Source organism: Barbus barbus (assembly GCF_936440315.1).
Source record: "Barbus barbus genome assembly, chromosome: 42".
NCBI lineage: Eukaryota > Metazoa > Chordata > Actinopteri > Cypriniformes > Cyprinidae > Barbus > Barbus barbus.
The window spans coordinates 19,115,807-19,259,985 of NC_136720.1; the positions used below are offsets into that span (position 1 = coordinate 19,115,807).

Below are 144,179 nucleotides of genomic sequence, written 5' to 3' on the forward strand. Positions count from 1 at the left end.
AACATTGATTTTGTTAACAGTATGCAATTTGAAGCACTTGAGTTAACCGTTGGTTAAATTAATAATGACATAAAATACATTTTACTCCTATGGAAACTAATTCAGTAAAACGCCATAAAAGTTTCTCAGTCTTGAAGAGTCTGAAATAGGTGTTGCTCAATCAGGAAATAAAATATATCATGAATATATCATATGAATATATGGATTTAGAAACTATTTGTACTTGTGTACAGTCAAAGTGAGTTTGGTGGATGGCAGTATATGTGCTGCTGAGTGGAGGTTCATCATGATGTCAGTGAGGAACAGTGTGTGATGATGATTCTGCAGGTCTGTTATTATATAATCTATTTCTACAATATATTTTTGCTTTTTATTTATTTTTCACACTGTTCCTTTAAGGGCTGTACAGACAAAAATGTAACTTTATCTGTTTAATGTTACCTTTAAGAGCTTATAATGTGTGTGAGAACAATGATCACACTAAACAATGATGATCTCTTCATTAATGGACAGCACTGGACGAGTTACACAGAACTGCATTAAATATTCTTCTTTTATGTGTATTAGTTTAAAGGTAACTGCATATAACCCAAACGACCAGATGAAATAGAAACAAAGGAATTTTAATGAACTCTGGAACTAAAAAAACACATTGGCACAACCATAAAACATCATCATAACATCAACACAAGACCAAAAACTAAAGAAACTGTAATATATGCTTGCAGGGAGTAATCAAAGGAACAGAAGTGTGAGCTAATCAGAGGCTTACCAAAAGCAGAACAGAACTGACACGGGACAATTAGTAACAAAAATATAATATAAATATTAAATACTTCTGAAGAAATGTTTATAAAATGTGTTGCTAACTGTTCAAAATCCTAAAAATGTTCAGATTTAAATTCCATTAGTAATTTAGTAGTTTGCGCATCACTGATCCGTCATGAACTGAACTCTTGAAGATGGTGTTGAGTCGGCTCATAACTGAAGTGAAATGGAGACCATATGACTCAAATTTCTTACTGGGGACAGTGAAGATAGACTGATACACACCTGAGACCCTTCCCCACAGGACAGATGCTAAAGCAGGTATGTTTAGAAGTTTATATCCCTTCTGTCCTTGACGGCAGGTAGAAGTGTGCTTAATGTACACTTATTATACATCAAATTAAAGGGCACTTAAGTATATCTAAACTGAGTACTCACTTTATGTTTCTTAACACACTTTAAGTGCACTCAAACATGTGCTTTGTAATATTGTGCAATTAAGTTTTACTTAAACGTACATTTTAAATCAAAATTTAAATAAAAAAATTAAATGTTTGTCATTCTTTAAAGAGGTAGTTATGTTAATGTATTGATTAATATACTAAAGCACATGTAAAATAATGGACTTTCATTTCAGCTGAAGTGTGTTTTCCAAAATTATTTTTTTTATGTATTTTGAAAGTGTTTAAAAATTATAATATATACTGTGTGTATTTTTCTTCTAAACTTCATTATAATTTAAAAAAAAAAAATGGATTGTACTAAAAATGTATAGGTACACTGGTAATTTAAATTTAACACAGATTAATGTTTTAAAATTCTTTCAAAATTAAGGCCCATTAAATATCATTAAAACAAAATTAATTTAATTTCAATTCTGTTAATTCTCTCTCAAGATATCTAAAATATCAAGAGTTGGAAAATAAGAGTTTTTTTTCTGTATAAATGATTATTATGAGAACCAAATAAAAATACGAGAAATCTCTGCTAGTGTATTTACGTCATTCTGTCACGCTGTGTATTAATTATAATATATTATAGAAGCAGACAAAGAATAAAATGATGTGCTGTGAAATGAGCTCTACATGAATATATATATATATATATGTTGCTATAATGCATCTGTAAACAAAGAAATGAACAGTTTCTGTCCAGAAAAATATTGAACAGTGAGAATCTCCCTCATGTGGAGACACAAGTATAAGACTCTTGTCTGCTCCTCTTTACAATAAGTGCTCTGCTGCCATCTGCTGGATGAATTACACAATGCAGTATTAAACACATCTACAGATAGAAATGTCTTTGATATAATAGGCCTATCAGATGAATATCTCTGGAATAGAAACCAATGTTTATTTATAAATCTTGTCTGAATAGCTCTCTATTTGTTGTACACAAACAGTCCAATTCATTTTATAACTTTATTAAAGTAAAAAGAAAGTTAATTGTGCTCTTATTAGAATATCATAACATTGTAGTAAAATTCCCTTAATGTTAAGCACATTATCCCCAAAATAACTTTAAATGTTCAGCTTATTAAAATGTATATATTTATAGTAAATATCAACTTTCTTTCTGTGTGAAGTAAAGTTTTAGTAAGTGTCTGAAGTGAGCAGTCAGTGATCAGAGCTTGTTTCTGCTGTGTTCAGGTTCAGGTTTGATGCTGAATATAAACTGCAGTGTTTCTGTATCAATCTGCTTTAAGTTTAGTGTGACTTTATCTCCACACTGACTTCTGACTGACACGAGTCTGTCCTCAGTGAAGTGTCTCTTCACGCTGGAGGAGGAGTCCCGCTCATCAGCCTGACACTTTATTGATATATATGGAGAAAATCAAAATGCTGCTTTCTGATTTGTCACTGATTGTGTTTGATGATTTCCTCTGTTGTGTCTAATAAGGTAACAGTGAGTGTCATTGGCAGCTGTGAGTCTCTCTCTCTCTTTAGGGGGCTGACAGGAGCCAGTTTCTTCAGTGTGTTTGAGGAGCAGAGGAGAAACTTGTGCTGTTCTCTGAGTTGATGAAACAGTGTGTGTCGAGCTGAAGGAGAAGATGAAGAGCTGTCTGATGTTTCTGTGTTATATGGTAAAACTCATCACCTCTGGTAGGTATATACTGAGGGTCAATAGGTAATCTATTTAAAATAAGCTGAAATAATTTACATATAATGTTACACTTTACTACATATTACAGTATGTTTAATTAATTATTAATTGTCTCTCTCTCTCTCTCTCTCTCATGTGTAGACAGTGTGAGTGTGAGGTTGGTGAATGGCAATAATCCCTGTGCTGGTCGAGTGGAGGTTTATAATGATAGTCGTTGGGGAACAGTGTGTCATCGTTACTGGGATATTACTGATGCTGCAGTGGTGTGTAGAGAGCTGGACTGTGGGACGGCTGTAAAACCAACATATGATGCTCACTTTGGAGAAGGATCAGGACCAATTTCAATGGGTTATTTATACTGTAGTGGATCAGAGACTGCACTGAAAGACTGCCGGTCAGACAGCCAGTATGCACAGTACTGTAATCATAAAGAAGATGCTGGTGTCGTCTGTTCAGGTAAACTGCTCCAAACCTCAGACTGTTATTTCATCTCTCTCTTTCATAATTCTCACTCAAACAATAATTTATGCTGGTGTTTACAAACATCATTATCAATCTTATGAAACAGGCAGTCTGTTTAATTGTTTTGTTCATAATAATATATTAATCCTAATTCCTTGTTATTTTACAATAAACTATGATGAAGAGAATCACTATTAAATATGTCAAGTCTTTTGTATATTCAGATAGTCTGATTTTACAATCTTATTTACGTTGTTTATTTAATAAAGATTATAAAATTACGGATGTAAAATCAAATTACATATCTACGGTGAGCGGGAGGGGACATGTTTCACTTAGTTTAGTCGTAGCCACGAGATTATTTTGTCGAGATTAACGACATCCTTATATTTACGAGTTTAATGCATAAACAACCCGCGTGACCATAGCAACCTGGGATTATCAGAGATTGATCAAACATTTTTATCCATCCCACAGTCTTGTTAATCTGTTAACTGATCGTGTCTTTTTATTTAATATTTGTATTTTATTGTTATTATATAACTGTAGCCTAATATAATAATATTATTATATTAACTGGTTAGGGCTATATTTTTATATTTATAGTTATATATGCTTATTTCCCCTTTCAGTTCATGTATGATTCTACAAAATTAACGTTCTGTATAATTGCTAGTATTATTATGCTACTTTATATTTTACAAATACTGTAAACGCCTGACAATTATACCAATAAAGTTTTGACTTTATGATTGTATTTATGCCCATCTGTGATTATAAATGAGCGTGTTGTGTTTTCATTTACAAATTAAACTACGAGAATGATTCATTCATCAACAACAATTTAATTATAGTCTATTAATTAGCTGAAATAAAATGAAATATATTAAATTCAACCTTTAAACTGCACTTCATTACAAATTCCCACGAGTCATATAGCATGGTATGTCAGACATTTACAGTAAGATATTATTTACAAAACTGTTCAGAATGTAAAGTAAATAGATCGAAATGAAGGGAAAATAAATCAAATACGTAATAGGCTACAATAATAATAATAATAATAATAATAATCGACAAATATTATGGGAAAAAGACGATCAGTTAATGGACTTACAAGACTGTGGGATGGATAAAAATGTTTTCTTGTAGGACTTTTTTATTTTATGTACTTTATTACTTTATGTAACATTTATTCATGATAAACTTCTTTCAAATGCTGTCTACATCACACACATGGGTCTGTAGCCTATAGTTAATATAATAATTAGCCTAAATAACAGGATCTTGAAGCCACGACATAAGGATGTTGTTACCTCGACAAAATGATCTCGTGGCCTGGACAAAACTAAGTGAACCGAACATGTTCCCTCCGGATCACCTTACATATACAATTAGTGCAGATTAAGTGAATTAATTAAATAAAAAATGTCAAAATTTAATGACAGTTTTCTCTAGTCCTCCAGCTGATATGTTTAATTAATAATCTGTTCTTATATTTCAACAACTCAGAAAAAGGACTTCGACTTGTGGACGGGTCTCACCTGTGCTCTGGTAGAGTGGAGATGTTTGGTACAGAAGGATGGGGTTCAGTGTGTGACGCTGCCTTTGACCAGCAGGATGCAGAGGTTGTGTGTAGAGAGCTGGACTGTGGGGCTCCTGTACAGGTGCTGGGAGCAGCTGCTTTTGACAAAGGGAAAGGTCGTGTTTGGTCAGAGGAGATTCAGTGCAGAGGAAATGAATCTCAGATACACGACTGTTCACGATCATCTTCACAGATACAGAACTGTTCCCATGATGATGATGTGGGAGTGATCTGTTCAGGTTGAGTATTAACATTTGACATCTCTTTAGATAAATTACATATGTGATACACTGCTGTTGTATTGCTCAGTTATCTTGACACTAGTTTCATACTGTTTAAAAGAGCTGTCAGTTGTTTGTCCAGGTTACACTGATCTCAAACTGGTAAATGGTTCAGACTCTTGTTCTGGAAGAGTGGAGCTTCAGTTCCTCAATGAGTGGGGCACAGTGTGTGATGCATGCTGGGATATGAGGGCTGCCAGTGTCCTCTGCAGACAGCTGAATTGTGGGATTGCTGTGTCTGTTGTGGGATCAGACTGGTTTGGAGAGGGAAGTGGTGAAATCTGGTCTGATGTGTTTGATTGTGACGGGAATGAAACAAAACTCTCAGAATGTTCCATCTCTTCATGGAGTCGAGCTGAATGTTCTCATAGACGAGATGTTGGAGTCATCTGCTCTGGTGAGCACATTCACACCACACTGAGGTCATGGGTTTCAGACTAAAACTACACATTTTAACAAATGTAGTATATTTTAGATAAATATTCAATAACAAATAAAAACTCTCTCCAGAGAGTGAAGCTCATCTGAGGAACTGCAGCACAACACAAACTCTCAACTGCAGCTCCACACAACAGCTGTCAGAGAACTTTGGTGAGAAAATCAACATCTGGGCAGATTCTTTAGTTACTAGTGATATAAAATGTGCATGTACAATCACTGTTTTTCTTTCTCTGAGTATCAGGTCGCGGGTCCATCAGGCTGGTGGGTTCTGGGGGAGACTGTGCAGGGAGGCTGGAGGTTTTTCACAGCGGCTCATGGGGGACAGTGTGTGATGACTCCTGGGATATTAAAGATGCCCATGTGGTGTGCAGACAGCTGCAGTGTGGAGTGGCCCTCAGTAACCAGCAGGTACCAGCCTGGTTTGGTCCTGGTTCTGGACCCATATGGCTGGATGATGTGGAGTGTGAGGGGAATGAGACGTCCCTGTGGAGCTGCTCTTCTTCAGGCCGGGGAACACATGACTGCATACACAAGGAGGATGTAGGAGTCGTGTGCTCAGGTAAACAATAATGTAAATAATGATTTTATCTAAACTAAAGTTTTCTAAACTACTCACTTGTCCACACCTCAACATAACACTACTGAATCTACAGCACAAAACACAGCTGACCAATGTAGCCCGATTCCCAAACTAATCTCTAATCAGTCAGTTCTTTTTAGTGAATCACAGACACACAGTTTGCAGCTAACTTTGAGAATTAAATCAGTTACAGACTGGATGTTCATATGAAATATGCAGCTAAATATATGCATTTTGCATTTGGTCAGTATTAGTATTTTATATATTAATGAATTAATTATTTTTGTTTGTTTGTTCAGTGTTGTTTTAATATAAGAATTTATATAAATTTTGGCAAAGACTATTTAAACTAACTCCCACCAACATGTGATTGAGATAGTCAACACTAAAAAAAGATGTTTGTTGAGCATCAGTTTGATGTAGATGACTTAATAATATCAGAATTACGAGATAATTTTAAAGAAAAAAAAAGTTTTTGCTCTGTTTTTCTGAATTAATTAATTAATCTGAGATAATTAAGTCATTAATTCAGAAAAACAGAGCAAAAACTTTTTTTTTCATTAAAAATTATCTCGTAATTCTGAGATAATTAACTCGTTAATTCAGAAAAACAGAGTAGATTTTTTTTCCTCAAGTGAATGCAATACGCTTCCGTAGTTTGATAGATGGTAAAGCGCATGCTTTTTGATGCGATTGACCCGAGTTCGAATCCGCCTTTTGCCAAACTTTTTCCCTCCCTTTTAAAATCGCATACCACACCGGAAAGGCATTTATCTTCAATAAAAATAAAGGAAATAATCAAAAAGTTGAAAATAAAGTATCGGGTAGGGTTAGGGTAGGTGTAGGGAGGGCTTTATTGTCCTAATAAGGTGGTGTCCGAAACCATAGTGGATGTTCTCGAGTGCACTCATTCAATCCCACAATGCACCGCAAACACGAGTTCAACCGATGTACACTCAACCATAGTCTATGGCTGTGTCCAAATTCAGGGTCTGCATCCTTCGGAGTACTCATTTGAAGGATGTTACGTCACAGCGCCGCGACGAAGGCTGTCCAAATTCGTAGGATCCTTCAAATGCGGCCCACAAATACGTCCTCCTTTTCCCCGAATTGGAAGGATGGGTGTGGTGGATCCTTTCCCGTCCTACCTATCCCATAATTCTTTTCGGCAGAGCGTAATGGCGAACGAAGCGAGCGGTAGCGGAGTGGGAGAGGAGTTTCTCTGACAAAACAAGCTAAAGTTTATGCTTCGGCTCAATGAATTTGTAGTTGAAATTAGTAGAATACTTAAAACAAATAAAAATAGGCTATAATGGCTTACCTGGATGTGACTGTCTTGTAGTCTGATATAAAAAACTCTCCGACAACGAGCAAAGAAAGTATTTAATTTATTTAATTGCTTTATTTCTTCCAAAATAATTAAAATGAGGAGAATAACTCTTTGTTTGTCCATTTTCCCGCTTCTTGCTTGGCGCTGTCACGGTTGCTAGGCGACAGGATATGAGCAACGGGTAAGGGAGGGAACTGAAAGAAGGGTAGGCTGTCCAAATTCACAAACACCGACTTCCGGGTTTTGCGGACGTCGGAGGATCCCTCCTCCTTCAACCGGGTAGGAAGGATCCTAAGGAGGATGCAGACCCTGAATTTGGACACAGCCACACTCAACCATATGCACTCAACGGCTCGAGAATGCCCAGAATGCACTGCGAGAGTCGCGCGCTGAATGAATTCCCGCGTCTCGCCAGAAGATGGCGCCCGCAGCTGAATCATCCATTCATTGATTATAGAAGCGCTCGTCCACGGCGTAATGCAACACAGGTACAAAATGTTTTGTAAATTGACTATTAGGGTTTATACATAATGTGCATAATAATGTAATATACATAATATGCAAAAACGGCAGTCCGGAGCACTCAGTGTCCGAATTCACTCACTCGTTTTCATTCACTCCTTCAAGTGGACTTTATAGTGGACTAATGTAGGGAATAGTGAATCAATGAGGGTATAGGGGGCGATTTCGGATACAGCCATCGTCTTATATTCGGGTCAATACGGGCAATTTACACTCAATACGTTATTATTGCGTAAGTTACTGTTTTATAATTTACTACAATACTGAGGTGCAGATAATCGCCACTATTTGCAATAAGTAGTATAAATAGCAGAAAATCCTGCTGTTTTAACAGTGTAAACAGAATCCATCGCTATTTGCACTTAGTGTAAATATAATCTAATTGATATTTGCACTTAGTGTAAGCATCTGTCACTATTTACACTTATTAGCCGCTGCCAAAAAAATTATGGAAATATTAATGAACTGTAATTGTTAGGATTAATCAGAATCATTAACTGATGTATAATTCCCATCCCTAATTAAAACGCTGTCATTCTGTGAGTTGAGGTTGATTCTCATCCTTTTCCAGAGTTTAAAGAGATCAGGTTAACTGAGGGCTGTGAAGGGAATGTGGAGGTTTTCTACAAAGGATCCTGGGGAAATGTGTGTTACAACAAGATGGACAGAGACACAGCGAGTCTGATCTGTCAAGAGCTGAACTGTGGAAGATCTGGCAGTGAACCCAGTAATTCAGAGGGACTGAAGACTCATAATTGGCTTGATAAACTTGATTGTCGACGACATGATTCCACTTTATGGCAGTGTCCATCTTCACCCTGGGGACTGAATGACTGCAGTAGAGATGAAGTGGCCAAAATCACCTGCTCAAGTGAGATGATATTTAACTCATTTAAGATGGTTAGAAATGGTTTTGTTTGTTTAAATATTATTATTTTTCTGTCTTTTAATTATTTTGTGGCATTCAGTGGTAAATTAAATGTTAACGTTTTAATCTCAGAGGATCAGACACGAGAGTCTCCTCAGAGTCTTCTGACATGTTCTACCTCACCAGCTCCATACAAGAGACAGTGTTCAAGTAAGTTTATTATGATTTAATTTATTTTTTATTATTATCACAACTTTAAACTTGTTGTGAATGTTGCTGATTGATGTGTTTGTTTCAGATCATATTCCTCTCAGACTGAGTGGAGGGGAGGGCCGGTGCTCTGGGAGGCTGGAGGTGTATCATAACACTGTGTGGGGCTCAGTCTGTGATGATCAGTGGGACATCAGCGATGCTCAGGTGGTCTGCAGGCAGCTGGGTTGTGGAGCAGCACTGAGGGCTGATGGGAATTCAGTCTTTGGTGCTGGTGAAGGTGTTGTGTGGCTGAACAGAGTCGAGTGCAGAGGGAATGAGATTCACCTGTGGGACTGTCCTCTCTCCCTGAAAAACCACACTGACTGCTCCCGCAAAGAGCACGCTGGACTCACCTGTGCAGGTCACAGCAAACACTGAGGAATATTATTAATTTGATGATCTTTTTATGTATTCAAGACAATCGTGAATTTAAATGTGTTTGTTTCTGTTTTTCCAGATTTGTCAGTGTCCACTACTCCTGCCACAACAACATCAGCTTCTCCTCCAGTTTCTCCTCCAGTTTCTTCTTCAGTGCGCTCAACATCAGTCTCTCCTTCACAAACTCCTCCAGCAGCATCTCTCTCCGTCCCCCCAGTGTTTGTGATTGTACTGGGAGTTGTGCTCTTACTGCTCTTAGTGCCACTGCTTATACTGATTCAGCAGAACAGAGTGATGAGGAGAGGTAGGAGAGATCCAGAGACTGTCATATTGTGTCTTATTCAGTGTGTGATCAGTCATGTGTTGTGAACTGACAGCAGGTTTGTCTGTCTACACTCACAGCTCTCTCTAAGAGGAGACACAGGACGACGACTGAGGCCGTTTATGAGGAGATTCAGCACAGACACAATCACTTCACTCAGAGGGGTGAGCCATGAGCCATCAAGCTCATTTAATACCATTAATAAGAGTCTGTCAGACAGCTGATGTTCATCTATTATTAGTCCTGTTAAACCTCCTGCTTCAAACCACAGAATTCCTGACAGAAAACCACAGAGCTGCAGGTGCATGTTTATATATGTGTGTGTGTGTGTGTGTGTGTGTGTCAGTGAGTGTCTCTTCCTGTGTGTATTTTTAGATTATCATAAGGAGATGTTCATGTTTTTAAGTGTAAGTGCAGGTGTGTGTGTGATAGTGTGTGTGTGTGTGTGTGTATTTCTGGAAGGCAGTTAGGAATGGGTTCATGTGAGGATACTTGTGTGTTTGTTAATAGGCCCAACAAAAAAGGATTTCTGCCTATAATGCTTTTAAATGTGAATAATTAATATTTGTGCTGTGTTATGTTCTTTATGATCCAGAGGAAATGAGGATCCAGTCTGTTTTTAATGATAAACATGTTTCTGACTGCTCTGCTTTAACAGGGAGTCTCATCTCTGAAGAACTGCATTCTGGGTATGAAGATGCGGATGAGCTTCTCTCAGGTTAGAGAGATGAAGGGCATATTTATGTCACATTCCACTCAAATCCATTTTAAAGAATTCACCTAAATAAATAAACAAATAAATAAATAAATTCTGTTATATATTTGATTAATGACTTGATACTATTCAAATACTGTTACTCAATTATATATTAAAAGTCTGCTCTCCTTTTTTTAGCAAAAGAGTTCAAGACTGCATATTATGATGATGTCACCAACGGCAGTGGCCTAAAAGGTCAGTGACCTTTTTAATTGATCACATGATTCATTATCAAATTATTAATACATTTTCAGTCTCATGATCTGCAATAAGAACATATTTTGGCTTTTGTATCCAAACATATTGTGTGTTGATGCAGAAGAGATGCTGAAGGAAATCAATCCGGGATACTATGATGATGTCATCACTGATGGACTGAAAGCAGATCGTGAGACAGGTGTCTCTCTCTTACTCTACAACAGCATAGAACACAATTTTAAATTGAAATATTACAGTATATTTAAGGTAGATATTTCAGATTTGTTCTGAACGTAATGAATGTGTGAATTTACAGAAGAAACACCTGAGAGCTATGATGATGTCATGACGAGCGAACTGAACTCTGAGATCAAAAAAGGTGTTTTAGTTTTGTATTTTTTTATATATATTCCTTTAAATCAAGATCATTACAAATTACATTACATTACAGTTATTTGGCTTATTCAATTTTGATAAATTTTTATGTGTAGTGAACACACCAGAGAATTATGATGATGTCATCATTAATAGACTGAGATCTCAAGGTGAAACAGGTGAGATGCACAGAACTACATTTTCCTTTTCTTTCTTTCTTCTTTTTTAATCCCCATTTGGATATTTACATGAGTATCAGACATGTGTCCTGTGTAATCAAGGGAAAATGGATCTTTCAAATGAGATATTGTTTTATAAATATGATGTTTTCATTCTTGATCAGAGAGAGTTCAGGAGGAGTATGATGATGTGATGAGGGTCAGTGAAGATGTGAGAAACCTGTTGGGTACGTTACTATAACCCTTTGTTCTCATTATATTAACATCTTTATTTATATTTTAATCTTTTAAATAGTTTTCCATTTTTTAGACTTTTAAAATATTATTCTAATGATAATATTTGACATGGTTTTAAGATTTTGTTTTTAATAACAGATTATGATGATGTGGAGGACAAACAAAGAAGCGCTTCAATAAATCTGAACAAAGTTTGAGTGATATGTTATTGATGTCAGATCTCAGGTTATATTTTTGTATTAAAATTGAGTTTGAGTTTGTCTTTGTGAGATGTTTTGTATTGTTTTTTTTTTGGCCTTGTTAATATCAATAAAAACATTTCAGACCAAATTGTGTATTTCAGTAAGACATTCCACAACAAAACACAACCATGTTGACAATCAAAGACATCCTAAATATAAGCCTATATGAGCATCAGTGATTAAACAGCCCTCAACATGCAGCACCACAGCAAGTACTGGAGTTTTGAGAGTTGATAAATGCTGATCTTTGCATTTATTTTGGATGCATTAAGTAGCCTAACTTCTACAACAGAAACACACAAAAGTGTGTATCAAATATTATCTTATGTGATCAGATGTGTTTTTAACCAATAATTAAATATGCATATTGCTTATCTACTGGGCGTTTTACTTTTATATGCATCATTTATCAGGCTTTAGAAGTGTTTTGTTATATGTGTAATTCAACAACATGTAACACCTGTAACACATTTAAAATGCATATTTCTTCTCCATAAACCATATGAAGCACTTTATAATTAAACAATATATTGTGAATTAATAATGCTTAATAACAGATCATTAGAACCCCAGTGCAGCTCATGTCACATCCATCAATATACTGTAAAACAAGCGTAATTGCCTGTTGTGTGACGTCAAGGCAATTTCATACTTTTGGGTATTTTTTAAATTCTTTTGTTGGAAATTGTCCTTACCTGCAGTCATGAAAAAAAAATGAATAAAAGTTTAACTTTTATTAATAAAATAAATAACTTAATAAAAGCTTATTTATTGCTTACAAACAATAGTATATAATTGCATGTTTTATTTTGGTTGATTGTAGATAAGTATCCACTAAACAGAGTTCCCATTTTGTTACCTCTGTGTTAATATAAACACTCACTGGACACTTCAACTGCTCGTTAATGCAAATACTGTATCTAATCAGCCAATCATGCCTTGATGCATTTAGGCATGTAGACATGGACAAGACAATCTGCTAAAGTTCAAACTGGGCATCAGAATGAGGAAGCTGTTTTAAGTGACTTTGAAAGTGACATGGCTGTTGGTGCCAGACTGGCTGGTCTGAGTATTCCAGTAAATCCTGATCTACTGGGATTTTCCTACACAACCCATAGGGTTTACAAAGAATGGTCAAAAAAAGAGAAAATGCTCTACATGAAATAAACTATATTTTTAGCTGTAATGTAGATGTGAACAAATAAATTAACATTTTCTGTCCAGAAAAATGAGAAGCTCCCTCATGTGGTGACACAAGGAAAAGACTCTTGTCTGCTCCTCTTTACAAAAAGAAACGTTTTGCTCCCATCTGCTGGATGAATTACACAATGTAGTGTTAAACACACTTATACAAATGTCTTTGATATAATGGCAAATTGATATCTTTAGAACAGAAACCAATGTTTATTTATAAATCTTGTCTGAATAGCCTTTGCTATGTTGTACGCATTCAGTCCAGTTCATTTTATAATGTATTAACATACTGTTTATTGTGCTCTTGATTAGAACATAATGGTCAAGTAAAATCCCCCAAATATATATATATTTTTTTTTTTCAAAAATAACTTTTTTTTAAATTTTCAGTTTATTATAATTTATAGCAAAAATAAACTATTTAAACAGTTTCAGTAAGTGAGCAGTCAGTCATTAGTGTTTGTATCTGTTGTGTTCAGGTTCAGGCTTTGATGCTGAATATAAGCTGCAGTGTTTCTGTACACCGGAAAAAAATACTTTTCTTTAGGGATGTATCGATACCACTTTTTCCAGTACTCGCCCGATACCGAAACTTTTATTTTTGGTACCTGCCGATACCGAGTACCGATACCGATATTTTCATTGCATTTGTAAATGTTTAAATATTGGGTACAGAAACCAGAAGAGTATGTATAATGTTAGTTGGTTAACTTCCTTTATCAAATAGAAACAGTCAAATCAAAATTTATTCAGACACCTTCAACATTTCTCACATTACCACAGTTTATTCGCTATAGTTTAGAAAATGTCATAATAAAATATGACGAACTCAGAGTTAAACTGTGTCAGAACAAATTTAGCTTGATAATGCAAGATAACTTTGATAGAAAGGTATATAATGGATTACAATCAACCAAAAATTATTCAGACAGCTAAGTAAGTAATTTTATTTGTCACATACATAATCATACAGAGTATAACCAGCAGTGAAATGTAGGTATTATAGGAAGAGATACAGCTTGACATGAGGAGAGGAGGGAGAAAAAAAATAATTCACAGACTATATTCTTATGAGGGTACAGTGTGAGAACAGAAAAAACACCCCAGCAACAAAAAGCACATAGTCAATCAACAACATAGTCACACGACTGCAACAGGGTAGTAATCCAGTTCTGGCAAGCAGCCATCCGGTCCTGCAGCCATTCTCGGCGCCGGTCGGACCCCGCTTGTCAGGCTGGCGGAACAAAGCGGCGAAGGCAAGGGATCGAGGTTAGGAGGTGAATGCATATCTGTGTATGTGCGTATGTGTATGTGCCTGTGGAGCCGCCACGCTGGCATACAAATCAAGTTGTCTCAGTCCGCAGAATGTGATAGCGACACAGCACGTTGCTATGGACACAGCCTTGATCAGGACCCAGACAGAGTCAACAATCCGCAGGTGTCTGTGGAAGGGAAGAAGGAATGCAAGAGCGTCACACTGCAGTGCTCTTCCCGGGTTGTTTCCCAACACGACCTTGTCTGAAGCCGTGCTGTTTTGAGAGAGCCGAAAGAAGATAAGATTGTTTAGTCTTGGTGCGAGTAGCCGTATTCCAATTTTCACGGCACCTCTCTTTGTCCATTCTGGTCTCCAAATCCATCAATTTTTCTTTTCAAATCCGAAAGCTTCTCCGTGATAGACTCCATATTGCGGTTAATAGGCTGACCGCTCTGCCCACTGCTTCAATCATAACGGGCAGCATAGTGAGGCTTTTGACAGCTGTACCCGTTTCCTGAATTTTACGATAACCCAGGGCAAAGCCTAATCCAATCAGCAGAAGACCTGTTATCATGGTTCCGAATAGGTAGATATCTTCAATGTCCTCCACGGAAAGAGCCGCCAGACACACGACCTGCCACCTTTCCCATGCGTCCATCGTATATCCAGCTGCGAAAGTTCCGCTGGGACAATCAGGTTCCCCCGAACCTAAACTTCTCGTCGAGAAAATTGTCAATTGCATTGAGAGACCAGTTGATCAAATCCATGATTTTTCAGTTTGGAGAGCAGTGCAGAGAGAGTCTCTCAAGTATTAGACAATAGACAATAGACAATAGACAAGACGAGAGAGCAAAGCAGGGAAGGGAAGGTAAGGGGAGGAGAGGGAGGAAAAAATGCGACCGCCTTCGCTGAGGAGAGTCTGTGAATTAACAGCATTAGAGCTGCTCCATTGCAGCGGCTCAGTAGACTGTAATCACGCGTTTTGCTGTAATAATGCAGGGAACCACTCGTTATAAGCCTCCTAAATGTGATATTTTCAGAAATAAAAGTTTTTTTTTTTCAGATTTTTTTAATCTGAAACGTGTTGCAATTTATATTCCAAAGCCACTCATATAGGCTAATGCAGAATAAAGAGTTTTATAAACTAATAAGACATGTTTTTATGTCATTCTTGATCAGAGAGAGTTCAGGAGGAGTATGATGATGTGATGAGTGTCAGTGAAGATGTGAGAAACCTGTTGGGTAAGTTACTATAACCCTAGTGTTCTCATTATGTTATCTTTATTTATATTTTAATAATCTTTAAAATTTTAAATAAAAAAAATATATATTCATCCACATTTGACATGATTTGATTTTAATAACAGATTATGATGATGTGGAGGAGGAGTCCAACAAAGAAGATGGCCTAATGATTACAGCTGACTCAGCTCAAAAAATTTGAACTCTTAAAAGCTTTGAGTGATATTGTTATTGATGTCAAATCTCAGGTTTTTGTGTTTCTCACTTTTTTGTATTAAAAGGGTCATCAGATGCCCATTTTCCACAAGTTGATATTATTCTTTAGGGTCTCAATGAAAAGTCTATAACATACTTTGGTTAAAATTTCTCAATGGTAGTGTAAAAAGCACCTTTTTACCCAGTCAAAATCAGCTCTGTTTTCAGCAAGCCATTCTAGTCCATGTTGCTTTAAATGCTAATGAGCTCTGCTCGCCCCGCCCCTATCTTCTGTGGAGTGACGAGCAGTACGGTTTACTTTAATGTATTAACATATTGTTTATTGTGCTCTTGATTAGAACATAATGGTCAAGTAAAATCCCCCAAATATATATATATATTTTTTTTTCAAAAATAACTTTTTTTAAAATTTTCAGTTTATTATAATTTATAAATTTATAGCAAAAATAAACTATTTAAACAGTTTCAGTAAGTGAGCAGTCAGTCATTAGTGTTTGTATCTGTTGTGTTCAGGTTCAGGCTTTGATGCTGAATATAAGCTGCAGTGTTTCTGTACACCGGAAAAAAATGCTTTTCTTTAGGGATGTATCGATACCACTTTTTCCAGTACTCGCCCGATACCGAAACTTTTATTTTTGGTACTTGCCGATACCGAGTACCGATACCGATATTTTCATTGCATTTGTAAATGTTTAAATATTGGGTACAGAAACCAGAAGAGTATGTATAATGTTAGTTGGTTAACTTCCTTTATCAAATAGAAACAGTCAAATCAAAATTTATTCAGACACCTTCAACATTTCTCACATTACCACAGTTTATTCGCTATAGTTTAGAAAATGTCATAATAAAATATGACGAACTCAGAGTTAAACTGTGTCAGAACAAATTTAGCTTGATAATGCAAGATAACTTTGATAGAAAGGTATATAATGGATTACAATCAACCAAAAATTATTCAGACAGCTAAGTAAGTAATTTTATTTGTCACATACATAATCATACAGAGTATAACCAGCAGTGAAATGTAGGTATTATAGGAAGAGATACAGCTTGACATGAGGAGAGGAGGGAGAAAAAAAATAATTCACAGACTATATTCTTATGAGGGTACAGTGTGAGAACAGAAAAAACACCCCAGCAACAAAAAGCACATAGTCAATCAACAACATAGTCACACGACTGCAACAGGGTAGTAATCCAGTTCTGGCAAGCAGCCATCCGGTCCTGCAGCCATTCTCGGCGCCGGTCGGACCCCGCTTGTCAGGCTGGCGGAACAAAGCGGCGAAGGCAAGGGATCGAGGTTAGGAGGTGAATGCATATCTGCGTATGTGCGTATGTGTATGTGCCTGTGGAGCCGCCACGCTGGCATACAAATCAAGTTGTCTCAGTCCGCAGAATGTGATAGCGACACAGCACGTTGCTATGGACACAGCCTTGATCAGGACCCAGACAGAGTCAACAATCCGCAGGTGTCTGTGGAAGGGAAGAAGGAATGCAAGAGCGTCACACTGCAGTGCTCTTCCCGGGTTGTTTCCCAACACGACCTTGTCTGAAGCCGTGCTGTTTTGAGAGAGCCGAAAGAAGATAAGATTGTTTAGTCTTGGTGCGAGTAGCCGTATTCCAATTTTCACGGCACCTCTCTTTGTCCATTCTGGTCTCCAAATGCATCAATTTTTCTTTTCAAATCCGAAAGCTTCTCCGTGATAGACTCCATATTGCGGTTAATAGGCTGACCGCTCTGCCCACTGCTTCAATCATAACGGGCAGCCTAGTGAGGCTTTTGACAGCTGTACCCGTTTCCTGAATTTTACGATAACCCAGGGCAAAGCCTAATCCAATCAGCAGAAGACCTGTTATCATGGTTCCGAATAGGTAGATATCTTCAATGTCCTCCACGGAAAGAGCCGCCAGACACACGACCTGCCACCTTTCCCATGCGTCCATCGTATATCCAGCTGCGAAAGTTCCGCTGGGACAATCAGGTTCCCCCGAACCTAAACTTCTCGTCGAGAAAATTGTCAATTGCATTGAGAGACCAGTTGATCAAATCCATGATTTTTCAGTTTGGAGAGCAGTGCAGAGAGAGTCTCTCAAGTATTAGACAATAGACAATAGACAATAGACGAGACGAGAGAGCAAAGCAGGGAAGGGAAGGTAAGGGGAGGAGAGGGAGGAAAAAATGCGACCGCCTTCGCTGAGGAGAGTCTGTGAATTAACAGCATTAGAGCTGCTCCATTGCAGCGGCTCAGTAGACTGTAATCACGCGTTTTGCTGTAATAATGCAGGGAACCACTCGTTATAAGCCTCCTAAATGTGATATTTTCAGAAATAAAAGTTTTTTTTTTTCAGATTTTTTTAATCTGAAACGTGTTGCGATTTATATTCCAAAGCCACTCATATAGGCTAATGCAGAATAAAGAGTTTTATAAACTAATAAGACATGTTTTTATGTCATTCTTGATCAGAGAGAGTTCAGGAGGAGTATGATGATGTGATGAGTGTCAGTGAAGATGTGAGAAACCTGTTGGGTAAATTACTATAACCCTATTGTTCTCATTATGTTATCTTTATTTATATTTTAATAATCTTTAAAATTTTAAATTAAAAAAATATATATTCATCCACATTTGACATGATTTGATTTTAATAACAGATTATGATGATGTGGAGGAGGAGTCCAACAAAGAAGATGGCCTAATGATTACAGCTGACTCAGCTCAAAAAATTTGAACTCTTAAAAGCTTTGAGTGATATTGTTATTGATGTCAAATCTCAGGTTTTTGTGTTTCTCACTTTTTTGTATTAAAAGGGTCATCAGATGCCCATTTTCCACAAGTTGATATTATTCTTTAGGGTCTCAATGAAAAGTCTATAACATACTTTGGTTAAAATTTCTCAATGGTAGTGTAAAAAGCACCTTTTTACCCAGTCAAAATCAGCTCTGTTTTCAGCAAGCCATTCTAGTCCATGTTGCTTTAAATGCTAATGAGCTCTGCTCGCCCCGCCCCTATCTTCTGTGGAGTGACGAGCAGTACGGTTTACTTTATCCGCGAAACTGGCTAACTAGCATGTTTTTAGGAAAGGTGATTTGCAAAGATTCATAAAAAACCCTTATACTCACTTCTTTTGTAGATGAAGCTGGATCACGAATGATTCGTGCGAACATGGACGCATTTAGGCAGATCGGGGATCGGCGCATTCCCTTCAAAACGAAAGTAAAGTCAATCCTCTGCATCTTCAGCGGCTCAGATGTTGGGAGTAAATGATGACTGCTATGTTCATTATTACATCCAGTGTTGGGGAGTAACTAGTTACATGTAACGGAATTACGTAATTTAATTACAAAATAAAAGTAATTGTAATTAGTTACAGTTACTAAGAAAAAAAAAAACTGTAATTAAATTACAGTTACTCATGAAAATGTTAATGATTACAAAGGGGGTTACATCTGATTTCTTTCACACACACTCCCACATACAGATTTAACTGATTTCTTTGATTAACTGATTAACTGAATTGCAGTGACTGCTCTAAAATATGAAACAGCAATTTTTCAGAAGTTTATAACATGCTTATCCGATAACTCTTATATTTCCTATATGGGTTTATGTGTATGCTTTATTTTTAAAGATTAACGGTTTAGGTTTTTGGGGATTAAAAAAAGGTGTGAATTTTTATCATTGTAGGGTTGTGTCCACATACTGCTATATATACATTTATATATAAATGAAGATATTTTGCATCCAATGTCTCGTTTAAAATTAAAATATTATAATCTTAATTCAAGTGATGAAGGATTTCGAAAGTCTGACAGATATTAGTGTTGAGTTCTACTGTAAGTTTAACCCTGTCTGGTTTACATGTTTGAAAATGATTAACAGTTGAAAACATTAGAAATTTAGAAAAGTAATCAAATGTAATCAGTTAAAAAAAACGAAATTCGAATACGTCACCTAACAAGTCAGAATATTTATATCTGAAACCTCACTATTGTTACGTGTCTGTTTCTGTTTAGTTCCCTTTTGCCCTTATTTGGTTCTTCCTGTTCTTGTTTCCTGTTATTTGTTAATCATCTTTTAGTCTTTTCACCTGTGTTCCAATTAATTATCTCGTTTACTCGTTTGTTCCGGTTCCTTTTAAAGTCCTCAGTTTCCCTTGAGTCTTTGTCCTGTCATGAAGTGTAACCTTTGTTTTGAGATCGTGTTTCTTATTAAAATAACTTTTTGGTTATCCCTGGATTCCTTTAAAGGATGGAAACGTTACAACTATACATTCTTACAATGCAGATGTTCTAAGCCTGTAAATGGTTGCTTAATGTTGGTAATTTCTCCTTCTTATTAAAAAAATACATTCATATTCATTGTAGAAGTGAATATTTGAACGAGACATCTCAACATGTATTACAAATATCAAAGTGTTCATTCTGAAATCTGAATAAAGATATGCATTGTAATGTATGCACTGTGTGCAGTTATTCACTGTGCTTATGTAATTATGTTGTGTTGTAATATTGTTTTATTAGTACAGTAGGATAACTGCAAATGTTTCAACATTGATTTTGTTAACAGTATGCAATTTGAAGCACTTAATGAGTTAAACGTTGGTTAAATTAATAATTACATAAAATACATTTTACTCCTATGGAAACTAATTCAGTGAAACGACATAAAAGTTTCTCAGTCTTGAAGAGTCTGTGATGTGATGATGTGTGTGATGATGATTCTGCAGGTCTGTTATTATATAATCTATTTCTACAATATATTTTTGCTTTTTAGTTATTTTTCACACTGTTCCTTTAAGGGCTGTACAGACAAAAATGTCACTTTATCTGTTTAATGTTACCTTTAAGAGCTTATAATGTGTGTGAGAACAATGATCACACTAAACAATGATCTCTTCATTAATGGACAGCACTGGACGAGTTACACAGAACTGCATTAAATATTCTTCTTTTATGTGTATTAGTTTAAAGGTAACTGTGTATATAACCCTGTAAGGATTACAGAAACTCAGACACTTTGAACTCCTGAGATGGACAACACACACACACAGTGCATTAACATACAGACATCTGTCTCCACACCCCACTGAGAGAGAATACAAGAAAATGCCTCTCTCACATATGCATCAGTTCCTTTCCTTCACTCACTCAGAATGATCAATAGAAGAATGTAATATTCTACATTAATGCAAGTGTTATTTACAGTCATGTTTGGTATCATTTGAATTGTCTCAGGGCGACTGGTATAATGGTCTCATTCTTATAAGAAGTAAACTAAAAGGTAATACAAATCCTAAGAGTTCAGAGACATTTTGCATACTGTAGAGGGCGGACCGCACCTAATGGTTTTCATGCAAATTACCTTCTGTCCCAAAAGGTGCCAACTCGACTTGATTAAATTGCAAATTACAATTGTTAGTTCCTGTCTCGAGTTTGGGGGATGTTTATTCTGGTCTGAAGTACTTAAAGAAATGTGGCAAAAGGATCGGGGCGATTCTGTAACCAGACGCCCGTGGTGTGGTATGTCTCAATGCTCATACTATGTATTACTATAAAGTCAGGTATGCATTCTTTACTCATAGATTTATCTTTGAGAATTCGATGTTTTGTATTGATATGATTTGATCTCTTTGAATTGCTGTGGAATTGACATGATACATACAGTATTTACCTGACTGATAATAAATTGTTACATTTGACCTTATTCTGTTTTACTCTGTAATTATTGACTCTAGTAGATTACGTTGCATCCTTGTTAAAGACATGAGTAACCGAATGAACGAGTAAATATAAAGTTAAGAGTTAACTAGAATAATCAAATATCAGAATAATAAATTAGAAATGGACAAGCAATCAATTTGTATTTCAAGTTAAATACGAGGTCATAAAGAAATGGAGTCAGATTAAATGATAAAATGGAGTCAGATTAAAGTTTAATTAAAATTGAAGAACTTTGCACATTTGGAAAGACCGAGCACGCAGGAAACCTTCATCCACCACCGGAGACCTTCTTTGGGCCGGATGGGTGGAGCCTTACAACCCAAACGACCAGATTAAATAGAAACAAAGGAATTTTAATGAACTCTGGAACTAAAAAAACACATTGGCACAACCATAAAACATCATCATAACATCAACACAAGACCAAAAACTAAAGAAACTGTAATATATGCTGCAGGGAGTAATCAAAGGAACAGAAGTGTGAGCTAATCAGAGGCTTACCAAAAACAGAACAGAACTGACACGGGACAATTAGTAACAAAAATATAATATAAATATTAAATACTTCTGAAGAAATGTTTATAAAATGTGTTGCTAACTGTTCAAAATCGAAGATTTAAGATTTAAATTCCATTAGTAATTTAGTAGTTTGCACAACACTGATCTGTCATGAACTGAACTCTTGAAGATGGTGTTGAGTCGGCTCATAACTGAAGTGAAATGGAGACCATATGACTCAAATTTCTTACTGGGGACAGTGAAGATAGACTGATACACACCTGAGACCCTTCCCCACAGGACAGATGCTAAAGCAGGTATGTTTAGAAGTTTATATCCCTTCTGTCCTTGACGGCAGGAAGAAGTGTGCTTAATGTGCACTTATTATACATCAAATTAAAGGGCACTTAAGTATATCTAAACTGAGTACTCACTTTATGTTTCTTAACACACTTTAAGTGCACTTAAACATGTGCTTTGTAATATTGTGCAATTAAGTTTTACTTACATTTTAAATAAAAATTTAAATAAAAAAATAAAATGTGCGTCATTCTTTAAAGAGGTAGTTATGTTAATGTATTGATTAATATACTAAAGCACATGTAAAATAATTGACTTTCATTTCAGCTGAAGTGTGTTTTCCAAAATTATTTTTTTTATGTATTTTGAAAGTGTTTAAAAATTATAATATATACTGTGTTTATTTTTCTTCTAAACTTCATTATAATTTAAAAAAAAAAAATGGATTGTACTAAAAATGTGTTAGTACACTGGTAATTTAAATTTAACACAGATTAATGTTTTAAAATTCTTTCAAAATTAAGGCCCATTAAATATCATTAAAACAAAATTAATTTAATTTAAATTCTGTTAATTCTCTCTCAAGATATCTAAAATATCAAGAGTTGGAAAATAAGAGTTTTTTTTCTGTATAAATGATTATTATGAGAACCAAATAAAAATACGATAAATATCACTGCTACTGTATTTACGTCACTCTGTCATGCTGTGTATTAATTATAATATATTATAGAAGCAGACAAAGAATAAAATGATGTGCTGTGAAATGAGCTCTACATGAATATATATATATATATATATATATATATATATATATATATATGTTGCTATAATGCATCTGTAAACAAAGAAATGAACAGTTTCTGTCCAGAAAAATATTGAACAGTGAGAATCTCCCTCATGTGGAGACACAAGTATAAGACTCTTGTCTGCTCCTCTTTACAATAAGAAGTGTTCTGCTGCCATCTGCTGGATGAATTACACAATGCAGTATTAAACACATCTACAGATAGAAATGTCTTTGATATAATAGGCCTATCAGATGAATATCTCTGGAATAGAAACCAATGTTTATTTACAAATCTTGTCTGAATAGCTCTCTATTTGTTGTACACAAACAGTCCAATTCATTTTATAACTTTATTAAAGTAAAAAGAAAGTTAATTGTGCTCTTTTTAGAATATCATAACATTGTAGTAAAATTCCCTTAAGCACATTATCCCCAAAATAACTTTAAATGTTCAGCTTATTAAAATGTATATATTTATAGTAAATATCAACTTTCTTTCTGTGTGAAGTACAGTTTTAGTAAGTGTCTGAAGTGAGCAGTCAGTGATCAGAGCTTGTATCTGCTGTGTTCAGGTTCAGGTTTGATGCTGAATATAAGCTGTAGTGTTTCTGTATCAATCTGCTTTAAGTTTAGTGTGACTTTATCTCCACACTGACTTCTGACTGACACGAGTCTGTCCTCAGTGAAGTGTCTCTTCACGCTGGAGGAGGAGTCCCGCTCATCAGCGCTGACACTTTATTGATATATATGGAGAAAATCAAAATGCTGCTTTCTGATTTGTCACTGATTGTGTTTGATGATTTCCTCTGTTGTGTCTAATAAGGTAACAGTGAGTGTCATTGGCAGCTGTGAGTCTCTCTCTCTCTCTTTAGGGGGCTGACAGGAGCCAGTTTCTTCAGTGTGTTTGAGGAGCAGAGGAGAAACTTGTGCTGTTCTCTGAGTTGATGAAACAGTGTGTGTCGAGCTGAAGGAGAAGATGAAGAGCTGTCTGATGCTGATGTTTCTGTGTTATATGGTAAAACTCATCACCTCTGGTAGGTACATACTGAGGGTCAATAATTAAAATGAGCTGAAATAATTTACATGTAATGTTACACTTTACTACATACTATGTTTGGTTTGGTATGTTCACTAATTGTCTCTCTCTCTCTCTCTCTCTCTCTCTCTCTCTCTCTCTCTCTCATGTGTAGACAGTGTGAATGTGAGGTTTGTGAATGGCAATAATCCCTGTGCTGGTCGAGTGGAGGTTTATAATGCTGGTCAGTGGGGAACAGTGTGTCAAGCGGACTGGGATATTACTGATGCTGCAGTGGTGTGTGGAGAGCTGGACTGTGGGACGGCTGTAAAAGCAACATATAATGCTCACTTTGGACAAGGATTAGGACCAATTTCAATGTCTTATGTATCCTGTAGTGGATCAGAGACTGCACTGAAAGACTGCAGTTCAAACAGCCAGTATGCACAGCAGTACTGTAATCATAATCTCGATGCTGGTGTCGTCTGTTCAGGTAATCAGCTCCAAACCTCAGACTGTTATTTCATCTCTCTCTTTCATAATTCTCACTCAAACAATAACTTATGCTGGTGTTTACAAACATCACTATCAATCTTATGAAACAGGCAGTCTGTTTAATTGTTTTGTTCATAATATATTAAGCCTAATTCCTTATTATCTTACAATGATGAAGAGAATCACTATTAAATATGTCAAGTCTGTTGTTTATCCAGATAGTCTGATTTGACAATCTTATTTACGTTGTTTATTTAATGAAGATTATAAAATTATGGATGGAAGATAAAATGACATACATATACGGTGACCGGGAGGGGACATGTTCGGTTTTGTCGTGGCCACGAGATTAAAGACATCTTTATGTTGACTATAAAAACCTGGAATTATAAGAAATAGATAAAACTTTTTTATCCATCCCACAGTCTTATAAATCCATTAACTGATTGTGTCTTTTTATTTAATATATTTGTATTTTATTATTATTATTATTACTATTATATAACTGTAATATGACAATATTATAATAATATTATTATATTAACTGGTTAGGGCTATATTTTTATATTTATTGTTATATATGCTTATTTCCCCTTTCAGTTCGTGTATCGTTTTACCTAATTAACGTTCTGTATAATTATGATAGTATTATTATGCTACCATATATTTAGCAAATACTGTAAACGCCTGACAATTATACCAATAAAGTTTTGACTTATTTATGATTATGATTGTATTTATGCCCGTATGTGATGATAAATGAGCGTGTTGTGTTTTTCATTTACAAATTAAACTTCGCGAATGATTCATTCATCAACTAAAATGTATTATTATAGCCTAGTCTATTAATTAGCCGACATAAAATGAAATATATTAAATTCAACCTTTAAACTGCACTTCATTACAAATTCCCATGAGTCATATAGCATGGTATGTCAGATATTTACAGTAAGATATTATTTACAAAACTGTTCAGAATGTAAAGTAAATAGATCAAAATGAAGGGAAAATAGCCTAAATCAAATACATAATAATAACAATCATAATAATAATATACAAATATTACGAGAAAAAGATGATCAGTTAATGGACTTACAAGACTGTGGGATGGATAAAAATGTTTTCTTGTAGGACTTTTTTTATTTTATGTACTTTATTACTTTATGTAACATTTATTCATGATAAACTCCATTCAAATGCTGTCTACATCACACACATGGGCCTGTAGCCTATAGTTAATATAATAATTAGCCTAAATAACAGGATCTTGAAGCCACGACATAAGGATGTCAGTACATTGACAAAATGATCTCATGGCCACGACAAAACTAAGTGAACCGAACATGTTACCTCCGGGTTACCTTACATACAAAATTAGTGCAGATTAAGTGAATTAATTAAAAAAAAAATCTAAATTTAATGACAGTTTTCTCTAGTCTGAGTTTTCTCAGCTGATATGTTTAATTAATAATCTGTTCTTATATTTCAACAACTCAGGAAAAGGACTTCGACTTGTGGACGGGTCTCACCTGTGCTCTGGTAGAGTGGAGATGCTTCCTACAGAAGGATGGGGTTCAGTGTGTGATGCTGACTTTGACCAGCAGGATGCAGAGGTTGTGTGTAGAGAGCTGGACTGTGGGGCTCCTGTACAGGTGCTGGGAGCAGCTGCTTTTGACAAAGGGAAAGGCCGTGTTTGGTCAGAGGAGATTCAGTGCAGAGGAAATGAATCTCAGATACACGACTGTTCACGATCATCTTCACAGATACAGAACTGTTCCCATGACAATGATGTGGGAGTGATCTGTTCAGGTTGAGTATTAACATTTGACATCTCTTTAGATAAATTACATATGTGATACACTGCTGTTGTATTGCTCAGTTATCTTGACACTAGTTTCATACTGTTTAAAAGAGCTGTCAGTTGTTTGTCCAGGTTACACTGATCTCAAACTGGTAAATGGTTCAGACTCTTGTTCTGGAAGAGTGGAGCTTCAGTTCCTTAATGAGTGGGGCACAGTGTGTGATGCATGCTGGGATATGAGAGCTGCCAGTGTCCTCTGTAGACAGCTGAATTGTGGGATTGCTGTGTCTGTTGTGGGATCAGGCTGGTTTGGAGAGGGAAGTGGTGAAATCTGGGCTGATGTGTTTGATTGTGACGGGAATGAAACAAAACTCTCAGAATGTTCCATCTCTTCATGGAGTCGAGCTGAATGTTCTCATAGACGGGATGTTGGAGTCATCTGCTCTGGTGAGCACACACCACACTGAAGTCATGGGTTTCAGAATAAAACTACACATTTTAACAAATGTAGTATATTTTATATAAATATTGAATGACAAATAAATACTCTCTCTAGAGAGTGAAGCTCATCTGAGGAACTGCAGCACAACACAAACTCTCAACTGCAGCTCCACACAACAGCTGTCAGTAAAGACCTTTGGTGAGAAAATCAACATCTGGGCAGATTCTTTAGTTATTAGTGATCAGAAATGTGCATGTACAATCACTGTTTTTCTTTCTCTGAATATCAGGTCGTGGGTCCATCAGGCTGGTGGGTTCTGGGGGAGACTGTGCAGGGAGGCTGGAGGTTTTTCACAGCGGCTGGGGGACAGTGTGTGATGACTCCTGGGATATTAAAGATGCCCATGTGGTGTGCAGACAGCTGCAGTGTGGAGTGGCCCTCAGTAACCAGCAGGTACCAGCCTGGTTTGGTCCTGGTTCTGGACCCATATGGCTGGATGATGTGGAGTGTGAGGGGAATGAGACGTCCCTGTGGAGCTGCTCTTCTTCAGGCTGGGGAACACATGACTGCATACACAAGAAGGATGTAGGAGTCGTGTGCTCAGGTAAACAATAATGTAAATAATGATTTTATTTAATAAAGTTTTCTAAACTACTCACTCGTCCACATCACAGCATAACACTACTGAATCTAAAGTTTTCAACAATGCCTAAAAGAACATCTTTCCATATAGTATATAACCGGTCTACTAAAACAATGTTATTTCGAAACCAATTTTTTTTTTTTATATATAAAATGTCATTATTATTCCAAATAAAGTAATGGTGTGGTGAAAAATTATGTTTGTAAATCAAATTCCATGCAAGAAAAACTTGACGATGAAATGCCGAAAGTTTCACAGGTATTTTGTTAATATTAAAATTGCAAACAAGAAAAACTTTATGCCACCCAGACTAGATAAAATATGAAGGGGAATCATATTCCAAACAGAGGTTGGGTACTTAACAAATTGTCTAATCCAGTTGATCTTAAAAGTATTGTTTAGTATAGAGAAGTCAAGGAAATTGAGACCACCATTTTCATATGAGTTCATTAAAACTGCTTTCCTAATATGATGGATCCTATTTTTCCAAACAAAATTAAAAAACATTTTATCTGTCTCCTTTGAAATTTTATCATCAACCTGAAGAGCGATAGCTGTATAAATTAGTCGGGATATACCCTCTGCTTTGGAAATCAAAACTCTCCCTCTTAATGACAAATCTCTTGAAAGCCATTGATTTAACTTCCTCTGAGTTTTTTGGATAATTGGAATAAAAATTTAATGAACTTCTATTCTGTTGATTCTTACTAATTATGATTCCTAGGTATTTGACCTCTGTTTTGACTGGAATGATACAATAAGATGACACTGAGCATCCTTTGACCGCCATGAGTTCACACCTCTTTGCATTTAAATAGACACCAGATGCTTCAGAAAACTCTTCAATTACTTTAATTGCAACGGGGATTTGGTTTTCATTTTGGAGAAAAAGCGTGGTATCATCTGCTAACTGTGTTATAACTAGTTCTCTATTAATAATAGTCATACCTTTAACGGCGCTGGCTTTAATATGATTAGCAAGAAGTTGACTTACTATCAAAAATAAATATGGAGAGACAGGACAACCCTGTCTAATCCCTCTGGATAAATTAAATCTAGTAGAAGTGCCACCCAACAGTTTTATTGAACCGTTGCTGTTCTGATAAAGAGTTTTAATTGCACTAGTGAAAAAAATGTCCAAAACCAAATTTTATAAGTGACTCAAAAATAAACTGATGCTCTACAGAGTCAAAGGTCTTACAGAAATCAAGGAAAAAAATAAAACCATTATCTACATTAAATTCAGGATAATCCAAAATATCTCAAACTAGTCTTATATTGTTTGTAATATGCCTATTGCTCTCAAACTTGTCATGGTCGTAAAAGACTGGAGGATTCAAGCTGCGGGAACAATAAGTATTTATTGAGAAACACTGGTCAGGATAACAATAATGAGAACAAGCGTGTACAGCGTCTGTCTGGCTTGGCAACGCAGGGATGCAAGGGTGGCAAGGGCGGCCAAGTGTCCGGTGGTGGGGTCCAGGAAACGACTGGAGTCTGTAGATGAAGGATCCAAAAACAGGAGCGTGGAGAAAACAGTGACCATGCCCGGCAAACACATCCAAGGATCTGACAAACACAAGACAGCGTGAGAGCGTCTTAAGTACTGCTGATAATGACTCGCAGCTGGAGCGAATCAGCCACACACACACACACACACACACAAACACACACACACTGACAGAGCGAGGATGACACCGTGAGCCCGCAACCGTGACAAAACTAGTCTTATATTGTTTGTAATATGCCTATTGCTCATAAATCCAGATTGTGTTTCTTCTATAATTTAATCTAATACACCTTAGAGTCTTTTAGCTAATATCAGGGCATATACTTTATAATCATTATTGAGTAGACTAATTGGACGCCAATTGTGGAGAAAAAATGTATCTTTTTTTGGTTTAGGAATTAATGTAATTAATCCTTGAGTCAAAGTAGAAGGAAGGCACTGATTGTTTATACATTCATTAAACATTTTTTAGCAAAAAAGGGGCCAAATCATTAATAAACTGCTTATAAAATTCTCCTGTTAAACCATCCGTACCTGGCGATTTATTGTTTTTCAGATGATTAATTGCCTTTATCACTTCCTCAACAGAAATAGGGATATCACAGAGCTCCCTTTCATTTTTGTCAATAGCTTTCACCTCTATAGAACTCAAAAAAGCATCAGATGTAGCTTGAGAAAAATTGGAAGTATATATTTTCTTATAAAATTCATAACAGTGACTAGAAATTAGTTTATAATCCTTAGTTACAACCCCATTCACATTTAATTTACTAATGTTGTTATTAATATGGTGTCTCTCTAAATTAAAGAAGTATTGTGAATTTTGTTCGCCTTCTTCAAGCCAACGTCTCCTCGATCGAACAAACGCACCTTCAGCTTTTCTTCTATACAGTTCATCTAGTTTGATTTGCAGATCTTATAATAGTAATTTCTCATAATGTAATACATTTTCTGGACATTTATTTACCAATTTTGTAATTTCAACAATAATGCTGGTTTAATGCTGAGGGGAAGTTGTGGCCTAATGGTTAGAGAGTCGGACTCGTAATCCAAAGGTTGTGGGTTTGAGTCTCGGGCCGGCAGGGATTGTAGGTGGGGGAAGTGAATGTCCAGCGCTCTCTCCACCCTCAATACCACGACTGAGGTGCCCTTGAGCAAGGCACCGAACCCCCAACTGCTCCCTGGGTACTGCAGCATAAATGGCTGCCCCCTGCTCCGTGTGTGTGTGTGTGTGTCTTTATCCCAAATTCTGCGAATAAATCTAATGATCTCTTTTTTTACCTCATCATACAGTAGCAATGAATTGTTGAGTTTCCAGTATGATCCGTTGATAAAACAACTTAGAGAATTTAATATTTATGCATATAGTTTTATGATCTGTTAGCGGAGAGGAAGCAATATCAACTACTACATCATCTTTGTTAAAGCTCTCAGACAACAGCCAGAAGTCAATTTTGGACTGACTGGATCCCGTTTTATTGCTCCGGGTAAATGACTTGTTATGTGGAAATTTGTCTCTGTTAGATTGAACTTATCCATGAATTTTTTAAGATTATTGTTATTTACGTTAGGCCGACCTGGTGGCCATTTATCAATTGTTCCATCCAGTATAATATTAAAATCTCCTCCAACTAATAGAATGGCACTTGGATACTTGTTTAGCCAACTAATAAATATATTTTCTATGGATTCAAAAAGATTGTTATTATCCAAATGGTGATTATATCCATATAAATTCCCCAAAATGAATATGTTATCAACATATTTAATTACTTGGCAAATAAAATGTCCTGCAGGATCACGTTCTGTATGAAGAACATCTCCACTAAATCTGTTCTTTAAGGTAATCACTGTTCAGACCCATGAGCAAACCAAACTTTATTACTCCATTGTGATGTCCAAAATTTAATATCTTTAGCAGAGTGAGCATTTTGTACAAAATAAAAATCTGCCCTAAACTGTTTGGCAAAAAGAAATAGAGCTTTCCTCTTAACGTTATTTCGTAACCCCCTAGCATTAAACGAAACTAAAGATAGATGTGACAAACTAATTAAAGAATTATAAACTATATTATTGCGTAGGCTACTGTTTTATAATGTACTACAATAATGAGGGGCAGATAATTGCCACTATTTGCAATAAGTAGTAAATAGCAGAAAATCTTGCTATTTTAACAGTGTAAATAGAATCTAGCTATATAAATATAAATAGATCCTAATTGCTGATTACACTTAGTAGCATCTATTGCTATTTGCACATAGTGTAAGCATCTGTCTCTATTTACACTATATAAATAAATATAATAGCCGCTGCCAAAAATTTATGGAAATATTAATGAACTGTAATTATTAGGAGTAATCAGAATCATTAAATTCTGTATAATTCCCATCTCTAATTAAAACACTGTCATTCCGTGAGAGTTGAGGTTGATTCTCATCCTTTTCCATCTAGAGTTTAAAGAGATCAGGTTAACTGAGGGCTGTGAAGGGAATGTGGAGGTTTTCTACAATGGATCCTGGGGAAATGTGTGTTACAACAAGATGGACAGAGACACAGCGAGTCTGATCTGTCAAGAGCTGAACTGTGGAAGATCTGGCAGTGAACCCAGTAATTCAGAGGGACTAAAGTCTCATAATTGGCTTGATAAACTTAATTGTCGACGACATGATTCCACTTTATGGCAGTGTCCATCTTCACCCTGGGGACAGAATGACTGTGATAATGAAGTGGCCAAAATCACCTGCTCAAGTGAGATGATATTTAACTCATTTAAGATGGTTAGAAATTGTTTTGTTTGTTTAAATATTATTATTATTATTATTATTATTATTATTTCATTTTGTTATTATTTTGTTCTATTCAGTGGTAAATTAAATTTTAACGTTTTAATCTCAGAGGATCAGACACGAGAGTCTCCTCAGAGTCTTCTGACATGTTCTACATCACCAGCTCCATACAAGAGACAGTGTTCAAGTAAGTTTATTATGATTTTTTTATTGTTATTTTCACAAGTTTAAACTTTGTTGTGAATGTTGCTGGTTGATGTGTGTGTTTTAGAGCGTCTTCCTCTCAGACTGAGTGGAGGGGAGGGCCGGTGCTCTGGGAGGCTGGAGGTGTATCATAACGCTGTGTGGGGCTCAGTCTGTGATGATCAGTGGGACATCAGCGATGCTCAGGTGGTCTGCAGGCAGCTGGGTTGTGGAGCAGCACTGAGGGCTGATGGGAATTCAGTCTTTGGTGCTGGTGAAGGTGTTGTGTGGCTGAACAGAGTCGAGTGCAGAGGGAATGAGATTCACCTGTGGGACTGTCCTCTCTCCCTGAAAAAACACACTGACTGCTCCCACAAAGAGCACGCTGGACTCACCTGTGCAGGTCACAGCAAACATTTTTATTTTTTCATTTTTTAAAATCTTTTTATATATTCAAGACATCATGATTTTTAATGTGTTTGTGTCTGTGTTACGAACTGTACACTGTTTTTCCTTGTGTATGTTCTCTTGTTCTATTTTCTGTTTAGCGCTTCTAGGTACCGCCTATTTTCAGAACACTATTGGTGGATGTGCCTGTCAATCATCGTTGGTCATCTGTGACGTCGTGGGATCTCCGCCAATTGCGATCTGTTCTGATGCCTTTAAAAAGGAAGCGGCGACTGGAAGAAAGCTAGGCTTCTGACTTGGCGTGTCACTGGTTGTGTTGTTTTCTCTGTTTTCTGCTACTACTTTAAATGCTTACGAGACTTCCGTGAGAGTTGTTAAGATCTGTGTAAAGTTTGTCATTGGTGACATTTGTGTTCTTGTTGAACGAGTGTCTTTGACACTTTTAGCCCGCTGGAGCTCCACCTAAATTAACTACTGTCTTTCAGACAATGGAGATGTGGAACAGCATAGTAAGTCACGTGACATACACGCCTTGCACGTAGGATTTTTTTTATGTATTAGATACACTAGCATAGTGAAGTGCGCTACCAATGTATTTTTGTGTTACCTTAGTTAGAGTAGGTTTAGGGCGCATTGTGCGCTGAAGATTTTTCCTTTCATATTTTTGTTTTCTTATTTAGAGGACGGGGAGGAGACAGTGGGGTTCTTTTTGTTATATTTATTGCTTTGATTTTCTAGCGCCACTTTCAGTTCCCTCTCCTGTTTGTTTTGGTTACATAATTTACTATTGGTTATTATTCTTGGTTTTCTTCAATGTTTGTAAATGTTCATGGTTGTGGGAGCAATAAATCTTTTTTGGTGCTAATTTTATTGTCCCGTGTATCTCTTGCCACATACTTAAGCCTCTTCTTTTGGTCATCTCAATGTTACTCTTTTTATTTAATTCCTAGACAAAAATTTCCATCAAAGGTCGTAACATTTAATGGGGGCTCGTCCGGGATTGTTTAAAATATTTCAGGTTAGATATTACCGGATGGAATTTTAAACCCTTGGGAGGTAGATAAAATGACCAAAGAAATAGCTATGGTGGTGGCAATAGAATTGGTTGGTTGTGTAGTAGGCTAGTGTGATTGTAGGTAAGTTTGTCATAGTAAGTAGCAGTTTTGTAGCACTTTTGAGCACGTGACACTTTAACTTAAAATGTTCAGTTTAGAGGAATTTGTTAAGAGTCCGTCGTTGGAGCTGCTTAATGTTTGTCGGAAACAGGATTTGTTTTTGGTGGCTGATCATTTTAAATTGATAATTAATAAGCAGGATCGCAAAGCCGAAATTAAGCAAAAGGTAATAGACCAGTTACTTGAGCTTAAAGTACTTCTCACGCCAAATATTGAAATGGAGGAGACGGCTGATCATCTAAGCCCTGGTGATGAGGTGTTTGCTTCTTTTGGAATGGGAGATAAGAACGTGTGTAGTGGCAAAACTGATGCAGATGCAGGGGTGGAGGCCGTTGCAGATGCTGGTGTTGGACTGCCACCTTTCGAACCGTTCTCTCCGCTGTCTGTGGGTTCACGAGACGATGCGCGACTGAAAGTTCGTATGGCACGTCTATATTATGATTCCCAAGAGCACACCCGTCAGGCTGAACTTGACCTACGTTTGCAAATACGCAAACTTGAAATCGAGGCTGATACGCAAGTGAGGCTGCGCCAGCTCGAATTGGTGGTTTCAAAGAAGGCTGTGGAGGCTAATCAGCCAGATCCAGTTTCTCCTTCAAATGTTTCTTCGATGTCGATCTCACCTAGTCCCAATTTTGACGTGAGTAAGCACATTGCTCTTGTTCCACAATTTAGAGAATCAGAAGTTGATTCGTATTTTAATGCGTTTGAACGGATTGCGACTTCTTTGCATTGGCCACTCGAATTCTGGTCTCTGTTACTGCAGTGTAAACTTGTGGGAAAGGCTTTAGAGGTGTACTCAACTTTGTCACTTGAAGAAAGTTTGAAGTATGATTCAGTCAAATCGGCGATACTTCGTGCCTATGAACTAGTTCCTGAGGCGTACAGACAGAAGTTTAGGTCGCTCAGAAAAACTTCTAATCAAACTTTTGTGGAATTTGCTAGAGAGAAGGGCACGCTTTTTGATAAGTGGTGTGTATCTAACAATGTGGCAGATTTTAATTCGTTGCGTGAGCTTGTTCTCTTGGAAGAATTTAAGAATTGCTTACCGGAGAAAGTGGTTGTTTACCTAAATGAACAAAAGGTAACTTCTCTATCACAGGCCGCTGTTTTAGCTGACGAATTTATTTTAACTCACAAAAATGTCTTTGTTCATTCACGTGTGGAAAATGCACCCGCTGTTCCATCTTTATCTAATACACAATTCATGCTCTTGAAAAGTAATGCACCAGGAGTTAGTGAGGATCGTGACTGTTTTTACTGTCACAAGAAAGGACACGTTGTTGTGGATTGTCCCCGACTTAAACGAAAACAAAACTCGCAAGCTAAACCGGTAGGTTTTGCAAAGACTTGTAAACAGACTGTAGCTGTATACTCCAAAGAGGATGTGGATGAAACGTTCCGTCCTTTTATTCTTAAGGGGTTAATTTCTTTGACTGGTCGTGATGAAGATCAAAAAGAAATCACAATGCTTCGTGATACAGGTTCTATGCAAAGTTTTATTGTTGAAAGTGCAATGAAATTTTCTGATGAGACTTCATGTCAGTCCAGCGTATTAGTGCAAGGAATCGAAATGGGATGTGTAAAAAGGCCCTTGCATAATCTGCATTTGAAAAGTGATTTGTGTTCTGGATTTGTCCGTGTTGCAGTTTGTATTTCACTGCCTATGAAAGGGGTAGATTTAATTCTAGGCAATGATTTAGCCGGAGGGAAAGTGATGCCATTATTGGAAGTGCTGGACAAACCGACAGAATGTGCATCTGATGAGGTTGGTGAGGCTTATCCTCATGTTTTTCCTGCCTGCGCTGTTACTCGCGCACAGTCGCGTAAAGAGATTGCTTTGAATGATTCTTTCTTTTCTTCTGTCGTAGGCGGAGAGGGAAATTTGGAATGTGAGAAAAAGAAATCAGAAAGGGTGAAAAGTTCTTATTTAAATGACACAAATTCGTTGATTTTAAAAATCACACGAGAGGAATTAATCACTGCACAGAAAAAAGATGAAACTTTGACTACACTTTTTAATTCTGTAATTCCGCATGATGTGGCTAAGACGAAACAAAGCGCCTACATTTTGGAAAATGATTTGTTGATGCGTAAGTGGTGTTCATCACCTGACCAGGCCGAGTGGGATGTTTTTTATCAGGTTGTGGTTCCTGTCCCATATCGCCCACATGTGTTGTGCTTGGCACATGATCATCCACTGTCGGGTCATTTGGGTATAAGGAAAACTTACAACCGGATTTTAAAGCACTTTTTCTGGCCTGGATTGAAAACGGATGTAACACTTTATTGTCGATCTTGTAACGTATGTCAAATTGCAGGAAAGCCAAATCAGGTTGTTCCTCCAGCACCGTTAAACCCAATACCTGTTCTTGGCGAACCATTTGAACATGTCCTCATTGACTGTGTAGGACCTTTGAAAAAGTCAAAAAGTGGTAATCAGTTTCTACTAACTGTGATGTGTCTAGCCACCCGATTTCCTGAAGCCATTCCTTTAAGAAAAATTACTGCACCTGTTGTTGTCAAGGCACTAGTTAAGTTTTTCTCGACATTTGGTTTGCCTAAAGTGGTGCAAAGTGACCAAGGCACAAATTTTATGTCTAAGCTTTTTAATCAAGTCATGCAGACTTTGGGAATTACACATCGTACTTCCACTGCGTTCCATCCAGAAAGCCAAGGCGCTCTGGAACGTTTTCACCAAACGTTAAAGTCGATGTTGCGCAAATATTGCATGCAGACTGGTAATGAGTGGGATGATGGCATTCCCATGCTGATGTTCGCTATCAGAGAAAGCGTTCAGGAGTCGCTGGGTTTTAGTCCAGCTGAACTAGTTTTCGGACACCAGGTACGTGGTCCATTGAAAGTTTTAAAAGACCAAATTTTGGAAAAAGACAGTTTGAAAACGAATGTACTGGAGTACGTAACGAAGTTTCGGAAGCGTTTGCATATAGCTTGCTCAGTCGCAAGAGAGTCTCTTGCCAATGCGCAAAAAGGCATGAAACGAACATTTGACAAAAAGGCCGTTACGCGATCTTTTAAGTCTGGTGACTCAGTTCTGGTTTTCTTGCCTATTCCTGGTTCTTCACTGTCGACTCGATTTTTTGGCCCTTATGTCGTGAAAGAGAAATTGAATGAAACAAATTATGTTATCTGTACTCCTGATCGAAAGCGAAAAACTCGTGTTTGTCATGTGAACATGCTGAAACTTTATCATTCGAGATCACAAGTTGGTGTGAATGACAGAGCTCCAGACACTGCTGTTATTTCTGTTGCGGTTGTGACAGAAAACCCCATTACTGATGCTGAAGAAGACGGAGTAATGTTTCAGAATATTTCTCAGACGACTGTGAGGTTGTGCAATTCTGAAATATTGAAAGATCTTGATTCACATTTAATGAGTTTGTCTATTGATCAGAAATGTGATCTAGTGAGGCTCATCTTTGAATTTGAGTGTCTGTTCAAAGACGTACCTGCATTAACTAATGTCATTCAGCATGATATTGACGTTAAAGATGCTAGACCGATTCGACAGCATGCTTATAGAGTGAATTCGGTTAAGCGTTCAGTTATGCGACAAGAAGTTGATTACTTGTTGAAAAACGATCTTGCTAAGCCTAGCTCTAGTCCATGGAGTTCTCCATGTATTTTGGTACCGAAACCAGATGGTTCTTTTAGGTTTTGCACAGATTTTAGGAAAGTAAATTCACTTACGGTTCCTGATAATTATCCACTTCCTAGGATGGAGGATTGTGTGGATAATGTGGGATATGCAAAGTTTGTGAGTAAATTAGATATGCTCAAAGGCTACTGGCAAGTACCACTTACACCCAGAGCTTCTGACATTGCTGCTTTTATCACTCCAGATTCGTTTGCACAATATACGGCCATGGCGTTCGGACTCCGAAATGCACCTGCTACCTTTCAGAGGTTGGTAAACACAGTTTTAGCTGGCATTCCTAATTGTAGTGCTTATTTGGATGATGTTGTTGTCTATTCCAGAGATTGGGATGAACACATGAAGTCATTACGTGCTGTATTTGAGCGTTTTGCGTGTGCTTCCTTAACCCTTAATTTGGCCAAGTGTGAGTTTGGTCAGGCTAAGGTGATGTATTTGGGAAAGGAGGTAGGGCATGGTCAAGTTCGACCAGTTGAAGCGAAAGTTGAGGCTATATCGAAGTTCCCAGTTCCTACGACTCGACGTGAACTCCGAAGATTTCTCGGAATGGCTGGATATTATCGCAGCTTCTGTAGAAATTTTTCGTCTGTGGTTAGTCCTTTAACTTCACTTTTAAGTCCTTCTACTGCTTTTGTGTGGAATGCAGAATGCCAATACGCATTTGAGAGCGTGAAATTACTATTAAGTAGTTCACCTGTGCTTGCAGCTCCTGATTTAGATCGGCTATTCACGCTTGAGGTGGATGCAAGTAATGTCGGGGCTGGTGCTGTCTTATTACAGGATGATGAACAGGGCATAGCTCATCCAGTAAGTTATTTCTCTAGGAAGTTTAACAAGAATCAGTTAAACTATTCAGTCATTGAAAAGGAGACGCTTGCTTTAATTTTTGCATTACAGCATTTTGAGGTTTATGTTGGATCTAGTGTGCAACCTTTGGTAGTTTTTACGGATCACAGTCCTTTGACATTTCTTTCAAAATTGTACAATCATAATCAGAGATTGACGCGGTGGTCACTCTTTCTGCAGAGTTACAATTTAGATATAAGACACAAGAGGGGCGTTGATAACGTCTTAGCGGATGCTCTTTCCAGAGTATAAACTTTGGGTTTTACCAAAAGAGTTTATTCTTAAGTGGGGGAGTGTTACGAACTGTACACTGTTTTTCCTTGTGTATGTTCTCTTGTTCTATTTTCTGTTTAGCGCTTCTAGGTACCGCCTATTTTCAGAACACTATTGGTGGATGTGCCTGTCAATCATCGTTGGTCATCTGTGACGTCGTGGGATCTCCGCCAATTGCGATCTGTTCTGATGCCTTTAAAAAGGAAGCGGCGACTGGAAGAAAGCTAGGCTTCTGACTTGGCGTGTCACTGGTTGTGTTGTTTTCTCTGTTTTCTGCTACTACTTTAAATGCTTACGAGACTTCCGTGAGAGTTGTTAAGATCTGTGTAAAGTTTGTCATTGGTGACATTTGTGTTCTTGTTGAACGAGTGTCTTTGACACTTTTAGCCCGCTGGAGCTCCACCTAAATTAACTACTGTCTTTCAGACAATGGAGATGTGGAACAGCATAGTAAGTCACGTGACATACACACCTTGCACGTAGGATTTTTTTTATGTATTAGATACACTAGCATAGTGAAGTGCGCTACCAATGTATTTTTGTGTTACCTTAGTTAGAGTAGGTTTAGGGCGCATTGTGCGCTGAAGGTTTTTCCTTTCATATTTTTGTTTTCTTATTTAGAGGACGGGGAGGAGACAGTGGGGTTCTTTTTGTTATATTTATTGCTTTGATTTTCTAGCGCCACTTTCAGTTCCCTCTCCTGTTTGTTTTGGTTACATAATTTACTATTGGTTATTATTCTTGGTTTTCTTCAATGTTTGTAAATGTTCATGGTTGTGGGAGCAATAAATCTTTTTTGGTGCTAATTTTATTGTCCCGTGTATCTCTTGCCACATACTTAAGCCTCTTCTTTTGGTCATCTCAATGTTACTCTTTTTATTTAATTCCTAGACAAAAATTTCCATCAAAGGTCGTAACAGTCTGTTTTGCCAGATTTGCCAGATTTGTCAGTGTCCACTTCTCCTGCCACAACAACAACAGCTTCTCCTCCAGTTCCTCCTCCAGTGCGCTCAACATCAGTCTCTCCTCCACAAACTCCTCCAGCAGCATCTCTCTCCATCCCCCCAGAGCTTGTGGTTGTACTGGGAGTTGTGCTCTTACTGCTCTTAGTGCCACTGCTTATACTGATTCAGCAGAACAGAGTGATGAGGAGAGGTAGGAGAGATCCAGAGACTGTCATATTGTGTCTTATTCAGTGTGTGATCAGTCATGTGTTGTGAACTGACAGCAGGTTTGTCTGTCTACACTCACAGCTCTCTCTAAGAGGAGACACAGAACGACGACTGAGGCCGTTTATGAGGAGATTCAGCACAGACACAATCACTTCACTCAGAGGGGTGAGACATGAGCCATCAAACTCATATAATACCATTAATAAGAGTCTGTCCACAGAAAACCACAGAGCTGCAGGTGCATGTTTATATGTGTGTGTGTGTGTGTGTGTGCGTGCGTGTGTGTGTGTTTGTGTGTGTGTGTGTGTCAGTGAGTGTCTCTTCCTGTGTGTATTTTTAGATTATCATAAGGAGATATTCATATGTTTTTAAGTGTAGGTGCAGATGTTTGTGTGTGCATTTCTGGAAGGCAGTTAGGAATGGGTTCATGTGAGGATATCTGTGTGTTTGTTAATAGGCCCAACAAAAAAGGGATTCCTGCCTATAATGCTTTTAAAATGTGAATAATTAATATTTGTGCTGTGTTATGTTCTTTATGATCCAGAAGAAATGAGTATTCAGTCTGTTTTTAATGATAAACATGTTTCTGACTGTTCTGCTTTAACAGGGAGTCTCATCTCTGAAGAACTGCATTCTGGGTATGAAGATGCGGATGAGCTTCTCTCAGGTTAGAGAGATGAAGCACATATTTATGTCACATTCCACTCAAATCCATTTGAAAGAATTCACCTAAATAAATAAATAAATTCTGTTACATATTTGATTAATGACTAATACTATTCAAATACTGTTACTCAATTATATATTAACAGTCTGCTCTCCTTTTTTTAGCAAAAGAGTTCAAGACAGCATATTATGATGATGTCACCAACGGCAGTGGCCTAAAAGGTCAATGACCTTTTTAATTGATCACATGATTCATTACCAAATTATTAATACATTTTCAGTCTCATGATCTGCAACAAGAACATATTTTGGCTTTTGTATCCAAACATATTGTGTGTTGATGCAGAAGAGATGCTGAAGGAAATCACTCCGGGATACTATGATGATGTCATCACTGTGACTGATGGACTGAAAGCAGATCGTGAGACAGGTGTCTCTCTCTTACTCTACAACAGCATAGAACACACTTTTAAATTGAAATATTACAGTATATTTAAGGTAGATATTTCAAATATGTTCGGAATGTGATGAATGTGTGAATTTGTAGAAGAAACACCTGAGAGCTATGATGATATCATGACGAGCGAACTGAACTCTGAGATGAAAAAAGGTGTTTTACTTTTTTATCAGTTTACAAAATCGGAGTGTCCATTTACACTAAGTGAAAATAGCCCATCTTGTTGGCAAAGGCTATTTACACTAATGCCGCCCACTAACGTGTGATTGGTTTAGTCAACAATAAAAAAAAGCAATTAGTTCAACATCAGTTTCAGTGGCGTAGATGGTAAGGTGCATGCTTTTTGATGCGATCGACCCGAGTTCGAGCCCACCTTTTGCCAAACATTTTTTTCCCCTTTTCAAATCTCATATCGCATCAGAAAGGCATTTATTTTCAATAAAAATGAAGGAAATAATCAAAAAGTTGAAAATAAAGTATCGGGTAGGGTTAGTGTAGGGAGGGCTTTATTGTCCCAATAAGGTGGCATCCATTTAATAAATTTGAATTAAAATTATAATTTACACTCAGTACGTTATTATTGTGTACTGTTTTATAATGTACTACAATACTGAGGTGCAGATAATTGCCACTATTTGCAATAAGTAGTATAAATAGCAGAAAATCTTGCTATTTTAACATAGTGTAAATAGAATCTATAGCTATTTGCACTTAGTGTAAATAGCATCTGTCACTAAAAAAATATGTTATTTGCACAGTGTAAATAGCATCTATCGCTATTTACACTTAGTGCAAATAGCCGCTGCCTTAAAAAATATATATATCGTTACAGATAATTACTGCTTTAATGGGTTTTTTGGTTTACATTTAGATTGACTCATATTTTTATGTGTAGTGGACGCACCAGAGAATTATGATGATGTCATCATTAATAGACGGAGATCTCAAGGTGAAACAGGTGAGAAGCACAGAACTACATTTTTTATGACCCTCTGCATGCTTACATGAGCATTAGACTTGTGTGTAATCAATTCATTTAAGGGAAAAGGGATCCTTCAAATGTGATAGTGTTTAGAAACTGATATGAGATATTTTCATGTCATTCTTGATCAGAGAGAATTCAGTATGATGATGTGATGAGTGTCAGTGAAGATGTGAGAAACCTGTTGTCAGTTACTGGTAAATTACTGTAACCATTTTGTTCTCATTATATTTTAATATTTAAAATGTTTTTCCAGTTTTTTTAGACTGAAAATATTTATTCAATTACAGTATTTGACATGATTTAATATTTTGCTTTTAATAACAGATTATGATGATGTGGAGGAGGAGTCAGACAAAGAAAGGGGGCATTTGGCTCAATGATCACATCCACTGCCTCGATTCAACAAATCTAAACAAAGTTTGAGTGATATTGTTACTGATGTTTCAAATGTCAGGTTTTTGTATATTTCCCTTATTAAAACTATTATGCCTTTGTGGGATTTTGTTGGATATATTTTTTTTTTGGCCTTTTTAATAGCAATAAAAAAATTCTGACTAATTTTTAAATAATGCTTGAAGTAAAATGTCTGATTTTAGAAATTAAAGCACAATCACAGTGACAATCGTAAAACATCCTAAATAGAAGCCCAAATGACCATCAGTGATGTAAGAGCCCTCAGCAAAAAGTACTAGAGCTTCATCGATAATGCTTAAAAACTACTTGCATTTATTTTGGATGCGATAGAAAAGAAACAACAATCAACTAAAATCAACTGTATCAACTATTATTCTCTTATGTGATCAGGCGTGTTATAAACCAATAAATAAATATGCATATTGCTTGTCTGATGGGCTTTTATATTCTACATTGTATTTGTTGAGGTGTTGCATTAACTGTGTAATTCAACAACTTGTAACACTTTTAAAAAGTATATTTCTTCTCTATACACCATGTAATAATATATTAATATAACAATATATTATGACTCAATAATGCTTAACAACAGAAAATTAGAACCAGTGCAGCTCATGTCATATCCATCAATATAAAACAAGCACAGCTGCCTGTTGTGTGACGTCACGGCAATTTCATCCATACAAAAGTGCTGCAGTCATATATGAAACAAAGTTAACGTCCTACTTTTCGGTATTCTTTTGTTTGGAAATGATCCTTACCCGCAGTACTGAGTTATTCAAAGCTACACACAAGTTTATGAGAGCTTCTTCATTGCTGACAAACAACAGTGTAGAGCTGCATGTTTCTTTTTTTCCATTTTGTTAATAATACACTCACTTAAACTGCTCGTTAACATAAATAACTGATCAGCCACTCATGCTTTAAAGCATTTAGACATGTAAGTCCACAAGACCACAAGTGCACATGAAGTGTGCCATTTAGGACAGGCCATAAATGGAAGCCCAGTTTAGTTCTTCATAGCCTCAGCCTCAGACATCACGCCCACGGAACGCTGGCTAAAGGTCTGATGCTTATGGCACACTTTTCTGGAAACACTTCAGGAATGTCGAAGTCGTCATCTGACTGGTTGAATTAAACCGGATTTCCGGGAGATGAGAGTGTCGCATTTATTTTCAATCCGCTGGGAAACATCCGCTGGTGTTTACAAATGTGACGACGAATGCTTATCAGGGTCAAATGAACGCTGGATTTTCAAAAGTGTATGAAATATTTCAAGTTCGCAGCATAGAATCTTTAAAATACATACAAGAGTTTCACACACCAGTTTTTCATTGTAGCGACATTTCCACGCCCCGAAACGTGACGCTAAACGAAACGAACTATGATTGGTTGTTTGACATGTCCGTCAAATGACCTCATGGGCGGGCCTTGGCCAATGAAAGCAGCCATCTATTCCAGACCTTCAGCATTTGTAGCATTCTCTAGAAATGTATTCTGTCACAAAAAAAGTTCACTAGTGAGAAGCTCCCTCATGTGGAGACACAATGAATGACTAGATCTTGTCTGCTCCTCGCCTCCTCTTTACAAGGTGGAGAAAGTGTTTTGCTGACGGCTGGTGGACGAATTACACATCACAGTGTTAAACATACTGCAGCTACAAATGTCTTTGTTATAAAGCCAAATATCTTTGGAAAAGAAACCAATATTTTTGTTTACAAATGTTGTCTGAGTAGCCCTCTATTTGTTGCACAAAAACAGTCCTGTTCATTTTATAATATATTAACATACTGTTTTTATTATGCTCTTGGTTAGAACATTATAACAATATAGTCAAAATATAAATACAGAAGAACTGTAGTCCCAAAACATAACTTTAAAATGTTAAGATTATTATAATTTATATATGTAACAAATATCAAACATTTTTGGGGTGTGAAGCAAAGTTTTATAATGTATTTTAACAATACAATATTATTTAATAATGCTTAACAACAGAACATTAGAACCCCAGTGCAGCTCATATCCATAAATAGGTCTACAAACGCAGTTACCTGTTGTGTGACGTCATGGCAATGTCATCTACAGTATACACAAGTGCTGCAGTGCAGTCATACATGAAACCAATGTCTTGATGCTTCTTGGTAGACTACTTCTTTTGGATGGAAATTGGAAACTTAGCTACCTGCAGTACCGAGTGTTACAAGATGGACTCGAACACAAAGGAGATATAACATCACCCCCCTCTCCACGGCCCGCTCCTGGGGGCCGAAAACCCAGACGTTGTGGTGGCCTTCCTCTTCCTCTGGGGGGTGGACGGTTGGGATGGGTTGCATGGAATTCCTCCAGTAATTTGGGATCTAAGATGTCGTCTCTGGGGACCCAAGATCTCTCCTCTGGTCCATAGTCTTCCCAGTCCACTAAGTACTCTAGGCGGCCACCACGGCGCCGGGAGTCCAAGATCTCCTTATCCTTATATATGGCTCCGTCCTCCAGTATTAACGGGAGAGGGGGTTCCTCGCTCGGACCAGGCTCTGTGGAAGGAGAAACAGGAGAGTGATAAGGCTTAAGGAGTGAAACGTGAGAGGTTGAATTAATTCTGTAATGTGGGGGTAACTGTAACTGAAAGGTGACCGGGTTGATATGCTTGAGAATGGTGAAGGGACCGACATATCTGGGACTCAACTTCTTGCAGGGCAGACGCAGCTTGATGTCCCTTTTCGACAGCCAGACCTTCTGTCCTGGTTGGTATTGCGGGGCTTCAGATCTGCGAAGGTCTGCTGTCATCCTGCGTCTGCGTACTGCACATCTCGGAACCAGTAATCCACCGCAGGCACTTCCGAGGGTTCCCCCGGCCAGGGGAATAACGGTGGCTGGTAGCCGAGCACGCACTGGAAGGGAGTGAGTCCAGTCGAAACTTGACGTAGGGAGTTTTGGGCGTACTCGGCCCAGCCAATGAACTGGTTCCAAGAGTCCTGTTGGCTATGGCAGAAGGTTCGCAGGAATCGGCCGATCTCCTGGATATTCCTCTCTGTCTGCCCGTTCGTCTGGGGATGGTATCCAGACGATAGGCTCACGGTCACATCTAGGAGCTTAAAGAATCCCTTCCAGACTCTGGAGACGAATTGTGGACCACGGTCCGACACTATATCTTCGGGAATGCCAAAATATCTGAAGACATGATTGAAGAGGTGTTCCACTGTTTCGATAGCGGTGGGTAGACCTCTTAGGGGGAGAAGTCGACAGGACTTGGAGAATCGGTCCACAATTACCAAAATGCAAGTGTTTCCATCCGATGCCGGCAGGTCGGTAACAAAGTCTACTCCCAGACGTGACCATGGACGATTGGGCATGGGCAGCGGGAGGAGTTTGCCTTCTGGTAGATGGCGAGGGCTCTTGGACATGGCACACTCCGCGCATCCCTGAACGAACCTTCTCACATCCCTGGCCATACTGGGCCACCAGTATTGATCCCTTACCAGCGAGAGGGTTCTGTCGGTCCCTGGGTGGCCAGTGCCCAGAGAATTGTGAACGGAGCGGGTGGCGGTAGTGCGTTGCAGTCTAGGAACATATTGTTTACCAGGAGGGCAGCCCGGCGGAGCGGCTCTGGAGGCATTGGCAGGAGTGACCGGCTCTGCGATCCACTGGATAGGGCAGGTGAACATCTTGTCTGGGATGATTGACTCAGGGGTTTTGTTGGTTTCCTCAGTGGCATGAATACGTGAGAGGGCATTGGCTTTGGTGTTTCTGGATCCGGGACGGTATGAGATTGTAAAGTGGAACCGGGTAAAAAAGAGAGCCCACTGTGCCTGGCAGGGATTGAGCCGTTTGGCATCTCTTAGGTACTGTAGGTTTTTATGGTCAGTCAGGATGGTGAATGGGTGTTGTGCACCTTCCAGCCAATGCCCCCATTCCTCGAGCGATGTTCGGCCAAGCTCCAGGAGTAGATGAGGATGTCATCGATGTAAACTAAGATGAACCTGTGTAGAAATTCCCAGAGCACCTCATGCATAAAATACTGGAACACAGAGGGGGCGTTGACTAGGCCATACGGCATAACTAGATATTCATAGTGGCCGGTTGGTGTTACGAACGCTGTCTTCCACTCATCCCCCTTGAGTATCCAGATGAGGTTGTACGCGCTGCGGAGGTCGAGCTTCGTCTGGCCATGGGACTGGCGATCATGGGCGGTGAAGAAGCCGTGGTTCCGGTGACTGGCGTGATCAGCGGTGTTGGCGGTGGTGCTGGAGCAAGAACTCATCGGAGGTGATCCACAAGCTCCTGAAACGGATCCGGGTTGCTCATCTGAACCTACGGTGTGGGACCGTGTTATTCCTTGGCAGGAGCTCGTGGATGAACAGGGAGACCACACACCTCAATGCTTCGTGGGAAGTTCCAGGAATGACGAACAGGGATCCAGGACACGGAAGGACAACACTTGGAGGAGACACAAGAGGTAAGTACACAGGACGGTAAGTAGCAGGTAGGTCGCTGAGATAACATGTATGAGTCCACTTCGAATAAACGAGACCGGACGTCTGACTGTGGTGAGGTGTGTGGTTTTATAGTGGGGTTTAATGAGGTGGAGATGATGTGCAGGTGTGCCCATTAGTACTCGGGTGAAGGTGCTCGCTGTGATTGGCTGAGGTGAGAGCCTGGTCAATCTGTAACACCGAGTCATTCAAAGCTTTTTGATTTGTGAAATGGCCGGGCGGCCAAGATGGTGTCGTAGCAAGACAGGTTTGCTGGAGCTCTTAAAAACTTTGCTCAGATCCCGGGTTGTTTTAAAACAGTTCATGTTCAGAACTAACTGAGAGATACAGTTTATATTATGAGTTAAGTAGACTCCTTTAATTATCTTTTTTTCCTTTGCATTTTTTTTGCTATTTGAGCTTTACTGAAGACGCTTTTGCGAGCTGCTAATAATAATAACCCACGTGCTTTTGCTATAAATTGCTGTGTTGTCTTGTGAAAATGGAGGAAAAAGAAGAAATTCTCCTTGCTATGCACAGCTATGCACAGGTATGCAAGGAGAACTCTAAACGCTGAATTGGATGCAGTTGTTGGACAGGCTGAGTTCACGCTTTTACCCCATACACCTGAACCGAACCCTGCAAAAAAAGTAAACCGACAGTCCGACAGTGAGTGCCATGCTAATGAGATTCATGCAGAGAATGGTGGCCATGCACAAAGAAACTTTGTGTCGAATTCAAGGAGTTGAAAAAAACGGTACTTGAAAACTCAAACTCTATTAAACAGATAATAAGCTCCCTCGAATTCCACGGTGAACAGGTGAAGAATTTGAATGAAAATATTGAGGAACTGGAAAAGAAAATCGTAAGATTGGAGAAAGGCAATGTCGAAGTCCGTGATAAGTATATATAATGATCTGAATGCTTACAAGATTTGAAAATCATATTTACCATGTTACAAAAACAGCATTCTTCCATCTCAGGAACATTGCTAAGCTTCGAAGCATGCTACCTGTTTCTGATGCAGAAAAGCTAGTTCATGCATTCATGACCTCTAGACTGGACTATTGTAATGCACTGCTAGGTGGTTGTCCTGCATCTTCAATAAACAAGCTACAGATAGTCCAAAATGCAGCGGCTAGAGTTCTTACCAGATCAAGAAAATATGATCATATTACTCCAATTTTTACAGTCTCTGCACTGGCTACCTATTCAGTTCTGTATCATTTACAAAATATTATTACTTGCCTATAAGGCCCTAAATGGTTTAGCACCTGCATACCTAACTTGTCTTCTACCACGCTATAATCCAACCCGCTTTCTAAGGTCGCAAAACTCTGGACTTTTGGTAGTACCTAGGATAGCAAAGTCCACTAAAGGAGGTAGAGCTTTTTCACATTTGGCTCCCAAACTCTGGAATAGCCTTCCTGATAACATCTGGGGTTCAGATACACTCAGTATCTCTCTGTTTAAATCTAGATTAAAGACACATCTCTTTAGCCAAGCATTCACATAATGCATCTTATAATCTTGTACTGCAGTTATATCTGATCAGACGTACATTATTATTATTCTTTAGCTTGGGTTGAACAATTCATTTTTGCTTAGATGGAACAGCAGCTACGCTAATCATGTCTCTGCTTGTCTCTCCGTTTCTGCTAGGAATTACAGAACTTCAGTCTGGATCCAACCATTACATGATCTGAGCCATCGGAAAAGACCACTGGAACCAGCTGAGCCCTCACAATCTGACTTGCTGCAGTTTGGAATTGAACTGCTGGTTTGTTTGGCCAGAGGAGAATTGGCCCCCCGACTGAGCCTGGTTTCTCCCAAGGTTTTTTCTCCATTCTGTCACCGATGGAGTTTTGGTTCCTTGCCGCTGTCGCCTCTGGCTTGCTTAGTTGGGGACACTTCATTTCCAGCGATATCGTCGACCTGATTGCAAAGACACTATTTAAACTTATTGACACATTATTTTCCTTTTTTGATATTGTACAGTGCTTTGACACAATTTGCATTGTAAAAAGCGCTATATAAATAAAGGTGACTTGACTTGACTTGACTTGACAAGAGAAGATGGAATCTTTGCGTCGCTGGTATTCCGGAGAAAGCAGGAGACAACATAAAGCAGATGATCATCGACCTCTTCAGCCAGGTCTCCCCGAGCATCGCTGCAGATCTACACCGTGGAGTTGACATCGCTCATAGGCTGGGACCTCGTTCTGCTGCGGAAAGATCCTCTCGTCGCATAATTTTCGTCGCGGTCCAAGGGGGACAAAGTTTGGAGAGATTCCAAAACGTCCGTCCTTCTCAGGGAAAAGAAGATCAAGATCTTCGAGGATCTTTCGCAGAAAGACAAGGATGCAAGATCTCTCCTGTGGCTGACGGTAGAGAAGGCGAGACGGGAAGGTAAGAGAGCTGGCCTGGCTTTCACGGTCCATTTGCTGTGATTGAGGGTAAAAGAGTGACTGCTAAAGATGTAGCCAACACTTAACATGTTGGCAATGCTTATTCAAGCAACTGTTTCTTCTAAGTGATTAGCTTCATAAGTGTAAGAATTTTTTTTTTTAAATTAACTTATGAGTTGTTTTTTTATCTATTTATTTGACTTTTTAATATTTTATATATTTTTATTTATTTATTTTATACTTATATTTTTTTTTTATTTTTTTTTTATTGTTAATTATTTACTTTTACTTTGGGCTCTTAAATCTTTACTCGAAAGCTGAAGTTTAAGCGTAGTCTTCGTTATTCTCTGAACTTATATCTGAACACCTTATTCCCGGTTGAGCTGTTGTTGTGGTTGTTGCTCTTTTTGGAGGATAGTGATTGAACGAGTGTACTCTTTTGGTTCACTCAAACTTTCCTTTCTTTTCTCGTTTCTTTTCTATATTGGTCGTGGTTCATGTCATTGTCTTTAATATCCTTTAATGTCAGGGGCCTCAGGGATAGTGTCAAACGAAAAGCTCTTTTTTTGTTTGCTAAAAAACACAAATCTGATTTCTGTTTTCTTCAGGAATGTCATTCGACTATTGATGATTACAAATGGTGGAAATCTCAGTGGGGTAACGATATTTGGAGTTCACATGGCACCGAACACTCAGCTGGTGTAAGCATTTTGAGAAACAAATTTGGTGGGGATATATTAGGGTCAGAATCAGATAGCTTAGGTCATTTTCATTTATTAGTAATTTCACTTAACCAACAAACTGTAATTGTCTGAAATATATATGGGTACAATAATTCTTTGGATAATGTTTTTTTTAAACAAATTAGATGAGAAGCTTACATATTGGTCCAATAAATTTCCTAATGCATTTTTCATTCTAGGAGGAGACTTTAATGTGTCATTTAATAATTATTTGGACAGATATCCTCCAAAAAGGACCGCTTGTTCTAGTCCTGCACTATTAGACCTAATAGGGAAGTTTGAATTGGTGGACATTTGGAGAGAGAGATTCCCTACCAATTTAGAGTTTACTTGGGCCAATAAAAGTGGTTCAAGACAATCTCGTATTGATTATTGGCTCATATCAAAATGTCACATTTTGATCTGAATATCAGCATTCAATGTACCATGTTGACCGACCACAAAACTATCTTTATTATTACCCTTTAATGGTAGTCAAGTCAAGTCACCTTTATTTATATAGCGCTTTTTACAATGCAAATTGTGTCAAAGCACTGCACAATATCAAAAAAGGAAAAAATATGTAGATTATGTAACGGACCAATGCAAAGCTTCTTTGTGGAAACTTAACAGTTCACTGTTAGAATTACCAGGTATAAAGGATAAATTAAATGTAAAGGATAATTAAAATAATGAATTGCTAGCTATTGGAAAACAGCCACAATTCAAAATTCTTTTGGTACCAATTGGGAGCTTTTTAAGTTTGAGACAGGTGTTTATTTAAGAGAAGCTGGAACACTTTTAGCCAAAAAAAGAAGGGTTCTTGAAGACAACCTAATCATGAAATTATCTCAGTCTAATAATTTTGATTGCATGTCTCTAGAGGAGAAATCTGAAATTGCAGATTTGCAAATGAAATTGGATGAATTGTACTTATCAAAGGCTAGGGGTGTTTATATAAGATCCAGGAAAAAATGGCTCGAAGAGGGAGAACTCTATTCTTCATATTTTTTTTAAGATAGAAAAGCGTAATTTTACCCTCTCAACAATTGAACAACTTTGTGTTGATGGCAAAATTGTCAAAGATCCAAAGAAAATAGCAAACTACAGTGCCAATTTTTATAAGAATCTTTATAGTTCAAGGTATTCAGAGCAGACAACGTCCTCATTTCTAGACTCAGTTAATTATGTTAAGGTTGTATCTGAAAGTGATATGTTTGTTTGTGATAGGTTTTTACTCCTGAGGAAGTACAAAGAGCAATTAAGAGTTTGAAAAACAACAAGTCCCCAGGGTGTGATGGACTTACAGCTGAGCTGTACAAATTATTTGCTGATGAACTTACTCCCTTTTTAACTCAAGTTTTTAGAGAAAGTATTGAAAAAGAGGCTTTACCGCCTACATTGATGCAAGGTATCATAACTTTAATTCCTAAACCTAAGAAAGATCTTTCCAATTTAGAAAACTGGCGACCCATCACACTCCTTAATAATGACTATAAAATTTCCGCCATAATATTTGCTAAAAGACTTAAAGATTGTTTGGATACCGTTATAGATGAGACTCAGTCTGGATTTATGAGGGACCAACATATAATGAATAATATTAGATTAGTTTTAGACTTATTGGATTATAGTGAGCTGATAAAAATTATAAGAGCTGATAAAATGTAAAAACTGTAACTTGAATGCAATGTAAGTCGCTTTGGATAAAAGCATCTGCTAAATGCATAAATGTAAATGTAAATGTAGTGATTTGCTGGAACATCGTTTTATTCTTTTCCTGGATTTTTATAAAGCTTTTGATTCAGTGGAACATAAATTTATATATAATCAGTGGAAAAAATAGGTTTTGGTGAATATTTTTGTAAGGCAGTAAGAACTCTATATTACAACTGTAGTAGCACAATTAAATTAAAGTATGGTACATCTCCTAGATTTTACTGGTGACGTGGTATTAGGCAAGTGTGTCCATTATCCCCTTATGTATTTTTACTAGTTTCCCAGATATTTGCTTCTTATATTTCTAATAGTGGTCTTCATGGTATCTCTATTGCTGACAAACAGATGCTCATCAGTCAGCTGGCTGATGATACCGCTCTTTTTTTGCAAGATGCTAATCAGGTTCCTTTAACATTAAAGTATATCCAGCAATTCTCCAAAGCATCTGCCCTGTTCTTGAACCTCTCAAAGTGTGAACTGATGTCCATTAAAGAATGTAATTTGTCAGAAATTTGTAATATTCAAATCAAAGATCAAATATCTTATTTAAGTGTTATTATAACAAAAAATGAATTAGAAAGATGCTCCTTAAATTTTGTTCCATTAATTGAGAGTACTCATAAAAAAACTGAATATGTGGCTCCAACGTGATCTCTCATTGAAGGGAATAATCTTACTAGCCAAAGCTGAAGGTTTGTCAAGGTTAACATATGCTGCTCTCTCTTTGAATGTTGACTCTGCCATTCTTAAAAAAATTGATACAATGCTTCTCCACTTTGTTTGGAAGAATAAAACTCATTTTATTAGAAAATCTGTACTTATGAACACCATTGAGAAAGGGGGTTTAAACTTTCTTGATTTCACCTCTTTAAACAACACCTTTCAAATAAATGATCAATTTTCTATAAACGCTTAACGAGAAACTTTGCGCATTGCGTTCATATTCTGCTGTTCTGTAGCCACGGATTTGCGGGTCTTTTCTTTTTCTCCCACAGATGACTTGCAGAACCCTGTTCGTTATTGTATTAAATTAGTTTTAATCGTTTAAGCACCACAGCGTCTTTGTCTCCATTGGCAACGTAAGTGATGTCGCAGGTAGCGGCGATTGCAAGTGACATTGTAGTTTAGTTTCTTTTTTCTTGTCTTCACCACCTGGCTACTGTTGTAAAATGTTGAGAGATTCAAACTAAAAATAATCAATAAATAGAACAAAATAAAAAAAGACTGCAAGTGATGTGACCCTTGGACGTGCAATTGTCTGAGAGTGCAAGTCTGAGAGTTCACGTGTCTGAGAGTGCAAGTGTCTGAGAGTGCAAGTTTGGGAGTTCACGTGTCTGAGAGTGCGTGTCTGAGAGTGCAAGTTTGGGAGTGCAAGTCTGCAGCCAGACCCTATAGCTCCGCCACTGCCCGCTGGGCTTGCTAAAAATAAGAGACTTTCAGCGTTGGGTAGCTACGAGGTGCCTGTCAGTACACGATCCGTCCACGCATGCACCCCACCCACTGTTTGTTCATTTTTTTACTGCCATTATTCACATACCCCACTGGACAGCACAAATGATGGACTCAGAAAGAGCAGGTGTGTTACTTGTCGCTGTTTTAATTTATTTACGTCTAATGCAAAATACTTTTGTATGATTGTATTTAGGGTTGGACAATAATTCAATATCAATATGTATCGCGATATAATTTTTTTTTTCAATAACAGTGGTATGATTTTTAATACCACTGATGATATTTAGATATACATTACCAGTGTTTCCCCATACATTGATTTATTTGTGGCGTTTGACCCTTGAATAAACATGAGCACTGCATGTTTCAAAGTCAAAACGAGGCGCAGGTGATTTATATGAATGTATCTCTGAAGGGAACCGACTGTCTTCAGAATAGTTTTGATGGCATTTTCATTTTATCTGATAAAGTAGCGTATATGAGCGGAGCTGCTTAGATTACAGCTATTGCTGAGGAAACCGCTAGTTCTGCTGCTCTCAAATCAAATCAAATCAAATCAAATCAAATAAGCGCCTCCTACTGGCAGAGAATCAGATTGCATTTCAATATACTCTTTTTGTTCTTTTTTCTTTTTTTGTAGATGACTTACCAGAAAACTATTATGATGTCGTCATTATAAAACAGTTCTCCAATTATAAAGCAGGTGTGGGTTTCAATTTACACTCTTCTAGATTGGAACAATGTTTTTTATTTTTATTTATTATTGTGCCATATAAAGTATGTAGTCCAGCGGTGTCCAAACCTGTTCCTGAAGGGCCCAGTATCCTGCAGAGTTCAGCTCCATCTTGTCCCAAACACACCTGTCTGGATGTTTCTAGTAACACTAAAGACCTTGATTATCTGGTTCAGGTGTGTTTGAACCAGATTATCAAGGTTTGGGGGAAGTCATGGCCTAATGGTTAGAGAGTCGGACTCGTAATCGAAAGGTTGCGGGTTCGAGTTCCCGGCCGGCAGGGATTGTAGGTGGGGGAGTGAATGTACAGCGCTCTCTCAATACCACGACTGAGGTGCCCTTGAGCACCGAACCCCCAACTGCTCCCCGGGCGCCGCAGCATGGCTGCCCACTGCTCCGGGTGTGTGTTCACGGTGTGTGTGTGTGTGTGTGTGTGTGTGTGTGTGTGCATTTGTTCACTACTCACTGCTGTGTGTGTGCACTTGGATGGGTTAAACGCAGAGCACCAATTTCGAGTATGGGTCACCATACTTGACAATACGTTACGACTTTACTTTACTTTACTTTACTTTAATTGTGGTCAGAACTAAATTCTGCAGGACTGTGGCCCTCCAGGAACAGTATTGGACACCCCTGATATAGTCTATTTGTTCATGTAATTAATAATAGCCACATTTATATCAGAGGGTGTTCAGGAGGAGTATGATGATGTGAAGAATGTATATGAGTGACATGCTTGGTATGTTAATAAAACCTTTGTTTAATTTTTGCAATCACTTTATATTATCAGTTTCTGTGGTCACGAAAGCTCGTTTAAATTTACTGCTAATATTGTTCATTATAATGCATTTAAATGTGCGTATGTATTGATACTTGTTTTCCAATAACAGACTATGATATGGAGGAAGATCCAGGAAAACAGGCAGGAACTGTATAACTCAAACCACACACATTTGTGGGGAAGTCGTGGCCTAATGGTTAGAGAGCCAGACTTGGAGGTTGCGGGTTCGAGTCTCGGTACCGGCAGGAATTGTAGGTGGGGGAAGTGAATGTCCAGCGCTCTCTCCACCCTCAATACCACGACTGAGGTGCCCTTGAGCAAGGCACAGAACCCCCAACTAAATGGCTGCCCCCTGCTCCGGGTGTGTGTTCACAGTGTGTGTGTGTTTACTGCTGTGTGTGTGTGTGTTCACTGCTGTGTGTGTGCACTCTGGATGGGTTAATTGCAGAGCACAAATTCCGAGTATGGGTCACCATACTTGGCCACATGTCACATCACTTTGTCACTTTGTCACACACTGCCTCAAAAGTTTTAGCAGTCTTACTGTATAAGTTTCAATTGCAATCTTACAGTGTTTTGTTACATTCTGTATCAAAATATACAATTGCAATCTTTGAGAGAGAAAAATGCTTTTCTTTCATGACCTTTTCATAAGGTGCTTGACTTTTTCCAGATGCTTTTACAAATCATTTATATTGTGTAGCCTCAGAAATCGGAGAGAACAAAAAATAAAACATCTTCATCAGTTTGACAGCACATGTGATGCAAATACTCCCAACACAAACAAATAAAGAAACACGCAAGCAGAACAGCAAACCAAACGTTTTTTTGCTGTTTTGATATATATAAAAGTGATATAAAAAAAAATAATATATATATATATATATATATATATATATATATATATATATATATATATATATATATATATATTCATTCTTTATATATATATATATATATATATATATATATATGTAAGGAATAATTGACGACGGGCCGTTGAATTATTGTTACACCTCGGGTGTGCATTATTTTTCTAATAATTCAACGGTCCGGAGTCAATTATTCCGCTTATACTACGGTTGCCACACCTCAAGACATCGATCAGATTATATATTTCAAGGGATTCGTCCGGTTTTTCTACTTAAATCGCTATTGTGAGTAGGATTATTTCTTCCGCATCTCATCCAACGACTCTTTTGCTAGTTCCAAAACGTCATTTTAAAGCTGCCAATGGAGGCTTGAGCCGTTGATAGCAGACTAATGCAGTTAATAATGAAGTTATTAGAAAGAGAGCGAGAGAGACAGAGACACAGAGAAAGAGAAACAGAGAGAGAGAGAGAGAGAGCTTGTATGAATTAGGCTACCTCTGTGTGTCCCTCAACAGTGTTCTGAAGCACCGTCTCTAAACTGTAAGTCTGCTTTAAGATGCAGCGCTGTTATTACCTCGCTAGTGAGAAATGTCATGTGTAGCCTTTAAGTTGCTACACTAGGCTAACTGATAAAATCGTCAGGTCAGCGCTGACAACGATGCGAAGTGATATGGAACTGTAATGCGGTCAAGAAAGCTGTCTGGAACTACGTTCGCCGTGCGTTTCCCTGAAAATAATTGCACACCTCAGAACGTTCGTCAGCCAATCAGATTCAAGCATTCAACGGCCCCGTAGTATAAATATATATATTGGACACCCCTGTATATAGTCTATTTGTTCATGTAATTAATAATAGCCACATTTATATCAGAGGGTGTTCAGGAGGAGTATGATGATGTGAAGAATGTATATGAGTGACATGTTTGGTATGTTAATAAAACCTTTGTTTTTATTTTTGTAATCACTTTGTATTATCAGTTTCTGTGGTCATGAACCCCCAACTGCTGAATGATATATTCGTTCATTCTTTATTTAACCAGGTTAAAAACTCATTGAGATTGAAATCTCTTTTACAAGAGTGACCTGGCCAAAAAAGCAGAAAAAAATGACATAAATACAAGTTTACTTCAAAAACATAAATCAAAGATCATAACAATACACTGAGCAGAAAAGCATGTTGTTCACTTTTGTTCTGTACTTGCTTGTGATGTCACAAAAAGTGAAACCACCCTAGTCCCTGTATTCCCACACATTAGGAAATCATGCAATGAGAGAAAAAAGAAATTTGAATACGTCACCTAACGAGTCAGAATATTCATATCTGAAGTCTCACTATATTCTTACAATGCAGATGTTCTAAGCCTGTAAATGGTTGCTTAATGTTGGTAATTTCTCCTTCTTATTAAAAAAATACATTCATATTCATTGTAGAAGTGAATATTTGAACGAGACATCTCAACATATATTACAAATATGAAAGTGTTCATTCTGACATCTGAATAAAGATATGCTTTGTAATGTATGCACTGTGTGCAGTTATTCACTGTGCTTATGTAATTATGTTGTGTTGTAATATTGTTTTATTAGTACAGTAGGATAACTGCAAATGTTTCAACATTGATTTTGTTAACAGTATGCAATTTGAAGCACTTAATGATTTAAACATTGGTTACATACAGTACAAGACATTTTACTCCTTTGAGTAAAATGAATTTGCTCAGTCTTGAAGAGTCTGAAATAGGTGTTGCTCAATCAGGAAATAAAATATATCATGAATATATCATATGAATATATGGATTTAGAAACTATTTGTACTTGTGTACAGTCAAAGTGAGTTTGGTGGATGGCAGTATATGTGCTGCTGAGTGGAGGTTCATCATGATGTCAGTGAGGAACAGTCTGTGATGATGATTCTGCAGTTCTGTTATTATATAATCTATTTCTACAATATATTTTTGCTTTTATTTATTTTTCACACTGTTCCTTTAAGGGCTGTACAGACAAAAATGTCACTTTATCTGTTTAATGTTACCTTTAAGAGCTTATAATGTGTGTGAGAACAATGATCACACTAAACAATGATGATCTCTTCATTAATGGACAGCACTGGATGAGTTACACAGAACTGCATTAAATATTCTTCTTTTATGTGTATTAGTTTAAAGGTAATGTGTATATAACCCAAACGACCAGATGAAATAGAAACAAAGGAATTTCACATACATAAAACATCATCATAAAATCAACACAAGACCAAAAACTAAAGAAACTGTAATATATGCTTGCAGGGAGTAATCAAAGGAACAGAAGTGTGAGCTAATCAGAGGCTTACCAAAAACAAGAACAGAACTGACACGTGACAATTAGTAACATAAAGATATAATATAAATATTAAATACTTCTGAAGAAATGTTTATAAAATGTGTTGCTAACTGTTCAAAATCCTAAAAATGTTCAGATTTAAATTCCATTAGTAATTTAGTAGTTTGCACAACACTGATCCGTCATGAACTGAACTCTTGAAGATGGTGTTGAGTCGGCTCATAACTGAAGTGAAATGGAGACCATATTACTCAAATTTCTTATTAAGGACAGTGAAGATAGACTGATACACACCTGAGACCCTTCCCACAGGACAGATGCTAAAGCAGGTATGTTTAGAAGTTTATATCCCTTCTGTCCTTGACGGCAGGAAGAAGTGTGCTTAATGTGCACTTATTATACGTCAAATTAAAGGGCACTTAAGTATATCTAAACTGAGTACTCACTTTATGTTTCTTAACGCACTTTAAGTGCACTCAAACATGTGCTTTGTAATATCGTGCAATTAAGTTTTACTTAAACGTACATTTTAAATCAAAATTTAAATAAAAAAAATTAAATGTTTGTCATTCTTTAAAGAGGTAGTTATGTTCATGTATTGATTAATATACTAAAGCACATGTAAAATAATTGACTTTCATTTCAGCTGAAGTGTGTTTTCCAAAATTATTTTTTTTATGTATTTTGAAAGTGTTTAAAAATTATAATATATACTGTGTGTATTTTTCTTCTAAACTTCATTATAATAAAATAAAAAAAATGGATTGTACTAAAAATGTATTAGTACACTGGTAATTTAAATTTAACACAGATTAATGTTTTAAAATTCTTTCAAAATGATTTCAAAATGAAGGCCCATTAAATATAATTAAAACAAAATTTAATTTCAATTCTGTTAATTCTCTCTCAAGATATCTCAAATATCAAGAGTTGGAAAATAAGAGGTTTTTTTCTGTAGAAATGATTATTATGAGAACCAAATAAAAATACGAGAAATCTCTGCTACTGTATTTACGTCATTCTGTCACGCTGTGTATTAATTATAATATATTATAGAAGCAGACAAAGAATAAAATGATGTGCTGTGAAATGAGCTTTACATGAAAATATATATATATATGTAGCTATAATGCATCTGTAAACAAAGAAATGAACAGTTTCTGTCCAGAAAAATATTGAACAGTGAGAATCTCCCTCATGTGGAGACACAAGTATAAGACTCTTGTCTGCTCCTCTTTACAATAAGAAGTGTTCTGCTGCCATCTGCTGGATGAATTACACAATGCAGTATTAAACACATCTACAGATAGAAATGTATTTGATATAATAGGCCATCAGATGAATATCTCTGGAATAGAAACCAATGTTTATTTACAAATATTGTCTGAATAGCTCTCTATTTGTTGTACACAAACAGTCCAATTCATTTTATAACTTTATTAAAGTAAAAAGAAAGTTAATTGTGCTCTTGTTAGAATATCATAACATTGTAGTAAAATTCCCTTAATGTTAAGCACATTATCCCCAAAATAACTTTAAATGTTCAGCTTATTAAAATGTATATATTTATAGTAAATATCAACTTTCTTTCTGTGTGAAGTACAGTTTTAGTAAGTGTGTGAAGTGAGCAGTAAGTGATCAGAGCTTGTTTCTGCTGTGTTCAGGTTCAGGTTTGATGCTGAATATAAGCTGCAGTGTTTCTGTATCAATCTGCTTTAAGTTTAGTGTGACTTTATCTCCACACTGACTTCTGACTGACACGAGTCTGTCCTCAGTGAAGTGTCTCTTCACGCTGGAGGAGGAGTCCCGCTCATCAGCCTGACACTTTATTGATATATATGGAGAAAATCAAAATGCTGCTTTCTGATTTGTCACTGATTGTGTTTGATGATTTCCTCTGTTGTGTCTAATAAGGTAACAGTGAGTGTCATTGGCAGCTGTGAGTCTCTCTCTCTCTCTTTAGGGGGCTGACAGGAGCCAGTTTCTTCAGTGTGTTTGAGGAGCAGACGAGAAACTTGTGCTGTTCTCTGAGTTGATGAAACAGTGTGTGTCGAGCTGAAGGAGAAGATGGAGAGCTGTCTGATGCTGATGTTTCTGTGTTATTTGGTAAAACTCATCACCTCTGGTAGGTACATACTGAGGGCCAATATTTAAAATGAACTGAAATAATTTACATGTAATGTTACACTTTACTACATATTACAGTATGATTGGTATGCTCATTAATTGTCTCTCTCTCTCTCAGGTGTAGACAGTGTGAGTGTGAGGTTGGTGAATGGCAATAATCCCTGTGCTGGTCGAGTGGAGGTTTATAATGATAGTCGTTGGGGAACAGTGTGTCATTATCTGTGGGATATCGCTGATGCTGCAGTGGTGTGTAGAGAGCTGGACTGTGGGACGGCTGTAAAAGCAACACATGAAGCTCACTTTGGACAAGGATCAGGACCAATTTCAATGGGTTATGTATCCTGTAGTGGATCGGAGACTGCACTGAAAGACTGTCGTTCAAACAGCCAGTATACACAGCAGTACTGTAATCATAATGATGATGCTGGTGTCGTCTGTTCAGGTAAACTGCTCCAAACCTCAGACTGTTATTTCATCTCTCTCTTTCATAATTCTCACTCAAACAATAACTTATGCAGGTGTTTACAAACATCATTATCAATCTTATGAAACAGGCAGTCTTTTTAATTGTTTTGTTGTTTTACAATAAACTATGATGAAGAGAATCACTATTAAATATGTCAAGTCTTTTGTATATTCAGATAGTCTGATTTTACAATCTTATTTACGTTGTTTATTTAATAAAGATTATAAAATTACGGATGTAAAATCAAATAACATATCTACGGTGAGCGGGAGGGGACATGTTTCACTTAGTTTAGTCGTAGCCACAAGATTATTTTGTCGAGATTAACGACATCCTTATATTTACGAGTTTAATGCATAAACAACCCTGCGTGACCAGCAACCTGGGATTATCAGAGATTGATCAAACATTTTTATCCATCCCACAGTCTTGTTAATCTGTTAACTGATCGTGTCTTTTTATTTAATATTTGTATTTTATTATTATTATATAACTGTAGCCTAATATAATAATATTATTATATTAACTGGTTAGGACTATTGTTATAAAGGCTATGCTTCTTTCCCCTTTCAGTTCATGTATCTTTCTACATAATTAACGTTTTGTGTAATTGCTAGTATTATTATGCTACCTTATATTTTACAAATACTGTAAACGCCTGACCATTATACCAATAAAGTTTTGACTTTATGATTGTATTTATGCCCGTCTGTGATGATAAATGAGCATGTTGTGTTTTTCATTTACAAATTAAACTACGAGAATGATTCATTCATCAACAACAATTTAATTATAGTCTATTAATTAGCTGAAATAAAATGAAATATATTAAATTCAACCTTTAAACTGCACTTCATTACAAATTCCCATGAGTCATATAGCATGGTATGTCAGACATTTACAGTAAGATATTATTTACAAAACTGTTCAGATTGTTAAGTAAATAGATCGAAATGAAGGGAAAATAAATCAAATACGTAATAGGCTACAATAATAATAATAATAATAATAATAATTGACAAATATTATGAGAAAAAGACGATCAGTTAATGGACTTACAAGACTGTGGGATGGATAAATTTTTTTTCTTTTAGGACTTTTTTATTTTTTATTTTATTTACTTTCTTATTTTATGTAATATTTATTCATGATAAACTTCTTTCAAATGCTGTCTACATCACACACATGGACCTGTAGCCTATAGTTAATATAATAATTACCCTAAATAACAGGATCTTGAAGCCACGACATAAGGATGTTGTTACCTCGACAAAATGATCTCGTGGCCACGACAAAACTAAGTGAACCGAACATGTTCCCTCCGGGTCACCGTACATATAAAATTAGTGCAGATTAAGTTAATTAATTAAATAAAAAATGTCAAAATTTAATGACAGTTTTCTCTAGTGATCCAGGTGAGTAAAGAGGTTTAATTAAGTATCTGTCTTTATAATTCAAAGACTCAGAGCAAAGACTTAGACTTGTGGACGGGTCTCACCTGTGCTCTGGTAGAGTGGAGATGTTTCGTACAGAAGGATGGGGTTCAGTGTGTGACGCTGCCTTTGACCAGCAGGATGCAGAGGTTGTGTGTAGAGAGCTGGACTGTGGGGCTCCTGTACAGGTGCTGGGAGCAGCTGCTTTTGGCAAAGGGAAAGGCCGTGTTTGGTCAGAGGAGATTCAGTGCAGAGGAAATGAATCTCAAATAGACATCTGTTCACGATCATCTTCACAGATACAGAACTGTTCCCATGACAATGATGTGGGAGTGATCTGTTCAGGTTGAGTATTAACATTTGACATCTCTTTAGATAAATTACATATGTGATACACTGCTGTTGTATTGCTCAGTTATCTTGACACTAGTTTCATACTGTTTAAAAGAGCTGTCAGTTGTTTGTCCAGGTTACACTGATCTCAAACTGGTAAATGGTCCAGACTCCTGTTCTGGAAGAGTGGAGCTTCAGTTCCTCAATGAGTGGGGCACAGTGTATGATGCATGCTGGGATATGAGAGCTGCCAGTGTCCTCTGTAGACAGCTGAATTGTGGGATTGCTGTGTCTGTTGTGGGATCAGGCTGGTTTGGAGAGGGAAGTGATGAAATCTGGGCTGATGTGTTTGATTGTGACGGGAATGAAACAAAACTCTCAGAATGTTCCATCGCTTCATGGAGTCGAGCTGAATGTTCTCATAGACGAGATGTTGGAGTCATCTGCTCTGGTGAGCACATTCACACCACACTGAAGTCATGGGTTTCAGAATAAAACTACACATTTTAACAAATATATTTTAGATAAATATTCAATAACAAATAAATACTCTCTCCAGAGAGTGAAGCTCATCTGAGGAACTGCAGCACAACACAAACTCTGAACTGCAGCTCCACACAACAGCTGTCAGTAAAGACCTTTGGTGAGAAAATCAACATCTGGGCAGATTCTTTAGTTATTAGTGATCAGAAATGTGCATGTACAATCACTGTTTTTCTTTCTCTGAATATCAGGTCACGGGTCCATCAGGCTGGTGGGTTCTGGGGGAGACTGTGCAGGGAGGCTGGAGGTTTTTCACAGCGGCTCATGGGGGACAGTGTGTGATGACTCCTGGGATATTAAAGATGCCCATGTGGTGTGCAGACAACTGCAGTGTGGAGTGGCCCTCAGTAACCAGCAGGTACCAGCCTGGTTTGGTCCTGGTTCTGGACCCATATGGCTGGATGAGGTGAAGTGTGAGGGGAATGAGACGTCCCTGTGGAGCTGCTCTTCTTCAGGCCGGGGAACACATGACTGCAAACACAAGGAGGATGTAGGAGTCGTGTGCTCAGGTAAACAATAATGTAAATAATGATTTTATTTAAACTAAAGTTTTCTAAACTACTCACTTGTCCACACTGCAACATAACACTACTGAATCTACAGCACAAAACACAGCTGACCAATGTAGCCCGATTCCCAAACTAATCTCTAATCAGTCAGTTCTTTATAATGAATCACAGACACACAGTTTGCAGCTAACTTTGAGAATTAAATCAGTTACAGACTGGATGTTCATATATGAAATATGCAGCTAAAGATATGCATTATGCATTTGGTCAGTATTAGTATTTTATATATTAATGAATTAAGTATTTTTGTTTGTTTGTTCAGTGTTGTTTTAATATAAAAATGTATATAAATTTTGGCAAAGACTATTTAAACTAACTCCCACCAACATATGATTGAGATAGTCAACACTAAAAAAAGATGTTTGTTGAGCATCAGTTTGCTGTAGATGGTAAAGTGCTTTTTGATGCGATTGACCCGAGTTCGAACCCGCCTTTTGCCAAACTTTTTCCCTCCCTTTTAAAATCGCATACCACATCGGAAAGGCATTTATCTTCAATAAAAATAAAGGAAATAATCAAAAAGTTGAAAATAAAGTATCGGGTAGGGTTAGGGTTAGGGTAGGTGTAGGGAGGGCTTTATTGTCCTAATAAGGTGGTGTCCGAAACCATAGTGGATGTTCTCGAGTGCACTCATTCAATCCCACAATGCACCGCAAACACGAGTTCAACCGATGTACACTCAACGGCTCGAGAATGCCCAGAATGCACTGCGAGAGTCGCGCGCTGAATGAATTCCCGCGTCTCACCAGAAGATGGCGCCCGCAGCTGAATCATCCATTCATTGATTATAGAAGCGCTCGTCCACGGCGTAATACAACACAGGTACAAAATTTGTTGTAAATTGACTATTAGGGTTTATACATAATGTGCATAATAATGTAATATACATAATATGCAAAAACGGTAGTCCTTCCGGTGCACTCAGTGTCCGAATTCACTCACTCGTTTTCATTCACTCCTTCAAGTGGACTATATAGTGGACTAATGTAGGGAATAGTGAATGAGGGTAAATTATAGGGGGCGATTTCGGATACAGCCATCGTCTTATATTCGGGTCAATACGGGCAATTTACACTCAATACGTTATTATTGCGTACTGTTTTATAATTTACTACAATACTGAGGTGCAGATAATCGCCACTATTTGCAACTAAGTAGTATAAACAGCAGAAAATCCTGCTGTTTTAACAGTGTAAACAGAATCCATCGCTATTTGCACTTAGTGTAAATATAATCTAATTGATATTTGCACATAGTGTAAGCATCTGTCACTATTTACACTTATTAGCCGCTGCCAAAAAAATTATGGAAATATTAATGAACTGTAATTGTTAGGATTAATCAGAATCATTAACTGATGTATAATTCCCATCCCTAATTAAAACACTGTCATTCTGTGAGAGTTGAGGTTGATTCTCATCCTTTTCCAGAGTTTAAAGAGATCAGGTTAACTGAGGGCTGTGAAGGGAATGTGGAGGTTTTCTACAATGGATCCTGGGGTAATGTGTGTTACAACAAGATGGACAGAGACACAGCGAGTCTGATCTGTCAAGAGCTGAACTGTGGAAGATCTGGCAGTGAACCCAGTAATTCAGAGGGACTGAAGACTCATAATTGGCTTGATAACCTTAATTGTCGACGACATGATTCCACTTTATGGCAGTGTCCATCTTCACCCTGGGGACAGAATGACTGCAGTAGAGATGAAGTGGCCAAAATCACCTGCTCAAGTGAGATGATATTTAACTCATTTAAGATGGTTAGAAATGGTTTTGTTTGTTTAAATATTATTATTTTTCTGTCTTTTAATTATTTTGTGCTATTCAGTGGTAAATTAAATTTTAACGTTTTAATCTCAGAGGATCAGACACGAGAGTCTCCTCAGAGTCTTCTGACATGTTCTACCTCACCAGCTCCATACAAGAGACAGTGTTCAAGTAAGTTTATTATGATTGTATTTATTTTTATTATTATCACAACTTTAAACTTGTTGTGAATGTTGCGGATTGATGTGTTTGTTTCAGATCATGTTCCTCTCAGACTGAGTGGAGGGGAGGGCCGGTGCTCTGGGAGGCTGGAGGTGTATCATAACGCTGTGTGGGGCTCAGTCTGTGATGATCAGTGGGACATCAGCGATGCTCAGGTGGTCTGCAGGCAGCTGGGTTGTGGAGCAGCACTGAGGGCTGCTGGGAATTCAGTCTTTGGTGGTGGTAAAGGTGTTGTGTGGCTGAACAGAGTCGAGTGCAGAGGGAATGAGATTCACCTGTGGGACTGTCCTCTCTCCCTGAAAAACCACACTGACTGCTCCCACAAAGAGCACGCTGGACTCACCTGTGCAGGTCACAGCAAACACTGAGGAATATTATTTTTTATAATTTTATGATCTTTTTATGTATTCAAGACAATCGTGAATTTAAATGTGTTTGTGTCTGTTTTTCCAGATTTGTCAGTGTCCACTACTCCTGCCACAGCAACGTCAGCTTTTCCTCCAGTTTCTCCTCCAGTTTCTTCTTCAGTGCGCTCAACATCAGTCTCTCCTCCACAAACTCCTCCAGTCCCTCCTGTGCTTGTGATTGTTCTGGGAGTTGTGCTCTTACTGCTCTTAGTGCCACTGCTTATACTGATTCAGCAGAACAGAGTGATGAGGAGAGGTAGGAGAGATCCAGAGACTGTCATATTGTGTCTTATTCAGTGTGTGATCAGTCATGTGTTGTGAACTGACAGCAGGTTTGTCTGTCTACACTCACAGCTCTCTCTAAGAGGAGACACAGAACGACGACTGAGGCCGTTTATGAGGAGATTCAGCACAGACACAATCACTTCACTCAGAGGGGTGAGACATGAGCCATCAATCTCATTTAATACCATTAATAAGAGTCTGTCAGACAGTTGATGTTCATCTATTATTAGTCCTGTTAAACCTCCTGCTTCAAACCACAGAATTCCTGACAGAAAACCACAGAGCTGCAGGTGCATGTTTATATGTGTGTGTGTGTGTGTGTGTGTGTGTGTCAGTGAGTGTCTCTTCCTGTGTGTATTTTTAGATTATCATAAGGAGATGTTCATGTTTTTAAGTGTAGGTGCAGGTGTGTGTGTGTGTGTGTGCGTGTGTGTATGTTTGTGTGTGTGTGTGTGTGTGTGTGTGTGTGTGTGTGTGTCAGTGAGTGTCTCTTGCTGTGTGTATTTTTAGATTATCATAAGGAGATGTTCATGTTTTTAAGTGTAGGTGCAGGTGTGTGTGTGTGTGTGTATTTCTGTAAGGCAGTTAGGAATGGGTTCATGTGAGGATACTTGTGTGTTTGTTAATAGGCCCAACAAAAAAGGATTTCTGGCTATAATGCTTTTAAATGTGAATAATTAATATTTGTGCTGTGTTATTTTCTTTATGATCCAGAAGAAATGAGTATTCAGTCTGTTTGTAATGATGAACATGTTTCTGACTGCTCTGCTTTAACAGGGAGTCTCATCTCTGAAGAACTGCATTCTGGGTATGAAGATGCGGATGAGCTTCTCTCAGGTTAGAGAGATAAAGCACATACTTATGTCACATTCCACTCAAATCCATTTTAAAGAATTCACCTAAATAAATAAATAAATTCTGTTACATATTTGATTAATGACTATTACTATTACTAATGACTAATACTAGTCAAATACTGTTAGTCAATTATATATTAACAGTCTGCTCTCCTTTTTTTAGCAAAAGAGTTCAAGACTGCATATTATGATGATGTCACCAACGGCAGTGGCCTAAAAGGTCAGTGACCTTTTTAATTGATCACATTATTCATTACTAAACGATTAATACATTTTAAGTCTCATGATTTGCAACAAGAACATATTTTGGCTTTTGTATCCAAACATATTGTGTGTTGATGCAGAAGAGATGCTGAAGGAAATCACTCCGGGATACTATGATGATGTCATCACTGATGGACTGAAAGCAGATCGTGAGACAGGTGTCTCTCTCTTACTCTACAACAGCATAGAACACACTTTAAAATTGAAATATTACAGTATATTGAAAGTAGATATTTCAGATTTGTTCTGAACGTAATGAATGTGTGAATTTGCAGAAGAAACACCTGAGAGCTATGATGATGTCATGACGAGCGAACTGAACTCTGAGATCAAAAAAGGTGTTTTAGTTTTGTATTTTTTTTTTATATATTCCTTTAAAATCAAGATCATTACAAATTACATTGCATTACAGTTATTTGGCTTATTCAATTTTGATTAATTTTTGTGTAGTGAACACACCAGAGAATTATGACGATGTCATCATTAATAGACTGAGATCTCAAGGTGAAACAGGTGAGACGCACAGAACTACATTTTCTTTTTCTTTCTTTCTTCTTTTCTAATCCCTATTTGGATATTTACATGAGTATCAGACATGTGTCCTGTGTAATCAAGGGAAAATGGATCTTTCAAATGAGATATTGTTTTATAAATATGATGTTTTCATGTCATTCTTGATCAGAGAGAGTTCAGGAGGAGTATGATGATGTGATGAGGGTCAGTGAAGATGTGAGAAACCTGTTGGGTAAGTTACTATAACCCTTTGTTCTCATTATATTAACATCTTTATTTATATTTTAATCTTTTAAATAGTTTTCCATTTTTTAGACTTTTAAAATATTATTCTAATGATAATATTTGACATGGTTTTAAGATTTTGTTTTTAATAACAGATTATGAAGATGTGGAGGACAAACAAAGAAGCGCTTCAATAAAGCTGAACAAAGTTTGAGTGATATGTTATTGATGTCAGATCTCAGGTTATATTTTTGTATTAAAATTGAGTTTGAGTTTGTCTTTGTGAGATGTTTTGTATTGTTTTTTGGCCTTGTTAATATCAATAAAAACATTTCAGACAAAATTGTGTGTGTATTTCAGTAAGACATTCCACAACAAAGCACAACCATGTTGACAATCAAAGACATCCTAAATATAAGCCTATATGAGCATCAGTGATTAAACAGCCCTCAACATGCAGCACCACAGCAAGTACTGGAGATTTGAGAGTTGATAAATGCTGATCTTTGCATTTATTTTGGATGCATTAAGTAGCCTAACTTCTACAACAGAAACACACAAAAGTATGTATCAAATATTATCTTATGTGATCAGATGTGTTTTTAACCAATAATTAAATATGCATATTGCTTATCTACTGGGCATTTTACTTTTATATGCATCATTTATCAGGCTTTAGAAGTGTTGTGTTATATATGTAATTCAACAACATGTAACACATTTAAAATGCATATTTCTTCTCCATAAACCATATGAAGCACTTTATAATAAATTTAACAATTTAACTTTTTTTTAAGTTTAACTTTTATTAATAAAATAAATAACTTAATAAAAGCTTATTTATTGCTTACAAACAAAAGTATATAATTGCATGTTTTATTTTGGTTGATTGTAGATAAGTATCCACTAAACAGAGTTCCCATTTTGTTACCTCTGTGTTAATATAAACACTCACTGGACACTTAAACTGCTCGTTAATGCAAATACTGTATCTAATCAGCCAATCATGCCTTGATGCATTTAGGCATGTAGACATGGACAAGACAATCTGCTAAAGTTCAAACTGGGCATCAGAACGGGGAAGCAGATTTAAGTGACTTTGAAAGTGACATGGCTGTTGGTGCCAGACTGGCTGGTCTGAGTATTCCAGTAACTCCTGATCTACTGGGATTTTCCTAAACAACCCATAGGGTTTACAAAGAATGGTCAAAAAAGAGAAAATGCTCTACATGAAATAAACGATATTTTTAGCTGTAATGTAGATGTGAACAAATAAATTAACATTTTGAGGGGGAAGTCGTGGCCTAATGGTTAGAGAGTCGGACTTGTAATCGAAAGGTTGCGAGTTCGAGCCCCCGGCCGGCAGGGATTGTAGGTGGGGTGGGGAGTGAATGGCCAGCGCTCTCTCCACCCTCAATACCACGACTGAGGTGCCCTTGAGCAAGGCACCGAACCCCCAACTGCTCCCCGGGCGCCGCAGCATGGCTGTGGTGTGTGTTCACGGTGTGTGTGTGTGTGTGTGTGCATTTGTTCACTACTCACTGCTGTGTGTGTGCACTTGGATGGGTTAAACGCAGAGCACCAATTTCGAGTATGGGTCATACTTGACAATACGTCACGACTTTTTTTAATTTTCTGTCCAGAAAAATGAGAAGCTCCCTCATGTGGTGACACAAGGAAAAGACTCTTGTCTGCTCCTCTTTACAAAAAGAAATGTTTTGCTGCCATCTGCTGGATGAATTACACAATGTAGTGTTAAACACACTTATACAGATGTCTTTGATATGATGGCAAATTGATATCTTTAGAACAGAAACCAATGTTTATTTACGAATCTTGTCTGAATAGCCTTTGCTATGTTGTACGCATTCAGTCCAGTTCATTTTATAATGTATTAACATATTGTTTATTGTGCTCTTGATTAGAACATAATGCTCAAGTAAAATCCCCCAAATATATATATATATATATTTTTTTTCAAAAATAACTTTTTTTTAATTTTCAGTTTATTATAATTTATAAATTTATAGCAAAAATAAACTATTTAAACAGTTTCAGTAAGTGAGCAGTCAGTCATTAGTGTTTGTATCTGCTGTGTTCAGGTTCAGGCTTTGATGCTGAATATAAGCTGCAGTGTTTCTGTACACCGGAAAAAAATGCTTTTCTTTAGGGATGCATCGATACCCCTTTTTCCAGTACTCGCCCGATACCGAAACTTTTATTTTTGGTACTTGCCGTTACCGAGTACCGATACCGATATTTTCATTGCATTTGTAAATGTTTAAATATTGGGTACAGAAACCAGAAGAGTATGTATAATGTTAGTTGGTTAACTTCCTTTATCAAATAGAAACAGTCAAATCAAAATTTATTCAGACACCTTCAACATTTCTCACATTACCACAGTTTATTCGCTATAGTTTAGAAAATGTCATAATAAAATATGACAAACTCAGAGTTAAACTGTGTCAGAACAAATTTAGCTTGATAATGCAAGATAACTTTGATAGAAAGGTATATAATGGATTACAATCAACCAAAAAGTATTCAGACAGCTAAGTAAGTAAGTAATTTTATTTGTCACATACATAATCATACAGAGTATAACCAGCAGTGAAATGTAGGTATTATAGGAAGAGATACAGCTTGACATGAGGAGAGGAGGGAGAAAAAAAATAATTCACAGACTATATTCTTATGAGGGTACAGTGTGAGAACAGAAAAAACACCCCAGCAACAAAAAGCACATAGTCAATCAACAACATAGTCACACGACTGCAACAGGGGAGTAATCTAGTTCTGGCAAGCAGCCATCCGGTCCTGCAGCCATTCTCGGCGCCGGTCGGACCCCGCTTGTCAGGCTGGCGGAACAAAGCGGCGAAGGCAAGGGATCGAGGTTAGGAGGTGAATGCATATCTGTGTATGTGCGTATGTGTATGTGCCTGTGGAGCCGCCACGCTGGCATACAAATCAAGTTGTCTCAGTCCGCAGAATGTGATAGCGACACAGCACGTTGCTATGGACACAGCCTTGATCAGGACCCAGACAGAGTCAACAATCCGCAGGTGTCTGTGGAAGGGAAGAAGGAATGCAAGAGCGTCACACTGCAGTGCTCTTCCCGGGTTGTTTCCCAACACAACCTTGTCTGAAGCCGTGCTGTTTTGAGAGAGCCGAAAGAAGATAAGATTGTTTAGTCTTGGTGCGAGTAGCCGTATTCCAATTTTCACGGCACCTCTCTTTGTCCATTCTGGTCTCCAAATCCATCAATTTTTCTTTTCAAATCCGAAAGCTTCTCCGTGAAAGACTCCATATTGCGGTTAATAGGCTGACCGCTCTGCCCACTGCTTCAATCATAACGGGCAGCCTAGTGAGGCTTTTGACAGCTGTACCCGTTTCCTGAATTGTACGATAACCCAGGGCAAAGCCTAATCCAATCAGCAGAAGACCTGTTATCATGGTTCCGAATAGGTATCTTCAATGTCCTCCACGGAAAGAGCCGCCAGACACATGACCCGCCACCTTTCCCATGCGTCCATCATATATCCAGCTGCGAAAGTTCCGCTGGGACAATCAGGTTCCCCCGAACCTAAACTTCTCGTCGAGAAAATTGTCAATTGCATTGAGAGACCAGTTGATCAAATCCATGATTTTTCAGTTTGGAGAGCAGTGCAGAGAGAGTCTCTCAAGTATTAGACAATAGACAATAGACGAGACGAGAGAGCAAAGCAGGGAAGGGAAGGTAAGGTAAGGGGAGGAGAGGGAGGAAAAAATGTGACCGCCTTCGCTGAGGAGAGTCTGTGAATTAACAGCATTAGAGCTGCTCCATTGCAGCAGCTCAGTAGACTGTAATCACGCGTTTTGCTGTAATAATGCAGGGAACCACTCGTTATAAGCCTCCTAAATGTGATATTTTCAGAAATAAAAGGTTTTTTTTTTCAGATTTTTTTCCTCTGAAACGTGTTGCGATTTATATTCCAAAGCCACTCATATAGGCTAATGCAGAATAAAGAGTTTTATAAACTAATAACACATGTTTTTATGTCATTCTTGATCAGAGAGAGTTCAGGAGGAGTATGATGATGTGATGAGTGTCAGTGAAGATGTGAGAAACCTGTTGGGTAAGTTACTATAACCCTGTTGTTCTCATTATGTTATCTTTATTTATATTTTAATAATCTTTAAAATTTTAAATAAAAAAAATATATATTCATCCACATTTGACATGATTTGATTTTAATAACAGATTATGATGATGTGGAGGAGGAGTCCAACAAAGAAGATGGCCTAATGATTACAGCTGACTCAGCTCAAAAAATTTGAACTCTTAAAAGCTTTGAGTGATATTGTTATTGATGTCAAATCTCAGGTTTTTGTGTTTCTCACTTTTTTGTATTAAAAGGGTCATCAGATGCCCATTTTCCACAAGTTGATATTATTCTTTAGGGTCTCAATGAAAAGTCTATAACATACTTTGGTTAAAATTTCTCAATGGTAGTGTAAAAAGCACCTTTTTACCCAGTCAAAATCAGCTCTGTTTTGTAAAGTAAAGTCGTGATGTATTGTCAAGTATGGTGACCCATACTCGAAATTGGTGCTCTGCGAGCACCATCCAAGTACACACACAGCAGTGAGTAGTGAACAAATGCACACACACACACACACCGTGAACACACACCCGGAGCAGTGGGCAGCCATGCTGCGGCGCCCGGGGAGCAATTGGGGGTTCGGTGCCTTGCTCAAGGGCACCTCAGTCGTGGTATTGAGGGTGGAGAGAGCGCTGTACATTCCCTCCCCCCACCTACAATCCCTGCCGGCCGGGGACTCGAACCCGCAACCTTTCGATTACGAGTCCGACTCTCTATCCATTAGGCCACGACTGCCCCCTAGTTAGCCGCGAAACTGGCTAACTAGCATGTTATTAGGAAATGTGATTTGCAAAGATTCATAAAAAAACCCTTATACTCACTTCTTTTGTAGATGAAGCTGGATCACGAATGATTCGTGCGAACATGGATGCATTTAGGCAGATCGGCGCATTCCCTTCAAAACGAAAGTAAAGTTAATCCTCTGCATCTTCAGCGGCTCAGATGTTGGGAGTAAATGATGACTGCTATGTTCATTATTACATCCAGTGTTGGGGAGTAACTAGTTACATGTAACGGAATTACGTAATTTAATTACAAAATAAAAGTAATTGTAATTAGTTACAGTTACTAAGAAAAAAAACTGTAATTAAATTACAGTTACTTATGAAAATGTTAATGATTACAAAGGGGGTTAAATCTGATTTCTTTCACACACACTCCCACATACAGATTTAACTGATTTCTTTCATAAATTGCAGTGACTGCTCTAAAATATGAAACTTTTTTTTCAGAAGTTTATAACATGCTTATCCGATAACTCTTATATTTCCTATATGGGTGTATGTATATGCTTTATTTTTAAAGATTAACGTTTTTTTTCTAAGGCATTCTTAGATTCCAGTGTTTCCTGTCATAGCTATGCAAAGATTTGATAAAAAAAAAAAAAACTGTATCATAGCTATTAAACTATTTCTTGCTATGATTTTAAATACGTATTTAACCTCATGATTTTAAAGTAAGTCTGATTTTGTGGTGGCTGTACTTCAAAGGGGACATCGGATGCCCAATTTCCACAAGTTGGTATGATTCATTAGGGTCTTCTCGAAATGGTCTCAGTGGTCATGAAAAACAACACCCTTTTTACCATGTCAAAAACATCTGTTCACAGCGACTCATTACGGTGCATATCTCTTTACATGCTAATGAGCTCTGCTCACCCCGCCCCTCTCTTCTATGGAAGAGCAAATGCGATTTGCAAATAATCATAAAATATATAAAGTGTGAGACTTACTTCTGGAGGTGCAGCTGGATCGTGAACAATGGGTTCTGATCCATCCTTGAATTGTAACTTTTTAACAAAACCTGCCTTGAATTGTCCATCATTCAGAAAACAGTCTGGAGTAAAATGAGTTGCGTAGCCAGACATAAACAAATTTAGTAAAAGTGAAGTGAAGTGACGTGTGGCCAAGTATGGTGACCCATACACAGAATTTGTACTCTGCATTTAACCCATCCAAGTGCACACACACACCGTGAACACACACCCGGAGCAGTGGGCAGCCATTTATGCCCTTTATACACACGGGGAGCAGTTGGGGGTGTGGTGCCTTGCTCAAGGGTCTCACCTCAGTCGTGGTATTGAAGGTGGAAGAGAGCACTAGTTTTTCACTCCAAAATCAAAATAGCTTGATAATTGAGACGGTTTAGGTTTTTGGGGATTAAAAAAAGGAGTGAATTTTTATCATTGTAGGGTTGTGTCCACATACTGCTATATATACATTTATATATAAATGAAGATATTTTGCATCCAATGTCTCGTTTAAAATTAAAATATTATAATCTTAATTCAAGTGATGAAGGATTTCGAACGTCTGACAGATATTAGTGTTGAGTTCTACTGTAAGGTTACCTGTCTGGTTTACATGTTTGAAAATGATTAACAGTTGAAAACATTAGAAATTTAGAAAAGTAATCAAATGTAATCAGTTAAAAAAAACGAAATTCTAAAACGCACCTAACAAGTCAGAATATTTATATCTGAAACCTCACTATTGTTACTTGTCTGTTTCTGTTTAGTTCCCTTTTGCCCTTATTTGGTTCTTCCTGTTCTTGTTTCCTGTTATTTGTTAATCATCTTTTAGTCTTTTCACCTGTGTTCCAATTAATTATCTCGTTTACTCGTTTGTTCCGGTTCCTTTTAAAGTCCTCAGTTTCCCTTGAGTCTTTGTCCTGTCATGAAGTGTAACCTTTGTTTTGAGATCGTGTTTCTTATTAAAATAACTTTTTGGTTATCCCTGGATTCCTTTAAAGGATGGAAACGTTACAACTATACATTCTTACAATGCAGATGTTCTAAGCCTGTAAATGGTTGCTTAATGTTGGTAATTTCTCCTTCTTATTAAAAAAATACATTCATATTCATTGTAGAAGTGAATATTTGAACGAGACATCTCAACATGTATTACAAATATGAAAGTGTTCATTCTGACATCTGAATAAAGATATGCATTGTAATGTATGCACTGTGTACAGTTATTCACTCTGCTTATGTAATTATGTTGTGTTGTAATATTGTTTTATTAGTACAGTAGGATAACTGCAAATGTTTCAACATTGATTTTGTTAACAGTATGCAATTTGAAGCACTTAATGATTTAAACGTTGGTTAAATTAATAATTACATAAAATACATTTTACTCCTATGGAAACTAATTCAGTAAAACGCCATAAAAGTTTCTCAGTCTTGAAGAGTCTGAAATAGGTGTTGCTCAATCAGGAAATAAAATATATAATGAATATATCATATGAATATATGGATTTAGAAACTCACTATTTGTACTTGTGTACAGTCAAAGTGAGTTTGGTGGATGGCAGTATATGTGCTGCTGAGTGGAGATTCATCATGATGTCAGTGAGGAACAGTGTGTGATGATGATTCTGCAGTTCTGTTATTATATAATCTATTTCTACAATATATTTTTGCTTTTTATTTATTTTTCACACCGTTCCTTTAAGGGCTGTACAGACAAAAATGTCACTTTATCTGTTTAATGTTACCTTTAAGAGCTTATAATGTGTGTGAGAACAATGATCACACTAAACAATGATGATCTCTTCATTAATGGACAGCACTGGATGAGTTACACAGAACTGCATTAAATATTCTTCTTTTATGTGTATTAGTTTAAAGGTAACTGTGTATAACCCAAACGACCAGATGAAATAGAAACAAAGGAATTTTAATGAACTCTGGAACTAAAAAAACACATTGGCACAACCATAAAACATCATCATAACATCAACACAAGACCAAAAACTAAAGAAACTGTAATATATGCTGCAGGAAGTAATCAAAGGAACAGAAGTGTGAGCTAATCAGAGGCTTACCAAAAACAGAACAGAACTGACACGGGACAATTAGTAACATAAAAATATTATATAAATATTAAATGCTTCTGAAGAAATGTTTATAAAATGTGTTGCTAACTGTTCAAAATCGAAGATTTAAGATTTAAATTCAATTAGTAATTTGCACAACACTGATCCGTCATGAACTGAACTCTTGAAGATGGTGTTGAGTCGGCTCATAACTGAAGTGAAATGGAGACCATATGACTCAAATTTCTTATTAAGGACAGTGAAGATAGACTGATACACACCTGAGACCCTTCCCACAGGACAGATGCTAAAGCAGGTATGTTTAGAAGTTTATATCCCTTCTGTCCTTGACGGCAGGAAGAAGTGTGCTTAAAGTGCACTTATTATACATCAAATTAAAGGGCACTTAAGTATATCTAAACTGAGTACTCACTTTATGTTTCTTAACACACTTTGTGCACTTAAACATGTGCTTTGTAATATTGTGCAATTAAGTTTTACTTACATTTTAAATCAAAATTTAAATAAAAAATTTAAATGTTTGTCATTCTTTAAAGAGGTAGTTATGTTAATGTATTGATTAATATACTAAAGCACATGTAAAATAATGGACTTTCATTTCAGCTGAAGTGTGTTTTCCAAAATTATTTTTTTTATGTATTTTGAAAGTGTTTAAAAATTATAATATATACTGTGTTTTCTTCTAAACTTCATTATAATAAAAAAATGGATTGTACTAAAAATGTATTAGTACACTGGTAATTTAAATTTAACACAGATTAATGTTTTAAAAAAATTTTCAAAATTAAGGCCCATTAAATATCATTAAAACAAAATTAATTTAATTTCAATTCTGTTAATTCTCTCTCAAGATATCTAAAATATCAAGAGTTGGAAAATAAGAGTTTTTTTCTGTATAAATGATTATTATGAGAACCAAATAAAAATACGATAAATATCACTGCTACTGTATTTACGTCATTCTGTCACGCTGTGTATTAATTATAATATATTATAGAAGCAGACAAAGAGTAAAATGATGTGCTGTGAAATGAGCTCTACATGAAAATATATATATATATATATATGTAGCTATAATGCATCTGTAAACAAAGAAATGAACAGTTTCTGTCCAGAAAAATATTGAACAGTGAGAATCTCCCTCATGTGGAGACACAAGTATAAGACTCTTGTCTGCTCCTCTTTACAATAAGAAGTGTTCTGCTGCCATCTGCTGGATGAATTACACAATGCAGTATTAAACACATCTACAGATAGAAATGTCTTTGATATAATAGGCCTATCAGATGAATATCTCTGGAATAGAAACCAATGTTTATTTACAAATCTTGTCTGAATAGCTCTCTATTTGTTGTACACAAACAGTCCAATTCATTTTATAACATTATTAAAGTAAAAAAAAAGTTAATTGTGCTCTTGTTAGAATATCATAACATTGTAGTAAAATTCCCTTAAGCACATTATCCCCAAAATAACTTTAAATGTTCAGCTTATTAAAATGTATATATTGTATATATTAAAATGTATATATTAAAATGTATATATATGTATATATATATGTATATATAGTAAATATCAACTTTCTTTCTGTGTGAAGTAAAGTTTTAGTAAGTGTGTGAAGTGAGCAGTCAGTGATCAGAGCTTGTATCTGCTGTGTTCAGGTTCAGGTTTGATGCTGAATATAAACTGCAGTGTTTCTGTATCAATCTGCTTTAAGTTTAGTGTGACTTTATCTCCACACTGACTTCTGACTGACACGAGTCTGTCCTCAGTGAAGTGTCTCTTCACGCTGGAGGAGGAGTCCCGCTCATCAGCGCTGACACTTTATTGATATATATGGAGAAAATCAAAATGCTGCTTTCTGATTTGTCACTGATTGTGTTTGATGATTTCCTCTGTTGTGTCTAATAAGGTAACAGTGAGTGTCATTGGCAGCTGTGAGTCTCTCTCTCTCTTTAGGGGGCTGACAGGAGCCAGTTTCTTCAGTGTGTTTGAGGAGCAGACGAGAAACTTGTGCTGTTCTCTGAGTTGATGAAACAGTGTGTGTCGAGCTGAAGGAGAAGATGGAGAGCTGTCTGATGCTGATGTTTCTGTGTTATATGGTAAAACTCATCACCTCTGGTAGGTACATACTGAGGGTCAATATTTAAAATGAACTGAAATAATTTACATATAATGTTACACTTTACTACATATTACAGTATGTTTGGTATATTCATTAATTGTCTCTCTCTTTCAGGTGTAGACAGTGTGAGTGTGAGGTTGGTGAATGGCAATAATCCCTGTGCTGGTCGAGTGGAGGTTTATAATGATAGTCGTTGGGGAACAGTGTGTCATTATGGCTGGGATATTACTGATGCTGCAGTGGTGTGTAGAGAGCTGGACTGTGGGACAGCTGTAAAACCAACATATGATGCTCACTTTGGACAAGGATCAGGACCAATTTCAATGGGTTATGTATCCTGTAGTGGATCAGAGACTGCACCGAAAGACTGTCGTTCAAACAGCCAGTATACACAGCAGTACTGTAATCATAATCTCGATGCTGGTGTCGTCTGTTCAGGTAATCAGCTCCAAACCTCAGACTGTTATTTCATCTCTCTCTTTCATAATTCTCACTCAAACAATAACTTATGCTGGTGTTTACAAACATCATTATCAATCTTATGAAACAGGCAGTCTGTTTAATTGTTTTGTTCATAATAATATATTAATCCTAATTCCTTGTTATTTTACAATAAACTATGATGAAGAGAATCACTATTAAATATGTCAAGTCTTTTGTATATTCAGATAGTCTGATTTTACAATCTTATTTACGTTGTTTATTTAATGAAGATTATAAAATTACGGATGTAAAATCAAATTACATATCTACGGTGAGCGGGAGGGGACATGTTTCACTTAGTTTAGTCGTAGCCACGAGATTATTTTGTCGAGATTAACGACATCCTTATATTTATGAGTTTAATGCATAAACAACCCGGTGACCATAGCAACCTGGGATTATCAGAGATTGATCAAACATTTTTATCCATCCCACAGTCTTGTTAATCTGTTAACTGATCGTGTCTTTTTATTTAATATTTGTATTTTATTATTATTATATAACTGTAGCCTAATATAATAATATTATTATATTAACTGGTTAGGACTATTGTTATAAAGGCTATGCTTCTTTCCCCTTTCAGTTCATGTATGATTCTACATAATTAACGTTCTGTGTAATTGCTAGTATTATTATGCTACCTTATATTTTACAAATACTGTAAACGCCTGACAATTATACAATAAAGTTTTGACTTTATGACTGTATTTATGCCCGTCTGTGATGATAAATGAGCGTGTTGTGTTTTCATTTACAAATTAAACTAAGAGAATGATTCATTCATCAACAACAATTTAATTATAGTCTATTAATTAGCTGAAATAAAATGAAATATGTTAAATTCAACCTTTAAACTGCACTTCATTACAAATTCCCATGAGTCATATAGCATGGTATATCAGGCATTTACAGTAAGATATTATTTACAAAACTGTTCAGAATGTAAAGTAAATAGATCGAAATTAAGGGAAAATAAATCAAATACGTAATAATAATAATCATAATAATAATATACAGATATTACGAGAAAAAGATGATCAGTTTATGGACTTACAAGACTGTGGGATGGATAAAAATGTTTTCTTGTAGGACTTTTTTATTTTATGTACTTTATTATTTTATGTAACATTTATTCATGATAAACTTCTTTCAAATGCTGTCTACATCACACACATGGACCTGTAGCCTATAGTTAATATAATAATTAGCCTAAATAACAGGATCTTGAAGCCACGACATAAGGATGTTGTTACCTCGACAAAATGATCTCGTGGCCACGACAAAACTAAGTGAACCGAACATGTTCCCTCCAGGTCACCGTACATATAAAATTAGTGCAGATTAAGTGAATTAATTCAATAAAAAATGTCAAAATGTAATGACAGTTTTCTCTAGTCCTCCAGCTGATAAGTTTAATTAATAATCTGTTCTTATATTTCAACAACTCAGAAAAAGGACTTCGACTTGTGGACGGGTCTCACCTGTGCTCTGGTAGAGTGGAGATGCTTCGTACAGAAGGATGGGGTTCAGTGTGTGATGCTGCCTTTGACCAGCAGGATGCAGAGGTTGTGTGTAGAGAGCTGGACTGTGGGGCTCCTGTACAGGTGCTGGGAGCAGCTGCTTTTGACAAAGGGAAAGGCCGTGTTTGGTCAGAGGAGATTCAGTGCAGAGGAAATGAATCTCAGATACACGTCTGTTCACGATCATCTTCACAGATACAGAACTGTTCCCATGACAATGATGTGGGAGTGATCTGTTCAGGTTGAGTATTAACATTTGACATCTCTTTAGATAAATTACATATGTGATACACTGCTGTTGTATTGCTCAGTTATCTTGACACTAGTTTCATACTGTTTAAAAGAGCTGTCAGTTGTTTGTCCAGGTTACACTGATCTCAAACTGGTAAATGGTTCAGACTCTTGTTCTGGAAGAGTGGAGCTTCAGTTCCTCAATGAGTGGGGCACAGTGTATGATGCATGCTGGGATATGAGAGCTGCCAGTGTCCTCTGTAGACAGCTGAATTGTGGGATTGCTGTGTCTGTTGTGGGATCAGACTGGTTTGGAGAGGGAAGTGGTGAAATCTGGGCTGATGTGTTTGATTGTGACGGGAATGAAACAAAACTCTCAGAATGTTCCATCTCTTCATGGAGTCGAGCTGAATGTTCTCATAGACGAGATGTTGGAGTCATCTGCTCTGGTGAGCACATTCACAGCACACTGAAGTCATGGGTTTCAGAATAAAACTACACATTTGAACAAATGTAGTATAGTTTAGATAAATATTGAATGACAAATAAATACTGTCTCTAGAGAGTGAAGCTCATCTGAGGAACTGCAGCACAACACAAACTCTCAACTGCAGCTCCACACAACAGCTGTCAGTAAAGACCTTTGGTGAGAAAATCAACATCTGGGCAGATTCTTTAGTTATTAGTGATCAGAAATGTGCATGTACAATCACTGTTTTTCTTTCTCTGAGTATCAGGTCGCGAGTCCATCAGGCTGGTGGGTTCTGGGGGAGACTGTGCAGGGAGGCTGGAGGTTTTTCACAGTGGCTCATGGGGGACAGTGTGTGATGACTCCTGGGATATTAAAGATGCCCATGTGGTGTGCAGACAGCTGCAGTGTGGAGTGGCCCTCAGTAACCAGCAGGTACCAGCCTGGTTTGGTCCTGGTTCTGGACCCATATGGCTGGATGAGGTGGAGTGTGAGGGGAATGAGACGTCCCTGTGGAGCTGCTCTTCTTCAGGCCGGGGAACACATGACTGCAAACACAAGGAGGATGTAGGAGTCGTGTGCTCAGGTAAACAATAATGTAAATAATGATTTTATTTAAACTAAAGTTTTCTAAACTACTCACTTGTCCACACTGCAACATAACACTACTGAATCTACAGCACAAAACACAGCTGACCAATGTAGCCCGATTCCCAAACTAATCTCTAATCAGTCAGTTCTTTATAATGAATCACAGACACACAGTTTGCAGCTAACTTTGAGAATTAAATCAGTTACAGACTGGATGTTCATATATGAAATATGCAGCTAAAGATATGCATTTTGCATTTGGTCAGTATTAGTATTTTATATATTAATGAATTAAGTATTTTTGTTTGTTTGTTCAGTGTTGTTTTAATATAAGAATTTATATAAATTTTGGCAAAGACTATTTAAACTAACTCCCACCAACATGTGATTGAGATAGTCAACACTAAAAAAAGATGTTTGTTGAGCATCAGTTTGCTGTAGATGGTAAAGTGCATGCTTTTTGATGCGATTGACCCGAGTTCAAACCCGCCTTTTGCCAAACTTTTTCACTCCCTTTTAAAATCGCATACCACACCTATGGAAGCCCGTTTCCACCAATGAATAAAAAATAAAACAAGGTAATTGCGACTTTTTATCTCACAATTCTGACTTTTTTTCTCGCAATTCTGACTTTATAACTCGCAATTCTGACTTTATAACTCGCAATTCTGACTTTATAACTCGCAATTCTGAGATATAAACTCGCAATTCTGACTTTATAACTCGCAATTCTGAGATATAAACTCGCAATTCTGACTTTATAACTCGCAATTCTGACTTTATAACTCGCAATTCTGACTTTATAACTCGCAATTCTGAGATATAAACTCGCAATTCTGACTTTATAACTCGCAATTCTGAGATATAAACTCGCAATTCTGACTTTTTTTCTCACAATTGCGAGTTTATATCTCACAACTCTGACTTTCTCGCACCATAGCAAACCACTCTCCGTGTAAGGCTTTTGGACGCGGTTGGACAGTAGCCTACCATTACCGCCGGGCTTTCAGAAAAACATTCTTCATTTCTTTATAGTTCTGAGTTTGAGGCAGCTTCTATCGCGTTATTTTAATAACAGCTGTCAAGTAAAGCGCGTATTATTGTAACACGAGAGTGGATATATATATGAATGCACGCAGGTGGATTTCCTTCACTCTCGCATAAAGCGCGCTTTCATCTCTATGTTCTTGCTATAGAATTATCTTATCTCCTGTATTTAATGTTGTAAGATATCGACCAAGCAAGACATCCCCAATGAAAATTATAAATAAATTATAAATAAATGAAAATTATTTAGTCAATTAGATATGAAGAATTCAGATGCAAAAGCTTAAATGCCATCTGAAATCTTCTTCTAAAATTAGTATTTTTCGTTTATATTCAGTTATTTTACTTTAATGACAATGAAAAGAACCTGTTCCTGAGAAAAATGCTCATTTTAGAATAACATTTCAGATGGCACTTATGGCTTTTGCATCTGAACTCTTCATTGACTAAATAATAATAATACAATTAATGAATCCTTTATTTATAATTTTCAATGGGGATGTCTTGCTTGGTCGATATCTTACAACATTAAATACAGGAGATAAGATAATTCTATAGCAAGAACATAGAGATGAAAGCGCGCTTTATGCGAGAGTGAAGGAAATCCACCTGCGTGCATTCATATATATCCACTCTCGTGTTACAATAATACACTCTTTACTTGACAGCTGTTATTAAAATAATGCGATAGAAGCTGCCTCAAACTCAGAACTATAAAGAAATGAAGAATGTTGTGTCTGAAAAGCCCGGCGGTAATGGTACTGTCCAAACCGTGAGCGCAAAACACAGAAATAAAGAAGAATGAGTAATTTTTATGTTTGTTCAAAAATCATATTCGGACGCAACATTCATCTAGTTCAATATATAGTTCAGCTAATTGAACAAAGTACTGCAAAGCCTTACACGGAGAGTGGTTTGCTATGGTGCGAGAAAGTCAGAGTTGTGAGATATAAACTCGCAATTGCGAGAAAAAAAGTCAGAATTCTGAGAAAAAAAGTCAGAATTGCGAGTTTATATCTCAGAATTGCGAGTTATAAAGTCAGAATTGCGAGTTATAAAGTCAGAATTGCGAGTTTATATCTCAGAATTGCGAGTTATAAAGTCAGAATTGCGAGTTTATATCTCAGAATTGCGAGTTATAAAGTCAGAATTGCGAGTTTATATCTCAGAATTGCGAGTTATAAAGTCAGAATTGCGAGTTTATATCTCAGAATTGCGAGTTATAAAGTCAGAATTGCGAGTTTATATCTCAGAATGGCGAGTTATAAAGTCAGAATTGCGAGTTTATATCTCAGAATTGCGAGTTATAAAGTCAGAATTGCGAGTTATAAAGTCAGAATTGCGAGTTATAAAGTCAGAATTGCGAGTTTATATCTCAGAATTGCGAGTTATAAAGTCAGAATTGCGAGTTATAAAGTCAGAATTGCGAGTTATAAAGTCAGAATTGCGAGTTATAAAGTCAGAATTGCGAGTTATAAAGTCAGAATTGCGAGTTTATATCTCAGAATTGCGAGTTATAAAGTCAGAATTGCGAGTTATAAAGTCAGAATTGCGAGTTTATATCTCAGAATTGCGAGTTATAAAGTCAGAATTGCGAGTTATAAAGTCAGAATTGCGAGTTTATATCTCAGAATTGCGAGTTATAAAGTCAGAATTGCGAGTTATAAAGTCAGAATTGCGAGAAAAAAAGTCCGAATTGTGAGATAAAAAGTCGCAATTACCTTGTTTTATTTTTTATTCATTGGCGGAAACGGGCTTCCATACTTTCCCCTACGAGAGTTTTGTATGTTGTTGTTTTTGTCAATAAAAAAAAATAAAAAATAAAAATAATAAAAAAAAGTAATTGCTTCCTTACCGGTCGCCATCTTGCGCGCCAGATCTCCTTTATTTATTTGTGTTGTCAATGAAACATGAAATTATGACTGGATTTATTTATTGTTAATGGTTTAAAAAAGTAATTTTATCCTGTTTCTTTTTACTGGCCACCAAGTCCTAAGGATAATTAAAAGAAAAATGAACAAGGCATTAATTTAGCCATGACATAAAAAATTACTTCATTTCATTTTTTCTTGTTTACTTTTCATTACTCTTTCTTCTAATACATCAAATAAAAAATACAACCAAAATGAAAAATAAAACATAATAATGCGTACAAAGTTTGAGCATTTTGCTGGATTTTTATTTATTTATTTTTTAAACCGTACATTTTGATGTATTAACGCCGACATATTTGCACTCTCTGCCCAATTCTGCTCGGATTTTTTGGACCATTGGGACCAAACGTGATACATATTTTTAAATAACATGTCCAGTTCTTGAAGTATCAGTGGACAAGATGAATGATAAAGTCTATTGAACCTCTTTCTCATCTCTGTCTCAGCCATTTCAATGTTACGTTAATGATACTGCACTGATACACTCTTCTGAAAGTTAAGACATGAATAACAGTCTCTCAATTGTAGTGGCTTCGGAGTGGAATGGACAACGATTTAATAAGAATTATGTAATCTTGACCATGGTTCATTGTTTATTATCATTATCATTATTATTATTATTATTATTATTGGGCTATTTTATATTATTATTGCTATTATTAGCCTATTATACTATTTTATTATTAGGCTATATTGTTGTTGTTGTCTTACTTTGTAACTATAAATGTGTTTACTTAAGACCTAACAACAATTGTAGCATAAAATACATAATAAATATTTTTTTTGTTTTGGAAATGTGTGTCTCTACTGTCCCTTTGGCAAAACAACACAAAATAATATGGAACAGAGACTATTTGTATCTCAAAAGAGATCCATAAAATGGTGTCTTCACAGCACTATTTAATCATGTCTGGAAACTTGACAAGTGTTTTATTGGGGTAAATGTAAAAAAGAACAAACATGTAATGATCTATGAGCATACACTACGTGGGGGTAGGGGGTGTAGAGACTATGCTTAGAAGATTCCACAGCCTTCATCTTCCAGTTGAAACGGCTGATAGATTAGAATTTGATTTTGGCAGTGGCTATTTGAATTCAGTGAATACAATGAATTATAATTACACTAAGTGAAAATAGCCTATTTTCTTAGCAATAGGTTATACACTATTTAATAATAGTAATATTTTCTTGCAGTAATAGTTGTTTGATGCTGTTTATTTCAAATAGTGGATATCTGCACCTCAGTATTGTAGTAGGCTACATTATAAAACAGTATACAATAATAACGTATTGAGTGTAAATTATAATTTGTATTAAAATTATTACCTGGATGCCGCCCCTACAACTAACCCTACCCTTAACCAATAATCACGTTATTTTCCATTCAGTTATTTTCTATTATTTCCAAAACATTTTCTGAAAATAAATGCCTTTCCGATGTGATACGGGATGTGAAAAGAGAGTAGAGTGAGGTCAGTAGAAGGCGGAATCAAACCCGGGTCGATCGCGTCAAAGATCAACTGCTTCATGTTTTACTCTCTGCGTCACTGAAGATAACAGCGTTTGGAAGTTTTTTGCAGTATTCTGGCTGGTAGGCGGCGTTATTGTAAGTAGCCTCTGCCTAAATGAAAACAAAATAATTATTAAAAGTAGCCTACAGGAGCGTTTTATTTTCATGAGAGGGCAATCGAATGAGCCGTTCTCTTTTGGGCTCTGTACCTTGTCGTCTATCCGCCATAAACATTCATAATGGGCGGCACTCGTCATTAAATTTTGCACATATCCAAAAAGCAATTCAATTGTTGATATCAACAATACATATGTTTAAATGTTAAAAGGGCGACAAAACTATTACAGATATCAAAAATGCATATCTTACTATGGCAAGCCATTTTGACTTTTATTCTTTCTCAGGATGTTAATTCTTGATATCAACAATTCAATTTTTACTAATGAAAATTGAATTGTTGATATCAAGAATTAACATTGTTACTAGTGGAATTGTAATTGCTGATATCAAAAATAGCCATTGTTATAGAAATCTAATTCCATCAAGAATTAACATTTGAACTAGTAAAAACTGAATTGTTGATATCAAGAATTAACATTTTAACTAGTAAAAACTGAATTGTTGATATCAAGAATTAATATCCTGAGAAGGAATAAAAGTCAAAACGGCTTGCCATATACATATATTAGCATCACATTAACACAAGGACAAGACCCTTGGCTGCTCCTCTTTACAATAAGAAGTATTTTGCTGCAATCTGCTGGACAAAACGCACACGATTACTGCTGTTATTTTATTTTATGAAGTTATACCTAATGAAAGTAGATAATATTTCATTTAATAAAACTCGTCAAAATAGCTTTAGCAACAATATAGTTTATTCTATGGTGTAATCATATTTTTATTGTTTTCTTGGTTAGAATAAAGAACAACTGAATGAATCCATTAATGCATTAAAATTAGTCATGAGAAATTGGTTCTTCAGACTTACACAAGCCAGTCATTAGAGCTTGTTTCTGCTGTGTTCAGGTTCAGGTTTGATGCTGAATATAAACTGCAGTGTTTCTATCAATCTGCTTTAAAACCCTTTAAGACCTGCCATAGAACAATTACGCCAGAGTATATCTTAGTATTTTTACATGCTGTGTTGTCATTCTTTTGAGTATTTTCAAATGTCATATATCAATACAATCCTTAGACCCCCAATTTGAAGGATATGTATGCAATAAATCCATAGTTACTAGATAAATAGCTGAAAAGTTCAATAAACCAAAAAAAAAATGAAAATGGATTTTTTTTCAACATATTTTACTAAATACCGAAATATCACAAATGTCAACCTCAAACTTGTCAATGTAAAAAACTTATTTTGAAATTATGAAATTACATACAATTGATTTGGACTGATTACATAAATTTGTTTGTGAGATACACTCATTTTTATAAACAGTGATAACATATTGCTTTTGAGAGCAATGTTGATTGAACAACTAAAAAAGACTATGTAAAATAATAAGTTACTCTAAAATCTGTAATTCATCAGAAATAAAAATTCAGAGGCTGTGATAACACTTGTTACAGTTCCTGACCAGAATAATGCAGAGGGGCATGTGGCACGCCTCACAGATGAATGGAGTGCATTGAATTTGTGGGTAAAAAAGACAACATTTTGCTTTTGAGAACGATGTTGATTGAAAAATAAATAAATATATAAAGACCATCTCAGTTATTCTTGTGTAAAAAAATAATAAATAAATACAGAAAACATATATAAACAGACTCGTTAGAGGGTGAAAACAACGCAACAGGAGCATGTTAGGCTGAATGTGCAAAGTCTCTGATTTTGTATGCAAAAATAATTATTGCGCTACCTTTTTGGTTTCGGTTTCTATTGGCTTTTAAACAGAGACACGCAGACCGGAGCGCGGGCCCCCGTTTAGTGTGACTTTATCTCCACACACGAGTCTGTCCTCAGTGAAGTGTGTCTTCACGCTGGAGGAGGAGTCCCGCTCATCAGCGCTGACACTTTATTGATAGATATGGAGAAGATAAAAATGCCTATTTTCGGAAGGCTCCAAGATGGCGGCATGTTAAGATAACTTTTAGTAGCTCTGCTGGCAAAAAACATTATAACTCACGTAAACTGTCTACTTTCAACTGGTTGCCTTACACATCCATTGTGCGTTTTGTTAAGGATGTAATTGTGGAATAATTATGCCAAAAAGTGCTGAAAAACGTAAAGAACGGGCGAAAAGTCTGATGGATGTACACAGCAAATGTCAGAGTGTTAAAATCCCAGAGTTTTGATGACCAGAGTATAATTTATACACTTTGGAGTAAACTAGGCTTAGAGTACACTTGTCAGGTTTCACCAGAAACTCTCTCAAGTGTTAGTGCATTGGTTCAGTGTTGATGTGGAGCTGTTGTAGTGTAAATAGTGGGATGATGAACTCTTTGAGAGTCAATCTGTTGCTGTCCCGTCCGCACATGAGTTTAGGTTTCGATACGTCATCAGATCGACTACGCATTGTCATTGGTTGAATCATGACGCAGCCTCGTGGACACCAGTTTCCAACTGACATTCGAAGACGTCGTCGACATTTTGATTCTGCGGGACCGTAAGTTAGGTAAGAAATCGCCAAGTGAATCATGCCGAATATTCCTGGTTGTCTTCTTGTTTTAATTCTCATAACTAAAACACTAAAAACGCTAATGTAGAAGTTAGAAGAGGTGTGACGTTTTGTAATTTAGTTTAACTAGCTAACTTACTATACCAATGGTAGCTAAAGTAATTGTGAATGTTAAATCTGGTAAAAATATTTTTAGTGGTAACGTTACCGTTGATCGTTGACCATTAAATGAAATTTAAAAATGAAAATGCAGCAATCATTTGTTAACGTTAGCTGCCGCTCCCAATCTCGCGCCTTGTGCAGGCTAAATTGACTAAGGTTAGCTAGCCTTGAAAGCTAACTTTACAGATTCCCGTCTGAAATGATTGAGTCTGACTTTATTTGCACTACATTTGGTATTGTGCATGTTCAATAAACCAATTGTATTTTTATGTTGTAGTAATTTGTGAGGAAAACTACAGCAATGCTTTTCAAAGTGCAGTACGTTACCAAGGAAAGAAGAAGTACATCAAACTCAATGGAGCATCATATCCAGCATTTCTCAGGGAGGGTAAGTTAATGTTAATAGCATTCTTCTCTTCGTTCTCTTTATAATTGAAGTTAAGATCAGAGGTCGTGTTAACCGAATATTTTCCGTCATTGACTATTTTTTTTTTTTAGCAGTGACTGAAAAATCTGAAGGCCGAATCAGGGTTCCTACAAAGTGTCGAAAGTTTGGAAAATGCTTGATTTTAATTTATTTTTTCAGGACGTCAGATGTAACTAAAAATATAAATAAAACCGTCTGGCAATCGTTATTTTTTGTTTAATGTCGCGAGAGCACGTCTCGTGCAATTCCATGTATTTGGCGCCTTGTGTATTCGCCTGGCGCGCAAACATCTAGGCTACATGCAGAAATGTTGCTTGCTGTAATTTTATCGATAACTGCCTAGAAGATGATAAATAAAAACTGATTGCGTCGACGATCAACAGACTGAAAGGCATTCTGTTATGTAAGAAACACACTGATGTCAGCGCTATGGGAGAATAAGCCTTCACCAGCCATTCCAAAGGTAATCGGAGACAAATGAATTTGCCTGAATTCTTTAAAAACATTATTAAATTAATTAATATCGAATCAATATATAATTGTAATGTAGGGAGGGGAGGTGAGGGGGGATGTTCTTTCCGTCGTGCACGTTTGTGTGAGCACTCCGGTTTCTATTTACAAAAGCAAAAGTTTAAATTTTAACGTCTGCAGCATTGTATGCATTGTTAGCCAGTCGAAAGTTTAGTTTTTCATGATGCTTAGAGGACGAAACTTTCGGAGTGACCACTGCTTTTACCAGAGTGAGTTCTGTAAATAATCGTTCCGTGATGGGTAGTAACCATAGCAACGGACGTGAAAAAAAAAATCTGATATGACAATATAGATCATCATGTCTTATGTGTAAATACAGACTAATAGTGCCACTGACAAGAATAAATAAAACAAATCAGTGTTGGCTAATGTAAGGTGACCTTGAGTGTCAAGAAAGGCGCCTATAAATAAAATGTATAATAAATGTATAATAATAATAATAACTAACACAACAACTTATGTGTTATGTTTTTTCTGTATTCAAAGCTAAAGAGAAGTTCAGCATACCCCCTGAGACAAACATGTATGTGCTGGATGACAGTGGAACAGAGGTTGATGAAGAGGTCTTCAGCGACATCTTGGAGGAAAAAGCAGACATCCTGTGGACGATTGTTAATGTTCTTTCAGTTTCTGGTAAATGGTTGTACAATTACAATGTACATTGCAGGGTAACAATACCAATGTGTTAACATTGTAATTTATTTGCTATCACAAAACCAAAACAGTAGCTTCTCACCAATGCCCGATTTGTGCTTTCTCTGTTAAAGGACTACTTTGCTTATTTCCAACCTTATCTCTTATCTGTCAGTGTTCACATAAGGATGTGAAAAAATACTTTTGTGTTAAAATGGTTTAGCCGGTAAGACTGTTGAGCCGAGTACTTCTCAAAAAAACAGTCAGTCTTGCCATCTAGTAGTTAATGTATCATGGCCTAAACTGCTTAAAGTCTGGCCACATTAACTACCAAAACTCATGTAATTTATAGATGGCAAAGAAAACAGTTTCCTGGAAGCAGTCTCACCATGCCTTTTTTTAACCTTTCCTCACTTAAACCTGTGGAAACAGTGACTGAAATATTTTTTTTAAAATGATTATCTTTTTGCCCTTTTCAGACTCTCCCATCCAGTCCTCGTGCACAGACACCTTGTCACTATCATCACCCTCATCAGACAGTGATGCTTCTCTGATGTCCCCAAAAAGACAGCGCATTGATGACGCCTTTGTGATGTCCCCAAAAAGTCTACATACTGATGACAGTTCTTCACAAGCCAAAGAGGTGGTTTTTTCAGAACATTTTTCTTTATGTTGTAAACATTACATTTACCTGTTACTGTTACCATAACATTTTTCCCTGTTGTCAAGCTTGTCAAAAGAATTCTGGAACAAAAGCCTGGAGGGGAGAAAATCCTTGCAAAATATGCAATGACAGGAGAGATGAAGGACCGAGCACGCCGTGATCTCGTCAGCATTGTTGTTGCTGAAATGTTTGAAAAGTATGGGTAAGTAAAATGCTTTATGGTGCATGATTTGGTAAAGTGTATTCATAGTATTCAATTGCTGATTTGGTTGTTGTAATCAAATAGGTGATTATCATTAAATGACAACCATGGCCAATGAGCTGTGGCCTTGCGCAGATCATAGGTTTTCCGGTGTGTTGGTTTTAATACACAACATTTATTCCACAGACGTGCTCCCCCTATGGATAAAAGAGCACAGTATGCATTGGGGATAGTAACACTGTTCCCCTCTCTAAAAGATCCCTACTCCAAAAAAGGCTATGTGAGTACATATTTAAAAGTAAGATTAATCTTAATAAACAAATAAATAATTATGTGGTGCATTTTAGAAGTCTAACACTTCTTTTCCAAAGATCTCTATTGATTCATGCTGAAACTATTTTTTTATACATTTCCATCTTTGTTGATACTGTCTTTAGGAACACTTTTTTGACATAGACAGCAATGAGGGCTACATTGCCTGGAAGATTAAAAACACACAGCGAGAACTCAGCAATGGCGGTACCAATGGGGGTAGGAGAAGGTGTTAATGATTTGATTGTATTTTTATTTAATTTTTTCCAAGTGTTCATAATTTTTAGTTTGGTGTTGATTTTTATTTTTGATATTTTGTTATTTAAGTTTATTTGTGTTGTGGTAACAGAAGTCTTTTATTTTGACGGTCATTGGCGTGAGCGGATATAATGCGAGTCCGCGCCAAACATTTCAGTACGGAACGAAAGCTAGACGCGCATGGTCACGATTTCAAAGGTTCACGGTTTACAAGGAGTCCAAAAGGATTTAGCTCCTGATTTAAATGGAGAACAAGGTATAGTCTTAGATTTCTTGTTACCCGTTTATTTTTGTTGTTGTTTTGATCTGTTTTCTTTATAGTAAGATTATTTGTTTGTTATTTTGTATTATATTTAAATGTTTGAATAAGTGATGTTTGTTTATCTGGTGTTTTCTCTTTGTTACAAGCTCTTACGGTTGATTCGCGCACAATGATACAGTGATGTGCTATGTCTTACGGCATTCAACGGTGATCATATCAGTGACGAGCATTCAAATAAAGTGTGGGAATCACCAGTCGGAGAGTCGTCTATCCTTTTATTGAATCAGGGAGCTACAGAAGGAGCTCTCACACTACAGGCAGCAGCGGACCAAACTTAGAGAGAGAAGTGACTAAAGCGCAGCAGTTGGAGGGAGACCAGTGTCGTGAGGCCATATCTCTACTGAAACACAGCACAGACAACGAACAGATCTTCATGAAAATGAGAGAAACCTTCCAGCACAGGCAAAAGTTGATCCATGATCCTGAGCAATGCAGCACAGTGCTTACTGTGTTCCCAAGGTTTCTTGACACAAAAGGCCTGGTAAGTTTTTTTTTGTTTTTTTTTTGTAAGCACATTTATATGTTTTTGCAATGTCAAGAACAGCTGTTCAAAGCTGATAATGGTCACCTACCACTATACCACCATCATCAAATACACATATGCTTGCTTCCTCCCCTTTAGGTGGCGCAAGACTTTGACCTGTTGTTTGGAGCTGAGACTTCATCAAAACTCCTTGAGAAATGGGATTTCCTGAAGGCCAAAGTAATAGAGCAAGCCAAGGACATCAGCAAGACACCCCTGCTTGACCATCTCATCCAGTCTGCAGAGGAGAACACTGATGAGGATGACGAGGTCCCAGGTAAATAATTTACATGAATCTGGTGTGTATCTTTCAAATGTCGACTTGCTTAATTTATTTACCATGACAAATAGTTGTGTAGACAAATAATATATTTTTTAGGGCTGCAACAACAAATCGATAATCAAAAACAAGTCCGTACATCAATCAAACGGCGGTCAGAATGGAAGCGCAATAACCCTTGACTGAAGCCCATGTAGATTAATTTACTACCGTTTTCATAGGCTTCAATTGGCACAGTGTTTGAAGGAGAGCATTGTGCAGAATAAAATTTCCTTGATAAATTGGCCTTTTAATCCAACCAATTGATTAATAATTGACAGGTTAATCGATTATCAAAAAAATTGTTAGTTGCATAACTAGTATTGTTATTGAAAGAGTTTTGAGTTTTAATATTAATGTAGTATCAAAGGTTTTGGTCAGGTGTACATCATGCTTAAAGCAGGTGCTTCTGCCTTCTCAGGTTGGGATAGTGACATGGCCTCACTGCTACTGCTGGTCTACCTACTGCCACCGGGTGGTGGTGATGGCGCAGTGGATAAGACACATGCCTTTGGTGTGAGAGACCCGGGTTCGAATCCACTGTGAGACACCAATGTGTCCCTGAGCAAGACACTTAACCCCTAGTTGCTCCAGAGGCGTGCGACCTCTGACATATATAGCAATTGTAAGTCGCTTTGGATAAAAGCGTCAGCTAAATGAATAAATGTAAATGCCACCTCCTCCAAGTGGAAAGAAGGGAGCTGTAAAGATCAGTACCCGGGAAGCTGTGGACCATGTAGTCAAATTTCATAAGGTCAGTGTGTCCTAATCTCCAATGGCAATAGCCATTGTCAAAAGGCAATTGTGTAACCCCCCCAGATTATTGATCTGTTTCTTTTCAATGCCACCTCCACAGAATTTTAAGTCTGATCATTTATGTTTTGCCTCCTTGAAGTGCATAGCGAATAGAGAGTGGGGTTCACCTCTTTTGATTGCAGTCTTGTGCTCGTTCTATCAGAGTGTGACTTTAGGAAGTCACAGACAGGTTTCTATCAGAGTGTGACTTGTCCATCAAAATGTGATGTTCAGTGTAGATTAATTTCAGTTTATTGTTATTTTACAGTCATGTCGCAGCCTTCAGGAGCACTCTGGTCCAAACCAGAGGAGGCAGCCCTACATCCTGGCAGTTGGGACGACAAGAAAGCACATCCACGAGTTCTACATTGCATTGGATGGTGATCTCCTTCCCTGCAAGGGCAAGTCTTCCCTGTCAGCCTTTGATGAACTTTTCAAAGCACATTATGTTTTCGGCATCTCCTATGACCAGGCCTTAAATGGCATGTACACATTTGTGCAGACCACCATCTACAACATTGATGTAGGTCATTCTCACGAAACTCCCAGAGTCAAGGACCTAAGAGCTAAGCTCCTCAACTAAAGAGTTATGATGTTCAGATGCTTTGTTTGCAAGTCTAGTTTTGTTACCGTTCAAATGTTGATCCGTCATCTCAAAGTTTTCCATGCCTTTTATCCTGGTAAGAAGTTTCAGTTGATGTGTGACCAGACTGGATGCCACCAGAGATTTTGGACTTTTTCAGGCTTTAGAAAACATCTCCATAACAAACATAGCGCTAAAAGTCTAGATCAATTTGAGAACAAACCCGTCATAGTTGAGACCGAAGCCGTCATAGTTGATGTATCTGATGAACCCGTAGTTAATTTAGTTCCAGAGCAACCAGAGAATTCTCAAAGCTGTAATGAGACCAGGCAACATACCCAAGAAATGTGTGCATCCCTTATTGCAAATCTCCAAGGCTGTGGTGTGGCTACTAATGTCATAACGACTGTTGTTGAAAATATGGAGGAACTTGTAGAGCAATTGCATTCAAATGTTAAAGATGATGTTGTAAAATTACTCTCTAAAGATGAGGAGATCAGAACAAAGTTTGACGATTATTTTGACAACCTTGAAAATCCATTTAGCAAACTGAACACTGAGGCAAAAAGGAAAAAACATTTCAGTGAGAAATGGGGTATTGTAGAACCTGTTGAGGTAGCCCTAGGAGTGAGGTATGACGCTAGAAGGAATCGAACTACTGGCACATATGATCAAGTTCCCATAACAGACAAATTTCTTTATATTCCTCTATTGCAAACTTTGAAGTGCATATTCACCAACCAAGAGATCCGTGATCATTTTGTGCAGCCTTGTGAGAAAACTGGGTTTTACAAAGACTTCTGTGATGGTAACTATTTTAGAGATCACCCCCTCTTCTCTGAAAAACCAAACTCTCTCCAAATACAGATATTCTACGATGATTTTGAAATGGCAAATCCACTCGGATCCAAGCATGGTATCCATAAGGTTGGAAGTATATACTTTGTTTTACGAAACCTATCTCCAAAGATAAACTCCGCTCTTATGAATATTCATCTTTTAGCCCTTTTTCATACTGAGGATGTGAAGAAGTATGGATTTGATTTAATCTTACAGCCCCTCGTACGTGATCTGAAAGTCCTTGAGTGTACTGGAATTGAAGTTCCTTTCTCTGATGAACCAGTTTACGGAACAATTGCACAAGTAACTGGAGACAATTTGGGATTGCACACATTACTCGGGTATGTTGAATCATTCAGTGCAAACTATTTTTGTCGTTTTTGTCTAGTGGACAAACAGACCTCACAAACGGTTTTCAGGGATGATGATCCAAGAATAACATTGCGTAATAAAGCACTGCATGATCAGCATTGCAATGACCTCATGGTAGATCCTACACTGCCATCCACATTTGGAGTTAAGCGACAATGTTTATTCAATGATCTACAGTACTTTCATGTTTCTGAAAATTATGCTGTAGACATTATGCATGACATATTGGAAGGAGTGGGGCAATTTGAGCTGAAGTTGCTGTTTGCTTACCTCTCAGACAACAAAATCATATCCAAGACAGATGTTTGTAACCGAATATACTCATACAATTATGGCTTTGTTGAACGAAAAAATCGTCCAACCAGAATAAACTTGGAGCAGACTGGAAACGGAATTGGTCTCAATGCCATTCAAACTTTTTGCTTAATCCGGAATATGCCCTTGATATTTGGAGATGTTTTACGAGAAGGAAATGCCCACTATAGACTCTTGTTGCTTCTGTTGCAAATTATGAACATTATATTTTCTCCAGTTGTTACTGATGGAATGACAGTATGTCTGAAGCATCTCATTGTTGACCATCACCAACTTTTCAAAGAGCTTTACCCACATCGCAGAATGATCCCTAAACATCACTTCATGATTCATTACCCCAGAGTAATTCGAAAAATAGGTCCAATTCTACATGTTTGGTCAATGAGATTTGAAGCCAAACATAGGTTTTTCAAGAACACAATCAAAAATTTCAAAAATATAACAAAGTCATTGGCCCAAAAACATCAGATGGCTATAGCATACCATTGGGAATCAATGCCATTTAAAAGTATTGACTGTGGGCCAGTAAAAACTGTTCAGCTCATTGACTTGCCACATGGTGAGATGATTGCAGAAGAACTGCAGGTTGACTTAGACTGTGAAGTTGATCTGACTTCTTGGATCACTTGTTTTGGAACTGAGTATCGTCCAGGCCTTTTAGTTTGCACGGACAAAGAGGACAATTTGCCTGTATTTAGTCAGATAAAAGACATCATTGCATTTAATCGAGAATATTTTCTTGTAACAGAGGACTTTCAGACACTTTGTTTTGCAGAGCATTTTCATTCCTTTCATGTGACACAGGGAAGTGATCATAATGTTTCCATGCTTAAAGTTGATAAATTCCACTTCTTTAAGCCGTTTGATCTGCAAACTACTTATGGTTTTGATAGAGATTATCAGTATGTTGTTCCTGTACATGTGTTTGTATGAGTTTGTGGTTTTTGAACATACATGAACTGTTAAATAAAACAGACATAAAAAGCACTGACTTGGAGTATTTTTCATTCACTGATGGTGCTAGGTTTACACTGCAGGTGTTGGAAACTATTGAAACATTGTAAATAAAAAAGTACCAGCTTTAGAGTACATTTGTACTCTTCAGGTGTTAAATAATGAGCTCTGCAAAGGTTCTAGGTTTACACTGCGGGTGTTCAAAAGCACTGAAACGGTGTCAAAAAGTGCTAGTTATAAGAGTTCATTTTAACTCTCCAGGTGTTCAAATGTAACTCTATTTTGAGAGTATATATTTTACACTTTTTACAGTGTTCACTGAACACCGAACTCTTGGACCTATATATACACTGAAACCAGTGTTCAGTGTACTCCTATAGAGTACATTGAACACTCTGATTTTTGCTGTGTAGCTATCTGATATGCACGACTACGCACTCTCTGCTGTTACTGATCCCGGTCCTGGACATACTCTGGATACTCTTTGCTTAACTCATCTTCCCGACACTCCAACTAAGCCTACTTCTAAGAAAGGGAAAATGGAAACTTTGGAAGATGTGGTCGCGATGTTATCATCACTGATCAACGAGCGCTCCGATTCTCTTGAAAAGTTGGTGAGTAACGCTATGAAAATTGAGGGATTGAAAAAGACTGTGGACTTTGTCTCTGCTGAAGTCAAAGATGTGAAAGTGAAAGTTGCACCTAGCTTCTCGGTTGCAAGTCGGGGAGCAGCGAATTGAGACGTGTGAAACTCGTTTATCTGACCTGGAGAGATACTCAAGGCGCTGGAATCTTCGGCTGAGAGGGATTCCAGAAAAGGAGAGGGAGAACATCAGGGATGAAGTCATCCGCATATGTGAACAAACATATCCTGAAGGGAAGGGCAAATTCTCCTTTGCTATAGATTCAGTTCACAGATTGGGGAAAAGGCCAAACGAAATTGGCAACAAGTCTATCCCTCGTGCTGTCATAGTGCAGTTTACCTCACGCTTTTTAAGGGATGCTGTGTGGAAGGCAGCGAAGTCTTCGGTTTATCTAAAGGACAATGGGATGCGGTTTATGGAAGACCTTACTCCACTGGACAGAGAAAGAAGGAAGAAGCTGTGGCCTATGGTAGAAGAAGCACGCGCAGCTGGAAAAGCTGCCTACTACGTCGGTGCACGCGCCTTCATTAATGGTACTGAGATCCGTTTGCCTGCGTTTGCTGAAAAATAAATAAAAAAGAAAAAGAAGACTTAGACTTTCTTTTACGAACATAACTCCCTTTAGCGGACCAATTTATCGTCGACGAACTTTACGATCTTTATCGAAGTCTTCGATTACCAGCTACTATCACATCTACGGATGATGCGTCTGTATTCTTGTTAATGTGTTACTTTCTTTCGGCAACCAGTTGTCATGTCTTGACGGTAGGACTTTCTCTCAGTATGTTCAGCTGAACGTTTCTCAGGTTTTTTCTAACTACTTGTTGTGCTCTTTTGCACTCTTTTTTTGTTGTTGTTCACTAACTTGTTCATTATTTCTATTTCTGTTATCTCTCTAAATGCCAGGGGTTTGAGAGATTCTGTGAAGCGTAAAGCTCTTTTTCTTTTTGGGAAAAAATACAATACCGACTTCTGTTTCTTTCAAGAGTCTCACTCAACTGTTAATGACTGTAACTTCTGGAAATCACAGTGGGGAAATGATGCATGGTTTTCTTATGGATCTGAACGTTCGGCAGGTGTTTTAACACTAAAGAATAAGTTTGCTGGTGATGTTCTACATTATTACTGTGACCCTTGCGGGCATTTTATTTTTTTGGTTCTTTATACTAATAACATTTTCATTTTTTTGATTAACGTGTATGGTTACAACTCTTCAAATGAAAACAGGTCTCTTTTTGAGGTGATTGAAAGCAAAATTGCCTTATGGCTAAACAAATATCCATCTGGTATAATTTGTATTGGAGGAGACTTTAACATTGCTCCAGATAATATGCTAGATCGTATGCCACCAAAGAACACTCCATATAATTTGCTATTACAAACCTTTATGGAGAAATATGACTTAATAGACATCTGGAGGCAAAAATATCCAAATAACAAAACATATACTTGGTGTAATACTGATTTCTCCAGGCAATCAAGAATAGATTTTTGGCTTACATCTAGGAATGTAGACTTGCATAATATTTCTGTTGAGGTATTTCCAACACCTCTTACTGACCACAAAGCCATTTTTCTCAATATGCAGATATCCACTTATTATAGTCCTGCAAAATCATCTTATTGGAAACTCAATAATTCTTTACTGAAAATCGAATCAGTACAAATAGAGATTACACGTCTCATTAAGTATTTAAAAAAAAAGGCTAATACAGAAAAATTATATTGCACTAATTGGGAACTTTTTAAATTTGAGGCTTCTAAATATTTAAGGCATGTTGGCAGTCATCTTGCTAAAGTTAATAAAGAACAAGAAGATAAAATTATATTTGGAATTACCTCACTCCTAAACAAAGGGTCTAATAACTTTTCAGATTTAGATAAAACAAATATGGCAGAATTACAAAGCAAACTAGACAACATCTATAAAAAAAAAGGCTGAAGGAGCCTTTATAAGGTCTAGGAAAAGATGGCTGGAGGAAGGTGAACAGAATACCTCCTACTTCTTTAGATTAGAAAAGAATCAAGCTACGTTAAATACTATTCATCAATTAAAAATTAATGATAAAATATTAAAGGACCCTAAAGAGATTTCAGAGTATTGCTCCACCTTCTACTGTAATCTCTACGTGTCACAATATGATGCTAAAGCCTCAAATGATTTCTTAAATTCAGTGGGAGTGAATAAAAAAATAAATAATTTAGATAAGGCTGTGTGAGATCAACCTATTAGTTTAGAAGAAATAACCAATTCAATTCATAACTTAAAAAATAATAAGTCTCCCGGAACGGATGGTCTAACCTCAGAATTTTATAAGTTATTTGCTGAGCAACTAGCCCCTTTTCTTCATTCAGTTTTTTGTGAAAGTTTATCTAAGTCCAGCCTCCCATCTACCATGACTCAGGGGTTAATTACCCTTATTCCTAAGCCTAAAAAAGATTTGACTATAATTGATAATTGGTGGCCAATTAGTCTTTTGAATAATGATTATAAATTAATTGCCTCTATATTTGCTAAAATAATTAAGTATGTATTAGAATATATTATAGATGAAACTCAGTCAGGTTTTGTAAGGTTGGTTTTAGATACATTAGATTATTCATACTTGATTGATGAAAATAGTTTTATTTTATTTTTAGATTTTCGCAAAGCTTTTGACACTGTGGAGCATCAATTTTTATTTTCTTCTTTAAAGGTTTTTGGGTTTGGTGAGTTTTTTTGTGCAGCAGTTGAAACCCTGTATAATAATGCAAATTGCTCAATCAAACTCAAACATGGAACTACCTCTAGATTTGATTTAAAAAGAGGTATTAGACAGGGTTGTCCTATTTCTCCGTATCTTTTCCTGCTTGTAACCCAGTTATTATCTATGCATGTTAAAAAAAGTATTCTTAAAGGTATCTCAATTGCAAATAGAGAAATTATTATAAGCCAGTTAGCCGATGATACAACCCTTTTTAAAAAAAAATAGTGACCAAATTCCAATTGCAGTTAATGTTATTAATAAGTTTTCTTGTGCCTCTGGTCTCTATCTCAATATCAGTAAGTGTGAGCTAATGGCTGTTAAAGACTGTGATTTAACAAGTATTAGTAACATTCCTATCAAGGATAGTATTACATACTTGGGTATCATTATTGTTAAAGACCAGCTGAAAAGATGTTCTCTGAATTTTAACCCCATAATAGATAAAACCAAAAATAAATTCAACTTCTGGCTTCAAAGAGATCTCTCCTTAAAGGGAAGAGTTCTTCTTACGAAGGCTGAAGGTATAGCCCGACTGACATATGCCTCCTTATCTTTGTATCTTGATAACCTTACTAGTGAAAATATTGATAAAATGCTATTTGATTTTTTATGGAAAAATCGAACACACTATGTTAAAAAGACTGTAATTATGAATACATATGAGAATGGTGGCCTTAATTTCTTAGATTTCACCTCAATGAACCATACCTTTAAGATTAATTGGATTAAGCATCACTTAAAAAACCCCACTTCTGTCTGGAATTTTATCCCTCACTATGCTTTTTCAAATATTGGTGGTCTTAGTTTTGTTCTGTTGTGTAATTATAATATAGATAAAATTCCAGCTATGTTATCTGCTTTCCACAAACAAGTGCTCCTATCTTGGTCATTAATATATAAGCACAATTTTTCTCCGCATCGCTACTTCATCTGGAATAACAGAAACATCCTTTATAAACACAAATCTCTTTTCTTAAAGAACTGGTTTGACAACGATATTAAATTGGTTAGTCAGTTATATAATAAAGAAGGAATACTCTTTTCTTATGATGAATTCCTTTCTTATTATAAAATACCAGTCACTCAAAAAGAATTTGCAATGGTTTTTGGTTCAATTCCTTCTGGTACACAAATGCTATTTAGAGGTATTGATAAAGACCATTCTCCCGGTTCAGTGTCTTTAGATGTTACTAAAATTTATGTTGGTAAAATTTGTTTTTCATCATACCTCAAGAATAATAATAGAGCTATTCGTACTCTTTTCCAAAGAGAAATTGTTACTGTACCTTATATTTTGTCTCACTGGATCTCCTTATTAAATGGAAAATTGATTTGCTGGAGGAAAGTGTGGTTGTTACCACAAAAATATCATCTTAGAAATAAGGTTAAAGAAGTTTCTTATAAACTTATTCACAGATTTTATCCAGCAAATCATTATTTACAAAAATTTAAAATTTAAAAATAAATGTAAATTGTACTTTTTGTAATGAATACGAGGAAACTGCCTTGCACTTATTTTGGCACTGTACATACTCAGTTACACTATGGTGTAAGGTCCAAAAGTTTATTAGGGAGAATATTCAGTGTTTAAAACCTTTTTCACTCTTATGGGAAAATGTACTTTTTGGCTTTACTGACTATCCTGACCAAGAGGAACAGTACTTTTACTTAATTAATTTACTTATTCTGTTGACCAAATTTTACATTCATAAGTGTAAATTTACCAATAAAAAAACAATTTTTATGGTTTTGTTAACTGAAATATGTATTTATATTGACAGTATCAGAGACTCTGTGAATAAGAAAGCTGTAAGAACTTTGAAAGTTTGTGAATTTTACAATTTATTTATTTGATTTTATATATACATGTATATATGTATTTCTTGTTTATTTTTAAGTTTAATACTTTCCTCCCCCTGGCTACTGTTTTATTTGTTGTAATTTGTCTTTCTATCCTTTTATTTTTATTTATTTTATTATTTTGTTTCTTGATAACATGTTGTATGTTATAGCTCTTCGAATAAAAAAAAAAAATAATTTAAAAAAAATAATATTTTCTGATTTGTCACTGATCTGATTGTGTTTGATGATTTCCTCTGTTGTGTCTAATAAGGTAACAGTGAGTGTCATTGGCAGCTGTGAGTCTCTCTCTCTCTTTAGGGGGCTGACAGGAGCCAGTTTCTTCAGTGTGTTTGAGGAGCAGAGGACAAACTTGTGCTGTTCTCTGAGTTGATGAAACAGTGTGTGTCGAGCAGAAGGAGAAGATGAAGAGCTGTCTGATGTTTCTGTGTTATATGGTAAAACTCATCACTTCTGGTAGGTACATACTGAGGGTCAATATTTAAAATGAGCTGAAATAATTTACATGTAATGTTACACTTTACTACATACTAGGTATGTTCACTATTTGTCTCTTTCTCTCTCTCTCTCTCTCTCTCTCTCTCTCTCTCAGGTGTAGACAGTGTGAGTGTGAGGTTGGTGAATGGCAATAATCCCTGTGCTGGTCGAGTGGAGGTTTATAATGATGGTCAGTGGGGAACAGTGTGTCATCGGGGCTGGGATATTGCTGATGCTGCAGTGGTGTGTAGAGAGCTGGACTGTGGGACGGCTGTAAAAGCAACACATGAAGCTCACTTTGGAGAAGGATCAGGACCAATTTCAATGGCTCATGTAGGATGTAGTGGATCAGAGACTGCACTGAAAGACTGCCGGTCACAGAGCCAGTATACACAGTACTGTGATCATAATGAAGATGCTGGTGTCGTCTGTTCAGGTAAACTGCTCCAAACCTCATACTTTTATTTCATCACTCTCTTTCATAATTCACACTTAAACAATAAAATACATTCATGTTGGTGGGGGCAAATTGCATCAATGTCAATCTTATGAAACAGGCAGTCAGTTTAATTGTTTTGTTCATAATATATTAATCATCATCTGTAATTTTAATACAATAAACTATGAAGAGAATCAACATTAAATGTGTCATGTATTTTCTTATATTCTCAGTCTAATTTCATCTGATTTATGTTGTTATTTAATGAAGATTGTAGAATTACAGATAAACTGCAGATTACTGTAAGAAAATTAATGAAATGCAAAATTTAATAACAAAGTTTAATAACAGTTTTCTCTAGTGATCCAGGTGAGTAGAGATGTTAAATTAAGAATCTGTCCTTATATTTCAACAACTCAGAAAAAGGACTTCGACTTGTGGACGGGTCTCACCTGTGCTCTGGTAGAGTGGAGGTGATTTATGGAAACACATGGGGTTCAGTGTGTGACGCTGCCTTTGACCAGCAGGATGCAGAGGCTGTGTGTAGAGAGCTGGACTGTGGGGCTCCTGTACAGGTGCTGGGAGCAGCTGCTTTTGGCAAAGGGAAAGGCCGTGTTTGGTCAGAGGAGATTCAGTGCAGAGGAAATGAATCTCAGATACACGACTGTCCACGATCATCTTCACAGATACAGAGCTGTTCCCATGATGATGATGTGGGAGTGATCTGTTCAGGTTGAGTATTAACATTTGACATCTCTTTAGATAAATTACATACATACCTGATATACTGCTGTTGTATTGTTTAATTATCTTGACTCCAGTTTCATGTTGTTTAAATAAGTTGTCACTTGTTTGTCCAGGTTACATAGATCTCAAACTGGTAAATGGTCCAGACTCTTGTTCTGGAAGAGTGGAGCTTCAGTTCCTCAATGAGTGGGGCACAGTGTGTGATGCATGCTGGGATATGAGAGCTGCCAGTGTCCTCTGCAGACAGCTGAATTGTGGGATTGCTGTGTCTGTTGTGGGATCAGACTGGTTTGGAGAGGGAAGAGATGAAATCTGGTCTGATGTGTTTGATTGTGACGGGAATGAAACAAAACTCTCAGAATGTTCCATCTCTTCGTGGAGTCGAGCTGAATGTTCTCATAGACAAGATGTTGGAGTCATCTGCTCTGGTAAACTTATTTCTCTCATGACAACTCTAGGAGTGATTTGCATGGTAATGCACATGACAATGTTAATGTATTTGGTCTTGGCAGAATAGATCTGCTACGCCGCTCCTGCGGCAGAGCAAGTACAGAGACTTGCTACTGCCAGTGCATCCACAACATGCTGCTGTGAGCATGTAAGAAATACTGCTGTTGCACATATAACACGAATAACCCCCATTCATGATCACCCTGTAGCAGATCTATACAGGTGAAGCTGGGGAAGGTGGAGGGTTTCTGGAGTGCGCTGCAAACTGCTACCACAAACATTAGCTAAATATTTGAATGTTGAGCAGTGATCTCATTGGCTACGATACAGGAGAGAACCAATCAGCTGTGATGTGATGATGATGTCATTATGTCATACTGAGTTAGAGCTATCGGACTGTGCCATCTAGAGTTTCATGCCAGAACTTTGTATTTAATCAAGAGAGTCATGAATATTATTATTAATACTGAAAAAAATTCAATATATTAATACAATTTCTGTAAGGTGTAACTGCAATACTTTGTTCTTCCAGTTTAGTAAACATCACATCATCTCCTCAGATTCCTCTCTGGCTCTTCATGATGGTCTGGTGCGGTTGTCTGGAGAGAGACAGTGTGAGGGGGAGCTGGAAGTTTTCATCCATCAGGTCTGGAGGAGAGTTCTGCTGGACTCCTGGAGTCTCACTGAATCCTCTGTGGTCTGCAGACAGCTGGGCTGTGGCTCTGTGCTCAACTTCTACGGCTCCTCTTCATCCAGTCCTGAACACAGTCATGAGTGTGTGACGGGCTTCCAGTGCTCTGGGAGTGAAGCTCATCTGGGGAACTGCAGCTCTCCACAAACTCTCAACTGCAGCTCCACACAACAGCTGTCAATCACCTGTCTTGGTGAGAAGAACAACATCTGGGCAGATTCTTCAGTTGTTAGTGATCAATAATGTGTTTTTCTTTCTCTGAATATCAGGTCGTGGATCCATCAGGCTGGTGGGTTCTGGGGGAGACTGTGCAGGGAGGCTGGAGGTTTTTCACAGCGGCTCATGGGGGACAGTGTGTGATGACTCCTGGGATATTAAAGATGCCCATGTGGTGTGCAGACAGCTGCAGTGTGGAGTGGCCCTCAGTAATCAGCAGGTACCAGCCTGGTTTGGTCCTGGTTCTGGACCCATATGGCTGGATGAGGTGGAGTGTGAGGGGAATGAGACGTCTCTGTGGAGCTGCTCTTCTCCAGGCTGGGGAACACATGACTGTAATCACAAGGAGGATGTAGGAGTCGTGTGCTCAGGTAAACAGTACACTAGTGGAAATATCTTTCATAGAAGTATTTTTTTTTTTTACAAAAAAACAAGGCTAATGCATGCTGCAAGTAATGCACAGCATATCAATTATGTCCTAATATTGCATTATTAAGCTAACATAATATTTCAGATGCTGTCAGTGCTGGCAGCATGCATCAGCCGTGAATTAACCAGTTATTTTGGTGATATTTTAAATTTGGCACAGCCTGAACTGTGGTTGTTTTAATGCATAGCCTTTTCCATCTAGAGTTTAAAGAGATCAGGTTAACTGAGGGCTGTGAAGGGAATGTGGAGGTTTTCTACAATGGATCCTGGGGAAATGTATGTTACAACAAGATGGACAGAGACACAGCGAGTCTGATTTGTCAAGAGCTGAACTGTGGAAGATCTGGCAGTGAGCCCAGTAATTCAGAGGGACTAAAGCCTCATAATTGGCTTGATAAACTTAATTGTCGACGACATGATTCCACTTTATGGCAGTGTCCATCTTCACCCTGGGGACAGAATGACTGCAGTAGAGATGAAGTGGCCAAAATCACTTGCTCAGGTTGGATGATATTTAAGATAGTTTTAAGTTAATATGTTTGTTTAAAGATTATTTATGATGTCTAATGTCCTTTTCAGTGATGAAAAATGAAACGTTTTATTCACAGAGAAGGAGATTCATGAGTCTCCTCAGAGTCATCTGACACGTTCTACCTCACCATCTCCTCACCAGAGACGGTGTTCAAGTAAGTTTATCATATGGTTATATTTTCTTTATTAATCTTAAATTGTTTTGTTGCTGAAGCTGCTCAGTGCTGGTTGATGTGTGTGTTTTAGATCATGTTCCTCTCAGACTGAGTGGAGGGGAGGGCCGGTGCTCTGGGAGGCTGGAGGTGTATCATAACGCTGTGTGGGGCTCAGTCTGTGATGATCAGTGGGACATCAGCGATGCTCAGGTGGTCTGCAGGCAGCTGGGTTGTGGAGCAGCACTGAGGGCTGATGGGAATTCAGTCTTTGGTGCTGGTGAAGGTGTTGTGTGGCTGAACAGAGTCGAGTGCAGAGGGAATGAGATTCACCTGTGGGACTGTCCTCTCTCCCTGAAAAACCACACTGACTGCTCCCACAAAGAGCACGCTGGACTCACCTGTGCAGGTCACTGCCAAACACTGCGTCAAATTACTATTTTTTTGAGCGAGTAATTTTTGTGTATTTCAATGATGTGTTTGTGTGTGTTTTGCCAGATTTATCAGATTTGTCAGTGTCCACTACTCCTGCCACAACAACATCAGCTTCTCCTCCAGTTTCTCCTCCAGTTTCTCTTCCAGTGCGCTCAACATCAGTCTCTCCTCCACAAACTCCTCCAGCAGCGTCTTTCTCCGGCCCCCCAGTGCTTGTGATTGTACTGGGAGTTGTGCTCTTACTGCTCTTAGTGCCACTGCTTATACTGATTCAGCAGAACAGAGTGATGAGGAGAGGTAGGAGAGATCCAGAGACTGTCATATTGTGTCTTATTCAGTGTGTGATCAGTCATGTGTTGTGAACTGACAGCAGGTTTGTCTGTCTACACTCACAGCTCTCTCTGACTGGTACACTGGACTACAAAGGACACCGACTGAGGCTGTTTATCAGAGAGATTGCTCACAGACAACAACACTTCACACAGACGGGTGAGGCATCATGGGAGAATGTTAAAATATGTTCATGTTTATAAAGTATGTTTTTAACTATGTTAAAATTTATGTTTAGAATGTACGAAAAACTTAGCAAGAAAAGGAAAGCCACCAACAGCCAAATAAACAAACTTTTGGGATTCCATTCAAATGAGATTAAATGATCAGATACTTCAGTGGATCAGATCTGGATCACTGTAGAATTAAAGCTTTTTCTGTTATTCACATCTACCTAATCAATTTTAATCATTTCAAGTAAAGTCTCTCCACTGAGAATGTCAGATGAGTTCAACAGTATGTCTTTTTGGGTTAACGTGTAATCAGATGAAGATGATAGTTTATCAGACTCCAAGCCACAAAGCTGCATGTTTATGTGTGTGTCAGTGAATGTCTCTTCCTGTGTGAAGTTTTCAATAGTGATAAGCAGGGGTTCGTATTAGGTGCATTTGTAGAGTTGAAGAGATAGAAGCCAACTTACTCCCCCAAACACCATTTCTTTTTAAATAAGTGAAAATATAATATGATGATTGCATCCGCTCTTTGAATCAATGTTGGTTTATTGAAACCTTCTGACTGTTCAACAGTTGCTATAATAAAGGCCAGCCACAGACAGACGCCAACCAACAGCAACACAAACGCTTTTCAGGTTTTGTTGGATCAGTGTGTCTGTCTGTCATTGTCTGTTGTCATTAGTCTGTCTTTGTTTCCATGAACTGAATATGTTCAATATGCATTGGTCAAGTCATGGAAAGTCTGAGCAGTAGTGATTTCCTAAAAAACTCTTTTGACGTAATCTGATGATTGCCATCATCTGTTGTTGCAGTGTGAATTAACCTTAAAATGCACTGAGCTGAATAAACATGCAGGGGTTGTTCACACCGAATGAATCTGAGCTTTTAAAAAAGCAAGACGCAGTGCAGTTAAATAAAAAAGAGCTCATGGGTTAATTTTTATTTTTATCTTGACACAGTATTGGAAAACAGCCTGAACTATCTGAAAACAAAACGGGTCCAAAGTTTGTCACTGTTAGTTCACTGTGGTCCATTTATATAATCTCTCTAAATGATATTCAAGTAAGCTGAAACCCATTTTCCCTCAACAAATTCCTGATGTCAGTGGCTTGCAATGAATCTTGGAATTGTCTGGGCTGTGAATTATCCAGTTATATCCTTTATGGCCTGGGAAACAAAGGATGCATTTCAAACTGGGGCAGCATTTGTCCCGTCGCTGTGATGCATTCAGTCTTGGAATGTGGCCATTGTGTGATTCAAGGTCAAACTCCATGTTGCTTTTAAATGAACGTAAATTAATTTTAGAAATATGACAACAATCATATATCATACAGACAATACATTGTCAGAAGTTTTGGGAATATGCACAAGCAGTAATTCATACACAAACATGATATAAAACAATTTGACAGAACACAACATCAGTTGTTTAAACAAACAAAAAAGTGTGACTCAATGTATTATACTGAATATGCATTTCTGGCATGAATTCTCATGGCTTTATCAGGTTTTAATTTAATAGGTTTAATGTCTCAGTCAGCTGTGAGATGTCTGTGACATGACACAAGCTATATTACAAATTACAATGTGAGGTTTTGTTTCACATGTGCATCAGAGGGAGTTTCATGTGATGTATGATGATGTGAAGAACAGCAATGAAGATGGGAAAAACAGGTAGGTTATTATTGTCAACATACTTTACAACAAATTTTTGTTCATTCAAACTAAACTAGAAAAAAATGTTAGAATGAAAAACGTGAATTTTTATTTTATCTTTTAGACTGCTGATGTGAGGGAGATGTCAACTAAAGAGGGAGGGGCCATATGACTCAATATCCACACCCACTATCTTTGTTCACGAAGTCATATTACAATTACTGGAGCTACTGGGAGTTTCTTATATTGCTACTAATGCATCAGTGCATTTTTATGAAAAGTTACACTGCAAAAGTTGGTAACTGTTTGAATTTCAGTATTCAGCATTTTTATACTGATATTATTGCTTTTCTACCTAGTAAACAAATGATATTATTCTTTCAGACTTTTTACCACATTTTTAAGAGATCAGTTAGAGGAAATCAAAAATATTTTCAGACAGCATTTTGACAGCATTATTTACCTAAATATAATAACACAAAATAAATAAATAACATAGGTGTAAAGTATAACAATGCCCAACAGCCAGTTTTTAACAATAAAAATAGATAGCAAAGATTTATTGTACACATTATGTAAAAAGTGTGATAAAAAAAAAAAAAAAAAAAATTATTTTCCTTATAAAAAATTATTTTCCTTATAATTACATGGGGGATATATTAAGAAACAAGAAATCATTTTGCACACACACGTGTTTCACTACATTAGTCAGAACATCTCATAAACTTCCATTATCTTTATGACAGGTGAATAATGCGGTGACCCCTACCCCTAACATAGCATAACCCTCACAGAAACTACTCACTTCTGTGTTCAACAGGTTTCATAAAAAAAAAAAAAAAAAAAAAGTAAAATAAGTTTTATGATTTCCTCCTTTCATGACCTCATTTGATTTTTTTTTTCCAGTGTGTATTTACATTATTCTGCCACTTTGTATATTAAAATATATCTGTACAGCAGATATAGAGTAAACTTAGTGTGCTGTGAAATGAGCTTTACATGAAATAAATTAGAAATGTATCCATTATGTAGCTTTTAGAAAGAAATGAACAATTTGTGTCCAGAAAGAAAATGTTAGTATGAAGCTCCCTCATGTGGAAACTGGAGGACAAGACTCCTGTCTGCTCCTCTTTACAATGAGAAGTTATTTGCTGCCATCTGCTGGATGAATAATGCACACACACAAACACGTGTAAACATCTATAGCAACAAATGTCTTTATATGATGCCAAAGCCATATCTTTGGAATAAACCAATGTTTATTTACAAATCTTGTTTTAGTTTGTTTTATAATGTATTAACATACTGTTTATAGAGATTTTGGTTAGAACATAGCTGTGTAAAATCCACATAATATTATACATATACAGTACATGCATAATTAATTATTATGCCAATTAAACCATGACCACTGGACAGCGAAATGCTCATTGTGTCTGCAAGGTCAGAAAAAAAAACAAGTGGAGAAGAAATGTACATGTTAACAGCAAAAGACTTTAAGAATTACGGTGAAGAATTAGGTGTGAAACAGAAACCCTTTAGTCTCCAGCTCCACAATTTTCCAGAACTGCAACCTGCCTGGATTCTCCAGAAGTACAAGGTGTCAGGATCTCAGGGACTTTACTAAGATAAAGAATCCTGAAACATGACCCCCACTTAATATGAATCACATGCTGTGTGATTGTGATTATGAAATGCATGAAGACTGATTGTTTGAAAAGCTTTTCTGAACACATAGGTTGAGAATGATTCCTGAGGTATCAGCACCAGTTCAAGTTGAACAAGAGTGGCGGTGGTGAGGGGGTTAATGTGTGAGCTGCAATATATTTGGAGTAATCAAAGGAACAGAGAACAGGTGTGCGCTAATCATGGGCTACTAACAAAGGAAAATAGGTCAAATTGAACAAAAAACACAACTAAACCAGAACAGAACTGACACATGACAATTAGTAACAAAAATAGAGCAGAATATTAAATACTTCTGAAGCTATTTTTATAAAATGTGTTGCTAAATTCAATTAGTAATGTAGTTGTTTGGGCATCACCGCTTTAGTGATTTATGTGTTAAATATGCCATTCAGTTAAGTCACTGCAATGTGGCCTATTGTGTTTTCTATTTTATTGTTTTAAACATAAATGAAACATCCCAAAGATGTGGCAATTATTTTGATGTTTTGAGGCTACAGGTAAATGTGTAATAATTTTCAGAATGTTTGTAAAATGTTTTATTTTGGTTATTTTAATAACACATTGAGTCTGATCTGTCATGAGCTGAACCGTTGAAGATCTGGGCCCGTTTTCTTAAAGGTTCTAAGAACTTTCTCAGAAAGCTCCTAATTTAACTTTAAAATGTCTAAATAGGAGTCTTAGCTTAAAAGTGATTCAGGACCAATCTGAGAGCAACTCTAAGCGAGGAAAAGACAAAAACCTTTATCTTAGTGAGGAGGCTACATTTCTTCTCCCTCTTCATGTTTCGTCCATTTTCGCCGCTGCTAAAGAAACTCTTAAGCTTCTTAAAAGTCCTCAGCTGTACTCCTAACAATTTTGGACCTTAAGACCTCTTTTAAGGGTTAAGATGCTTTCTGAATTACTTTTTTCTTTACTAGGATCTTTTCTTTAATTTTAAGAGGAAACACCCACATTTCTAAGAATTTTGTTACTAGGAGCAACTCTTAGCACTAAGATGTTTCATGAATACGGGCCCTGTTGTTGAGTCAGCTCATCACTGGCTAAAATGAAATGGAGGACATGACTCAAATTTGTGATTGAAGCCAGTTAAAATACGCTGATACACACACCTGAGACCCTTCTCCACAGGACAGATGCTAAAGCAGGTATGCTTATATGTTTATATCTCTTCTACCCTTGTGAAAAAGAAGAGTACTTAATTGTATTGAATGTTCACTATTATACTTCAAATCTTAAAACTACACTTTTTAAATTTGAATTTACAGATAATATTACTCAAATTAATAGTTTTTAAGTAAAAATTACTTTAACTTTAACACTTTAACACATTTAAAATTTTAAATAGCCTACATTTTAAATCGCTGTTTTGTCTTGCTTTAAAGAGGTACTTATATTGATTAACTTTAATTTCAACTGACGTGTGTTGCTCAAAATTACATTTGTTAATGTATTTTAAATGTTAATGTATTTTAAATTCATTCATACTCAACGAGATTTGGCTGTAGAGTACGTACTCTTTTAGCGCTCGTTAAGTAAGTAGCTGTTTCGGATGCAGCCTCAGTGTCTGGTCTCGCAGTTGCTTTGTGTTACTTATCTAACCCAAGTATGTTTACTTGCCCACAAGTTCTCCAGTGATCTACTTCGCGTTCTCTGGCACTTCAACGATCCTCTGCTCCTGCCATCCCACCTGGAAGAAAGGAGGGACACTTGAATCCACCAAGCTAAGCCACCAACCTCTATCCACGACCAAGATACTTCCTTCTTCCTTCCTTCTTTCTTGCTGGAGTCTTGCCTTCTCCTGCCACAGTCTTCAACAAACCTGTTGTTAAACTGATTTACCCTTGTGTTTCCATAGTGTTTGTTGATGCAGTGTATATATCTGTTATATGTGCATTATTTTTCTTCTAAACTTCATTACACATGCTTATACAGTGTACTCCAGATTAACTTGAAGTTTGTCAAACTGGTCAGTACATAAACAACTATTTCTTGGCAGTAAAATATCCTAGTTTCCAAGAGTCTGAAATATAACACATTGTGTAGTATTTATATGATAACTTAAAGGGCCCCTATTATGGATTTTTTAAAATAATTTTTCATGCAGTGTGTAAAAAAGCTCTAATTGAATGAAAATATCCTGCAAAGTTTTAAATCCGAAAGTCCACCGTGTAAAGTTATTGTCTCTGAAAAGAAAGAGTCAACTCTGAATCATTGAAATCCCCAGCATGAATCATTAGCATATTACCCGCCCACTTGTTGGTCTTTTCGCTTTGGTCTGAATGAAAATGAAATTCATCCTTTGCCACTAGGTGCTGCTTTTGGAGCGGAAAAATATCCGTTTTCCCGGTAATGCCTACTCAAAGCACCACTGTGCTCACAAATGCTGCTTTATCAGGCATTACAGGCAAGATGAAATGAAAATGGGACCAATCACCGCAGATTAGCGTCACGCAAAGGAGGGGTTTGGAAAAATGAATCGTTGAGCGAATTGTTTGGGAGTTAGTACAGAGCATGCAAATTTCCAAAGGGATGGCCTTGAAAACTATATTAAATTATTACCTAGATACCATCATTTGGTATTTCAAAGCAAAAATCTGTGACTGAATAAATTATCTTCATTATCAAACAACTGGTTCAAATAAATTGCTTCTCAGTACTCAAATTGATGCTTAAAAGTAGAAAAAATATTTTATTTATTTGTTTTTTGTTTGTTTATTATTTATTACATTTATTTATTCATTCATTTTACATTTCTTTGTAGATACAGTATATTTATTTATTAATATTTATTTTTATATATTTATTTATTATTTTGGCATAGTTTATTCTATGGTGTAATCATATTTTATTGTTTCCTTGGTTAGAACAAAAGAACAAATGAGTAAAATCCACTTACAGTAATATTATGCATAATTTATCCAGAAACGGTGAGATTAAAATGTTAAATTCATTCAAATTTGTCATGAGAAATTGGTTCTAGTAAGTTTTTGTAAGTATTTGAAGTGTTCAGACTTACAAAAGTCAGTGATCAGAGCTTGTTTCTGCTGTGTTCAGGTTCAGGTTTGATGCTGAATATAAGCTGCAGTGTTTCTGTATCAATCTGCTTTAAGTTTAGTGTGACTTTATCTCCACACTGACTTCTGACTGACACGAGTCTGTCCTCAGTGAAGTGTCTCTTCACGCTGGAGGAGGAGTCCCGCTCATCAGCGCTGACACTTTATTGATATATATGGAGAAAATCAAAATGCTGCTTTCTGATTTGTCACTGATTGTGTTTGATGATTTCCTCTGTTGTGTCTAATAAGGTAACAGTGAGTGTCATTGGCAGCTGTGAGTCTCTCTCTCTCTCTCTTTAGGGGGCTGACAGGAGCCAGTTTCTTCAGTGTGTTTGAGGGAGCAGTGGAGAAACTTTGGTGCTAAATAAATTTGACTTTTGGGTAAACAAAGAGGGATGGAAAGCTGTCTGACACTTATTTTATTGTATTCAGTGGTTACACTCATCACAGCTAGTAAGTATACTCAGGTACAGATTAAAAAAAATTTATAAAAAAAAAAAAATTAAATAAAACTTTCTATATTGTAATGTATGAATTTTATTTTAAATTGATTTACATGCGATTATGCAGTTATATGTTGTTGTTTTTTTTATAACTTTTATATAGTTATTATTGTATTGTTGCATACTCATTTCATGATGCATCTCTCATGGACAGACCGAGTGAATGTGAGGCTGATGAAAGGTGACAGTCGCTGTGCTGGTAGAGTGGAGGTTCTTCATGATGGTCAGTGGGGAACAGTGTGTCATTATAACTGGGATATGACAGATGCTGCAGTGGTGTGTAGAGAGATGAGCTGTGGAGAGGCTTTACAAGCACCGCAATATTCTTACTTTGGAAAAGGATCAGGACAAATCTGGATGGATGGAGTGCAGTGTAAAGGATCAGAGTCTACACTGAAGGACTGTGGATCAAGAGGATGGGGTAAACATAACAACTGTGGCCATCATAATTATGATGCTGGAGTCAGATGCTCAAGTAAGCGATTCCATGCACCTCATTCTTTAATCACTTATCAGCTTTTCTTCTCTTAACACAACATATGCAGTATAGAATAATTTAATATTTTGTTTCTGAGCTAGTTATAAACAATGAACCTACACGTAATTGTGAAATTGTAATGTTGAAATGACCGTTTTTTTTCTTTTTTCTTTATTCATTCAATCTAAGGATAGACTTAAACACTCACAGTTATTGTTTGTTTGTAACACATTCACAGTAAGACAGGTTCACTCACCGTGACTCTAATTAAATTGCCATTATGTATTATGCAAATATTTAGAAACCATAAACTATGGACGATTTACAAGACTTGCTGATGGACCTCACCTGTGCTCTGGGAGATTAGAGGTGCTTTATGGGAACACATGGTACACAGTGTGTGACGCTGCCTTTGACCAGCAGGATGCAGAGGTTGTGTGTAGAGAGCTGGACTGTGGGGCTCCTGTACAGGTGCTGGGAGCAGCTGCTTTTGGCAAAGGAGATGCTCAGATGTGGACACAAGAGATTCAGTGCAGAGGAAATGAAACAATTATTCGATTGTGTCCAACCTCAAAGGACATACAGTGCTCTCAAGACAACAACGTGGGAGTGATATGTTCTGGTAAAATGTCACTGTTTATCCTGTCAGGAAATAAATCTAATAAATTTTAATCACTAAATATACTAAAATCTAATTGTTTAATCAACTTTTCTTATGAACATGTAATGTATAGTGAACGGTAAAAACAGCAATAAAAATAAACAATCATTTCTCTTTCCTCTAAATTAATCTGTTACATCTTGTTTAAATAAGTTCTAATTTCTTTTCCAGGTTACACTGATCTCAGACTGGTAAATGGTTCAGACTCTTGTTCTGGTCGAGTTGAACGTCAGTACTTTAGTAAATGGGGCACAGTGTGTGATGCATGCTGGGATATGAGAGCTGCCAGTGTCCTCTGTAGACAGCTGAATTGTGGGATTGCTGTGTCTGTTGTGGGATCAGACTGGTTTGGAGAGGGAAGTGGTGAAATCTGGGCTGATGTGTTTGATTGTGACGGGAATGAAACAAAACTCTCAGAATGTTCCATCTCTTCATGGAGTCGAGCTGAATGTTCTCATAGACGAGATGTTGGAGTCATCTGCTCTAGTGAGTCCATATTACTGTAACATTTACTGATATTATGCTTCTGAAAGACTCAAACCTAATACAATATACAGTTTGTTCTCTATACATGTACATTTCAGACTAAAGATTAATGCTTGTGTCATTTAAGTTTTGAAAATAATTATGTAAAATGTAATAATGATATAAAGCATATTTATTATGCAAATGTTCCACTGTGGTCTTTAACACATTTTAATAAAACATGAGATCTTCTCCTCAGATTCCTCTCTGGCTCTTCATGACGGTCTGGTGCGGTTGTCTGGAGAGAGACAGTGTGAGGGGGAGGTGGAAGTTTTCATCCATCAGGTCTGGAGGAGAGTTCTGCTGGACTCCTGGAGTCTCACTGAATCCTCTGTGGTCTGCAGACAGCTGGGCTGTGGCTCTGTGCTCAACTTCTACGGCTCGTCTTCATCCAGTCCTGAACACAGTCATGAGTGTGTGACGGGCTTCCAGTGCTCTGGGAGTGAAGCTCATCTGGGGAACTGCAGCTCTCCACAAACTCTCAACTGCAGCTCCACAGAACAGCTGTCAATCACCTGCCTTGGTGAGAAGAACAACATCTGGGCAGATTCTTCAGTTGTTCGTGATCAATAATCTGGTTTTCTTTCTCTGAATATCAGGTCGCGGGTCCATCAGGCTGGTGGGTTCTGGGGGAGACTGTGCAGGGAGGCTGGAGGTTTTTCACAGCGGCTCATGGGGGACAGTGTGTGATGACTCCTGGGATATTAAAGATGCCCATGTGGTGTGCAGACAGCTGCAGTGTGGAGTGGCCCTCAGTAACCAGCAGGTACCAGCCTGGTTTGGTCCTGGTTCTGGACCCATATGGCTGGATGAGGTGGGGTGTGAGGGGAATGAGACGTCCCTGTGGAGCTGCTCTTCTCCAGGCTGGGGAAAACATGACTGTCAACACAAGGAGGATGTAGGAGTTGTGTGCTCAGGTAAACAGTACACTAGAGGAAATGTTCTCCATAAATGTATTTTTTGTTTTTCTCCCAAAAAAAGCTAATTCATGTGACAAGTGCTGATAGCACATACAATATTATGTCAGTAGACGATAAGATGCATCAGTATTAACGGGATTAACGGGACTCCAGTGGAGAGAGTGGACAGCTTCAGATACCTGGGTGTTCACATCACGCAGGACTTGACTTGGTCCTGTCATACCAGCACCCTGGTGAAGAAGGCCAGGCAGCGTCTGTACCATCTGAGACGCTTAAGGGACTTTAGACTTCCCTCTCGGGTGCTTAAGACTTTTTACACCTGCACCATCGAGAGCGTCCTGACGGGCAGCATCACTTCCTGGTTCGGGAACTGCACTATGCAGGACAGACGAGCCCTCCAGAGGGTGGTGCGTTCAGCGGAACGTACCATTCACACCGAGCTCCCTAACCTGCAGGACATCTACAGCAAGCGGTGCCTGACCAGGGCCAGGAAGATAGTGAAGGACCTCAGCCATCCCAACAATGGACTCTTTTCTCTGCTGCGTTCAGGTAGACGCTTCCGCTCCATGAAGGCGAACACAGAGAGAATGAGGAGGAGCTTCTTCCCGCAGGCCATTCGGAGTCTTAACCTCTCTCCACTCTAATCACATCACCCCACACTTCCACTTTGCACATTTTCATTACAATCTGCACTAATTTGTAGAAGGTCACGTAAGGATAAATGAGTGGGACTTACATACCTTTTTGTCTTTAGTATTCCTTTTACTCACTTATACACTTTACTGCACTGCACAGCACACGGACACTTTATCACTGACATACACTTTACTTTTTATAGAATCTATATAGAATCATATTCTATTTTTATTCTTCATATCTATTTCTATTCTCATATCTATTTGTTATTTTATTTTATTGCTAGTTTATTTCTATATATATGTTTACTGTACTTTTTCTATTTGTATTTTTGTAAACTTGAGGTTTTTCTTAATTTTGTTGGACAATTTGTTGGACAGTCGTACAATACATTTCACTACATGTCGTACTATGTATGTATATGTATGTGACAAATAAAATTTGAATTTGAATTTGAATTTGAATAACATAGTGTTAGGCTAACATATTTTTTTTAGATGCTGTCAGTGCTGGCAGCATGAATCAGCCTCGAATTAACCAGTTATTTTGGTGATATTTTAAATTTAGCACCACCTCAATTGCAGTTGTTTTAATGCACATCCTTTTCCATCTAGAGTTTAAAGAGATCAGGTTAACTGAGGGCTGTGAAGGGAATGTGGAGGTTTTCTACAATGGATCCTGGGGAAATGTGTGTTACAACAAGATGGACAGAGACACAGCGAGTCTGATCTGTCAAGAGCTGAACTGTGGAAGATCTGGCAGTGAACCCATTTATTCAGAGGGACTGAAGACTCATAATTGGCTTGATAAACTTATTTGTCGACGACATGATTCCACTTTATGGCAGTGTCCATCTTCACCCTGGGGACAGAATGACTGCAGTAGAGATGAAGTGGCCAAAATCACTTGCTCAGGTTGGATGATATTTAAGATAGTTTTAAGTTAATATGTTTGTTTAAAGATTATTTATGATGTCTAATGTCCTTTTCAGTGATGAAAAATGAAACGTTTTATTCACAGAGAAGGAGATTCATGAGTCTCCTCAGAGTCATCTGACACGTTCTACCTCACCATCTCCTCACCAGAGACGGTGTTCAAGTAAGTTTATCATATGGTTATATTTTCTTTATTAATCTTAAATTGTTTTGTTGCTGAAGCTGTTCAGTGCTGGTTGATGTGTGTGTTTTAGATCATGTTCCTCTCAGACTGAGTGGAGGGGAGGGCCGGTGCTCTGGGAGGCTGGAGGTGTATCATAACGCTGTGTGGGGCTCAGTCTGTGATGATCAGTGGGACATCAGCGATGCTCAGGTGGTCTGCAGGCAGCTGGGTTGTGGAGCAGCACTGAGGGCTGATGGGAATTCAGTCTTTGGTGCTGGTGAAGGTGTTGTGTGGCTGAACAGAGTCGAGTGCAGAGGGAATGAGATTCACCTGTGGGACTGTCCTCTCTCCCTGAAAAACCACACTGACTGCTCCCACAAAGAGCACGCTGGACTCACCTGTGCAGGTCACAGCCAAACATTTTTATTTTTTCATATATTTTTATTCTTTTTATATATTCAAGACATCATGATTTTTAATGTGTTTGTGTCTGTTTTGACAGATTTGTCAGTGTCCACTACTCCTGCCACAACAACATCAGCTTCTCCTCCAGTTTCTCTTCCAGTGCGCTCAACATCAGTCTCTCCTTCACAAACTCCTCCAGCAGCGTCTCTCTCCGTCCCCCCAGTGCTTGTGATTGTACTGGGAGTTGTGCTCTTACTGCTCTTAGTGCCACTGCTTATACTGATTCAGCAGAACAGAGTGATGAGGAGAGGTAGGAGAGATCCAGAGACTGTCATATTGTGTCTTATTCAGTGTGTGATCAGTCATGTGTTGTGAACTGACAGCAGGTTTGTCTGTCTACACTCACAGCTCTCTCTAAGAGAAGACACAGGACGACGACTGAGGCTGTTTATGAGGAGATTCAGCACAGACACAATCACTTAACTCAGAGGGGTGAGACATGAGCCATCAAGCTCATTTAATACCATTAATAAGAGTCTGTCAGACAGTTGATGTTCATCTATTATTAGTCCTGTTAAACCTCCTGCTTCAAACCACAGAATTCCTGACAGAAAACCACAGAGCTGCAGGTGCATGTTTATATGTGTGTGTGTGTTAGTCAGCGTCTCTTCCTGTGTGTATTTTTAGATTATCATTAGGAGATGTTCATATATTTTTAAGTGTAGTTGCAGGTGTGTGTGTGTGTATTTCTGGAAGACAGTGAGGAATGGGTTCATGTGAGGATACTTGAGTGTTTGTTAATAGGCCCAACAAAAAGGATTTCTGCCTATAATGCTTTTAAAAAGTGAAGAATTATTATTTGTGCTGTTGTCTTCTTTATGATCCAAAGGAAATGAGGATTGAGTCTGTTTGTAATGATAAACATGTTTCTGACTGCTCTGCTTTAACAGGGAGTCTCATCTCTGAAGAACTGCATTCTGTGTATGAAGATGCGGATGAGCTTCTCTCAGGTTAGAGATATATTATCTCTCTCTCTCTCTCTCTCTATATATATATCTATATCTATATATAGTATATTCACTCCATATTCCACTAAAATATATTTTTAAATTAATGCACCTAAATAATAAATAAAGAAATAAATTAGGGCTGTCGCGATTCGTCGAGACTAGTCGATTATTAAAAATCGTCGACTTAATTTTGCTCGCGTCGACTAACTGGCAAAATACCGGAAGTGGCGCATTTCACAGACGAGAATCCATAAAACACATTTTTAGACAATTTTCCAAGGCTGCATGATATATTAAACCCATTTAAAAACCATAATTAAGCATAATTGTGAATTCACAAAAGCTATGATTTAATTAAATAATTATATGCGATGCAGTTCTAACACAGTATATGGTCTTTAATTGTTTACATGCGTGTAGTTAAGCACGTGCATCTCACAGCTGCTCCACAGAAACTGTTATCATTTACCTGTGGAACATCTCAAACTCCATCTCTGGATGCTGTTGTGAGTTTGGGTTTATTATAACCTTCATCTGGGAACGCAACGTGTGCCATTTCATCAGATTTGTGAGGTAAATCATTTATAAATCTACAGGAGAATACATCGCGATTTCAAAATAAAAGCTCAAACCCTCACTCTGAGTTTACACGGTTTGATCTCCACATATTCATTTAATTACAGCGGCTATAGCATTTCTGTTCTAAAGAAATGGACAAATATTAAAGATTAAGTGTACGTTTGAATTAAATGGTGCTTGGTCAATATTAAACAGTAATGTGTAAAAATAATCATCAGGCCGTCGGCGCCCCCTGAAGGCCTTTGTTGTAATGCGTAATCTACATTAACTCTATTGTTTATAATACATTATGTATTTTAACAGTTTTGTTCAATAAAACCATATGATTTCTTGATTTTGATACTTTATTTGAACTAATTATTATTGCATCATTGCTATTATATATGTAGGCTACTTTATAAGTCATTTTAAAAGTTATTGTTCACTTAAATCCATTTTTATTACCACAAAGAAAATATATATAATTATAGGGCCCTGTGAAATCCGTTTTATTTCCAAATTCAGTTTTGTTAAATTTTATTAATCAAAAAGCCAGTCTAATTGAGTTTTACAGTTTTATCTGTACCCAATTCTGTTTTCCATTATTTTCTGGATTCCATTTTAATTGTTCCATTAAATTTTAATAATAAAAAGCATATCCAATTAATTGATTTTATATATAAAAAAAAGTATTTTTTCAGAAATACTGCACATTTACATTTTTCACCTAAATAAATTCTGGTAAATAATATTTCTGGTAAATACTTCTTTAAAAAGTGTTTTTTGATTATAATATTATTATTAGTAGACTAGAACATGTGGATATGTTGTCATTCTTACACTATAATACTGAACTTTGATTTCAGTGATTTGGACTATGAGATGGACGCTTGCTTCTTGCACTCTATGTTGCACTTCACTTTTGCTTTAAAAAAGGATTTCATAGAAATTTAGATTTCATTTGGTTTAATAAAATATTTTTAAGTAAAATTTTGATTTTTTTTTGCCAGAAATTAGTCGTTAGATTAATCGAAATAAAAATAGTTGTTAGTGGCAGCCCTAAAATAAATGAACAAATTATATAACATATTAATGACTCAATACTCAAATACTTCTGTTTACTTAAATATTAACAGTCTGCTCTCCTTTTTTAGCAAAAGAGTTCAAGACTGCATATTATGATGATGTCACTAATGGCAGTGGCCTAAAAGGTCAGGGATCACATGATTAAATACTAAATGTTCAACAAATTCTCAGTCTCATGATCTGCAACAAGAACATATTTTGGCTTTTGTATCCAAACATACTGTCTGTTGATGCAGAAGAGATGCTGAAGGAAATCACTCCGGGATACTATGATGATGTCATCACTGATGGACTGAAAGCAGATTGTGAGACAGGTGTCTCTCTCTTACTCTACAACAGCTTATAATACACTTTTAAATTGAAATATTACAGTATATTGAAGATAGATGTTTCAGATTTGTTCTGAACGTAATGAATGTGTGAATTTGTAGAAGATACACCTGAGAGCTATGATGATGTCATGACGAGCGAACTGAACTCTGATATCAAAAAAGGTGTTTTACTTTTTATCAATTTTTTTAAAATAATATTCCTCTAACATAAAATTGTTTTGGATATTATTTTATCTTAATATCTTAATGTTTTTTTGTTTGCTTATTTAATTTTGAATCATATTTTTATGTGTAGTGGACGCACCAGATAATTATGATGATGTCATCATTAATAGACGGAGATCTCAAGGTGTAACAGGTGAGATGCACAGAACCTCATTTTTCACCCTTTCTATGTTTACATGAGTATCAGACATTTGTTTTGTGTAATCAAGACATTTAATGGAAAAGGGATCCTTCAAATGTGATAAAGTAGTTTATAAACTGATATGATATGTTTTCATGTCATTCTTGATCAGAGAGAGTTCAGGAGGAGTATGATGATGTGATGAGTGTCAGTGAAGATGTGAGAAACCTGTTGGGTAAGTTACTGTATTATAACCCTTTTGTTCTCATTATATTATCTTTATTTATATTTTAATATTCTTTAAAATGTTCAATTTTTAAAAAAAAATATTCATCCAGTTACAACATTTGACATGATTTGTTTTTAATAACAGATTATGATGATGTGGAGGAGTCCAACAAAGAAGATGGCCTAATGATTACAGCTGCCTCGGCTCAAAAAATTTGAACTCTTAAAAGCTTTGAGTGATATTGTTATTGATGTTAAATCTCAGGTTTTTGTGTTTCTCCTTTTTTTGTATTAAAACTTCTATGCCTTTGTAAGATTTTGTTGTATTGTTTTTTGGCCTTGTTAATAGCAATATATTTTTGTGTGTATTTCAATAAGACATTACACACAGCCCCTGAATTCAAATGTCCGATCTTACCTTTTAATGCATAACCATGGTGACAATTTAAGCAGAGGCGGACAGTAACTAAGTACATTTACTTAAGTACACTTTTTGAGTATCTGTACTTTACTTGAGTATTATTTTTTTCTGGAAACTTATGACTTTAACTTTACTATATTTGAAAGACAAATATTGTACTTTTCACTCCACTACATTTCTATCAAGGTCCTCGAAGTATAAAGTCGTTACTATGTAGCAGCTTTGAAAGTCAGTGGGTGATTTTTTTTTTCTTCTCCAAAAGGTGACTTTCTTTTTTTTTCAGACAGTTTATCAGTAATCACTCTTGTAGGGCTACATGAAGTGATTTCCCAGTATTTTTGTGAACACTGACCAGTTGCAAATGTGATATTTATTTACAACAATTCAATAATAAAAGGTTAATAATGTAGTATATATTAGACAAATGTAGTATATATTAGACACAATATTGTCTGATTTAGCTAAATTGTGTACGTGAAAATATTACCTATAAAGCCACAGAAGAAATGTTGTGCTTCTCCTAATAAAACACAATAGATGTTGGACTTGAAGCAGCACTACACAGACCGTTATGTGTGTGACATCAAAGTACCACAAGAGCAATAGACAGCATTTTTTAACATTTTTGTTTTGATGTCAAATAGGTCTTGGTGTTTTGCTTTTTTGTTAAAGTAGTGTTACTGTTATAAAGTTATACAGCTACAGTTCTGTTGCTGGGTTTTAAAGCAGGTTTGATTTTTTTCCCTTCCTTATCACTCTGTATTTACAGGATTTCACTGTCCACTCTGTTCAAATGTGGATGAATGACTACACATAGATATGTGCACACTGTCAGAGCTGTGGGAGATCCTGCTATTGTGGGGATGGATAGGGGTGTTACATTTTTTTGTTTGTTTGTTTGTTTTGTTTTTTCCCGATAGGTTTTTAACATTCTAAAAGCTGTTTATTCCAAAGATACTACAAGCTAGTCAGTGTATTCAGTAGGTGTAATGTATTGCAAGTTGCTTTAGAGGTATTGCTAGTATTGAGTACAACAATAATAAAACAGTGCATTGACATAAAAAAGGAAATTTACTTTTAGTACTTAAGTACTTTTAAAAGCAATTACTTCTGTACATTTACTTAAGTAAAAATCTGTCTTTTCAACTTTTACTTGTAATGGATTTGTGTACTTTGTCCGCCTCTGAATTTAAGACATCCTAAACATAAGTCCAAATTACCATCTGTGATTTAACAGCCCTCAGCATCGTCACAGCAAGTATTGGAGTTTTGTCAATGGATAATGCTGAAAAAATAACAATTCTTTGCATTTATTTTAATAGAAAAAAAAATATCACATACAACAATTGTGTGTTTAAAAGACATATTTCTTCTTATAAACCATATGAATCACTTTAACTTTAACGATACATTAATAATGCTGAACAACAGAACCGCAGTGCAGCTCATATCCATAAATATAAAACAAACGCAGTTTCCTGTTGTATGACGTCACAGCAATGTCCTCTACACAAGTGCTGCAGACATAAATGAAACCATGGTAAATGTCCTGCTACTTCATAGTACTTATTTTGAATGGAAAATTACCATTATAAGAGATTTTTCATTCCTGACAAGCTATGTAGTGGCAGGTTTCGTTCTGGTTGACTGTAGGTAAGTGTCCATCGAGCGCTCATTTAGTTATCTCGATGTTAATATCTCGTTAATATCTTCCCCTTGTGGGGAAGTCGTGGCCTAATGGTTAGAGAGTCGGACTCGTAATCGAAAGGTTGCGGGTTCGAGTCCCCGGCCGGCAGGGATTGTAGGTGGGGGGAGTGAATGTCCAGCGCTCTCTCCACCCTCAATACCACGACTGAGGTGCCCTTGAGCAAGGCACCGAACCCCCAACTGCTCCGGGTGTGTGTGTGTGTGTGCATTTGTTCACTACTCACTGCTGTGTGTGTGCACTTGGATGGGTTAAACGCAGAGCACCAATTTCGAGTATGGGTCACCATACTTGACAATACGTCACGACTTTGCTTTACTTTACTTTTTTTACAGTTTTGCTGAGTGAGCTCCAGTGATTCAGTTCAATGATTCACTGAACAATGCAGTCTAAAGAACCGACTCAAAAGATTCATTCTGGAATTGTTCTGATTCTAAACAGCAAACTGAAACAAGACTTAATTCCTGAAGTATAGTCAGGATAAATATTTGTCTGGTCAGTGGGCCTATAGCTACTGCAGTGAAATATTTATGAGTAAAATTGTTCTGGCACAGACAAGAGTATTTTATTTGGGTCTCGTGTTCCAGTTAAATGAGTTTGGCGAAGCTCCTACTGTACAGGTACATCTCAAAAAATTAGAATATCATGAAAAAGGTCAATATTGTGTCTCACTCATTTCAGAAAGTGAAACCCATATATTATATAGATTTGTTACACAGTGAAATATTTCAAGCTTTTATTTCTTGAAATTTTGATGATTATGGCTTACAGATAATGAAAACCCAAAATGCAGTGTCTCAGAAAATTAGAATATTACATAAGATCAATAAAAAAGGATATTTTAAACAGAAATGTCAGGCTTCTGAAAAGTATGTTCATTTCTATGCACTCAATACTTGGTTGGGCCTCCTTTTGCATGAATTACTGCATTAATGCGGAGTGGCATGGAGGCAATCAGCCTGTGGCACTGCTCAGGTGTTATGGAAGCCCAGATTCTCTATGGGGTTCAGGTCAGGCGAGTTTGCTGGCCAAACAAGCACAGTAACACCATGGTCATTGACCCAGCTTTTGGTACCTTTGGCTGTGTGGGCAGATGCCAAGTCCTGCTGGAAAATGAAGTCAGTATCTCCATAAAGCTTGTCAGCAGAAGGAAGCATGAAGTGCTCTAAAATTTCCTGGTAGATGGCTGCGTTGACTGTGGACTTCAGAAAACACAGTGGACCAACACCAGCAGATGACACGGCAGCCCAAATCATCACAGACTGTGGAAACTTCACACTGGACTTCAAGCAACATGGATTCTGTGTCTATCCACTCTTCCTCCAGACTCTGGGACCTTGATTTCCAAATGAAATGCAAAATTTACTTTCATCTGAAAAGAGGACTTTGGACCACTGAGCAACAGTCCAGTTCTTTTTCTCCACAGCCCAGGTAAGATGCTTCTGACGTTGTCTCTGGTTCAGAAGTGGCTTGGTAGCCCTTTTTCTGAAGACGTCTGAGCGTGGTGACTCTTGATGCACTGACTCCAGCTTCAGTCCACTCCTTGTGAAGCTCTCCCAAGTGTTTGAATCAGCTTTGCTTGACAGTATTCTCTAGCTTGCGATCATCCCTGTTGCTTGTGCACCTTTTCCTACCCAAATTCTTCCTTCCAGTCAACTTTGCATTTAATATGCTTTGATACAGCACTCTGTAAACAGCCACACCTTTCAGTAATGACCCTCTGTGACTTACCCTCTTTGTGGAGGGCGTCAATGTTTGTCTTCTGGATCATTGCCAAGTCAGCAGTCTTCCCCGTCTTCCCCGATATTTTGAGATACTGATTTTTGACTTTCATGAGCTGTGAGCTCTAATCATCAAAATTAAAACAAAAAACGTTTGAAATGTTTTACTTTACATGTAATGAATGTAAAATATATGAAAGTTTAACTTTTTGAAATAAGTTACACGAAAAAATTTACTTTTTCACAATATTCAATTTTTTTGAGATGTACCTGTATATAGGCATAAAGTTTGTCATCTCTTTTTTACTGCTACCTACAGGAGCAGATCGGTATTGCAGTATTAAACACGTACAAGTACAGTTGCAAACTTGGTCTTGTATTCTTGTATGATGAACTGCGTATGGTCACAAGTATACTTTATTGTCTTTCTAATTCTTTAAAAAATATACTACTAATATTCTGTATTAATATATGTGACCCTAGACCACAAAACCAATCTTAAGTGTAATTTTTCAAAATTGAGATTTATACATCATCTGAAAGCTGAATAAATAAGCTTTCCATTAATGTATGGTTTGTTAGGATCGGACAATATTTAGCCGAGATACAACTATTTGAAAATCTGGAATCTGAGGGTGAAAAAAAAATGTAAATATTGAGAAAATCGCCTTTAAAGTTTAAATATCACTAATGAAAAATGAAGTTTAGATATATTTATGGTAAGAAATTTACAAAAAAGTCTTCATGGAACATGATCTTTACTTAATATCCTAATGATTTTTGGCATAAAAGAAAAATCTATCATTTTGACCCACACAATGTATTTTTGGCTGTTGCTACAGATATACCCCCAGCGACTTAAGACTGGTTTTGTGGTCCAGGGTCACATATGTACTGTATACGGTGTACTTGACAAGCGTTGCTAAAATAAACTTCTGAATAAATAACAATAATTAAAACACATCTTTAAAACAGTTAATTTAATTTATGTTTGCATCCAGCTAATATTTGTGAACATGAACTCAAAGCGAGAAGCATGAAGCAGTTTGTATTTGTATATCTGCAGGAGCTAAGCTTTGATGCTGTAAATAAACTGGAATGTTTCCTGTCCCTGAAATCAGTTTCCTGTATGTTTGACTTTGTCACCCCTATATCTTGCATGTTTCTCCCCAGTTAAGTGTCGCTATGAGGTGGAGGAGGTGTCCTGTTCATCAATGCTTATGTACTTTCAATAAATATGGTGAGAATCAAATACGCTTTCTGATTTGTCAATGAAACTTTTTGATGACTTCCTCTCTTCTGTCTAATAAGGTAAACGTGTCTTTGATTGGCTTGTTGTTTGGTGATTGTGCAGCTTTCTGTCTCTGTCTCTCTTGATCCTTTCAGATCTGAGTTGATCAAACAAAGTGTTTGATCAGTAAAGATGGAGAGTTATCTAACTATCATTTTGTTGTCTTCTGTGATCAAACTCGCCAGAGCTGGTACGTACAGAGAATCCTTATGTGTTAGTTAATGTTGTAGTAATTGACTCAGTTTTTAGTGTTATGAATTGGTCATAATATAATTTATAAGTTCAGTTTTTTTATGTGTAATATTTGCATTAATATAAAAGTGAATTTTAATCTCGTGTGGTAATTTTGTCCTCCCTTTTCACTGACTTAATGTCTGTTTAAGTCCATCGTCTCCAAAATACATTTTATATATATATATATATATATATATATATATATATATATATATATATATATATATATATATATATTCTGTATATATATATATATATATATATATATATATATATATATACACATATATTCTCTATCTTGTCTACAGGTAATGTGAGGCTGGTAGGTGGTAATAATTCATGTGCTGGTAGGGTGGAGGTTTATTATAATGAAGAATGGGGAACTGTGTGTGATGATTATTGGGATTTGACAAACACTGCAGTGGTGTGTAGAGAGATGGGCTGCAGTGATACTCCAAACACAATGCGTGATGCTCCCTTTGGACCAGGATCAGGAAAAATCTGGATGGATAATGTAAAATGTAGTGCATCAGATTCCTCAATATTCGAATGCTCAAAAAGGGCAATGGGTGACCATAACTGTGAGCATAGTGAAGATGTTGGAGTAATCTGCTCAGGTAGGCTGATTTTCTAGCTTTCATTATCAAATAAATGTACCATTGTTTACTATTATTATTATTATTAAAACATGCAAGTACTAAGTAGATAATCTAAATCAGAGTTTAGAGTTTAGGAAAGACCAGGTAGTACAGGGTGAATTTAACCATTTACAGTTGAGCTATTGAGGTGAAATTGCCTCTTACATCAATCTTATAGGACCGCTGATGATGTGAAATATACTAATATAAAGAATCGGCAATACATGAAAATACCAATTAAAAAAGTTAAATGTTGATTTATGATCTGAATTGTGATCATGTTTAACAACAGCATGTGTAATTTCATATGTCGCATTTACTCTAAATGTTACAAGCTATCAACTAGATTTTAAAAACAGGCCTTAAAAATTTTGTTAACAAAATAAACGAATGTACAAATTCAAACCAATGTTCCGTTATTGTTACTGTTCATCAAAATGCTAAATTTGGTATTATATCAGGAATGGACGTGGTCCACCTTCTCCCCCATGCACTGGGCAATGGTGACTCCAGAATATTAAATGATTCTGCTTAGCTAAAAATATTGTTGTGTTAGACACATATGCTTACATTCTATCCCTGACTAAATTTTATTAAATTATGCAATCCACTCTTACTATATATATCAACATAACTCTTTTTTAGTTTTTGGGAATGTTTTTTTATGTTATATTATTATTTTAAACAGTTGTTATGACTAACATTTCAGGCATCAGGTTGGTTGGAGGTTCTCGCTGCTCTGGAAGATTAGAAGTGCCTCATGGGAACACATGGTACACAGTGTGTGACGCTGCCTTTGACCAGCAGGATGCAGAGGTTGTGTGTAAAGAGTTGAACTGTGGGGCTCCTGTACAGGTGCTGGGAGCAGCTGCTTTTGGCAAAGGAGACACTCAGATGTGGACACAAGAGATTCAGTGCAGAGGAGATGAGTATCAATTTGCTCTTTGTCCAACATCACCATCACACTTTTGTTCCCATGACAACCATGTGAGCATTGTATGTGCTGGTAGGTGAACGACATAAGAACCATGAATATTTACACAATTTTTGTGTAATATTGTTAAAAAACTTTGTTATCTTTATTGTGTCCTTCTACCTTCAGAAACAATCCGATTAGTCGGTGCTAACAGTCACTGTGCTGGTCGAGTGGAGGTTCTTCATAGAGGTCAGTGGGGAACAGTGCATGACAATTGGTGGGATTTGATAGATGCTGCAGTGGTGTGTAGAGAGCTGGACTGTGGAAAGGCTTTAAGTGCACCAACGAGTTCTCATTTTGGAGAAGGATCGGGACAAATCTGGATTTCTAATTTAGAGTGTACTGGATCAGAGTCTACACTGACAAACTGTAGATTCACTGGATGGGGAACTAAAGCTAATCGTACCGGAGAAGCTGGAGTCATCTGCTCTGGTAAAATCATCTAGACTTATTTCAGAATTACTGATCTTTTCTCTGACAGAATTGCAGAATGGATGCAAATTTTTGCTCCACATTCAGTTTATGTCAGGTTTGTGTGAGGAGTGAAGTATTGTGCATTACAATATTATGTGACATGCTGAATCACAAAATGGAACACACAAAAAGCATTTTGTGGACAACTTGCATTTTTGGATTCAGACAATTCCTTTTGTGAATCAAAAAGACATAATATCTCATTCAAAGATCACAGACAAAATGGATTTCAATGACATGCTGGGTGCATTTTGTTCACAAAAGTTTTTTCTGTTATCCATTAAATGAAAAATGAATGCACTATTATGTGCACATATGCGTAGTGAATTTTATGCACAAAAGAAACTGCTGACAATTGATATAAAGTTTTATAAAGTACTATTAGGACAAGAATTTGCAAATGCTTTTTTTATTTAAGGAGTCAGGTTGGTTGGAGGATCTCGCTGTTCTGGCAGAGTCGAAGTGCCTCATAATCAGACGTGGATGTCAGTGTGTGATGCTGCCTTTGACCAGCAGGATGCAGAGGTTGTGTGTAGAGAGCTAGACTGTGGGGCTCCTGTACAGGTGCTGGGAGCAGCTGCTTTTGGCAAAGGAGACACTCAGATGTGGACACAAGAGATTCATTGCAGAGGAAATGAATCCTATATAACTTTATGTCAAACATCATCTTCTCTCAAACACAATTGCACCCATGAGAATTACATTGGATTGTTATGTTCTGGTAATGGAGCAGTAGTTGCTTATTGAGATAATCACTAACTAGTTTTTTAAAACGCATTTCTTGCTTGTTTCATACTGCTCTTAGCTAAACTCTCTGTTTGTCCAGGTTACACTGATCTCAGACTGGTAAACGGACCAGACTCCTGTTCTGGTCGAGTTGAACGTCAGTACTTTAGTAAATGGGGCACAGTTTGCGATGCATGCTGGGATATGAGAGCTGCCAGTGTCCTCTGTAGACAGCTGAATTGTGGGATTGCTGTGTCTGTTGTGGGATCAGGCTGGTTTGGAGAGGGAAGTGATGAAATCTGGGCTGATGTGTTTGATTGTGACGGGAATGAAACAAAACTCTCAGAATGTTCCATCTCTTCATGGAGTCGAGCTGAATGTTCTCATAGACGAGATGTTGGAGTCATCTGCTCTGGTAAACTTATTTGATGAAGAAAGACATAAATGTTAATACTGAAAAAACTGTAATTTCATCATGCTCCAACAACAATACAATACAATTCCAACTACAATACAGATCTTTTTCTCAGGTTCCTCTTTGGCTCTTCATGACGGTCTGGTGCGGTTGTCTGGAGAGAGACAGTGTGAGGGGGAGCTGGAAGTTTTCATCCATCAGGTCTGGAGGAGAGTTCTGCTGGACTCCTGGAGTCTCAGTGAATCCTCTGTGGTCTGCAGACAGCTGGGCTGTAGCTCTGTGCTCAACTTCTACGGCTCCTCTTCATCCAGTCCTGAACACAGTCATGAGTGTGTGACGGGCTTCCAGTGCTCTGGGAGTGAAGCTCATCTGGAGAACTGCAGCTCTCCACAAACTCTCAACTGCAGCTCCACACAACAGCTGTCAATCACCTGCCTTGGTGAGAAGAACAACATCTGGGCAGATTCTTCAGTTGTTAGTGATCAATAATGTGTTTTTCTTTCTCTGAATATCAGGTCGCGGGTCCATCAGGCTGGTGGGTTCTGGGGGAGACTGTGCAGGGAGGCTGGAGGTTTTTCACAGCGGCTCATGGGGGACAGTGTGTGATGACTCCTGGGATATTAAAGATGCCCATGTGGTGTGCAGACAGCTGCAGTGTGGAGTGGCCCTCAGTAACCAGCAGGTACCAGCCTGGTTTGGTCCTGGTTCTGGACCCATATGGCTGGATGAGGTGGAGTGTGAGGGGAATGAGACGTCCCTGTGGAGCTGCTCTTCTCCAGGATGGGGAAAACATGACTGTCAACACAAGGAGGATGTAGGAGTCGTGTGCTCAGGTAAACAGTACACTAGTGTACTGTAAATATTTATCAAAGATACAGTTGTTGTTGTTTTTCAGAAAATTGTTCAAATAAATAAACACTTGGATACAAAATATTGATTTGAGTGTAAATCACTTTACTTTTTTTGTTTTAATTGTAATTAAAATTAAATTAAATAATTTTAATTGTATTTAAAGGTATTCCTAAGAAGAAAATAGTCTACTACAAAATACAAAACAATCATATGGTTGCAATGATATTACAGTATTATTAATACAGACGTTTTCTGAGATATAAAGTATTACATATTTTAATAACATATTATGAAGCTGTTTTTAATAATATGTTATACTTTTTAGATGCAATCAGTGCTTGCAGCATGCATTAGCCTTGTATTAAATCAATGTTTTGGTCATATTTTAGCTTTACCACAACCTGAAATTTATTAGTTTTAATGCACATCCTTTTCCATCTAGAGTTTAAAGAGATCAGGTTAACTGAGGGCTGTGAAGGGAATGTGGAGGTTTTCTACAATGGATCCTGGGGAAATGTGTGTTACAACAAGATGGACAGAGACACAGCGAGTCTGATCTGTCAAGAGCTGAACTGTGGAAGATCTGGCAGTGAACCCAGTAATTCAGAGGGACTGAAGTCTCATAATTGGCTTGATAACCTTAAATGTCGACAACATGACTCTGTTTTATGGCAGTGTCCATCTTTACCCTGGGGACAGAATGACTGTGGTGAAGATGAAGTGGCCAAAATCACCTGCTCAGGTTGGATGATATTTAAATCATTTAATATGGTCTCAATAATCATGTTTCTGTACATACAATTTTGTCGAATGGAGTAAGAAATCTTAACTGTTTCTGAAAACTAAAGTGAACCAATGGTAAAATGATTTGAGGCTGAAATGTTTAGCAGTTTTTACACTGATAATTGGTTTTCACAGAGAGATGTCAGATTTCTCATCCTAATATTCTGTTCACTTTTCTTTATTTTATCATGTTATAATCTCAGAGGAGGAAACTCTTGAGTCTCCTCAGAGTCGTCTGACATGTTCAATCTCACCATCTCCTCATCAGAGACAGTGCACATGTAGGTTTATTTACAACAAATCTGTTGAATGCTTGAATGTAAGCCTATATTTTCCAAGAAAATTACTGTTTAATTATTAATACATTTCCTACATTTCACTGCTGGTTATACTCTGTATAATTGTGTATGTGACAAATAAAACTCTTGAATTAATAGCTGCATTTTAAAAATAGGAATTAATTACCTCAAAAAATAATCGTGGTTTTAAATACCTCTAGCTTCAGTATTAGTCTGTGTTTTGTTGTAAATGTTGTTCTGAAGCTGATCTGTGCTGGTTGATGTGTGTGTTTCAGATCATGTTCCTCTCAGACTGAGTGGAGGGGAGGGCCGGTGCTCTGGGAGGCTGGAGGTGTATCATAACGCTGTGTGGGGCTCAGTCTGTGATGATCAGTGGGACATCAGAGATGCTCAGGTGGTCTGCAGGCAGCTGGGTTGTGGAGCAGCACTGAGGGCTGATGGGAATTCAGTCTTTGGTGCTGGTGAAGGTGTTGTGTGGCTGAACAGAGTCGAGTGCAGAGGGAATGAGATTCACCTGTGGGACTGTCCTCTCTCCCTGCAAAACCACACTGACTGCTCCCACAAAGAGCACGCTGGACTCACCTGTGCAGGTCACAGCAATACACTGAGAAATATTCTTCTTTTTTTTTTTTTATATTCTTTTTATGTGTAAAATACAATCATGATTTTGAATGTGTTTGTGTCTGTTCTGACAGATTTGTCACAACAACAACCTGCCACAACAACATCAGCTTCTCCTCCAGTGCGCTCAACATCAGTCTCTCCTTCACACGCTCCTCTCTCCGTCCCCCCAGAGCTTGTGGTTGTACTGGGAGTTGTGCTCTTACTGCTCTTAGTGCCACTGCTTATACTGATTCAGCAGAACAGAGTGATGAGGAGAGGTAGGAGAGATCCAGAGACTGTCATATTGTGTCTTATTCAGTGTGTGATCAGTCATGTGTTGTGAACTGACAGCAGGTTTGTCTGTCTACACTCACAGCTCTCTCTAAGAGGAGACACAGAACGACGACTGAGGCCGTTTATGAGGAGATTCAGCACAGACACAATCACTTCACTCAGAGGGGTGAGACATGAGCCATCAATCTCATTTAATACCATTAATAACAGAGTCTGTCAGACAGTTGATGTTCATCTATTATTAGTCCTGTTAAACCTCCTGCTTCAAACCACAGAATTCCTGACAGAAAACCATAGAGCTGCAGGTGCATGTTTATGTGTGTGTCTCTTCCTGTGTGTATTTCTGGAAGGCAGTGAGTAATAGGTTCATGTGAGGATGTATGTGTGTGTGTGTGTGTGTGTGCATGTTTATGTGGTTTATGAGGACACAAATTTGTATAATGACATGGGTATGACAGAGGTATTACAATATGAAGGTGGTTTATGAGGATACTGCCTATGTCACCGTAATTCAAAAGGCTTAAAAAACATACCAAATGGTGTTTTTTTGAAAATCTAAAAATGCACAAAGTCTCCTGTGAGGGCTAAGTTTAGGTGTAGGGTTGGTGTAGGACAATAGCACACACAGTTTGTTCAGTATAAAAACCATTACGCCTATGGAGAGTCCCCATAAACCACAAAAACCAACATGTGTGTGTGTGTGTGTGTTTGCTAATAGGCCCAACATAAACATAGTATTTCTGTCTCTAAAATGTAAGTAATTGTCAAAAAAAAAATATAATAATAATAATAATTTGACATTATTCTTGTCACTAACACAATCCTTTATAATCCAAAGGAAATGAGGACTGAGTCTGTTTGTAATCATGAACATGCTTCTGCCTGTTCTGCTCTCCTTTAACAGGGAGTCTCATCTCTGAAGAACTGCATTCTAATTTACTGTTTCTAAGATTCTAATTTGATGTTCTCAAAGAAATATATAAAATGTAATCCACACCCATGAAAACACATATAAAATGATTCCACCACTAAAGGAAAATAAGTTATCAATGACTCAGTTGTATCAACACTGCATATTATGATTACGTCAACAATGTTATCAAGCAGTTATTAAGACCTGCAAGAGCATATTTTACATATAGTTTCGAAAAATATTTAAAAATGCCCAAAGTATAGGCTACATCAAAGTTATTTCTCTGAAAATGAATTGACAATGAGCTTGTTCAATTCCATTGTGCTTTGCAATACAAACAAAATATATATTTATATATTTGAGGTGAAGGCATTGCTTTCATTTGTTTAGTTGTAAATGAATCACATAATGCTCAACTGTGTGCAATGTAAACCAGTGGGAGACCACAGACAGTTGTGATTATCCGCATTACATTAAAATAAAGTTAATTTTTTTTTTTTTATATATATATATAGCATTTAATGCTGAGAAGGCCTCTAGACTTGGGGCCTCAGAAGAACTGGACTAGGAAGGATGCATCCTTATTAGGATATGTCCTTCCATTTGAAAAGCACCCTATAAAGACCTTGAGTACTTTAGTTCAGTTGTTTAATTAGGGTTAAGCTAAACTCTGCAGGACAATGGCCCTTCAGGAACAGGTTTGGACAACCCTGATATAAATTATTTCTTTCTCTTTCTCTACAACCTGAATTCCAGAAATGTTGGGACATTTTTTAAATTTGAATAAAATAAAAACTAAAAGACTTTCAAATCACATGAACCAATATTTTATTCACAATAAAACATAGTTAATTTAGTGGATAAAAGTGTAAAATTTCTCCATTTAAACATTTATGTTCTCTCATTTCAAATTTGATGCCTGCTACAGGTCTCAAAAAAGTTGGCACGGGGGCAACAAAGGGCTGAAAAAGCAATACATTTTGAAAAGATTCAGCTGAGAGAACATCTAGCATCTAATTAAGTTAATTGACAACATGTCTGTAACATGATTAGCTATAAAAGGAATGTCTTAGAGGCAGAGTCTCTCAGAAGTAAAGATGGGCAAAAGCTCTCCAATCTGTGAAAGCGTGCATAAAAAGATTGTGGCATACTTTAAAAACAACTTTCCTCAACGTCAAATTGCAAAGGCTTTGCAAATCTCATCATCTACAGTGCTTAACATCATCAAAAATTTAGTCAATTTCTGTGTATAAATATTACCCCAAATAGAAACAGAAAATTGTGCCATAGCCTACGCACTTTCATGAGATCGTGTTAGACATCAATTAGCTATTTTACAAATGGGAATAGGCTACAATGAATTCATAATGTTTTACATTCAAGCTTAAAAACCCTTAAAATGTATAGTGAAAAGTTCTTTAAAAGCATCTGGAATGCAATAAAGTTATTTTAAAACTGTTTTTAAAGCATTTGCTGCATGGATTAAAAAGATAGGCCAATAAATAATTCACATAGGCCTAGGCCTATCAGTCAGACAAAATTGCGTCGCAGCAAATCCTTTAAATTTCAAGGAAAAAGATTTGCATACTTTTTTTTTCATTATTATTGAATACAATTATAAAATAAAACGCAAATTATAATCGGGCCTGTTTTAGGCTTTCCCTTAATTTTAGATGGTGACGGGGAAAATCTCCTCATTGGACGTGCAGAGAGAAATATATGCATCTTAACGGATTACATAGGCTAATGAAGAGTTTTTGCTTTGCTTTTCATTATTTCGTTTTAAAGTAGTAATTTAAAGCTTTCTATATTTATCATATCTGTGAGCCAGTTTCGGTTCATCATTGAAGCGCTCTTGTTCAAGACCGGCAGAAATCTCATTCTCTGTTTTCCTATTTTATAAAAGCACAATGTTGATATTGTGAATGCACACAAATAAAAGTAGACCCTTTACAGTTCCAAATTATATATTACTCTTACCTTTATGAGCAAAAATCACACAGCGTATTTTAAGTTGATTTTACTGTACGAAAAAAATGCAAGTGACCACGCTGGAGCCTCCGTGTCCTAAAGTTTGCTTCAGCTTCCACTCTCCACACAAACTCAAAGATGAGTTTACAGTTGCCCACAGAAAAAAACAAGTTGTTCCCACGCCCCTGTATACATATTGTATTTTTCTAATGTCTCATGTTAAATTTGTAGAAGACAGACCTGAGCTCTATGATGATGTCAAGATGAGTGCCCAGAACTCTGATAATAAAGGTATTTAACTATTATTTTGTGTCTTTTACATAATACTTTTAAACTGCTGCTTAGTACTGATATGATGATAACATTTGTTCTGTTTATATCTTCATAGTAGACACACCAGATCATTATGATGGTGCCATCATTATTGGACAGAACTTTGAAGGTGTAACAAGTGAGTCACAGAACTTCAATTTATTTTCACTCTTGTATATGTTTCTTACCGCCATACCACCCTGGGGTCCGATCTCGGAAGCTAAGCAGGGTCGGGTCTGGTTAGTACTTGGATGGGACACCGCCTGGGAATACCAGGTGCTGTAAGCTTGACTCGGAGAGGGGATGGGCGCCATCGAGTCAATAAATAAGCCCACTGAAAAGACATGATGTCTCATGTCTCCCCAACGGCCGAATCGGTTAAGGGATTAAAAATAAATAAATCTATAATATATTGAATATGAATCAATATGGCTTTATAAAGAGTTAATCCTAATAGTCTCAGACAGTCATGAGGAGAAAGATCAATGACACAAGCTGTGTAACACAATGTGAGGTTTTATTTCACAGGTGTATCAGAGGGAGATCAGGAGGAGTATGATGATGTGAAGAACAGCAATGCATATGAGAGAAACCTGTTGGGTAGGTTATTTTAATCTTTTTACATAATCTATACTTTTAATCATGTCGCTCATTTAAACTAAATCGTGATACAATTATAAAAATGTGAATATGCTTATTTGCAGACTATGATGATGTAGGGGAGGAGACAAAGAGGGAGGAGCCATGTGACTGACCACACCCACTGCCTCTGTTCATGAAATCATATTACAGTAAATGGAATTGCTGGGAATTTCTTATATTGCTACTAATGCATCAATGCCAATGTTTTTATGTTATGTTTAAATATTTTTGTTTGAAAGATTACACGCTTTGCAAGTTCAGTATCAACACATTTTAATATTTGTATTTCTATTTTGATATTAATGCATTCACCTAATAAACAAAAGCTATCACTCATTCATCATGTCACAAAATACTTTTAAAAGAGTACTTTTTCTACTTTAAAATTGTAGCATAAATGTTTTAGAAAGTACTTTGAGGTACTACTGTACTTTTAGGCTGCTGACAGAATTATCTAACTAACACTTAATAGATATTATAAAGCTTGATGTTTTTCCATAAGCTTACGGTCATAGTATTAGTTCTGTACTATCAGCTTGAATTCACTTAAGTAGAGCATCATTTATTATTTTATTTACAAGAAACATTCCTGGGAAAGATAAAGGTATGCAAAGGTATACACATCCTCTGAGGTAAAAAAACCCTCACCCAAACAGTTTATTACATAACGGTCCATTTTAACTTTACAGTTTGATTTAATAGATGACACTCAATTATTTGCGCTGAGCTTGAATCTTTTGCAGCAATAGCTCCATATGCAGGTTAAGGTTTGGCTGACCCTTCTTAGTTTTTCTTTTCAACAACTGATATGTTGCCACTTTCTTTTCCTTATATTTCTTAAGAGCCTCCTCTCGCTGAGCTTTGTCTTTCAAGAATTCCTACACAGAGACATAATAAAATAAAGCATGTATCAATCATTTACCAAAGCATGTAAAGGGTAATGAAAATGTGTGTGTTTACATGACATAAGTCTTCCTTAATGACATCACATAGGAGATTCATTAGGGAATGGAAAACTGTACAAAAATTATTTCCTCACCTCTCTTTTTCGTGCACGTTCATCCTTTATCCTTTCATATTCTTGCTTTGTCTTCTGATATGATGACATTTTTTGCTTCTGCTGGATGAATGGAGTCTTGTGGGAGCTGATGACACAAATCAGAAATGTGGATTTATATATATATATATATATATATATATATATATATATATATATATATATATACATATACATATATAAATATATGTGTGTGTGTGTGTTTATGTACATATACATATATATACACACACAAGCTATTACTGTACCTGTCAGGCTCTGCTGGTTCATTAGCTGAATCAGGGATGGTAGTTTGGTCAATCGTTGTGTTTGAGACGTTTCTCTCAGTGAAAGGTGAATCCAACTCAGTTTTTAGTTCATCATCTGTCTCGGTCTCTTCATCTACTGCTCTCCCTTTACATCTTTTCTTCTTTTTTTCTTGTTCTTCTTCATCTAGTCGTTCCTTTTCAGCCAGGTATAGATGTCTCAGATGCTCGGGATATTCCTCTTCTAACTGGATTTTTGATGGTTGCATTTTTTTCCTCTCCTTTCTGAGAAGTTTGTTATATTCATGTTTTACTTTCTCCTTCCTTTTGAAAGCAAACCCCTGACCTGAGAAAGAATGAGATGAGATTCAAACAGTACACACATTTAGTCCTAGTTAAATATTTGTTGTAAATATTGGTCGATGTCGTGACGCTCATTATTTTCTGGATCTATTACATTAATCAAAAATATATTATGGCAATTTATATAATGAAATGTATGAAACCAACGTTAAAGCAAAGATACATATCTAAAAACACGGGCACGTGCGTTTCACACAACCAATTTTTCTAATTTATTTGTCACAGACCCTTATGTCGAATTTGTTTATTCATTGTTAACTGTCCACATCTAAAATACATTTACTTAAATGTTAATTATTTACGTGGCTGTGTTTAAAGTGAAACTCACCTTCTTTTAAACTACCATCAAAAACCTTGTTCTCCAGAAGCCATTTTCTTCTCCTTTTGGCGTTGTGTGATAAACCGCCATGTGCGAATTTGTTATTAAAGTATTTTCCTCCAATCGGACCTTTAGTTTTTGCGGTTTGTTTTAAATGTGCCATGTTTCACGTTAACTTAACATCTGCTCACACTAGTATGTGGACAAACTGTGTAGAAACGCACAATAATGACGTACGGATGGTCGCAAGGCATTACTAATCAAATTTGTGTGCCATTTGTGTGAGGGCAACATATTCGATTCGCCCATTCAACAAAACGCTGACTAGTACACCCAACATGGCCGCGCATTCAGTCTCTAAGAGCAATCATATCCTGACTACTTACGTCTTAAATACTGTGTCAACACAACAGCTGCTGCTCTCGCTAAATATTCGCACTTTTCTGTGCCTGTAAAAATGGCATTTAATGGCATACCCATCGACACTTTAAAGAGGAAAATAGATGAAGTTAAGCGCTTTCTGTCCATATCATTAAGTATCTCAAATGCGCACACTGTGGACTTTTACACGCGTGGTGTTTGGAGCACGTTTATGTGCGTGAGTCCAGAGGAAGTGCTGTGTGCTGTCAGTTCCACACAAGACCGCATGGAGGCGATAGAAGGTAAGATGCTCTCAATCTATGCATACATACATACATATATTTCTATATCTATCTATCTATAATCTATATATTATATATATATATATATATTACTTTTAGAGAAGGAAAACACCACCTTTGGTTTCTGCAATGCTTCAAGTAAGTTGGTGGACATATCAGCCCTGCTGAGGGCAGCGAAAGCCCACTGTTTACCAGGCCTGGGGGTCTGTATGCAGCTGGAAGATCTCATGCAGAATCTGAGATTGATGACTGGCACTTTAGTAGGTAACTACAGTCAGATCAGAAGCATTGAAAATCACATTTACATTCCTCTGGATCTTTATTGTGATTATTATGCATGTTCATTCAGGTTATTAGAAGGTCGTATTTCATGCATTGTCTGTAATTCCCATAGGTGAGTCATCAGTTAAAGTACTTGCACCGGATGAGTTTATGAACTGTAAGAAGGCACATGAGGTGCAGGCTATGTCTGAGGCTGTGGCTAGTTTGGCCAAATGCTGCCGAGTCAAACAGGTAAAAATGCTTAAATTGTAATTTAGTTAAAAACAAACTGAATTTAATCTTTTTCATTGTCTGTTTCTTCATCTCAGGTGATAGATGTGGGTTCAGGGAAAGGCTACCTGTGCTCGTATCTGTCCATGCGGTTTAACCTACAGGTGTTTGGGATCGACTCCTCTAGCACCAACACACATGGAGCTCAGGAGAGAAACAGGAAACTGAAGAAGTTCTCCAAAGCCTATCAGAAACTGAACAAAGCCCCTAGGAAGCAACCGTTGGAAAGTGAGGAGGAGAGTAAACAACACAGCAGCAACTTTGAAAATACTGATGGCTACAAAAACTCTGTTACCAAGGAAAAGGGACATTTTGAGGCTCAAGCGGAAATCAGTGCTTTATCAAAACAATTCACCAATGATTTATCTGCTTCAGATAATGCTGCAGAATGTCCATTAGACCCGAATGATTCAGATTCAGGAAGCAGCTTCCTCAGTTTGCTGTCTCTGGACGTCATAGAGGACGTCTCTCCCCATGTCCACCCCAGCCAGCTGAGCCTGGAGGAAAGGGAGAAGAGGAAGAGAGAGAATCTGGAGAGGAAAGCTCGAGAAGGAAGGGAGAACAACAGCGACGACAGACTGTTTTCCCCTCTGACCTCATATGTCACAGCAGAAACTGAGCTCAAGACGCTGATCACAGAGCTGCAGGTGAAGAGATGTCATAATACAGGGGGTTCTGACTAGGTCAAAAAGTTAATAATAATAATAACAATAAATAACGAATTAATTGGTTTAATATCTAATTGTAGTAGTAGTAATAATAATCATAAATTATTATTATTATTATTAATTGACTATGAAATAATTAGTAATACATTTTAGAATTATTTAGAGAAGAATATTCTAAAAATGTCAAATAATGTTTAAATAAATGTTGTTAAATATAATAATAATAATATTAAAAATGTTCTAAAATAAATAATCAGGGCAGAAACATTGTGTACAAAGTGTAAAACAACAACAACAACAGTAATAATAATCATTATTATTTATTATACCAATTATTTCATTCATTATTTAATAATAATAATTGTAGAAATATTTTAAAATGTAAAATAAATATTGTTAAAATAAAAACAATAACAATAGTAGTAATAATACAAATAATAATAGTTTATTATTAATTGTAAAACAAATAACCAAGGGTGAAAAATTGTGTAATAATGTAAAGTAACAACAACAAAAACAACAACAACAGTAATATGAATTTCTGTAATAATACTGTTGTTGTTGTTGTTGTTGTTATTGTTATTGTTATTATTATTATATATATAATTATAATCAATTAATTAAATAATTTTACATCGTTGTTTTATAATATATCATCATATAATATCATGCTTAAAATTCTAAGTAGGTGCTGAAGGTCTATTTTTCTATTCTTTTTGAAGCATTGCTTTTTTCCTCTTAAATGCATTGTGAATTCATTTCATATGACATTCTCTCAGGATCAAATAATTGATGTATATTAAACTCATATAATAGCACAAGAGAAGCATTATGCTGCAATAGTTGTCCAGCTGTGGGCTCTGATTATAGAGCTGATGTTGCACCAATGCTATTACAGCTCAGCGAGACGCCTGCGATTATCCTAATCATGTTAATTAGGTGAAATTGAGCTCAAGAATGGAGAGGGACTTGGATGTGTCCATTGCACATTATTTATGATCAATGAGAGATGGCAAACAGTCTGTGTTGATTTCACAAAATTACCCCCCTTTTTTTCTTTCTCCCTCTCTCTTTTTTCTGGCTGGTACCCAGGATGCAGTTCTGGTTGGCCTGCATACGTGTGGAGATTTGGCCCCCAGCACTCTGAGGATGTTCAGGGCCAAACAGGAGCTGCGCGCCGTTTGCAGTGTGGGCTGCTGCTACCACCTGCTCTCTGAAGAGTTTGATCAGGACAGAGAGGGTAAGAACTCTTCCTGTCTGCACACACACACACACACATACACACACACACACACACACACATACACATATGTGGACTGATCAGTCTCTATCAGAATGGTTGAACAAGTCTTCAAACAAGACAAGCTGTGTGGAATTGCATTTCTCTGTATAATGTTTTTTTTTTTACCGGCAATGTGCACCCCTGTACCAATACTTGGTTAAAAAATTTAAATAATAATAATAATAATAAATAAAGTATTATTATTAAAATGTCATTATTTTATAATGAATATTTTTGTTCATGATTGTTTAGTAAACAAATAGATTATTTAATAATAATAATAATAATTATGACGATGATGATTATTGTTAATAATACAATAATTATAATGTAATTGTTACATTCTATTAACATCCTAATCATTATTGTAATTTTTTTAAACATCCTAATAATTAACATCTATAATGATTAACATCTACAAATATACACAATTATAATAATTGGAACAAAGATAATAAATGTATTATTCATTATAAAATTGTTAATAATCCATTTTCTTACATAATAATAATCAAAATTGTTATTATATTGTGTTATTTTATAATAAATAATACATTGTTTTATTATAAATAAAACATGTTGTTTATTAAATAAATTACTTAATTAATTGTTTATTAGTATTATTTTAAGTTCTAATCTCCAAAACAACCCTATTAGGCCCCACTACCTTTTGTTGTGTGGACAAAAAGCACTGACACTTTTTTCATATTATGTTCATAGAGAATACAGATTTGGAAGAACATGAGAATAAGTAAATGATGACACAATTTTTATTTTTAGGTGGACTTTCTAACTTGGTGTTAGTTTAAGAGAGCATTTGGTTTCTGTCTGCCTCAGACAAGTTCTCTTAGAGCAGACAGTACATAAAGGATTGGAGTGCCTTCAAAATATGATATTTTGATCACATAATTACTGTGCTATGAAGCACAGTCGGGCTACAATAATATCTCATTGTCTTTTAAAGCCTGCTGATCACACCACAGACCCTTGATTGCTGCAGGGACAGAGCTAAAACGCATGAAGTGTGTGCAAAAGCTGGACTGACATCACAAACACTCTTCCCTTCGACAGACTGTCTGTTTGATCTCACAAACTCAAGAAGAGTCAGTACAACATGTGGTGCTTTCAGAATTATGAAGTCAGCGTTTTCAGGGCTTCAGCGGCTCGCTTTACAAGCGCGTTTGTTCTGAAGAAGAAACAAAATGTAATGAAACAAATGCAGTTCCAATTGAAATGCACATTGTGTCTTTTAGTCTCAAAACCCCTGTACAGTTACAGCATGCTGTGCATTTAAAGGTGAAGTGTGTCATTTTTGTGCCACTCGCACCATCCCACCGATTTATGAAGATTTTACATAGAATTTCACTGAGCAGAATTTATTGCTATGATCTTTTCATTTTGACAGCGTAATACTTTTACACGATATCTCCTCTCAGGCCCTGCATTTGACTCAATTCAGAAGAGCCCACGCAAGGTCTCCTACTTGAACAGAAAACAGGAAGTCCCGCCCACCAACAACATTAGTTAAGCAGTCGCTTATTTATAGTGCATTAAATTAGTATTTTCATAAATAAATAAAAAAATAAATACACACTTCAGTTTTAAATTGTTGTATTATCAAATGCAAAATGAAGACTCTTCAGTTTAACATCGCACAGCAGCTGGTCGCCTCAAAACAGTGTTAAAGTTCACTCATAATGAGTCAAACGTTTCATAATGAAATCGCTGATATTGTTTTGTTCACTGTCCCTCTCTCAGGCATTTTTTTACGCACAGCTCATTCTGTATCAGGTCTGTTCTGGACTCTGGATCCTGTTCAGTTTGGCATGGTTTAGATTAGCGTGATAGCTGGAGTAAACAGTGTTTATCTACTCTAGTCTGGGTCTTGTTTGAATGGCATGTGTTCAACAAGTTCTCATCTACAAAAATGTTTAGTGTTTAGTTTAAAATGCAATAAAAAGTTTGGGTTGTTAAGATT

At 36.9% G+C, this 144,179-nt stretch overlaps 9 protein-coding genes across 10 annotated transcripts in view; 8 read left to right on the forward strand and 1 right to left on the reverse strand.

The window, feature by feature from the left end:
• Positions 1 to 2,818: 2,818 nt before the first annotated feature.
• Positions 2,819 to 11,965, forward strand: LOC306861866 (scavenger receptor cysteine-rich type 1 protein M130-like; the record flags this gene model as incomplete). The annotated part of the gene is made up of 18 exons (XM_079404353.1): positions 2,819 to 2,870; positions 3,013 to 3,327; positions 4,846 to 5,157; positions 5,282 to 5,596; positions 5,710 to 5,790; positions 5,882 to 6,199; positions 8,644 to 8,943; positions 9,073 to 9,150; positions 9,239 to 9,553; positions 9,650 to 9,874; positions 9,973 to 10,056; positions 10,551 to 10,610; positions 10,788 to 10,844; positions 10,969 to 11,046; positions 11,164 to 11,226; positions 11,339 to 11,401; positions 11,566 to 11,628; positions 11,777 to 11,965. The coding sequence occupies 18 exons, from the start codon at positions 2,819 to 2,821 to the stop codon at positions 11,833 to 11,835; spliced, it is 2,838 nt and encodes a 945-aa protein (XP_079260479.1). The 3' UTR covers positions 11,836 to 11,965.
• A 953-nt stretch (positions 11,966 to 12,918) lies between these two features.
• On the forward strand, positions 12,919 to 42,013 carry LOC306861867 (scavenger receptor cysteine-rich type 1 protein M130-like; the record flags this gene model as incomplete). Its single annotated transcript, XM_079404354.1, has 18 exons — positions 12,919 to 12,943; positions 15,509 to 15,571; positions 18,256 to 18,318; positions 26,108 to 26,419; positions 26,544 to 26,858; positions 26,968 to 27,051; positions 27,143 to 27,457; positions 31,458 to 31,754; positions 32,064 to 32,378; positions 39,296 to 39,508; positions 39,607 to 39,690; positions 40,133 to 40,192; positions 40,357 to 40,413; positions 40,538 to 40,612; positions 40,739 to 40,801; positions 41,544 to 41,606; positions 41,762 to 41,827; positions 41,958 to 42,013. The coding sequence occupies 18 exons, from the start codon at positions 12,919 to 12,921 to the stop codon at positions 42,011 to 42,013; spliced, it is 2,526 nt and encodes an 841-aa protein (XP_079260480.1).
• A 4,435-nt stretch (positions 42,014 to 46,448) lies between these two features.
• On the forward strand, positions 46,449 to 67,878 carry LOC306861868 (scavenger receptor cysteine-rich type 1 protein M130-like; the record flags this gene model as incomplete). Its single annotated transcript, XM_079404355.1, has 23 exons — positions 46,449 to 46,519; positions 48,834 to 48,928; positions 53,461 to 53,523; positions 53,599 to 53,729; positions 59,443 to 59,467; positions 59,573 to 59,653; positions 59,774 to 60,097; positions 61,582 to 61,899; positions 62,024 to 62,338; positions 62,447 to 62,530; positions 62,622 to 62,939; positions 64,430 to 64,729; positions 64,859 to 64,936; positions 65,024 to 65,338; positions 65,441 to 65,650; positions 65,749 to 65,832; positions 66,457 to 66,516; positions 66,700 to 66,756; positions 66,881 to 66,958; positions 67,076 to 67,138; positions 67,251 to 67,313; positions 67,483 to 67,545; positions 67,694 to 67,878. The coding sequence occupies 23 exons, from the start codon at positions 46,449 to 46,451 to the stop codon at positions 67,750 to 67,752; spliced, it is 3,255 nt and encodes a 1,084-aa protein (XP_079260481.1). The 3' UTR covers positions 67,753 to 67,878.
• A 10,120-nt stretch (positions 67,879 to 77,998) lies between these two features.
• LOC306861869 (scavenger receptor cysteine-rich type 1 protein M130-like) lies at positions 77,999 to 90,686 on the forward strand (the record flags this gene model as incomplete). Its single annotated transcript, XM_079404356.1, has 9 exons — positions 77,999 to 78,086; positions 79,581 to 79,892; positions 80,017 to 80,331; positions 80,445 to 80,528; positions 80,620 to 80,937; positions 88,503 to 88,613; positions 89,670 to 89,816; positions 90,296 to 90,459; positions 90,546 to 90,686. Exons 2-9 carry the CDS (start codon positions 79,634 to 79,636, stop codon positions 90,684 to 90,686), a joined length of 1,539 nt encoding a protein of 512 aa, XP_079260482.1. The 5' UTR covers positions 77,999 to 78,086; positions 79,581 to 79,633.
• An 11,037-nt stretch (positions 90,687 to 101,723) lies between these two features.
• Positions 101,724 to 109,517, forward strand: LOC306861490 (scavenger receptor cysteine-rich type 1 protein M130-like). The gene is made up of 13 exons (XM_079403760.1): positions 101,724 to 101,982; positions 102,125 to 102,439; positions 102,863 to 103,174; positions 103,303 to 103,617; positions 104,200 to 104,523; positions 104,600 to 104,917; positions 105,178 to 105,477; positions 105,584 to 105,661; positions 105,753 to 106,067; positions 106,166 to 106,390; positions 106,489 to 106,602; positions 108,212 to 108,270; positions 108,377 to 109,517. Exons 1-11 carry the CDS (start codon positions 101,931 to 101,933, stop codon positions 106,584 to 106,586), a joined length of 2,652 nt encoding a protein of 883 aa, XP_079259886.1. The 5' UTR covers positions 101,724 to 101,930; the 3' UTR covers positions 106,587 to 106,602; positions 108,212 to 108,270; positions 108,377 to 109,517.
• Positions 109,518 to 113,635: 4,118 nt separating this feature from the next.
• LOC306861870 (scavenger receptor cysteine-rich type 1 protein M130-like) lies at positions 113,636 to 122,002 on the forward strand (the record flags this gene model as incomplete). The annotated part of the gene is made up of 17 exons (XM_079404357.1): positions 113,636 to 113,975; positions 114,280 to 114,600; positions 114,811 to 115,125; positions 115,364 to 115,687; positions 115,764 to 116,081; positions 117,335 to 117,634; positions 117,741 to 117,818; positions 117,910 to 118,224; positions 118,321 to 118,533; positions 118,632 to 118,715; positions 119,174 to 119,233; positions 120,946 to 121,002; positions 121,114 to 121,191; positions 121,309 to 121,371; positions 121,505 to 121,567; positions 121,728 to 121,790; positions 121,929 to 122,002. The coding sequence occupies 17 exons, from the start codon at positions 113,636 to 113,638 to the stop codon at positions 122,000 to 122,002; spliced, it is 3,066 nt and encodes a 1,021-aa protein (XP_079260483.1).
• A 6,484-nt stretch (positions 122,003 to 128,486) lies between these two features.
• LOC306861871 (scavenger receptor cysteine-rich type 1 protein M130-like) lies at positions 128,487 to 137,165 on the forward strand (the record flags this gene model as incomplete). Its single annotated transcript, XM_079404358.1, has 14 exons — positions 128,487 to 128,799; positions 128,896 to 129,201; positions 129,662 to 129,964; positions 130,070 to 130,384; positions 130,500 to 130,862; positions 130,900 to 131,217; positions 131,679 to 131,978; positions 132,594 to 132,908; positions 133,014 to 133,199; positions 133,298 to 133,381; positions 136,331 to 136,390; positions 136,488 to 136,550; positions 136,940 to 137,011; positions 137,116 to 137,165. 14 exons carry the CDS (start codon positions 128,487 to 128,489, stop codon positions 137,163 to 137,165), a joined length of 3,048 nt encoding a protein of 1,015 aa, XP_079260484.1.
• LOC306861493 (thyroid transcription factor 1-associated protein 26 homolog) lies at positions 136,909 to 139,446 on the reverse strand. The gene is made up of 4 exons (XM_079403764.1): positions 139,047 to 139,446; positions 138,359 to 138,701; positions 138,093 to 138,198; positions 136,909 to 137,931 (listed from the first exon to the last, which is right to left on the reverse strand). The coding sequence occupies exons 1-4, from the start codon at positions 139,198 to 139,200 to the stop codon at positions 137,767 to 137,769; spliced, it is 768 nt and encodes a 255-aa protein (XP_079259890.1). The 5' UTR covers positions 139,201 to 139,446; the 3' UTR covers positions 136,909 to 137,766.
• Positions 139,414 to 144,179, forward strand: part of LOC306861492 (putative methyltransferase-like protein 25) — a 15,697-nt gene continuing 10,931 nt past the window's right edge. Inside the window, exons 1-5 of one of the 2 annotated variants that reach the window (XM_079403763.1) lie at positions 139,414 to 139,699; positions 139,839 to 139,963; positions 140,094 to 140,212; positions 140,290 to 140,898; positions 142,012 to 142,159. In XM_079403763.1, the coding sequence (XP_079259889.1) occupies positions 139,909 to 139,963; positions 140,094 to 140,212; positions 140,290 to 140,898; positions 142,012 to 142,159 (931 nt within the window). In that variant the 5' untranslated portion in view covers positions 139,414 to 139,699; positions 139,839 to 139,908. Of the gene's footprint in view, positions 139,700 to 139,798; positions 139,964 to 140,093; positions 140,213 to 140,289; positions 140,899 to 142,011; positions 142,160 to 144,179 lie in introns of both variants that reach the window. The other variant, XM_079403762.1, reaches the window with a different exon arrangement.

What these genes read in the sequence shown, in the direction of transcription:
- LOC306861490 (XM_079403760.1), top strand. Translation starts at nt 101,931, where the DNA reads ATGAAGAGCTGTCTGATGTTTCTGTGTTATATGGTAAAACTCATCACT. An exon ending in TGCTGGTGTCGTCTGTTCAG is followed by an intron (nt 102,440 to 102,862) that starts GTAAACTGCTCC and finishes TCAACAACTCAG; the next exon opens with AAAAAGGACTTCGACTTGTG. An exon ending in GCTGTCAATCACCTGTCTTG is followed by an intron (nt 104,524 to 104,599) that starts GTGAGAAGAACA and finishes TCTGAATATCAG; the next exon opens with GTCGTGGATCCATCAGGCTG.
- LOC306861493 (XM_079403764.1), bottom strand. Translation starts at nt 139,200, where the DNA reads ATGGCACATTTAAAACAAACCGCAAAAACTAAAGGTCCGATTGGAGGA. An exon ending in TGATGGTAGTTTAAAAGAAG is followed by an intron (nt 138,702 to 139,046) that starts GTGAGTTTCACT and finishes ATTCTTTCTCAG; the next exon opens with GTCAGGGGTTTGCTTTCAAA. An exon ending in GAACCAGCAGAGCCTGACAG is followed by an intron (nt 138,199 to 138,358) that starts GTACAGTAATAG and finishes TTGTGTCATCAG; the next exon opens with CTCCCACAAGACTCCATTCA.